Source organism: Oryzias latipes, chromosome 13, assembly GCF_002234675.1.
Source record: "Oryzias latipes chromosome 13, ASM223467v1".
NCBI classification, from domain to species: domain Eukaryota; kingdom Metazoa; phylum Chordata; class Actinopteri; order Beloniformes; family Adrianichthyidae; genus Oryzias; species Oryzias latipes.
In genome coordinates this window covers 17641990-17786168 of record NC_019871.2, presented here as the reverse complement: position 1 = coordinate 17786168, position 144179 = coordinate 17641990, and the positions used below count along the sequence as shown (strand labels likewise).

At 38.3% G+C, this 144179-nt stretch overlaps 2 protein-coding genes and 1 long non-coding RNA gene across 6 annotated transcripts; 1 reads left to right on the top strand and 2 right to left on the bottom strand.

Moving 5' to 3' along the window:
* Positions 1–10306: 10306 nt before the first annotated feature.
* On the bottom strand, positions 10307–14066 carry LOC101175179 (mRNA decay activator protein ZFP36). The gene is made up of 2 exons (XM_004075701.3): positions 13935–14066; positions 10307–12474 (listed from the first exon to the last, which is right to left on the bottom strand). Exons 1-2 carry the CDS (start codon positions 13956–13958, stop codon positions 11260–11262), a joined length of 1239 nt encoding a protein of 412 aa, XP_004075749.1. The 5' UTR covers positions 13959–14066; the 3' UTR covers positions 10307–11259.
* Positions 14067–49056: 34990 nt separating this feature from the next.
* Positions 49057–128273, bottom strand: LOC101174935 (leucine-rich repeat and fibronectin type III domain-containing protein 1-like protein). 3 transcript variants are annotated; one of them, XM_023961611.1, is made up of 12 exons: positions 126564–128273; positions 126319–126409; positions 111757–111973; positions 110672–110823; positions 110278–110531; positions 109930–110173; positions 109678–109835; positions 107588–107968; positions 63345–63991; positions 57345–57442; positions 54631–55556; positions 49057–54250 (listed from the first exon to the last, which is right to left on the bottom strand). In XM_023961611.1, the coding sequence occupies exons 3-10, from the start codon at positions 111947–111949 to the stop codon at positions 57393–57395; spliced, it is 2079 nt and encodes a 692-aa protein (XP_023817379.1). In that variant the 5' UTR covers positions 111950–111973; positions 126319–126409; positions 126564–128273; the 3' UTR covers positions 49057–54250; positions 54631–55556; positions 57345–57392. The 3 variants fall into 3 exon arrangements, with proteins under 3 accessions (XP_023817379.1, XP_023817378.1, XP_023817380.1); XM_023961610.1 differs by having other exon boundaries at positions 49057–49930; XM_023961612.1 differs by lacking the exon at positions 57345–57442 and having other exon boundaries at positions 49057–49930; positions 126564–128269.
* Positions 69012–70183, top strand: LOC111948436. Of its 2 annotated transcripts, XR_002874444.1 has the most exons (3): positions 69012–69051; positions 69685–69764; positions 69843–70183. It is a non-coding gene; the product is annotated as an uncharacterized LOC111948436 (long non-coding RNA). The 2 variants fall into 2 exon arrangements; XR_002874443.1 differs by lacking the exon at positions 69012–69051 and having other exon boundaries at positions 69224–69764.
* Positions 128274–144179: the final 15906 nt, after the last annotated feature.

The window sequence follows — 144179 nt, the reverse complement described above, 5'->3', positions numbered from 1 at the left end:
GTTTTGATTGCACATATTTTTAAGTTTCAAGAGTAATTTGGTTTGTTGTCACATGTTTTTGAGTTTCAAGCACATTTTTCTGTTTCAAGTACAAAATAATTTTTTGATCACACAAAATTGTATGCGTTTTACGCTTAAACAGTGCGTGGAATAATGGCACAAAAATCATTCCGTATAAACCAAGCTTAAGTGTAATCCAAAAAGGTCCATGTGTTAAATGACCTTTTTAAACTGAGCAACAGTCCAAATAATGATCTATTTCCTGTGCCTTATTTGTGCATAATAGTTACTAAGCGACATCGAAAGAGCTGTAGACACACTTTGATGCACATTCAAAGGTAGGGTTACATTGAGTCCAAGATCTATGTTCTTCTAAGAGATAAACTAAGAGAGGGCAAGGCATTCCTGCCACGGCAGAAAAGCTCAACAACCTGTTGTCAAGGAACCAAAAACAGTCAGCAAAGAATTATAAAAAATCCTGTGCTTCCTCTTTTTACATACGTGAATATTTGCAGTGTATGAAAGTCAGCAAGTCCTTCCCTAAACCTCACATGGACGGATGTCTCTAGTGCCAACTTTCCAGTCTGAGCAACATAAAGGAGAATATGTCATTAAAAAGAGGCAGAAAATAAAGTTTGTTAATAAGGTCAACAGAAAACCATTGGCATGCTGAGAGGAAGAGGAGACGAAGATAGACGTTTAATGTTTGAAATTGTGATTTACATGATAAAAAGCTCATTTGAACATCTGTTTCCTTTTTAAAAGAAAAAACAGTCATCTGTTGACAGATTGTGTCACACACTTTGTATTAGTTGATCTCTTTATGGATGCAACATCTGTGCAAGAAATATGGGAGTGGAGGGAGGAGTGTACTCTGCTCTCCTCTTTTCTGGGAAAAAAAAAGTGTATTAACCATTGCCATATCTATTCTTTTAGCCAAGTCCATCTTCATCTGTCCTAAATTTCTATCACACACACAATACTTATCATTACTTCAATACTCCCAGAAAAATCTTCCTTTCCTTTTCCATTTATTCCATGGAAAAACAGCTTGAGCTCCACTCCGAATCTATGAGCCTCACTCCCTTTCCACATGGTCCCTAGAATACACAAGAAATCCACCTTTCTTATGTCCACCATGTTGAAAGATGCTCTACTTTTCCTCGGAACTCTTGCCTTTCCTTTTTTTTCCAGCCTATGGAAAAGACTCCCACCTCTCTTTCTTTTGTGTAATTTCCACCGGAACACTGTGGGTCAACAGCATGGAAGCAGTTATTGATTGATTTGGGAGGTCTGCAACAGGTGGAACAGTGGTTAGTGCTCTCACATCACAGCGAATAGGCCCTTGTTCAAGTCCAAGCAGTGATCTTTCTGTTTGGAGTTTGCTTGCTCTCCTCGTGCATGCAAGGGCCTTCTCCGAGCACTCTGGCTTCCTCCCATAGTACAAATACATGCTTCGCAGGCTAAAGGCCCGTACACACCGGGACGAATATTCGCCAGGCGTTATTCGCCAGCGTTTTTCGCCACGTCTTTTGTGTTCACACCCAGGCGATTTTCGCTGACGATGAGCCGAGCGAACATGCAATTTCATTCCCTGACATTAGATGGCGCTTAATGTAAACAGAAATACTCCTGTACACAAGGTGGCGCTGCGCAACTTTACGATTCTTAAAGTCGCTTTTCACTCAGAAGAAGAGAGCAAGTATTTACGCGCTTGTCAGAATCATACAAAGAAAACATGAATATTTCAAGCATCAGTAGCTCCAACTGGTACTTGGTAATGGGATATTTAAGAATGTCCGTCATTATTTCTTCGCGGCAGTGTAGACGCTACTTGGCGTCTAACTTCTTCGCTGGTATGTGTGCTCAGCAAGGCAGTTTTGTGTTTGAGCGCCCCCAAGTTGTGTTTTACTGTAACTTCAGAAGCTCCAGACACGTGTGCAAAAGCGCCATTCTTATTGGTCGAATAGATTTCGACGCGACGCGTCGAAAAAAAAAAACGAACCCGAGGCGGTTTTTTTTGACGCTTTGGCGCTTGCCGTTTTTTCGCCTCGGTGTGCACACTCACATTGGTGCCCTTTGTTTAGTCACGAGGCGTTAAACGTCGGCGAAAATCGCCGGCGAAATTCGTCCCGGTGTGAACAGGCCTTAATTGGTGTCTCCAAGTTGCCTCTAGGTGTGAATGTGGGTGTGAACCCCTGCAACAGACTGGGGACTTGTTCAGAGTGTACCCTTCTTTTTCCCTACAGAAGCTGAGTTGGCTCTATTTAATTTTCATTTTATTTATGTAGTCCAATGTTACAACAATAGTCGTCTCAATGGGCTTCATACCAATAATTGTATAATAAACTTGAAATCCTAAAGAACATGAAGTCATAGAATTCAATAGGTAATGGCTAAATTAAACTAAACAGACTAGGATAAACTGGCCATCCCTGCCCTTAGACCCTCCTTCTCTAATAGCCCTGTTACCCCAAAATGGATTCAGCGCGTTCTGAAGACGGATGGATGGATATGACTTTGATTGGGGTTACACATAGTCAGAAGCCTTTACACATACTTACACACCCTTTATGCAGCACTCAATTTGATAGTAAGGTGTTCACACTGGCTCCTTACTGGCCGTGCGCAAAAACTGCATGCATGGAGCGTACAGGTGATATTGAAGGTCCCATAGGACGCCCACACAAACTACACTATGTTTAATTTCCTCATTTCTAACAGCCGGGCGTGCAACGGGCACTCAAGGAGTGAGCATTTATCACTTGAACAACACTATCTGGCCCCTTGCGCAGGGTTCAGGGGGGTAAGAAAAAGGTCAGTTAAATTACTTCCCCTTACTTCCCTCATCTGTTGTTAACGTGTCTGCTACAAGCTGTCACCGCAGCGAGCATGAACGAGCATGAACATTTCCACTCTGCGGATTTTACATGGATTTGCCCATTTTTTGCTTGCAGACAGCCATAAGATGGATTTAACTGTCCATTTCATAAATGGTTTATAGCAGTAAAATCTATAGTTGGGGTGTCATTTCTTTATGCTGCAACAACCCCTCCTGAGGGCCTGGCCCCCATGCTGAAAACAGTCTAGGAGGAATCATTGTATTGTATTTTAAAACAAAATAATTTTAAAATACTGCAACAATCCTAGAATTGTACGGTTAATGTAAACAATTGTATAACACAGTATCCGAATTGGAAATGTCAAGACAAGTCACAACCTCCAGTTTATTGTCTGGCCTGCAAACAGACATAGCCAGAATACAACAATATTTAAGACAGTTTTGTAGTTTTCTTCCTTTTGAATTGAAAGCCCTAAAAATAGTTAAAACAAATACTTTTTCTCAAAAATAATTTCTGCTACAAAGATGGGGGACAACATTTTCTTACCTCTTCTATCTAGTTTGTAATACACATTAAGTTATTTGTGCTGCGACTTTTTCGCTAGTATTATTGTAAGTACTTTTGTTGTGCCTGCAAATAAATAAAAAAAGGCACATCTAGAAGTATTGCAAGCTTAATACAGAACTTTTTCTAGTGTGCATGCTTGCACACTAAACCAAGATGATATTTGTGCATTTGCAGTACTGCAGCTTTACTAACTTAGGCATGAAAGTGAGCAGCGTAATTTAATCTTTGGTTAAAAAACAAAGCTAACTATCACATTTGGTTGCAAGTTTACTAAAACCAGCCCTTTCAGCAACTTCCTTTTTTTTCAAGATCAGACGACTCTTGACAAAAAAAAAATGCCCATCCTTCAGAACACTGATAAGGTAGAGGGATACAGACTGACACTAGGAGCTGGGATTCTTTCTTACATTCAGCAGCACTACTTAAACATGTATTTGGCAGAGATAATGTTTTACATCTGAACTGAATAGTCTGATATAATGATATTTTAAAAGGCCCAGCTTTGTTCAATCCAGAGAAAAAATGTACAATTTGAATAAACAGAAAGAAAAAATTAACCTTTCACAGCCAGTGTAGAAGGGCCTTTAAGTGTAGCCTAAAAAGAAAAGTCATCATATGTGAAAGCAGCTACAATTCAGAAATAAATATTATCAGTCTGTCTTTTGAGATTAAATTAACATCGAAGAGAACATTAACTTGTAATTTGACATTTTGGTCAAGATGCTATTATTTTATTTTATTTCTTTATTGAAAAGCTGTTATTGACAAAGCTACCGACCACATCTTAGTTCAGACCATTTTAAAAAAAGAACAAAAAACAGGAAATGTGAACTTAAAAAGAGAAGCATATACAGATGTTATGCATAAATAGGAAGTGTGCTGTGAACATGTATGAAACAGTCTATTGTGAAAGATCTGCTTTATTAGCGTAAGTAGATGTGAAACTTACCGAAGGGACTTTCCTGTTCTGCCCAACATGTTGGAACATAGACTTTAAAATTCTACGCTGATCAACTTTTGATCTATTTTCAAAATTTTTCCTGTGGTGTTTTAATTACGATTTTGCAGTTTTTAGTTAAAACCAAAAAACCTATGATGTTTTCTATAAGACGTACCAGTAGTTCCTTGCAGAGCGGCAGTAGTTCATTAGAATTTCACCTCTGAGTTGTGGGTGGGACAGTTGGCGCAAAGTAAGCCTGACCCCTTCCCATCATCCATGTGTTTACACACTTTCCTGCTGGCTTACAGCCCCTCACAAACCCTACCTAACATAACTGTTGCAACAAAAAATGGCGAGTGGCAGTTGAATGATAGTTTTGAGCTAAATACTAGCTCAGATGAGGAAAACGAAGACGTACATGGATTTAGTCGTCTGCAAGCAGATGCATCACAATGGAGCAGAGCAGGGAGCTTGTCCTGCTTCAGTAGATTCCACATCACACCTACAAGCTTTTTCCAACTGCTTTTTTGCGTCTATGCAATTTTAACCTTTTAGCCTTTTCTTCATATCATTAGAAAAATGCCACAAAAACATGTAAAGAACGCCAAGCCGATTTTTAATCAGAATCGGTCTTTAACAGATGATTTTGTGTAACAGGAGAAGGCCATCCAAACAACATTAAGTAATGTTGTTGCTGCACATGCAGAGTATTGTTTTGCATAGTTCTGATGAAATACGAGATGATTTCTGGCAGTATTCCACTTAATTATGTTGTTCATTGATTCAGTGGTAATCTGATGGAAAAAAAACAAAACATGAAAATTCAATAATGATCTCTGGCTTCCTACTAAAATGATTATTTTTTTAGTTTTTTGACTCATTGATCATGTTCTGTTCTGTAGATGAGAGTTGCAAAGCCTCTGCAATTTGATAAAAGGTACATTACTTTTAAAATATTTCACAAACTTTTTTTTAAGACTCACTCCAATGAAAATGACGTTCTTTGTGTTTTTAACATGTTCTTGTAGCATTTTTCTCATGATCTGTCTCCAAACTGTACAGCTGGATAGCTCCAATACTGCTCGCCATTTTTAATGCACCACTCATGTTAGGTTGGGATTGTGAGGGGCTGTAAACTAGTGGGAGAGATTGTAAACTGATGATTTATGAGAAATCAGCAGAGGCCTACTTCCGCAGTCCCGCCCACAACTTAGAGAATTTCCGATGAACTCCTGCCGCGCTAAAAAATTATGTTCTAGAAAATGACACAGGTTTTTATGATTTTGCCTAAAAACATCTTATCCATCATTAAAAGACCACTGGGAACAATTTTATAACAGATCAAAATATGATTGGAGTGAAACTTTAAGACTCTTTTAAGTCTGTTTAAAAAGAAAGAGCTGCTACTCATCGTTATATCTGAGAGACATAACCACTCAAAGACATCTCTTTTCTTACTGACTCTGATATTGAAAAAATGCTCGCTATCAGTCACCTGGATCTGTTATAGATATTTAACTTTTTGGCTTTTGTTTTTTCTGTTCTAGTTATTTTAAAATTCTTAATTGGCTTATTTAGCAGATGGGACTCATTTTTGGGACTTGTTTTTTATTCCAAATGTAAAACTTCTCAACTTTTTTAGCATTTGGATTGAAGTTAGTTTGTTCTTTTACAATGTCATTAATGATTACTTTCAATGAGTGGTAGGCACAGTTGACTGAATAACCATTAAGAAGCACTTTTGTCATTTTTTTTAAGTCCAAATATTTTATCATGCTTAAAAGTTGTTACTGTATTCACCATCTTTACTTTATAAACCATCTCTGTAAGACAATTTTGTTTATCATTAAAGCAGGTTGGTGCTGGTTCTACTTTGCAAAGCACTTTGTCCGTGATCACTATAGATTCACTTCTTTCTTGTGAAACAAGAAACAACTGGTTTTTTAACACTGTCCACTGTTTGTTGATATGTTGACTTTTTTTCACAAGTTCTGAGTTCTTAGTATCAAAATCTGTCAAACTCTTTTGAGAGTTCTGTATTAGAAAGGTTGCATTTGAGTTCACAAATGAGTAAAAAATGTGGTGCAGTTGTGCCAATTCACCTTAACTCTGGCCCCAACTTTGGCGAAAGTAAAAGTTCAGAAAGGATATGTGGAGTAGGAGCAAAACAGAAGTTAAGAAAGCCAATTGAGGGGGTGTTTTATTTTTTTTGGCCTTCTCCCAATCAAATGTTACCTACTTCTGTCCGATGTTGCTCTTCCTCCTCCTCCTCTGTCTCCTCCTTCTGTTCTCTTTTGTGTTTGCGTCAGAAAAAAAGGACAGGAGGGGGAGGGGTAGACTGCAGCCTGCAGCTGAGGAATGTTGCACAGAAGGAACATGGCTATAAAAGGTCAACACTTCCCTTACGTAGTTGTGATATCACAACTCAAGTATTTCTTCCTCTCTTTTCCCTCTAGGCTCATCAATTCTGTTATGTTTCTCGTATTACTTCAGAGCTGTCTGGCTCTCTCACTCTTTGTATGAAATAAAAAAGAAAGAAAACAATAATTGGCAAATGTTCCATGTTACTAACTTGAGTGCATCATTCTGCCTTAATAAAAAGTGTTGTGACATGCCCTGCTTCAAAAAGTGTATAAAATACATTTAAAGTGTAGTGAGTGAGTGAGCCTTAACAGGAAATGGGTCTTACAGAAATATGCATATAAATGAACATACCCATAAACTGTTGCTAAAAAAATATGCAACAAAGGTTTGAATTATTTTATCATGTGTTCTTTGAGTTTCAGCTTTGACTTCCATTTCATCCAGTGTTATTACTTGGGTTCTGTTGATTCACACTCACTAGATACACCTTGCTAGTACCGGGTTGGACCCCTTTTTGCCTTCAGAACTGCCTTAATTCATGGTGACAGATTCAAGAAGGTACTGGAAACATTCATATTGACATGATAACATCACACAGTTGTTGCAGATTTGTCGGCTGCCATCTATGATACCAATCTTCCCTTCCACCACATTCCAAAGTTCATCTATTGGGTTGAGATCTGGTGACTGTGGAGGCCGTTTGAGGCCAGTGAACTTATTGTCATATTCAAGAAAACAACCTTTCAGCTTTATGACTTATCTTGCTGTAAGTAGATGGTACACTGTGGTCAAAGGATAGAGATTGACAGAAAAAATAGGCTTTAGCGCTGTAACCATTCTCAATTGGTACTAAGGGACCCAAAGTGTGCCAAGGAAATATCCCCCACACCATTAAACCACCAGCCTGAACTTTTGATACAAGGCAGGATGGATCGATGCTTTCATGTTGTTGATGCCAAATTCTGACCCTACCATCTGAATGTGGCAGCAGACATGGAGACTCCTCAGACCAGGAAACATTTTCCAATCTTCTATTGTCCAATTTTGGAGAGCTTGTGTGAATTGTAGCCTCAGTTTCCCGTTCTTAGCTGACAGGAGTGGCACCCAGTGTGGTCTTTTGTTTTTGTTGTCAGCTGTGGTTTAGCAGGTCAGCCAATGATCAAAGGGTTGGTGGTTCAATCCCCGCTCCCCCAGTAATCTGCTGTGTCCTTGGAGACTTTACCCTCCTAGGGCAAGACACTCTTTGCCTCCAGTGTGGCTCCATTGGTGTCGGAAGGTAGGTGCGTACTGGCAGCCTGTCAGTCTGCCCCAGGCCAGCTGTGGCTACATTAGTAGCTACCATCACCATGCATGACTGAGGAGTGAATGAATAATGGGTACACATTGTAAGCGCTTTGAGCGTCTGGGAAAGCACAGATAAATCCAATCCATGATTATTATGATCTGCCTCAGGATTGGACATGTTGTGAGTTCAGATATGCTTTTCTTGGTTGTAACCAGAAGTTATTTGAGTTCCTGTTGTCCTTCTATCAGCTGGAACCAGTTTGGCCATTCTACTCTGACCTCTGGTGTCAACAAGGCGTTTCCATCCACAGAACTGTTGCTCACTGGATATTCTCTATTTTTCTGACCATTCTCTGTAAACCCTAGAGATGGTTGTGAGTGAAAATCCCAGTAGAACAGCAGTTTCTGAAATAGACCAGCCCGTCGAGCACCAGCAACCATACCACGTTAAAAGTCACTTAAATCACCTTTCTTCCCCATTCTGATGCTCGGTTTAAACTAAAGAACACAATGAATTTCGTGTTTACAGGGGCACAAACACATATTGCATGTAGTTGTATTATTAGAAGGTGAAGTGATTTTTTTAAGGTTTATTCTTTAAGTAGCAACTATGTTACACTTTACTCTCTATTGCGCAAGTGTACAGATGCCCTTCTGCTCTATTTTCTCATCTGATTTTCTGTCTTAAGATAACATTATGTCCAAGCATCTATTACCTTCAAAGTCCATAGTTTGTTTATTCGCATTAACTGGCCTTGAGGTGTGTGTACGTGTGTTACAGCTTATGATCAGGCGTCTTGGAAAAAGAACACTAGGAGTAGCTTTTTTAGTTAATCATTAACTGCTCATAAGTGGTGATAGCTTTTATGTTGAATGACTCGGGACAAAATTGGACATAAGAAATCAACATGAGTCTTTAAAAAAAGTAATTCTATTCTAAATTATATGCACGCTTCAGAACAAAACTAGCTAATATTTTAATTTTCTAAGATTTAAAGCACAGTGGCATTATTAAAAGTTGCACTTCTGTTTCAGGAGCCGGCTCTATGTTTGATGTTTTTAAGCAAGTACACAAATGCTTGCTGATCTCTTCTGTCTGGGTTTTGTGTTTACACTGTGGTCATTGTCCATCACCATAGCAACACATCCTGCAGTTGCTTTAAAGAGGAACAATGTATAAAGATTCAATGTTCGGTTTTGACATTTGTTGAGGTTTATTGATGTAAAATCTATAGCAAATGAAATTGGAAGGGTTACATTTAAGCACGTTTATAGGAGAGAGAACTAGACTGAAAATAAGTAAATGGTTTATGCTGAAATATATCACAAGTGTTAGGTAAAATTTGCAATGTGACAAAATGTTTTGTGTTGTGTTCAATTTCTTTTAACCAATCAAAACAAAAAAAAAGTTTAAAAATAAAATATTATATAGGAAAAGAAGATAAAGAAATACACACATACTTCTCGGCGTCCACAGGTGGTTTCTCTTCCAAGCTTGGGTCCTCTATCTGGAAGCCTGACATGTCGGCGGAGGTCAAAAATGAATGAACACGACTTCTTTTTTCTTTTCTTTTTCGGCACTTTGGCTGTAAGAATAACCTGTTTTTCAAACACAAATATTTTCAAAGGGCAAACACATGCTATCATTTGCATCATCGTATGTTCAGACAATCTTTTTTTGACAAGTGTGAATGTGGAGTTGAATACTGGTCCCTTTTAAAAGGGATTCATTTGGTTCTCATTAAAGTGCAGAAGTGAAATAAAGGGAGTAAGCACTCCTCACAGAGTAAATTGAAGAAGTTAGATTCATAAAAATGTTGCAAAACATTTACCAGAATTTTTTACTGGAATAAAAATGTTGCCACACTTTGGCCTTTGGTATTATTAGAATAGGCTATTAGTGGGAATAGTTGGTTTTCTTCTGTTTTTTTTCCTAGTCTTGGTCAAGAAATATAATCTTCAAGCATTGGCAACTGCCTGATTATCGTTGGTACTCTAGCATCTTTCCCTACCTAGTAAGAAAATACAGTTTAGGTAACAGGTAGATTTTGATCACAAAATTAATCTGATGGTCTTGAAAGGCTTGGTTTCCTCCACTTTCTAACAGAAATAATAATATTGTGCACATGTTGGCTTGTCAATGAAGTCCCATGATAGTTTTTCTATGGACATGTATTATTTTCCTCAAAAAGGCTGTCTTATGCCTTACCTGATGGATTTAAACAATTTTAATTTCCAAAAAATGACATAAGTTGTGGATGAGGGAATGTGGCTTACTGTGTGGGATAAACCAACATACACAATACAAAGAGATGCAAAATCAATTTTATTTAGAAATCTATTCAAATTCATTTCAGGCAATTAAAAATATAAGGCTCTCTTTTTACTGCTTTCCTCACATTGATATTTAACAAAGCTTGATCTATAATTTTACATAAATAAAGTACAAAATATATTTTTCTTTTTTTAAGCAAAAATAAATATTACAATAAATATAATAGCATAAGTTAAACAACACAAGGCAAACAACAACCAAATGGAATACTGTGGTGTTCCCTGAACCAGGCTAACAAACGGATGTGTGCAATTTGCAAACTGTCAAAACAACAGCATTTAGCTACAGGACTAAGTCTCATCAGGTATGTCAGGAAAAACTCTTTGACATACTTCTTTTTTTTTTTCTATTTGTACAGTTTCCATTTTGGAACGTTTTCTCTCAAAACACATCTCAACACATGCTGACTTACTGCCAAACACCCATATACAGACTATAGTACGGGATGAAGTTTGAATGCTGTAGAGAGAAACTCTACCATCTGAATCAGCTTTAAAGTGCACAACCATGACACGTGTCCGGTCTGGATGATTAAGGCTACTGAGTCAAACATCCTAATTGTGGCACATTGAATAAAAAAGCTGTGCGGCAACAAAAATATTTAGGCTAAGCATTATTGATTACTACCACAAAAAGCTTTTTGATTGTTGCAGATTTCGATAACTATGATCCAGAAATAGACAAGTCTCATGGAAGATCATATACAAAAGTCATGTACATATACAAAATCTAAGGCTACATATTTTCATGTATCATAGTAGAGTTAGATAGCATTTAAATACTTAAGATTCAGCATATGCAGTTTGTAAAAGATATGTTTTTTTCTTAAGTTTAAGATCTCTGTGTTATTATTTTAGCACACAATTCTTTTTGATAGTAGCCCACACCCCATGTAGTTGTTCCTTATTCTCTTTTTCCAAATCTATTTAGTCAGACAGGGATAGACGCTCAAAAACCATCAGCCTCTTGTTGGCAGATTTATCAAACGTAGGAGAGTCTGTTCCGCTGGAGCTGCTGCTGTAGCTGTCCTCCAGGGAGTCCTCAGAAGAGAAACGTTGCAATCCTGGAGGTTTAACAAGTTCTCTGTGGTTGCCAAAACTAGGAAACAGTGTGGTGCTATCTTGAGGCCTGTCCTCCATGCTGGTGAACATATGACTGCTGTTGCAGCGTGACACTTTTGGCTTCAAGGTTAGTGGAATGCTGTGGATGTCACCACTCCCGGTGCCAAGGTGACGGGTGTCAAAGTGGGATGCTGTTGCGTCCCGGTGCACAGACTGTCCAAATACTGGAGAAAGGGGAGCAGGAGGAGGAGGAGGAGGAGGAGAAACTGAAGGAGCGCGGCTAAATGCCAGGTTTACATCATTAAAGGTTGAGCAAAGTGATGGTGGAGATGCGCTGCGTAATGAGCCCATGAAGCCAGCAAAGCTGAGACTTTGCCTGAGCTGGTGACGAGGGTTGTGACCACCAGATGATGATGGGATTGGTTTGCGCTGGAATTTGCTGGACGATAAAGGCGCCCCAGCTATTTTCTCTTCATGAATGAAGTGGCAGCGTGGGCCATAGGGACAATAGCCAAAGTTGTAGAAGGTTCTGCAGGGCTCTGTCTTGTACTTGGGGTGACGGTACAGACCACGCAGTTCTGCCTCTCCATGGGCAAACTGGCACTTACTGCCGTACTTGCAACTGCCAGTCTCCTGAAAGCCACGGCACAGCTCAGTTTTGTAACGGTTAGGTGACAGCATTGGCTGAACCTGAGCTTGAAGGTTTGATGAGGGTGCGAACCCCGGAGGGGGGGCCACAGTAGAGGAAGGGCCTCGAGGAAACAGCTCACTGGTCCTGAGCTGTTCAAAGAACGAGAACAGGTCGCTGCTAGACTCAGTCAGGCTCATGGAGCGATCAGGACGGAAGGAGAGCTCCTTTTGGTTTGAGATGGGAACGTGACTCCAGACATTTGGTGATAACAAAGAGCTCTCACTCTCACTGGTATTTCCATGCTCAGTGCTCAAGCTAAGGCTTGAAGAGGAGATCTGGGAGGAGGGTAAGAAGAAGGAGGCTGACTCGTTCCGGCTCCTTTCCTCTGAGACTTTGACTTGAGACTGTGTGGGGAGCAGGGGCTCGCTCAAAGTCAGCTGCAGAATGTTCTGAAACAGACATATGAGGTATTTGTTTAACTGCAACCAGGGATGTTATTAGCAAGTCAAATTCTATCAACAGTACAAGGAAATGGTTCAAGTAGGATCTTTGAAACTTTAAATTTATTGCTTATAAAATCTAATATTTTTCACTGAAAAGTGGTTTTCAGATGTAATTTGCACTCAGACCTAATTAAATGCACTTCTTGTGTTTACCATGCATTAATGAAAGTTTGAATCTGAATCTAATGTCAATGTATGCGCAACAAAAAGAGTAACACAACAAAAATGTCCATGTAAGATCTTTAATAAAGATACAGCTTAGCACTGCTTTTTTATGGTCATAAAATGCTGCAAGAAAAAAAACATTTAAAAACATTTTTATTCTGCTCAAAATGTTTGTTTTGATCATCAAAAACATGAATTACCTGTGGCAAAAGTGCAAAGCATGTATATAAACTAGGGACCACTTGATCCGATCACGTCATCAGAAATTGGGCAAAATCACATAGTTGCAAACTCGACCAGTATCAGTTATCAACGATATTTATTATTATTATTTTATTATTTTGATCAGCGCGGTATATTTCAATCTTATTGTTTTAAAAAAATGCCCAAGTAGAAGTTTTCATATCATGAACGGTTCGCGACATTTTACTGCCATATAGTGCAGCACAGTACAAAAACTTATTGAAGATTTAAAACTGACAGTTAATGTCTCCATTGATTCCTCTGAACACAAACCATGACCTACAAAAACATTTCAAAAGAAATAAAAATCAGGTTTTTGATTATTTTGAATGAGAACGGCGCTCTCCATTCTGCCAACTGCAAAGTGCAACATCTGGGAAAACGACATAAAAAAATAAAAATTGAACTAAATAAAAAAAATAAAAAAATCGAAAATGTCAAAAACAACAGAAACTAATAAATGGTCACATTTACAACAATAATTTTGGAAGAAGAAAGTCTTTGTTTTGAATTTTTAATGGAGCAGTGAATCAGATTTGATCAGAAATGCTTCACAGCTCTGAAGATACTAAAGCTACAGTCAGCAAACCTTATCACATGACTAATTATCACCTACTTTTACCAGTTTACTAGGTTATTTTTCAAGCTAATTCACATTGGTGCTCTTTTTAAAAGTGAAAGAAAGAAAGTTGAAGAAATAAAAATAGGGGCCATCCTGGATCTGTTTATCACATTTTTTTCATTTTTTTTCTCTATGCTTTACAAAAGTTTTACATCGGGCTTCAAAAAATGGAATGACTCTGAATTGGATCAGGACCAAAACATTCTGATCGAGACATCCCTAATTTAAACACTTTGTCCTATTGCCACAGGTATACCTGCTTTTATTTTTAATACGGAATAATGGAATAATGGAAGTAAACAATTGAAAAAGAATGTATAAAGCCAATGTACCCAAAGCTTAAGAAGAGATGAACAGTATTTTATAAGTGACTCACCTTTGCAAGAAAATCGTCAAGCATTTTGGAAATGTTATATTCCTTTGGTCACTGAAAAAGGCTCAGCAGTGAATCCACGGCTCACGGTCCTACTTTGCTTCACAGTATTTATAATTCTCTTATAGGCCACTCCCAGTCTATCTTCCCGGATGACCCTCCCTCTTCCTCAGGTTTCATGGTGACCAAACAGTTTGTGGGTGGAGCCCCCTCAAGCTGCTCTCAAGGTTTCTGTTTCAAAAGCATGTGAAAGAAAAGTGGTTTATTTGTACCACCCTGGTGGTTTTACGGTAAGACATGTACAAACCTGCACACCTTTTAAACTGTATGTACAACTGTGAACATTAGTCACTTGTTACGGGAAGTGTAAATCTAGAAGTTGAATATTTTCATCTTCTGTAGCTTCTCAAGTGAAGCAGCACAGAAAAACATTTGGTCAACATTTTCCCCTCAAATCTGCACAAATCATTGGGATTTTCTTAGCAACTTCTTATTCTGTACACGCACACATTATCATATATTTACATGTCTTGTATATTCCAGTGACTAATACTGCATTTTCAGGAAGAGTTGTAGGGTGTGTTGTCCGGTAAAGAATTGATTACTGTCCCTTTTTTTTTTTTTTTTTACAAAACAAAACATACTTCCCGCAATAGCCACCAATATCTGTTTTCATTCTCAAGAGTTTCAGTTTTTGCTCAGGAAAATAAAGCACAAAGGAACAGAGCAGCAGGTAGGCACCAAGTATTGATTTGGCAGGAGGCAGAAATCTTTGACCTACTGATATGAGGAAATACAAACAGCAAGGACAAAGTCTAGTCTGATTTGTGAATGTTCTTATCCATTTTCTAAACCTGCTTAATCCCTTTCGGAGTTACTGGGTCGCTGAAGCTTATTTCAGCCAATGTCAAGCAAAGGCGGGGTACACTCAACTTTTATTATCCCAAAAACTTTACAAAACAACCACAACTGCATCACTTCCAGAAAGAATAAGTTGTCAGCTGTTGTTTTTTTTCTCACTATCATGTTCTAGGTCACCACTGTGCAAAAAGACTGTCTTATTCACGAACACCTGAGTTTGAGTGAAAAGTGTTCCACAACTTTTGAGTGAATGAGTCACTGAAACTCAAACCAGTTAGTTTATTATCTAATGATCAGCGATGATCAGGGAATATATTAACTTATGTTTGATAACCTTTTTCATTTTTCTTTTTCTCTGCACTGGGATTGCATATAACCCACTCTCATGAGTCAAACTTAGTCATGGCAGTAATACATGTATTCTGATAAATGCTATTTGAATGTTAGCAAGGAGGAAACAAACAAAAAAAAGCTGTTGTTGGCCACAGAGCATGTGACTGTACTTGGTTGAATATGTCATGTGACAAGTCTCTATGTGACTACATGCCTGCCAGAAATTGATGTATATCCTGGACATTATTGAAAAGTGTTCTCTTTAACTTGGTTGATTTAAAGTGTTTAAAACAATGTCTTTACGACAAATTTCCTGATTGAAGATTCAAATGCTGTTAGGATAGTAAATGTCTGACTACGTTCTTGAGGAACCAGTTGTGCTGCTATCATGACAACTTAAATGCCTGTTATGCCAACAGAAGGCCGACCAAAAACAGGTTCACGTTTCGACAAAAAGTTCAGCTTTTTACATAGGTAACGAAAAATGCAGTTGACATGTTGGAGATGCAGAAGAATTGTCTGAATCATTCTTACATACTTTTAAGGGTAAGCAGAAAAGTAACTTATGTGGATATTTTTTTCTGAATGCATGTCCATAATGTGATTTTGGTTTCTGCTGCTTTTTGCAGCACTGGGAGTCTTTCGAACAGGGAGGAGTGTTCCTTCTCAAACAACCTGTAAAGAGAAGTGGGACTGAGTGTGTGTATGTTTCATTGGTGACTCAGTGAGCAAGTGCTCAATGCCAAGTTTTCCAAGGAGTTTTTTTTCTAACGTCACAAGTAAATGTCTACGTTCCCAAGTCTTTAAAACATGTTTGGGCACAATATTGATATTGGTATACAAGACACAAAACACATTAATGACCCCAACAACAAAGAAACAAAATAAGAATTACCAGAAGGTAGATAATTCTTAATTTTTGGATCTTGTGCCTTGAATAAAAAAAAGCAAGCTATTTCTACTTTGTCATATGTTTATTTCCTTCATGTTGTATAGTATCTAAAAATGTTTGAGTCCTTTCCAGTCCATTTTCAAGGTCAAACGTTTCTTAGTGTAGACTTACACTGACAATGATCCACAATTCAGACATTATCGTGTAAAGCGGGTGATACCTACATGATACCCAGGCCAGCTCATACTCATGCAAATCCACAAATGCTTCCAGAAATTGGAAGTTAGCAAGGGAAGTATTTTACAAGTGTATCAGACAGACTTTAGATACAAAGAGAGTGACTAATATTGTCACATAAATCAATAAGAAGAGTGTCAAAATAAAATTACAACTAGGCAAATTTAAAGAAAAAAAGTACAATTTTCACAATTTTTTGGAATCAAGAACAATTTGAAATCTGGATTAATGTTGTTTCTCATCATTCGGAGAAGTTCAACTTTTGTTATGTACAACGATTTATAAAAAACACACACACAAAAATAAATCACATGTTGTAGATGGCTTCATAACAAAGGTTTGAATATAAATGAATGAATACGTTTCTAAAAACACTAGTCAAGCTACTGAAAGGAAACTAAGAGGGACATTATAATGTAACCCAGAACCAAATAATTCAAAAAGCAGTTACCATACTGTGTGCTTTAAAGATGATGTGCAACATTTTTTTATTTTGAAAGAAATTTGTACCACATAGCAGTAGTACCAGATAACACTCCACATCTAATTTAAATTTTGTACAGTATATCTTTTATACTCAGAAATGAATCCCTTGACTACATTTATTTAAGTTGCTTTAGATTTTCTCTATGTGTTCCCCCAAATTATTTCCCAAAAGCTCCAAACAAGCTTGCCCTTTTTTATTTTTTATTTTTTTAGAAATAAAGAACATTTTATAAAACTTTAACCCTGCCCAAAAAGAACAGTACTGTGGAGACATCTTTGCTTTTTTCTTTAATTATTTCCAACAGTTGCTATGCAGCAAACAATATCTTGTATACTATTAGCCCATAAATTCTGCAGAAATGTAACAAACACAAACAGCTAGAATTGGGGAGTTCATAGTAGCAAATGAAGAAAAGTCTGAGATGAGACCAAATCAGGCAGAAGGCTTCGGAAAGAAAATGAGTCAGCGATACAAAGTGGGCTAACTTTGTAAATGTTCTGGTGAGAGCAAAGTACCTGCCTCTCCACATGTCTTTCCACCTGCACAATATTTGAATGTTCATCTTCTTTCAAGATTTTTAAATTAAAAAACATAAACATCTACATGTCGTTGTCTATGTTTTCAGTGATGAAATAATGATTTTGTACTTTTAAAAACATGCTGTCAGCACTCCACGTACTACGGACAGAAATGTACTCTTGACTGGGTATTTAACTTGACTGAACATGTAACTATGTGAGAACAGGATTTCTGCCAAAAAACACAGAAAAGACAAGACTTCCTGAGACCAGAATGTTGCTTGTGTAATGGATTTATACAGCAAGAGTCAAAAATTCTCAGTCAAACTATGATCTCCAGATTTAAAAAGAATTACGTTAAAAAATTGTTTTTTCAGATGTTTGTTTTTCCTTATTTTTTGCATAATCCCCTTCAAGTTATTTTGCCTGATTGCTTAAAGCAATCTGATTAAAGAAATCAGACACAATTCCTTTACTTTGCTAATATATTCTGTATCTTTTGGTGTAATGGTTTATCTTTTATGAATATTTTTAATTGTACATTTTTCCATAGCAAATGAATGAGACGAAACTTTGATCTCAAAAACTGCTCCAGGTAGTAATGTTCTGCAATTTGGGGACCAAATACGTTTACAACAGAGTAACCACCCAAATTGACATTGTTAAACACAGCAAAACACACAAAAAATCCTCCACAAACACTTCACTTTTTGTTTTCTTTCTGCTTGAGGTCAGCCATTTAACGCTATTTACATTCATTTTGACTTACTGTGCCAAATTTTCTGTTAGAATTCATAGACCCAAAAACTTTTATGTCATTTTTGTGTTTGTACTGTGTCCAGTCTTTTTGTTTTTGTGGAACATCTTTTTTCTTGGTTTGTCGAGCAGAAAAACTGAATTAAAAGGTTATCATTTATTTATGTTGTCTATGTTAGCAGTTAGCTGTTTAAGGACAGCATGCAGCTAAATGTGTGGTGAGATTAGGCAGACGAGCATTATTCTTATTTTTTTAAGTGCTGTTTTTGTTCAAGAATAATTGAAAAAAGATGCAATTTATAAATGGAATAAGTAATATAAGAATAGTTTAGCAAACTAATAATAATTTAGGACTAGAGAAACAATAATGCTTAACAAAAAAAGAAAAGACACTGTGTTTGACCTCCTCTAACCTGACTGGGAGAATTATTTGAGCTTAGTGGAAGGCAGATAAAAAAGTTAATAAAGTTATTGATTGACTGGGTGTATTTAGAGATAATGTATTTAGGAGATGGGAAGAAAGGTTTTCACCCTAAGCTTGAATGATTGTGAAGTAAATTACGATATTGACGTAAAATCAAGACCTCGTTTCTTTACACATTTTTTGACTCTACTTTAAACTGTCAAGATGGAAGAAAATGAACAGGAGCTTAATAAACAGAAGTGTTCTTGTGTTTTTGAATGACATGCCAGACTTAATTTGGACCACTTCAAAAGCAAGACAATTGAAGTAATTGCATTGGAGGCAAGTTATGTGACTGTAGCAGAAAAGTTGTCACGACTGGTGCAAGAATTCAAAATATTTAATAACACTATCAAAGGCTGTGATTTCAAAAATGCACAAGTGGTTTTTTTGTTGCGCATATGTGTTTTTATTTTATTTTACTTGGTCTTTTTTGTGTCTGCATGTTGGATGACACATGCAAATCATGATGACCTCTTTCAAACCAACCACATGCCAGTTAATAAAATAAGGGCAATCAAACTCGAAATTATCAGTTTTTAAAATGCGGGCACCAATGTTTATTTTTGAAACCTTTAACTCTTTTAAATACTCCTTTGTGTAACATAAACGTTTAAAGAATGAGTTGGTTTGCTGTTATAATAAAAATACTGATGTCATTAGCATTCTGCTCTAAATATAGGGTAATCTGGTTTCCTGGCAGCTTTTTTTTTGTTGAATGTCTTCTCTAGATTTACAGTCACTGAGATGTTTCAGGAAGATTTCTGTGTTTGTTGTGACATTTAGAGCATCTCCGGCAGCAGTATTTCATTTTTGTTGGAGCTATAGAAACTCAGCATATGTTTTTGGGTTTTATTTATGGAACCGTTAAATAACTTTGAATTGATTTACCCCCCCCCCCCCCCCGCCCCCCCAAACTGAGAGGACATACCAGATTTGAAGATTTCTCACTTACTGGAAATTGCTTCCCTGCTGCCTGTCACCCTTCAACTTTCCACACCCTTAAGAATTGAGAAACTTTTATAAACTATGAAATGTATCTGTGAATAAGTTTTAACAATTACATAGCATAATAACAGTTTTTATGTCCAGTTTTGCTCAGTTCATTTTATTTGTCCATTCCCTCTTTAAAGTTGTGCTATCTTTTAAACCACCCTAAAATGCTTTTCCAGAGTATTGCAATCCTCTTCCTCCTCACATGGAAACAAAGCCAGAAGACCAGAGAGAGGCAAAAGAATGAGTGGGAGGGAAAGACGGGAAGTCATGGTCGGAAAATGAAACAAAATGTTCTGAACGGCACACTGGAGCTGCTGCCAGGAAATAGGTTTGGACTAGAGTCGAAACTGCCCAAACAGTTTGCAAAATTCCCTGAAAACTATTCAGTCCTCAAAAAAAAAAAAGGATTAAACTCAATATGTGCATTTTGAAACACTGAACTAAACATGTATGTAAGTTTTAGAAAAAGGTTTTCTTTTAGTACAAAAAAAGACATCACAGAGAAAAAAAACCTTAAAGGGAAAGGGAGGGGAGAACAAATGTTTTATAAGAAAGCTGTTTTATTCAAATATTTTTGATTAAAGAGCAATTTTTTTTGCCCAGAATTCTATACTGTTTGATTTGTTCTACTTTATAGAAACAGCTGGTTTCAATTTATTTATAATGTGTGTGTGTAAATGAATGAATGTCTTAAACTTTATAAAATAATTTCGTGAAGCTCAATCATCAAGCATTTGAAAAAAGTTGATGACAGAGCTGCTCCGTTGGAATTTGTTTGTTTAAGGAATTTTCTTTCACTTGTATCTAATCAATGTTTTTGAAATTTCTGCTTCTCTTATTTTATGCCATCAGTTCTTTTGTTTATTGTAAAATAACTTTTCGGAAACAGACCCTGTTGAAAGATAAGAATATCATGAAAAAGTGTGTTCATTGCCATAATTCCCTTTAAATTACTATTCACTGATTAAGGGCACACTATATGATTAATTTCAAGTATTTATTTGTTGTTTTAACATAAAAAAAAGTATCTAGTGAGCGACTATTGAGTGCCATGGTTTTAAATTGGAAATATGACATTACCAATTTCACAAAGTGAAAATCTAATCAGTATGAGCATTTCACAACAACTATTTATGACTCCACTGGATTCTGATGATGAAAATGTTGATAGTGTATTAAAAAAAAAAACATATATTTAACTTTTTTAAAAAAAAAATTGCAAAAATTGTTCAACGCAATGCATTGTGGTCTATATTTGCCAATCTACTGAGCAGTGATGCATACTTCTGGGAAATTTGTAGGAAACTGAATTTTGAAATTGTAGATTCGGACATCGCTACAAAATGGCAAACGGACTATAAAGTGCACTGCATAGTGAGTTGTTAGGGAATTTGGTCATAACTGGAGATCAAATTAATCAAAGAAAAGTATTTACAATACATGTCCGTCTTTAATTCTTGCTTGGGATTACCTTTGCTTTAATAATTGCCTCAATGTGCCAAACCATTGATGCAATGAGCTGCAGGCCCATTTATTTTCTTGATGCTTCCTGTCAGCTGTTCTTTATTTTGTGGTTTTGTGCCCCTCTTATTCCGTATAATTATACCCCATTCATTTTCAGTGGGGTAGCAGATGAAAGTCACCGTTCTAGGATGGTCCCTGAATGACCTGGTGAATCCATGGCAACCCTTGCAGAGCCTTTCAAAACGAAAATACCTAACTCCACCATCCATGTTTTCTATAATATAGCAATGAGGTCGAGCAAAGGTTTTGGTGGTAGCTCCTTTGACAAGCGGTGAGAGCTGCATATTTATAAACACATTTTTGGACAAGCATCGAGCAGTGACTGTGCCACGCATCAAAACAGAGGCAGCAGATGTAAATTTGCAGCGTGGACCATGTTTGGTGTGAAGGCAACATTGGAATAATAACAGAGCTGATGGCAACAGCCTGTAAAAATAAAAAAAAACAAACTAATCCTATACTTATGAAAACGCATTTTTCAGTATCCCTAACACATTTTGTGAATAAGCCTAAAATCTGTTTAGCATATTTTCTGTCTTGGCTAAAAAAGATACATTTTTATGGAACTTGCACTGGGTATGCTCAGTTGTTTTTCCTTTGCATTATCACTGCAGAGAACTCCTAAATGCTTTTACAGTTTTCGTCTACGTCATTTCGCTGTAAAAATCTTTGATGTTGATCTAGTATCTTTCCCTTATCTTTTCACTCCACTCTGACAATATGCATGAGTCAGCAGATAACGTTCAAAGTTTTTTTTTTACTTCTGTCATTTCTACGGGAACCATTTCCTTATGTTAAGTCCACATTTCCCTTACAGGATGTCATGCGAGTGCTCTTTGTCTAGCTTTTTAGATAACTCCTCCTCTCGCTATAAAAGGAAAAGTATGTTTTGGTGCAGAAACTATGCACACACACGAATAGGAGGGAGGGCGAGAGTTTCACAGATGTGTCTCAGAAACAGATTTTTGTAAGAGTAAAAAGCGGACAGAATGTTTTTCCTTTTGCACGACTGTGAGGTTTCAGCTCATAATGGTTAATCTTTTCATATTTTAAGTCATTTAGTGAAAAAGCGTAAACACTGTTTCTCCAAAAACTAGACCAGTGTATACCACCAGAGACAGATGACTTAACACTGAATGCAAGCTCATTTAATAGTTTATGTACAATTTACTCAGACCCCCCCCCCCCCCCGAATAGGCTGCCTTACCATTTCCTTTACCTAGAGTGTTCTTAAAAACCAGTGTTTATTTCCCATACCATAAATGATTATGAATGTAAGAACAAATTTTATGTAAATGTATTGTTTGTAACCTAAATTTTAAAACTTGGCTTTCACCAAAGTGTTAATAACATACTCCATGTGCAGTTCTAGCCTTTCCTTTAAATTGTTGGAAAAACATTTATCAGCCGAAACAACTTCACAAAAAATCACAAAGCTTCTTTTAACTGTTGTGGTAGAAGCACATTGGATGCTTATCAGGATACATGTGCATTCGTTAATAATAAAACAGTGGCTCTAAAAGTATAATTTTAGATCTAGAACATATAGGCTCCACATTATACAGAAAAAAAAACACCTGTATATTTGCATAGGCCTTTTTGTGTACATTTTGCTGTTTGTGAAGCCTGGAGACAAATTCCAGGGTGTGTCAAGACATTGCTTAAGCTTAAGAGAGGTGAGGCCTGATGACATAAGCTGGTGAAACCTGTTTTCTATGTACCAGGAAATGATGCAGGTGCCTGTGTTTTTGTGTTTTGGATTGAATGTCACAGCAGTGCTTTTGTAATGAGGTAAGCTTGTGGGTAAAAACAAAGTTACTGGTAGTTACGACTTGCAAGTTTACAGGTATCCATCATCAAATATTAGATAAAAAAAACTTTTTGTTTTATCTCTTTGCTCAGAAAAAAACTAACTTCTTTTTAAAATGTCAGCAGGGCTAACAGGCCAAACATTGGTCTTATACTAAAGACGCTGAGTTACTGACCTGATTATGTGCACACTAAATCCATACCAACAGAGTAGATCAGAGGACTAAAAAGACGTGGAGATACACACTACACTAACACACACACAATGTTAGTAAGTCAGGGAGGAATTTGTGCGATTCAAGTTTCAAGCATGAGGACAGCTGTTGAGCCCCTTCAGGCCTGACGAGCTTAACAGACGTCTCTATTTTTCAAACTCTGGTAGAGAAGAGTCAACCTTTAACCTAAATAATCATGTCAGTGACTGATGTACTGTAATGCAAAAGGAAATCTGCAGGCTTACGCAAGCCAACAATGACAGTCTTTAGACAACTCCACAGTAGGAATTCTTGTGATAATTAATGTTGCTCAAAGTTAAAGGTAATGCTATGTTTGTAACATTCATCTTCGTCCGTCTTTTGCCCCTTTCGGGGTCATGAGGCTGCTGGAGCCTATCTCGGCCACTCGTGGGCGTAAGCAGGGAACATCCTGGACAGGTCGCCAGTCTGTTGCAGGGCCACAAATCACACCCCCATGCATACTCACATTCACACCTATAGGGACAATTTAGAGTGACCAATTAACCGCGGTCGGCAACCGGCGACCGGCTGCATGCCTGTGCTGCGGCTCTCTGTGTTTTTGAAAAATAACTATCATGTTCTAAGATTGTCGTGATGCCTTTAACACCGTCAGGTAGAACGAGCAGGAAGGAGGAAGAGAGCAGCATGAACACGCGGAGGGGGCGTGTCTGCAGCTGTGAACGCCGACCAGAGTCTGTGATGGGACGGAAAGTTTATCTGGAAAGACAGTCAGTGGCAATCTTGTAGGGGACACGCGAACGCCCCCCCCACCAAAAAAAAACAAAAAAAAACAAACCAACAACTAACAAACAAACAGGAACGCCCAAAAATAGCCTTTTTTCCCCCCTACACTAAAACCCAGCAAAATATGTTCAACACAAGAGGCCTTTAGCTCTCATCTGTTTGGTCAACTGTTAGACAGGATTAGTTAAAAAAACCCCAAAAAGGTTAAAGTTAATGCCATCGTTCAACAGTAAATTTCAAAAGTAAATATCTAAATAAATACCGGTAAATATCTTTGAGCAGAGAGGCCAATAAAAAAAAAGGATAGGGTAAACAATTGGTAGCACAAAGCCCTGCTCGCAACATTGTGTTGCACCTATTGCAAAGCAATTATAGTAATAACAACCTTGTAATGACAGGCTGTTACACTTATCATAAACTCTCATTATCTTCCATAGTTGAAAAAATATTCTTATTTAATGTGTGCAACAATTGGTAGCGGATAACATGTATGTCTATGACAAAATAAAAATAAAAGTTGGATAACAATGAGCATTTTAAGGCCTTTGCCTTGTTGCATCATTTCCTTTTATGTGCCTTTATTTTGCCTTCAGGTGTTTGTCCTTGACAGTAAGTGACAGCGCTTACAGAACTCAAGTTTCGTTGTCAGTTTTGGCAAACAAGCACATCCACCTTTGTTTTTCCTCAATACAATGTTGCTGACATTTAGTTCACTCTTTAAACCGTAATGGTTTTCAATGCCAGGTGAAACTTTGTAGTCAACCAACACTGTGTGTATACAGTCTGACCATGATAACATCAATATTCCAATCTGCCGTATTAATAAAAGGCAGTTACCAACTTCAGACTAAAAAACTGCTGATAGCTTCCTTATGATTTTCTTCCATGTCAGTAGTTTCCCAGAAGTGTACGATTGAGTTAATGACGTGATAATCGGAAAGAGTTGCAGAGGTTTTCAGAAGGGTTTCAGCAGTTTCTTCTTCACTTTCTTGACTTAACATTCAAAAACTGCTCTGAGCCTAAATAATGAAATCATGTGCTACAATAAACCATTTCAAATCAAATCAAAAAAAAAGAAGCTTGTGTAATTGTAATTCTTTTTGGTTTTATATTCAATAGTTAAGAAATATTCTTAAAGTCCCACTCTGATCATCTTTTGATCTATTTTCAAAGCATATCCAGTGTTCTTTTAATTATGATCATGTCATTTTTAGCCAAAAAACTGTTGTTTTCTTGGGCATCGTTTCTGCAGAGTGGCGGTAGTTCATTCGAAATTTGTTGTGGTACTGAGTAAGCCTGGCCCCATTTGGCATAAACCTTTTGTTTCCACTCTTTCCCGCTAGCTTACAGCCCCTCACAACCCCAAGCTAACTTTAATGGTGCAACAAAAAGGAGGAGCAATATCAGAGCTATCCATCCATGCAGTTTCGAGCCAGATGCCAGCTCAGACGAAGAGGATGTACAAGAGGTGGTGAAGAGGAGCGGAGCAGAGCAGGGAGACATTGGCCCACCCATGTCAGCCGCTGCGTCCCAAAACTTTTTCAAATAGCGTGTCTTTTTCTGTTCCTGATCCATCACCATTTGATTTAAGAAATACTCAGAAATGTAGATTTAATCTTAAATTCTTTTATACATGTCCTGCATCATGAAAAACATGCTGCAAGAACACCTTAAAAACCCCACTTTCATTGGAGTGGGTCTTTAAAGAAAACCCCACTATTGTCAATGAAGTTACAAATAACTTAAAATCAAAGAAAGTAAAAAATACTACTACTGCGGATATTCAAAAAAAAAACCAACAGACAATTTATTTTTAGATTGACTTTCAACAGAATATATTTATTTTTAATTGTCAGCAAAACTTCTGTACCTTTGAGCAAGTACGTTGGTCCAGTCCTCATGAGCAAACTGCTTTAATTTATTTTTAGTAAGTTCTTAGACCTTTTTAAAATTATGCTTAGGCCTCTCTTTCTGCTCTTTCTGTGGTGCATGTGTTGTGTACACGATGTCACCAAAAATCACTGACTTTTCATCACCCTTGAAAAATGATGACCGACTGATTCCAGTTAGAAAACACCTGTAAAAGAAAATAACACTACTTAGATTACCATCTTGCTCTATTGAACTACTGTCCTCAAGCAATGCCTGATTTTTGTTTTAGTAGCTTTTACATAGTTTGATTTTTGTCCGTTTGAAATTAAGTCAGAGAGGAAAATGAGCTTTTCCTTCATACTGAGAGGAATACCAACAATTTTTTACGTCTGCAAATTATTAAAAAGGTGGGGTGACCATGAGAAGCATAGTTAGAGCAATAATGTATTATTAGAGAAAAGTTTAAGATCAGTTTTAGTTTGTTTTTCAAGAAGCCCATCACATAAATCACAAAACAACAATAGTATGAGGACACAATCAGGACAATGCTAAGTTTTTCCTAAAATATTTCTGAGACTGAGCTTTTTTTCTGTGGAACCACATGTCATCTTATTACAGGTGGATTTTTTTGATTGCAGTCGAATTATATTTTTCCTACGTCCCATTAATGACATTTTGATATTAGGTCAACAACTGACAAAAATGTATTTGTTTTTGTTTCCAAAAGTCGATGGCCTTTCAAAGGTTTTTAGTTTGCAATTTTCAGTGCACTATTTGCCTTGTCTGATTGAAAAACAAAAGATAAAGATAAATAGGAAGAAAATGAATGAGTTCTTCATGGATTATTGAACTAAATTACAGTGCTTTGTATAAATGTGCACTCATTGCCAAGATTGACAATTGTACCTCTTTAAATTTAAAAGTTATTATTGATTTGTTCTGAGGTAGAGTTTTACGAGAAACAGAGCTTTCCCATCACACCTGAATTTATTTGTTATCATATTATATATTGGGACATGTATGAAAAATGTATGAAAACCTGCTCAAAACGTGTAGTTAATAGGTCTACTGAAATTATTCAGAAATTTTGAAGTTATATTTTAATCCAGAAGAAAGCAAAGGTTTACTAAAGCAGATTTTGTTTGCTACTTTATTGCAGCCCGACTTTGGTACAAAAGAAACTAGGAAATTACAGAAATGTTTCCTGGCAGAAAACTAAAAATTGTTCCCATCACTTCACGGTTCATTTCCTTCCCCCTGATGTGATTTTACAGAGACGCAGTGTACATACGCTTTGGTGGCAAACCACTTGGGAAGAGAAACTTACCATTCCATCTAAAAACCAATGACTGAGTCATGCCCACAAACTCTTGATTTAAGAGTTAATCACATGAGTCGGCACATCTTCTCAAATTGAGCAGTAGTTATAGCATCTCCATTTTTACAAAACTGCGGTAGCACTCTCAGCAGTAACGTCGAATCATTTTCACAGTTTGCTCACTTTTTCATAAAAAGGAAAAAGCCTGGAACATTTAAAAGAGGTCAACATCAAAGACACTGACAAACAAAATTGACCTTTTTTTGCAGGCTGTGCAGCATACCATGGCTCGTCTGGCATGACAGCTAGCTTTCTCAATGACACACCCTGAAGCATGTATAAGTCAAAGTCTGTGGTACAAAGTGTAAAAAAAAAAAGAGAACACTGACTTCTCTAAAAAGGAACACCCTTGTGCGTCACTGCTGGAAATAAAGCAGCTGATGTGTTGTTTGTCTATCTGAATACTACTAATCCATGTTTGAAGATAAATGATGTAAGCCTCACCTGACTTGATGGAAAACCTGACAGAGATTTTAGTGCAAAGATCTTTTCAAATTAGAAAGCAATGACCTTTATTTTTGAGAGCAAATGTTCCACAATGGAAACACGAGTCTTGTCATTTAAGTTATAGGTTAAAAAACAAGATGAGATGGAGAATTTAAAGAAAGATAAAATAGAAAAACAAACAGAAACACAAAACACTAAAACTTTGAAAACAAGCAAACAGAAAACTTTTAGTAATAAATAATAATAGTAATTATTAACTGTATTTATTAAATACTTGAATTGTCCATACAGACCCGAGGTGCTGTAAGTGATATTGGTAAAATAAAAATTAATAAAAAATACATTAAAAAAAACCATTTCACTAAAGAGAATAAATTAAAATGTGGCGACATAAAAAAAAGGGATCAGTTGGGCCAAATCCAAAGTCTTCCCCTACCTTTCCGGCTTCTCCGTATCCCTCCAACTGTAGGGGCATATAGAAGGACAGGGGTGTCCAAAAGAACTTTTTGAAAGGGAAACCCTTGCGGTGGAGGAATATAGGGCCCTCCACTGCGAGGAACAGCTCTGTGCTCTCTGCTACACCATGTACCAATCTTCTCACATTAAGGAAATGACAACAATAACAAACGACAAGGTCCCATTAATGCCTCATGCATGATATTTTTTGACAGTGGACAGGCTGGAGATTTTTTTAGGAAAACATCTTCAAGTTCATACACATAGAAAGATGATTTTCACACAGATAAATAATTGCGAAAAGTCAATTCCTTTCAGCAACTTTTTTGCTTTTGCCGCAGACCATGAAACCTCTTAGATTGACAGGTGTAAAGGCTTTACTGCATCACTAAAAGAATGAGAGCCGCACATCCTCTAAAAACCTATGTTTTTGGATTTTGCAGTTAAGCCTATTAAAAAAAAGTCAAAGCCCACACTCTAAATGTCCACCTCTTCAGGCAATTGTGCAGGGAAAATGATGAAATGTTTGAGTGCCTGCTGCTACACACCAAAGTAAGCTGCCTCTTAGAGACTACAACCTATTTTGTCTTTTTGAACTCGTAAGCGTGGTTATGGGGTTTCTAGCCACCAAAGACCTAGATCTAAAAAATAACTTGCTATCATGTTGCTGTGAATTCTTTTATTTGTATGCATTTTTTTAGAAAATGAATGAAATGACCCTTATGCTCCAGGGGTTACCCTGGTTCACTGCAAAACCACCAAATGCTGTTTCCCTCCCTGGATAGACCTGTATAGAGAGATCGTAGGGGGCACCTCAGGTACAATCCCCAGTGGAGCAGAGAGCTGCAGACACAGTTGTACCTGGGAACCTCTTGGTGGTTTAACCCCCCAATGCGGACCCCTTAATGCTGAGTGTCAAGGAGCAAGGCGTTGGGTCTCATTTTTAGACTCTGGTTTGACTCGCCTGTAGATTTGAGCTCACGATCTTCCAGTCTCATGATGGACACTCTACCGTAAGGCTACTAAGCTGGTTAAATGGTGTTAAAGTGCATAAAGAAGCCAAATAAAGATAGAAAACTCTCCAAAAGGCATTGGATTACAGATGAAGCACTCTTTTAGTATGTGAAAAAAATGTAGGCCATGTTTCTAGAATTTACACTTTCAAAATAACAGAAAACAAGATAATGGGGTCTGCAAAAGTTTAGGCACCTCGCAAAGTTAATACCTTACATACCTACTGCCCTCTTTGGAAGGCTGAGACCTGACATGTGTCAGTGTCATGGATTGTTCACAATCATCCTTAGCAAAGACCAGGTGATTTTAATCTCAAAGGTTTTAAATAATCTGAGTCATTTGACCTTGCCCCAACAGTTAGCACCATACAGTTTTCTAGAACATTGAAATGGAGAATAGTTGATGCTCACAAAGCAGGGGAAGGGGAAGAAGTAAAGCGTTTTCAGTTGCCAATATCCTCTGTTGGGAATGTAGTTAAGAAATGTCCGTCGACAAAAACGCAGGATTATTGTTTATCTCTGGTTTCAAGAAGAATATTTGCAAGCTGTTAACAGACTTTTAATATTTGCGTTTGTTGTGCTTCATGCCAGTTAACAGAAGCGCTTTAGGAAATGCTGTCAACAATAAAACTAAGAACCATGGGAGATGGAGTGTAAAAATGGTGGGACTGATGTCAAATGTTTTATAGACTTTTTATATGGTCTGACATGGGATCCCACTGGAGGCTACACCACTAAACACAATCTTCAGCTGTTGTTTTTACTGTATCTGAGAGACTTTATGAGCCATGTTGGCACAACCAGGAAAATACATTTGTGACGATTAGAAATCCAAATTATCAACATTTTCCTTTGTTCACAAAACTTGTCTCTGTGCAAATGATCTTTTAAGAGGACAATTAGTCATTCACCACATACAGCGTCTGCAATAAGTTAGAGCAATTGTGAGTTTCTGTCAAAGTCAGAGTTGAACAAAAGGGGGAAACAAGAGTTTGTATTTCAGTGTACTGTACATTATGTCTGGTACAAGCTACACTGTGCATTTACAGACTTTCATTCACTCAACATTACTGGTAGTTTTGCTTTCATTTGAATACACCCCACCCCCTTTCTATCACGCAAGCCCCTCCTATGTTCCAAGGGGCTCCAATGCATCCTAAGGGGCCTCACCGCCTCGTTTTTTTTAACCTATTCATTTACTCTGACTGAAGTCAAGACTCAATGGAAGATAAAACTCAGCTCTACCAAGAAAACTGCTTATGCATCAACAAAGTCCTGCTGGTACTTTTTACCAGAATTTAGTTGTTAGTCCTGTTTTATGACTACTCAAACCTATTTTTAGACTAGTTGAAAACAAAATGTCACGTCATTGATAACTTTGCCTAAAAGCTGCCAGTGTGTGTGTCGTAATCCTTTATAAAGTATGCAAAAATGAAAAGAAAAAAAGAAAAATATAATAAATAGTAATGCGAAATATATTAGGCATATTTTGGACAAGAAAAAAGAGAAACAGCAGAGATGAGGTACATTTTTCTTTTGGAAATAAGACTTTTGTTCGTTCTGTTTTGTATACAAGGCTTTTTGGAGAAAAATTAAAAAGAGAAAAGGAACAATAACCACTTGATAGGTAAAATTGTATGAAGAAGTAATTCATTTTAGAGGGTGACTTTTTAAACAGCCTTTTCCCTTACTTTTTTTTTACTTGTATTAAGGTCTTTTGCAGCATTAAATGAGTGTTTTGTTTTTGCTATAGCTTTTAAAAAGTTCGTCCACTGGATTTTCTCTTTAGAAGAGAGAATCTGATCTAATCTGACATAAATTGGGAAGTAATTTGTACTGACTGAATCTTGGACACTAATATACAACATAAGAAAACAGGAAAAGTAAATAGAAGATAAAGATACTGATAATAAACAAATTGAGTTGGAGTCTAAATTTGTTTTTGTTTTTAACATAACATAGAGTATCTTGTATAAGGAATGTGTTCCAGTTCGTCTCATTTAGTACATCTGAGTTTTTAATGTGCTGCTGCCACCTGCTGTCTGTAGTGAATAAAACTGAGTGGGATCCATTTTACTTTTCTTTTTCTCATTTTGTTAATACCACTATGATCATTTCAACTTGGCCGATAAAATCTTTTGGCTTTCACACAATAATGCCCCCCCTAAAAAAACAAACAAAAACAAAACAACAAACAAATAAAAAAACAACAAAAAAAGCACCCCCCCCCCCCCCAAAAAAAAAACACTACCTCGGAACATGATGTGAAATGTAAAGAATCTTGTTGTTGTTTTTTTTTAGCATGTCTTCATTTGTGCTTAATTTTGAAACAATACAATAAAACAAAGTGAAAATCCCTAAAGACAAGAAAGGGTTGATATGAATTTTTTTTTTTTACAAATAACATGTTTTGCTATTTTATTCGTGAAAAGAAAATCAAAGTATTGCTAATAATATCAATACAAATAAGCATGTGATAACTTATAATAATAATGGATTGGATTTCTCTGCGCTTTTCCAGACGCCTCAAAGAGCTTACATTGAGTCCATTATTCATTCACTCCTCATTCATACTTGGTGATGGTAAGCTACTGTTTTAGCCATCGCTGCCCTAGGGCAGACTGACAGAGGCGTGGCTGCCAGTTCGCGCCTACGGTCCCTCTGACCATCACCGGGATTTTTCATACACAATCACACACCAGTGAAGCTGCACTGGAGGCAAGGAGGGTGAAGTGTCTTGCCCAAGGACACAACAACAGTTGTCATGGGGGAGTGGGGACCGAACCAGCAACCCTTCGATCATTGGACGACCTGCTCAACCGCCTGAGCCACTGCCGCCCAAAAAGTTGATTTACACTCAATCTATAGTACTTTAAAATTATGTGAAAAATATTCAGTTGTGCTTGCCTATATGTTAATAACATGTCCAGGAATGCACTTGTCTCTCAGACTTGTCGAAATTTGGGTCTGGGATTAGTTTGAGGAGACCATGGGAAAGGACTATCACTCGGCCTCAATGAAATTCTGGTAAACCATTTGACGCTTCAGAAAAGGAAGGCAGTCACGGTGGGTCTGTAGTTCATCAATGACTTGTATTGTCTATTTTTGGCCATGGTGAGAGTGTGCCAGCCACCCAGTGGCCCGGGAGTACACTATATTACCAAAAGTATTCCCGTGGAACTGTCAGAGCATGCCACCTGTGAAACAAATCCTGTTGTGAAATTTCCTCGCTCCTAAATATTCCACAGTCAGCTCTATCATAACAAAATGGAAGAGTTTGGGAACAACAGCAACTCAGCCACAAAGTGGTAGGCCAGGTTAACTGACGGAGAGGGGTCAGCAGATGCTGAAGCCCATAGTGCAAAGAGGTCGCTGACTTTCTGCACAATCAATCACTACAAATTTCCAAACGTGACCTAAAGATTAACCCAAGTACAGTACACTGAGAGCTTCATGGAATGGGTTTCCAGCAGCAGCTGCATCCAAGCCACACATCACCAAATGCAATGCAAAGTGTCGGCTGCAGTGGTGTAAAACACGTCACCACTGGACTCTAGAGCAGTGGAGACACCTTCTCTGGAGTGACGAATCACACGTTTCCATCTGGCAATTCATGGATGAGTCTGGGTTTGGAGGTTTGCCAAGAGAACGATACATTTTGGACTGCATTGTGCTGAAAGTGAAATTTGGTGGAGGAGGAATAATGTTGTGTTAATGTGGGTTTTTCAGGACTTTGGCTTGGCCTCTTCGTTTTATTGAAAGGAACTCTGAAGGCCCGGTGCGCCTTGGAGTGGGGCGGGTCCCTGCATGCTCTCTGTTCCTCCTACTTCTTGGCCGGGGGGCTGCTGGGTCCTGACCACCATCTCCGTTTCTGTGGTTTCTGTGGAGGGCGGTTGCTCCTGAATCTTTGTCTGACGGTGAGGCTCTTGGATGCCTGGATCGGCCGGGTTGCTGCGTTGTCTGCCCCTGGCTTTGGGGTGTGGGATCGATCGATCGGGGATCTATCTATCCATCTATCCATCTATCCATCCATCTATCCATCCATCTCTAACCAGGATTTATGATGACACAGTCTTTAGGAGGGAGATTTTGTTTCTATAACAGCATGCTTAACCTAACAGATTATTACTCAAAAGATTCAGCCGAGAACTGAATAAAAGTCAGTACTCTGACCTTTTTAGTGAAACTGAAAAAGCTCCTGCAGTTTTGTAAGTGTTGGAGTACATGTGTCTCTGTGGGTGTGTGCGTTTGAGGCTTCTACCTACTCGCTTGGCTTGGCTACTGTGTCTCCACGACTTTGAACTTTGGGGGTGTATGTTATTGCCTCTAAGGGAGCACACAAAGTTGTCTTATCTCCCGAACAAAGTATTTCAGAATGCATGAATCAGATGTGAGAGGTACACTTACATAACCTTCATAATACACATCCACATCAGAATCATTACACAATTTCATACTTGTTCTATGTAAACATCCTTCAGTCTTCTGAAATAATCTTGGGGTTTGCGCCTGTACCTGGATAAGGGTTTTGTCGTAAATTAATCAATGCTCAAAGTCCTCCTAAGTGTTGACGTTCAGCACAATGAATGGTCACTGGCTGAGAAAAAAAATGTGCTCAACATATTTACTGCACTGTTGAGTAGACTGTTTCAAACAGGGTCGTGGTACACTGCATTACCTCATTTAACACAAGACACCCCAGGAGATTTTGCTCCATGTTGAAAAATCCTCCTAGTCATGAATAAATAAATCCATTAGGGAGTTGCTAGACACATTACTTGTTCAGTTGCAAGACATGGATTTAGTTAACTGGTCTCAGCAACCGAGTCTTGAGAGCTTTGGGGTGGTGCAGTTGGTCATTCCTTATGAATAATTGACACAAGCTGTATATCTCTTTGATGCAGATTAAAAACAGGTCATTTCTTCCAAACAAAGGAGACCCTGTTTACAATGTGTAGTGACTGAAAGTCAGAGGATTCCCCAATTATTCAAACTTAACTAAATGCAGTTTATTTTGAGTCTCAATAATGCATCAAAAGCTTTTTTTGTTGTTGTTGTAAAATGACATAAACATATTAAGAAAGGGGCACAAGAAGCACCAAATCAAACTTATAGAATCCCAAAGGTGGTTTTATTGTTTGCTGCCACACTGGTCAACACCTAATATTCATTTAGTTTATTTAGATTGCCAAACATTCTTATTATTAAAACAAAAGAATGAATGAAACAAGCTTTGGGGGTAAACCAGTGAAAGCATGCTGTGTTTTTGTAGTTCTTGTCTGTTATTATGTTGAAGGCCCACTCTGATGAAAATTCTGTTTTTGGTGTTTTTAACATGTTCCTGTAACATTTTTCTCATAATAGCAGACAAAAAAAAAAAAAAAGCTTAAAACTGCATTTTGGAGTATTTCTTTAATTTCACTATTTTTTCCATTTCTCTCCTCTTGGAGGGCTAACTTTAGGGGCAGGGAGAAGTCGTAGGGGTATGAAAACAATTTGGATTCATCTTTAGATATTTTTATTTTTAGTATGGCACAATACAGCTGTCATGGCTGCACAAACATTAAGTAAGCAAACATCCATTAAACTAGCTAGCATCAACACAACTATAGCAAGATGAAGGCTTTTCTGCTGTTCTGTGCAGCATACATCTCATGACCTTAAAGAAAGAGGGGGAAACCAAAAGACAGAGCCAAAAGTTCTTTGTGCAAACAATTTTTTGGAGAACTGGCAGTGCAAGGTCATTCCAAACGGATCCATTCTCAAGTGATGTCAACCACAACAACAACCCTCCACAGAACAACCACCAAACCTTAACAACCAGAACACACACACAAAATAACAGAACAAAACATCTGAAACAATCAACCTTGCTAATTGAGGTCTTGCACTAAGGAGGGTATTTACATGTTTATGGCTGTGCTTTATTTTCTTATTACTTCACTGTGCCAAGTCTTAAAATCAAATTCACTCAAAAATGAAACACAAATAAATGTTAAGATGATCAAGGATAAAATCTGTGGAATAATGGGCTGGTCCATTCTGTCAGGTGAGGAAGGCTGGTGAGCAGGAAGGACCCAGAATGCAGAGGGGGGAGGCAAACGGTTCCAGGGCAAGGGGTTTAATTAACATAAGGCGCTGGAGAGCAGGGTAAAACAAAACAAGACTCACTGTGGGCAAAACTTGAAAAAGTGGCAGGAGACAGACATGGACTAGACAGTCAGGGAAGAGACGTTAATGGACCAGCACAAGAGGAAGGCAGAGACAAGACTTATATACAGACAGGCAGAAAAGACACAGGTGAACATGATCAGGACAGATTGGGACAAAGGAAGTAAAACTCAAGAACATGACAAGACAGGAAACCTTTCAAAATAAAACAGGAAACAGAACTCAAACATGACAGACCAAAACGGAAAGCAAAAACCAATACAAAAGAAACTCCAACCATGACAGTTATAGCATGGTCGCTACTATAGCTTTTGGTTAAAAAAACAACAAAAAAACATTTTAGTTGAATGAATGTGTATATGACTGTGAGCTACCACTTGCAACTCAACCTGGTGAGAGTCATCTTTTAAACACCAACTGTAGGGCAAAAAAGTATATAGTCAGCTACTAATTGTGTAAGTTCTCCCTCTTAAAAAGATGAGAGAGGTCTGTCATTTTCATCATAGATATGGCTCAACTATGAGAGACAAAATGAGAAAAAAATCCAGAAAATCCCTGTGAAGAATAGTTAGAAACTGCCTTTAACTTTTATTACACTAATGGTTTAAACTTAATTCACTGAGCATGTATTGTCATCTCAAAATTATATTACATTTGAAGAAAGCACAGCCAAACTATTGTTCTAACAGTTTATTCTCATACTCCCTTTTTCTGTGCATGTGTTTTCTGCTGAGCAGGCCTCAGACTTATCTTCACTTTAGCCTTGGAGGTTCTCTCCAGCAGTAACCTGTGGGCGTGATTTTTACATGAGGCCCATCGGACGATCTTCTGAATATGCAAATGCAGAGTTTTTATACCAAAGCCCATCCCTGAGCTCGTTGGTTCGGACTTTGAATGTACCATGTTCATGTCTGTCCCCTTCGTGTTTGTGCGAAGTAAAACCTCCACAAAAGATAAGTAACTGTCTCTGAGTCGTTATTCATTTATTTCTGTGTGCAAGAAACTGACGGGTACGAACCTAAAATTTAATACAGTCCTTTCTAGAAAATCCAGTTTCAAAATCCATACTCACTTCGATCAAATAACCCCGTTATTTGATGAGGGTCCGACACGACGTCGGGGGCACCGCCGGATCCAAAGGGCGAGGGCCGCCGATCCTGAAGGCGGATGTGTCAATGCTGAGGCTGTGATCTCAGACCGCATGCGGTTTTCAGGCAACCTCCCCCAGGGGTTCCAGCGATGTCCAGGGCGTCGGCCGGCTCAGAAGGACCAAATGTGAAGAAACTGCATTTTCTAAAGAAGAAAGAATTTGGATGAGTTGCATCCAAAGAACACCATACCTACTGTAAAGCATGGGGGGGGGGGGGGGGGGACATCATACTTTGGGGCTGTTTGCCGCAAAGGGACCAGGACGACTAGTCCGTGTAAAGGAAAGAATGAATGGAGCCATGAATTGTCAGATTCAAGTCTGTTGTCCTGAAGCAAAAAAAGAAGTCTGACTGACCTGAAAACTAGTAAGATAATGTATTAGTTGTCATCATACTATTTTACATGCAGGCTAAAAACCAACATTTAAAAGGCCAGTCATTCATATACATTTAATTAAATTGTATTAGAAAAACAAAAAAAAATAAAAACTCATGAATCCATTCATTTTGCGTCATAAAAGCATTTATTTACTTTCCCTTCTAAGAAGTAATTTGTTGGTTGTTTAGTGACTGCTGAATAAAAAGCTAAAAAAGCTTTTTAGTGTGTTTGTCTGCAGTTTGTAAGTTGACGGTAACAGTTAAAAAATACAGTATCTAGGGTGTGATTTGTCCTTAAAGTCCCACTTTAATCATATTTTGATGTATTGTGAAGCATTCCCAGTGGTCGTAATTATGATTATGCCGTTCTTAGCCAAAATAAAAAAACTGTGTTGCTTTCTAGGACAGTTTGTGCAGAGCAACTGAATTTCATCACAAATTTGCGTCTGAGTTGAGGGCGGGACTATTGCAGCGGAAGTAAGCCTCAGCTGATGTCCCATCATCCCTTCCAGACGCTCACAACCCCATGCTAATGTACAGTTTGAGCCAAATACCAGCTCAGATAAGGAAAGTGAAGACGTTAGTGGACCTGTGTGTCTCCAAGTGGATGCATGAGAATAGAGCAAAGCAGAGTCTTTGGCTGTCTCATTTTATTTTTCAGCAACGGGGAGCTTTGCTACAGGAGGGGGTGGCCTCTATACCACTCAAGGTACGCTGGGAAGGTGAAGGTGCAGTCCTAAATACTGGAGTTTTGATGAGTTGCAGGTGTGTCCAAACGCCTTGTCATACTCCTGAACACATAAATTTATCTAATATAATGAAAAGAAAATATCTGATCCCGGACTGGGATGCAATATCTGATTTCGACCCCAAGTTTGAGCCAGATCTCCAATCACTGATTAAATCTGAACATCCCTAGTATTTGAGAACCCCTGTTTCTTGTCTGTCTTATCTGTTATTGTTGCTCAGGTAATGTAGTCATCACTGCTTCACCAGGGGCTCGATTGAGATTTATTCCCGCTGAACCGCTTGTGCCTGCAACCTGAAGCTCATAAACAACTGGGATGCATGCTTGGGCTGATAAGTGGCTGTTTTTAATTATTAGTTGCTTTGCTAGCGACTAGTAATTAAATTTAGAGTTTGGTTGTGTGCATGTGTAAGTATACATGTGTGAGGTTAAAATTTAAAAGTCATGTTACAAATTTGTTTGTTAATTTGTTTTGACTTAGAGTTTTGCATTTGATTAAATATGTCTAATCTGTAACTGTGCATTGTTTTACTCTCATAAAATTTGGTATTGCATTCTGACCCAATTTAAGTTGCAATTCAGAATATCTTTTTTTTCTGTTGAACTACAGTGTCCTCAGGGGCGGACTTACTACTAGGCAAAGGTAAGTAAACACAAGGGGCCCCCAACTCTCTAGGGGCCGCAAGCTGAACACTTAATAGAAAATGTATAACATAATGTTACGGGGAGAATAGGAGTACCCAGGTGCAGAGAAGGAGAGGAGGCAGGAGGTTGCAGGGGAACGGGGGCTTTAATAAACAAAACTAAAGATACCAAACCAAAACCACTGCATACGGCAGGCTAGAGACTCGAAACATGAAAATACAGAAACGCTCAAAACCAGGGAACAGCACAGTTACAAACTATGGACCAGCACAGGAGGAAGGGAATGACAAGACTTAAATACATGCAGACAAACGAGACACAGGTGGAAACACTCAGGAAGGACAAAGGCCAAAGTAAAACTCAAAGCTACAACAAACCAGGAAACACTACAAAATAAAACAGGAAGTAACTCAAAACATGCCAGAACAAAAAGGAAACAAACCACAAGGGCAAAGAAACAGAAACCGTGACACATATATTTTACTTTCATCATAGAAACACCCTAAATCACTGAACTGGCATAAGGTTGATCATGTAAAAGCGTTTGGTCCTTCCCCGTCTTTCTGCAGAAATGTTTTTTTTCCCTTCAACAGCAAGTCCAGAGGCTCGCAAGTTAGCAAGCACAGACTGGGCAGTTTCCAGCTCAATAGGACAGTTTTTGTTCTGATTTGCAGATAATTTTGCTTTTGGTGGATGGACATAATTTGGGCAGGTTTGGCATCTGTTTGTGAGCTTTTAACTCCTGGTCGAAAAAAGTGCAAGGAAATGCAGTTTGAGGAACGGCAGGTGACAGACGCTTCATCTGTCGTCTTCCTCACCAGCTGTCATGAGATGTAAAGCTTACTGATAATAAAATAAACATGTGTCCACTAATCTGTTCCATAAATTCAATTTATAAGTTTGATTATAATCATTTTAATCCTCAAAATCGGTGTATTTTGCGTATTTCTCTGTTTAATTTCTTTCTCAATCATAAAATCAACCATATACGTTATTAAAGATTTAATGCAATGAATACCCTTTTTTCCCTCAAAACAAGTTTGTAAAAGTTTGAGACTGATAAGAGATAAATGCGGTTTTGATGTTTCATTTGATTTCTGTGGTTTTTTCTGCAGCTGCTTGACTGAGAGGCAGATTCCTTAACTCCTTTCAATTATCTGGGACTCAAAACTGTTCTGAAGCTGATAACACATTCTGCAGCCCACACAAATACACAGGGGGGAGAACAACATTTTGCTTTCAACACACATTTCTTTAGATGTGTGTTTATCCTGCACAAATGCCATATCTCCTTTGTGTTTGCTTCTCTGTGTCTCTGTACAGTGTTTTTTTTTAAATGTCTGTGTCAAAAACACACGTTATAATTTGGTATGTTTTATTGTCAGAAAAGTAATTCAGATTGGATCTGTTTATATAAATATATGATGTTTTGTTTGTATTTTCAAAAAAGAAAACTGCAAGTTAACTGCTTGCCTTTTCTCAGTATAACATATTTTTTAACTAAGGAATTCTTGAGGAGGATGCAGTTAGCATGTAGTTAAAATATATCCCGATTTTTTTGAAGGTTACTACAAAGAGCGACTATAAATAACATATATATAACATTATACAAAATATATCAATAGAAAAACCATAGTAAACCAACTCAGTGACCTTGTAGTAGTGTCCACCCTGACACAGGAAGATCAAGATTTCATATCCACTGATGGGTTATAGAAAAGACTATAAAAATGGGTCTCTGGTCTCCCTGCTTGACACTCAGCATTAAGGGGTTTGCTGTAGAGGTTAAACCACAGGTATTTCCTTCATGCAGTCTTGACTGGAGCTCAGTGTTTTCTCAAGGTTTAAAGAGCAAATTTTGTACTCAGGTGACAACTAATGATACTTTAACAATAATATACACTCATCGGTCACTTTATTAGGTACACCTTGCTAGTACTGGGTTGGACCCATTTTGCCTTCAGAACTGCCTTTATCCTTGGTGGCATAGATTCAACAAGGTACTGGAAATATTTCTCAGAGAGTTTAGCCCATATTGACATGACAGCATCACACAGTTGCTGCAGATTTGTCAGCTGCACATCCATGATGCCAATCTCCCCGATCTACCACATCCCAAAGGTGATCTACTAGGTAGAGATCTGGTGACTGTGGAGGCCATTTGAGTCCAGTGAACTCATTATCATGTTCAAGAAACCACTCTGAGAGGATTCCAGCTTTATGACATGGTGCCTTATCCTGCTGGAAGTAGCCATCAGAAGATGGTACATTGTGGTCATAATAGACATGGTCAGCAACAATGCTCAGATAGGCTGTGGCGTTGGTCACTGTAACAATGCTCAGTTGGTACTAAGGGGACCAACACGTGCCAAGAAAATATCTCATCGATATATTGCTGCAAGGCAGAATGGATCCATGATGTCATGTTGTTGATGCCAAATTATGAACCTACCCTCCGAATGTCACGGTAGATCAGCATTGCTTCTGAAATACCAGAACCAGCCTGTCTGGTACTAACAACCATGCCACGTTCAAAGTCAGTTAAACCACTTCTCTTCCCCATTCTGATGCTTGGTTTAAACTGCAGCAGATTGTCTACATGCCTAAATGCACAGAGTTTCTGCCATGTGATTGGCTGATTTCAAATTTGCGATAACGAGCAGTTAATAAAGTGGCCAATGAGTGTATATCAAGGCTGGCCAAACTCAGTCCTTATGAGTCACAATCCTGCTTGTTTCCAGCTCTCCCTGCTTGATACTGACTCCATAAAGTGTGTTCAGTCATCTGGAATAATCTGAGTCAGCTGATGAGCAACAAGTGGGACAGGGAGAGCCAGAAAGCTGACAGGGTTGTGGATAATAAGGACCAGGGTTAGTCAGTCTGAATATATGCACCACTCACAATAAGTTAGGGATATATCCATATGAAGTTTTTTTCTGAATGCACCTTCTTTTTGACAAATCCATTAACACGCTTCTGTGATGATTGATGTGCTGGGTATTGATCCTTGGTTTCTTGTTTAAAGAAAATGTATTAATGGTGCAGCTGATAATTGTAATTGTTTTGCAAATTGCAGAGAAGGATAGAGTACTTGCAAAGATTCTTCATTTCGCAATTCAACTTTACTGGGTTTTGTTATGAACAAAGTGACATGGTAGGTTAAAATGCACAGTACAGCAATGGTCTGATTTAAAGAAGAAACATAATTGAAACAATTTTGTTCAAATAAATTAAAAAAAAAATAAAAAAACAAAAATAATTTACAGTCAAAGCTTTTTAGTCTCCTAATTGACTCATCTACATGAAATTTACATATCATTACCCTGAGCAACTAGTCACTGGGGAAAATTTTATGTGTACATGTGCATGCTCCTAAGAGTATTAAGTGTAGCTGAGTGAAGTGTAAATGCTTTTGGATGGATGCATGAACCATGTGCTTCACCTCATCAGAGACCACACACATACAAGCACAGGGGAAGTTAATGAGATGAAACAGACCATAAACGGCATAAACAGCTAAAGTGAATAGATCAGGAAAACATCCATATCTTTTAGCAGTGGGTAAAATGGTAAAATAACCAGCTGCATAATAATTTAAGTTTTTTATAGCTGTAAATCAGAGGGAAATAAAGTGCACACTATCTGCTTGAACACTGTCAGATTTCTATTTGGGCCACTATTTTGCACATCATGTCACTAAAACTCTGAGTGTACATTGTAGAGGGTTGTATGAACGCAGCATTAAAAAAGGTTTTCTATGACAGGCCTTGATAGATTTACAACAAAGAGTATGTTTAATACTTTGTCCCTAATATCGGACTGCAAATCTTTTACTTATTCTTCTATATTCATATTTGTAAACATAACTACAGAGTTTGGCAAACTGTTCCCCAAAACCTGGATAAAACTGAGGCACAGAGTGAAGAGTATGGGCTCTGCAAGTATGAGTCTGAGTGGGTTTGGTTTCTGCTGTTTGCAGATGATGTCCTGTTGGCTTGATGATGTCCTGAGCACTATTCATAGGGGGGATATGGGTGGAGAGGGAAGAAGGTGTTTAGCAACGGCCTGGAGTACGAAGCTGTTTCTGAGTCTGGTGTTGCGGGAGTGGAGGCTAATGTACCTCCTCGCTGAGGTCAGGAGGCTAAAGAGGTTAAGTGGAGGGTGGTGTGTGTCCTTGACAATTGTCAGTGCTTTGCGGGTGGTATAAATGTCCTGCAGGGAGGAGGGGGGCGCTCCAATGATTTTCCTGGCTGTGATCACTATCCGCTGCAGGGCTCTTCTGTTGTTGTCTGTGCAGCTACCACCCCACACAGTGATGCAGCTGGAGAGGATGCTCTCAGTGGTTCCTCTGTAGAATGTGACCATGATGGCTGATGAAGCACTTGACCTTTCTGTTTCCGCAGGAAGTAGAAGCGTTGGCGGGCTTTCTTTGCCAATGATGGGGTGTTCGCGGTCCAGGAGAGGTCCTCACTGATGTGTGCCCCCAGGAATTTTGTGCTGCTCAAAAGGAGTACCGTCGATGATCAGTGGCAGCTGTTGAGTGTGGCCCCTCTGGAAGTTGACAACAATCTCCTCGGTCTTGCTGACACTTAGCAGGAGGTTATTGTTTCTGCACCATTTTGTTAGCAGATCCACCTCTTTCCTGTAGGATGTCTCATCTGCCTTGGTAATGAGACCCACCAGAGTTGTGTCGTCCGAACTTCACAAGGTGGTTAGTGCTGTGGGTTGTTGTGCTGTCATGTGTAAGCAGGGGGAAGAGCAACAGACTAAGCACACAGCCTTGGGGTGCCCCGGTGTTTGGAGTGATTGTACTCAGGGTGTCATTGCCAACACATACTGTTTGTGGTTTTCGGCAGAGGAAGTCTAACAGCCAGTTGCAGGTGGGGGTGCTAAAACCCAGCTAGTCCAGTTAGCCAGCTAGTCAAATGAGTTGTTGTGGTATCATTGTGTTGAGTGCCGAGCTGAAGTCTATGAACAGCATTCTCATATGAGTCCTTTTTGTCCATGTGGGTGAGGGCTGGGTGGAGAGCAGAACAGATGGCATCCTCTGTGGATTGTTTGGGTCGGTATGCAACTGAGAGGGTTCCAGGGTGGATTTTGCTCATATAAACAACTTATTTATAAATTGTTCATAGACTGCATAAAACTGTTTAGTAGAAACACACCTAAAAAAGTTTTACCAAATGATCTGTTGCCTCTTCAACACTGATCTTTTTAGCTCACTTTCTTCCTGCTGCCTGTGGTGTGAGAAGATGGAGAAGGACCAGAAGAAAAGCCATATCACTGTCCCATTCTGGAGACAGAATGAAAAATATTTGCTACAATGTGTAATTATCTATCTTGTTAAAGCAGATTGAAGATTTTTCTGACAACTCAGATGCCACCCTAACTATTTTAATGATGGCAATACCTGTTTCGGGTTTATCATATCTTTTTATTCAGGGAGGCATCACGGGGCTTTTGTAGGCGAGTGGACTTTTTTAGGTTCATTGCTTTTCAGATGAATTCCTTTCGAGGAATCTGAAACCAATTTTTGCTCCAAACAGTCTTGCAAGATCAAATGAAAAAGAGAAAACAATGTAAATATAATCTAACTGAATACTAGGAATTTTTTTTTTTAATATTTAGAGTTTATACTAACCAGTCTTTTGAGGTCCAAAAAACAGAAACATTTAATGAACCTTAGTAGAGATCTGTGGGTCTTGGAAACACTGTCAATGGTTTGGAAAGTTTCTTTCATCGTTTGAGCCACAATAATATTGACCAATAACCATCTGGTTGAATCTTTCAGACTTTCAGTCTTTTCATACTCTTTGATCAAAGTGGTCAGGTTTTGAAGTTAAAAAGAGGTGTTTAAAATGAAGCACAAGTCTATTTTTTAAACAAATACTGTCCAATAACTGGATTTTTTTCCTTTACATAGAATAATAAAAACAGATTTGCCCATTTTTCTTCCACAGACATGTCCAACAGTGAGGGCAGTTGGGACTAAATTCATCCATTCATTTTTCAAGCCTGAATAATTTCTTTCAGGGTCACAGGGTTGCTGGAACTTACGTATACCAGAAAGTGTTGGACAAAGGCAGGGTACACCCTGGACAGGTTGCCAGTCACACTTAGGGACAATTTTGAGATCCCAATTAACCTAAGATGCAACCACCAGCTCACCTTTGCCGACATGTTTTTGTTGTTTTTGACATAATATATGGTCTTTCGGTGTCCTCAATGGAATGATGTATTGTTCAAAAGACAACCATGTGCATTAGTATGCATATGTGTATTATACATTGTGCAACATTTGCTGGAGGTCTGGCAGCACAGGAGCGCATGACAATTATCTTCTTGATGAATTCAATTAAAATGGAAAAAGTAAATACAATCTTTGACTATTTTCTTCCTCTAATAATTACAGGATTGTCTTTGTCCTCATTCTTCATCTGTTCCGCCTTCAGCTGTTGTGATTTACTCTAATCTAGTTCTAAGTGCTGTTTAATTTACAGCAGATGCTCAAAATCTGAGAACACTTTCAAAAAGTCATTGGGGCACAGCATGATTCTACATCTTTTATTTTTAATGGAAATTTAAATTTTTTTAGTTCTGCTTTGTAAAGGCTAATTAAGGATATTTTAAAAGGGCAAATCATCATTTCATTTCAGAGCCATTATCTATGCTAAAAAAGAATTTTTACCGAGATGATACACACATGTATGACAAAAACTCAAAAGCTTCTCAAATCCTGTAGTTACTGGAGTTTAATTATTTTCTAAAGCTGCAGCTAATAAGGTTCTTCGTTACAAAGATTCATCACACAAACCATATGTCCAATACTCTAGAGGAAAATCAGCCATAGCAGACAATTACCACAATTTCTAGTATTTTGTCTACTGAAACAAAAGTACACACAATCTAAAAATAATGAGCACAATCTTTTTATTTTCTTTTTTCATTTGGCACGCATGAAAGAAGATGTAATGTAAAAAGTCTGTTCAGTAACAAAGTAATGCTGTGACAGAATCCGTGTGACGCCTCAGTTGGGGCACTTTTCTTGCTGTTTCTTCACATGTTCAGACTCATGTCATTACAGCCCTATGTCATTTTCTGCCAAACGTTAATAAATATTTTTTTAAAAAGTAGCTCCAATTAAGCCCACAGATTGATGAATCTGAATTTAGACTTCTTTTTTCTTCTAATGGCACTCCTCTGCATCTTTCTAGCAGCAGTTTGTTCATCTGTAAAGTTTTAGCTGGGACAGCACAGTAAGTTAGTCTAATTAGTTGAAATACACTTGATGGGATCTTCTGATGTGTATTCAACCTTGCATAAAACCACGGAGGAGCTGACTTTACAGTTTCCTTTGAGCCGTCCTCATTAAAACACTTCTGCTGGTTATCTGTAGCTTTAATAAAAACCCAATAAGGTACTCCTATTATAAATACTAACCCCTTGCTGATGACAAACGGCTGCTTTTATCACTCCACTCAGAGTGCAATGAAATTGACCCTTAGAGGTCCATTTAAGCTTTACCTGGCAGTTCTAAGTTCTGCATGCTGAAGACAGTTGTGCATTTTACCCCATAATTTATAGTGACACAGTTAAACTTGCTGTCAGAGAGTTTGGCTTTACAGAACATGATACCACACACAGTGACACACTATGTACCCACACTGCGTTTTTCATTTGTTGTTGTTTTCTGTCGCTTTTGTTCTTAAAACGGTTGTTTGGTGTGTATCATTATTTTAAATTGGTTTACTTCAGCTAAATTTACATAAGTTACAGATGCTTTTCTGTTCTTTTTTAATGTTGCACTGTTAAAACTGAATGTCACGTTGCTACTTGAATGTCACTCTGACAATTTGAGACAAAAGAATTGCCCCCTCGTGGGATAAATTAAGTCTTATCTTATGTTATTTTACCACAGTTTCCACTACCATAGAGGTTAAGGGTACCACGTATCAAAAGGGGCAATTTTTTGTGAACAAAAATGATTTTGGAGAAATATTTTTATTTTGTTTCAAAATTACTCAGGTTTGTACTTTGTGATGGAAATTTATGAAACCCACTATCATTCTGAGCTGTACTCTGAGGCAAAACAAAGAAGAGGCTTGCATTGGGTCAACATAACTGATGACATGCAGATCTACCTTCCCATAAAAGCTGGTGAAGCTGGTTTCAACAATTTAAAGAAGTGCTTGGCAGAAATCAAATCTTGGATGGTGGTCAACTTCCTATGTCTGAATGAAAATAAGACAGAGGTGTTTGTTTTTGGAAAGACTGACCTGCTGACAGGTTGCCGTAGTGCTGTTGGCCCCCTGGACCCTTCTTATGTTCCTTTCATTGGGAATCTTGGGGAAACCTTGACAGCCATTTTTGATTTGACAAACAGGTCAGTGTACAGTAGTAGTCCAGTCTCTGCTCCCCCGTCTCCAGCTGGTTCAAAATTCAGCCTGTATTTTTTTGGAATAATTTTTAACATTTTACTTCTGGTTTTGAAATGCTGTAATGGTCTGGCTCCTCAGTATCTTTTTGAACGTTTACATTTTTAGCAGTCCACATCGAGTCCTAAGATCTGAAGATCAAATGCTTTTAAGGCTTCCTAGGACTCGGCTTGTGACTTAGGGAGACAGAGCTTTTCAGTTGCAGCTTCTAAACTCTGGGACGCTCTCGCCTTTTCTGTGAGATCTGCCAGTTCTCGCAGTGATTTTAAGACATTTTTAAAAACTCATCTTTTTACTCAGGCTTTTAACTCCAGTGAGCACATCTAGGGGGTAGCTTGTTAATTTTATTTTTTTGATTGCTTGATTGATTTTATTGTTATTGTTTCTTTATTGAATTCAATTATTTAGTGATTTTATTTTTATTTGGTATGTTCAGCACTTTGGTTGCCTCTGCTTTTACAAGCACTCTACAAATAATAACTTGATTGACATCGATTGATGTAATTCCACCCGGCACAAACCGCAACCATTCATTTCACCTCCATGATGACTTTTCAAATGGTTAAAAAAAGGATACCATCCATATGTTACTAACAAATCAGAGTCCCTGATTGGTCGAAGTTCAAATGGTTTAACTTTCTATGCGCATTCAATGACTGAATGTTTTGTAATTATACCCCAAAAATGGACTGGAAAACTCGCATAGAAATGCGTGAACACGAGAGTTTTGAATGCAGAAGCCCAAAACACGCTAATACCTTAATTTACGCAGACTTTCTATTGGAAGTGGTCGCTTGAATTTGCATTGCCAAGACTTGTGTGAACATAGCATTATTGACACTGATTGCTCTAAAACAGTGGAATTGTTGTTTTGTGTTCATTTAATTTAAGGAAGACTCTTTCAGGTTCACATGATAAATGATCACATAGGTAAAACTTTGGTGACCAGGGATGATACTATTGGTCACCCCCTCTAAACGTGTTTTTGAGGTGTCACATGATAAATGTGGCTGTTAAAAAAATAGGATAGCACCACATCCAGGTGACATACTAGGGGAGGGAAAACCAACTCCCACACTACCTAAATTTGGTCAGTCATTTTTAAATAGTATTCTTCATTTAAAATAAACATGCATTAGCAGGATGTTTAATTTATTTAAAACATTAAATAATTGTTGCTTGGCCATATGCTTTAGTGGAGAAGAACACAGGCAAGAGGTGAAGGAGACAGACAGAAGGTTGGTGATGCATCTCATATAAAAGAGAACAGAGATGACTTCAGGTAGGAATAATTAAACTATTAAAGTCACAAAAACCTAGATTCTCATTCTGTTTTAAACTTTTGCTGACCACCTGTTCACTTATTTTAGGAAAACAAGTGCAGACATATATGACAAGTCAGTCCCAACAGAGAAGAATGAGGAGAGCCGATCAGCTGATGATGAAGATGTCACAGCGGGGGATGAGGGAGTAACCAGGTGCGGAGAGGAGGAGACAGGAGGTTCCAGGGGAACAAGATCTTTAATAACTTAAAAACAAAGTAGAAACCAAAATCCACTGCTTGAGGAGGCTAGAGAAACTCGAAAACACTTGAATGGGGAAATAGCAAACTATGGAGCAGCACAGGAGGAAGGAAAAGACAGGACTTAAGTACATACAGATAAACGAGACATGGGTGATAATGATAAGGGCAGATTGCCACCTTAGATTTTGGTTGTGGCTCATCCAAAAATGCTTGATCCATCTTACATGTTTACGTCTTCTGTGGCAAATTCAGTTTCCTTGGATCCCATGTTTAATTCCTCCACCAACGTTCCATTTCCATCACAAAATCTTTCACAAATAAATACAAATTGTTGTTCAGTGCTTTTCTGGCGATGGTAGTTGTGCAACTCTTTAGGATGTGTGTTTTTCACTCAAGAAGCACTCTGCTTAGAAATGTTTCGTCCGTCTTTAGAAGTATGTGAGTAGAGAGAATCCCTTGACCAACCAATCTCTTGACCAACTGGAACAGGCGGACAGCGGGTAATCTTATGTCACAGTAACTGCCTTAAAATCTATTAAAAATAATTCCCTTTAAACATCCATATGGTGGTGGTATGAGTTGCAACTTGACAAGAATTCTATTCTTCAAGAGTGGCAAATTGAAAAAAAAGATGTCAAGTTTCCAATGTGAGATCGAGTCATCACATTGAAACCTTCTAAGCTTCTCATTTATCACCCATAATTCACAGACTTCTCTTCTCTATTTGATAGTCACTGCAATTAGTTGAAACACCTTCTACACTGTGGATATGTTATATATGTTATTTATATTGTTATTTATGTCACTATAGGTTTACTATAGTAATCCAAATCACAACGTGATTACACCAACTTGAAGTTTTATATTTTTGAAATATTGACAATTTATTTAATCTAGTGATTATAAAAAATGTTGAGTAAATTTCTAAATGATCTTTGAACCAGTTAATTTTTCATTTTGAAAGTGAGTCTTGGTCAACCAATTGTGTGCCAGTATAACTAAAGAAAATAAACATAGGACTAAAACGTATAAAAATGACGAGCCAGTCTTCCAAAGAGTGTCCCGGTTGTTTTATTTTATTAGAAAATGTCAACACACCATAAAAATTACATGTACAAAACTATAGATTTGGAATTCTTTTATGTACACTTACAAAAGATAAAGCCCAAATAAAAGGTGAGAACAAGAGAGGGAAAGGTGAAAACTCTGTGTTTTTTGGGTTGAGTTTGTCCTAAGATGGGTACCAGGGTATGAGGTTCTTGTCCAAGAGATTCTTTTCCATTTCCTTTTCTATCATCAAACATACTGTACTTCCAGGGAACTATGAACCAACAGGATTGTAATGGCTACATTGATACTGCTAAACAGCAGCATGTGCAATTACACACACATAGACACACGCACATGTGAATGCCGATTATTTGAAACTGCATGTGTGCCACACAACCTACTCACACAATTGCATTTGAAATACATGCAAGAGGTGCCATTAAGGAGCTTCTGCAATGTTGGGTTGTCAGTCAGAAGTGTCAGAAATTGATCATTAAATGAGAGAAGACCTGTAATTACCAATGCTTGAGAATCTAAATCCTCTTTTTGGAGATAATCATGATGGAGTGACAGCAAAAAGTAACATCTACAATTTGAAGAAGTAATTTGAAGCCGTTTGATGGTTTTTTTCTTCACATCAAACAACAGAAAAATTTGGATCCATCCATTTTGCACCCTCACAACATCCTATCCTATCATCGATCGAATGTGTAAACAAATGTATCGACAAAGTCACTAATGCTGAAAATGTTTGATGTGAAAATTCCATACGTATATGATTTGTGTTATTTGGTACCCTGCTTCTGAAAGTGTTTCTATTGAAATGCTTCATTGCTGTATATTGACCAACACTTGACCTTTGTCCTGATTGGTGGGCCTGAAAAGAAGGAGAGAAAAAGGAAAATCACTTTTTTTTTTTACCACTTTCTTACCTCACACTTGCAGAGAACATATAATAAAGATCTATTGTTATTGATCTGGACGGCTGCAGTTTGAAGACATTTACACATCGTCCAATCTAAGCTGCTTCAGGTCGGTGATCCGGCTGCCACCGCCCTGTGGCCTCCCAATTTCATCATGACGCCACCATCGCCTGACTGACTGACACCTACATTAATGACCACACCAACGATTCAAAAAATGGGTGGCAGCACATCGCGCGGTGGCAGTTGTATATGTGACCGTAGCATTAAGAAAGAGGTGTCTCATCTTTGATATATTTGTTCATTAAGGTCATTGCATTTGTGTTTAATTACCCAAATGATCTGCTATGAATGTTGGTATAAGACTAATCTGATAAATACTTGTGAAAAATGAGTAGATATTGTCCATTGAACTGCATGTTCCATCCATCCATCCATCCATCCATCCATCCATCCATCCATCCATCCATCCATCCATCCATCCATCCATCCATCCATCCATCCATCCATCCATCCATCCATCCATCAATCCATCTTCTGAACCTAATGAGTCCCTTTAAGGCTCACAGGGCTGCTGGAGCCCACTCGGCAACTGTTGAGGGAAGGCAGGGCATACTTTGAGCAGGTTTCTAGTCTTTTGCAGGGCCACACACTCACATGCACACACTTAGGGACGATTCAGAGGTATGGATTATCCTATGAAGCATGTTTTTGGATTGCAAAAAGGAAGCTGGATTGCCTGAAGAAAAGCCATGTATGGGAAGAGCATGCCAACTCCACAAAGAAAAGTCCAGCCAGGGCCTATCACTTTGCTGCCCCACTTACAATCCTCATAAGCCCTAATTTGAACTTTTTACCTACTTTTCAAACAGATAGTACTATGACCATCATTCACCAAAAGAAATACATTATTTTCACATAAATGATTGTTTAAATTAACCATGAATACTCAAGCTTTTTTGGTTAGATGTTGAACAATTGCATGATTTGAAGTTTATCCATCCATTTATTATACTCGTTTTTCCTGTTCCTGGATGTGGATGCTAGAGTCTATCCCAGCTACAAAAGATCCTGGACAGCTTGCTTGTTCTTTGCAGGGATAGTGATAAACTTGTCTAATTTTTTTTAGAACAAAATCCCTAGCAGATATAGAAAAATCCAGAAGTGGACATTAATAGCACAAATCTACTAGACATCAAATTTCCTCACCGGCTGTTTTTAACACAAACTGTACTGGACGATAGCAGAGTAATCTGTTGCCTCAAAGCAAGTTTTTGGTACCCGCCTTGGTAAGGGATTATTTGAATGGAGCATCCATTTTTTACTTGCATTTTCAGCAATTTTTGGATACCTTGGATTCCCCCCATAATTCAAATGCATGCCTTTCTGTTTCTAAATTATTATTTGAGGTGGATGTAAGTGTGGATGGGTGCTTGTCTTTTTAGCTTTTTAGCAGCTTGTCTGATGTGACTGCCTTTTCCTCCAGCCATGTCCTGTTATCCTTAGTATTATCCATTAATCTAGATCAGGGGTGTTAACCTTGATTGCTCAGGGGTCCAAAATCCAAAACACACTGAAGCTCGCTGGCCTAAAAACTAAACTTTTAAAACTTACCTTATTTAACATAAATTTGGATAAAGATAGACTGAAAATATTATTCCAGAATAAATCAACATAAACCTTAAATAACTTATATTTTTATCTCCATAAAAATATATCCTGTTACATTTATACAATTTAGAGAAAAAGTAAACCATAAAAGAAAAAAACATTGACATTTCTTCACTCTCATGTTATTTTATGTAAAAAATAAACTTCAATTTTAAATATACCAAAAGATTTGCTCTCAATAAAAATAGATCCAGTCAAAATTATAAAAGTTCAAAATAGCAATTGGCTGCAAAACAAAAGAAACAAAACCTGGAAAAATTAATAAAATTAGTGTTTTTCAGCAATAAATCAAATTTTCTTTTCTTTGCTCTTGTGTCATTTTATCAGAGCTGGACACCTGGCATCCTTTTTTGTCACCAAGTTGGTTTGTGTTTGGTGTGAGGTCCTGTGTTGTGGAGACGACTCCTGTCTACTGTTTGGTTAATCTTCATCACTGAGAAGAGCTTCTTACACAGAAACATGCGACCAAACATGTGCTGCATGTAGACGGAGCTGGGCCATTTCTGCAGGAATGGAGTGAATAAACTGTGCAGCCCTGCAGTGTCGTACTTTGCCGTCGGTGTGCCAAAACACTGCAGCTTAATCAGCTCCATCTGAATCTGCACAGGTGCAGTTTCCACAGTGACGGCAAACGGATTATGAAGTGAATCAAAATTCCTTTTTTGTTTTTTAAAGTTACCACAGCACTGTGCAAACTCAGTGTGTTTAGCTTCTCAGCAAAGTGCGAACTTGATGTTTGTCTCATAGCTCCGTCTTAGAATATATTCTTCAATTACAGCCAAATTTGCTCCACAAATGAGACAAACGGCTTTACTGGTAATGTCAGTAAACATTTATTCTGCCTCTAATCAATTTTTGAAGGCTCTGTTTTCAGAATAAACCTCATTCTCTTCGGCATCGTGAGGGAAAGTAGTATTCACCAAGGCAGCTAAAGCGCTGCATTATGGGATCTGTAATGAAAAGATGCCACTGTCATAGTTTGTCGGACAGCTAAAGCGCTGCATTATAGGATCTGTAGTGAATATGTTATCAGCACTACATTCCGCTGGGCCATTAATAACAATAATGTAACATGATCTTGTGGGCCGTATCAAATTACATGACGAGCCAGATGTGGCCCGCCGGCTATGACTTTGACACATGTGGTCTAGACAGAGAGATGAATCCTGTGTGTTCATATTTGTTTTACCCTTTTACTAACTCAGTTTTTAAAGTTACAACAAAAGTAATGATACATGTTGTCCTTACAAAACAGAAAATAACCATGTGGACCCAGCTAAAATGTAATCTCTCAGTGCAATACAAATAAGTGGAGAATGACTTCAAGTTCATGTTTGAGACAATGTAAACTAACTGATGACTCCTCATGCAACGGAGATGCAACGCACCAATATTTAACATGCTTGAAGTTTGTAACATTTACTGAAATGCACTTTATTAAGAATTTTTTTATTAGAATTTTATTTCCAGAACATCAAACTACAATCAAAAGGATTTCTATTTTGTTTTGCTTTAGCACTTGGCAAAATATCATTTTCGAGATCTTTTTGCTTTAAAAGTGACTGATAACATATTTATTCACTGAACGGTGATCAGATATTTACTCTACAACTGCCATGATGCAGAGTTTGCCCTTAATGGATATTTTGTCTTAGTTTGAACATGAACGACTTTTCAAGTAGATTATTTAGCACATAGGACATACAGGTTAGCCTGTTTTATTAGAAATTGTCCTAGGTATTTTCTGTTTTGGTTGGTCTTTCTCAAACAAGGTACAGAGCAATGTTTGATTTCCGTTTTTCATTTGTTTGCTTTGTTTCTTGACGCTGCATCCAAAATCAAACAGATCCGATTCTGCTTCGCTGATGAGATGCACAGAAAGCTTTTGTGAAGTGGCAGAGAAAGAGAAGCAAGGGGATTATCAACTACAGCTGCAAGGTACAGTTTCAGTGTTCAATTACAGCTGCTCTTTCTGTAACTATTGCTACCATAATGTGTCTAAATATATACACGTTATGGCATATATATACACTTTTTCTTCTGAAATTTGTAACTTTAAATGAACAAGGTTTGAACTTTTGACCCCTCCCTATAGTGGAGCTGCTTATTAAAGTAAGGATACACTTTGTGGTACAAGCACCAAATTTGACCTGAATGTACCTTAACATCCCCTCTCAGAAAAGTACATTGGTCTCAAAAAAATCCTAAATTTTAAAATATAGAATATATTTATAATATACATTTGATAGTATTCTGTAGATGCCCCTCATGTTTAAAGATCACATTTTGTGCATGAACAGCCCATATTGTGGAGACTGGGCAAATAGACATTGAATATTTTTTTAACAATTGAGTGTATGGTCACCATCTTTACAAATGGCCACCATTTTGGATTTTTTTTTCTTGTGACTAAAATGCTTTTCTGAAAGAAAGGATCTAAGGTACATCCTGTCCAAATTTGGGGATTGTACCACAAAATGCACAAAACTAACTAGCTCTGCTACATAGGCCAAGCAGTTCACGAAGGCTGTGCTCATATCCACACCAACTCCCAGCCTGTCTTCTCTGTTCTATGATTGTTCTATTATTGTGTCAAGAAGGCACTTGAGAAAATAAGGAGAATGAGTGAGATAAACAAAGTAAGAAATGCAATCCTTTCACCTGCACTGACATAAGTAGAAAACACCAATGACACATCATTTAGCCTAAGAGGTTCTCTAATTTTCTACGTGACAGCAATTAGAAAACTGCATGTTAAAATGCTGTTCTCATTAGATTCTAGACCTTTAACTGCAGAAGACACAGCAACGTCTAGTGAGTGCTGAATTATGGGGCAGGATCTTACATTAGTGAAGTGCCAAGGTGACCTCTGGTAGGTAATCATATGTCAGACTAATTAGAGAGCTTGCATATTCCAGCGTGAGGTATTCTCAATTGGCTTCTTGTTTAATCAAGTTAATGGGCTAATCTGCCGATTACTCACCTGTTTAAACACTGATGATGAGGTTTGAAACAGGGCCTCTTCCTCATCATCATCATCCTCAACAGTCCCATTCAATGGAAAGCAGGAGATGCAGGATCATGGCTGCTTGCTGGTTTATGACAGGTATAAATTGTCTACAGTCGTTTAATCTGCATCCATGAGTGGAAATTCCCAGGAGAGACCTCAATTTTGATTTGTTTTAATTTTGTCACATTGGGTTATCTGCTCTTCTTTTCAATGTTCTGTTGTGTCTGGGGATCTGTTTCTGATGAAAGCAATCCAGTCCCAGTCGTGAGCCAGTTCCACTTCAGCTTTTCCAGGATCAGCTCAGCTCTGTGACGTTTTACAGACTTGTGTTGATCAGTGGTGAATAACAGACTGAAGCTACGGCAAGTCTACTTTGCAGGAGTCCCACATGTTGACGGCATAGTAATAGTAGACACAGTATCCTTGAATGTTTTTCTGTGGGATATTAATTCTTTTCTAACCAATTTATTCAAGTATCTTTTTTTGGTATATTGATGCTGTGCTAGATGGCGAAAGTGAGCTCATTCTCGTTTTTTGTTCATTCTGAAACAGCAACATTTTACTCTGCTTCATGCTGTTTTTGTTATATTCAGAAATCTTTTCAACTGCTTACTTCAGAACGGATTTTTTTCAAATGGAAAATGGCCTTCATTTAGAACTGATTAAGTTGATCATACTCTTATCACATCTTGACACAGGTGTCCAAGTCGAACTGCAGAACCAGGATAAGCACTTGAAAGTAAACCAGATTGATTTCCATGAAAAGAAAAAAAGAAAATGCATATGCCAAACAGGAGATGCAGGAAGATGAGATATACGACACTTTTTTCTTCAGCTTTTATCTGCTTCTTTTCACTGAAGATGGTCTTCACATTTATCAGAACAACAGCATCAGGGTTCTAGAAGAAAAGAGAGAATACAAACAAGTAAGACAATGGATAATTAGAATTGTGGTATAGCAGGGAAAAACACATTAGAAGCAAGCAAAAAACCCTATTTTTTTTAAAAGGAATATTCAGGATAGAAAATGATGGAAAGATTTTGGAGTACACTGAGGTTTTAGGAGAATAAAAAAGGAAAAGGTTTGGATAAATCAATAAGGGTAAGAAAAAAAAAACACTTCCAAAGATTTAGCTATAGTGTTATGGCAAAAAAAAAGGTTTTACGAGACTTTCCATGCTGCAAATTTGATTTGTTCTCCTAGTTTGATGAAAAATACATGTCTAAAAACCTGTATGTCAGCAACAATAATACCAAACTTTTTAGACTTAATTACCATGAACAATGAGAAAAAACTGTGAAGACAGAGACAACGTTTTACTGTACCATATTTAAAGTTTTTTATTTAAATGTCCTCTCAATGTTCAATGCCATTTATGTTTTCCAACATTAAATGTTTGCCAGATCAAAAAATATGATTCTGCTTTGTTGTAATGTAACAGAGTTTTCTTGATGCAACAGCCGCAAATACAACGGCCACCGCAGGATAGGAAGGCATTGGGAGAATCTCAGCTGCCACCGCCTAATGTTTTAGAATATTGTTGGCTTTTTTGCATTCTTCTTAGCATCATCTGCAATGCAATGCCATGATGAGTTTTGTACAGAATCAATGCTGTCTCCCCATTTGGACCATGGTGACCATCGATTGCAAAATCGACGTCCGTTCCCCGGTCCTTCTCAACAGCCGTCTTCAAGTTCACTCGCTACTTACCTTATGATTGCTAACACATCGACGGTGGCAGTGGGATGGCTGCACAGGGGCAGGGGGATGGCTGGAGGGTGGCAGTCTGAAATCAGACGATTTTGGGGACCGTGAAGACTCTTCTATTGGTCAGTTATTGCGCTGCTGCCTTCCTGCCACCCGCCTGCCGCTGGACGACCTCCAAAAACTGCCAGATGTAAAAAGAAATCGTCCTATCTCCGTTTATTTTTTTAAAACCTCGGCGCCAGCCATATGTAAAATGCAACTGCCGTCTTCCGATTACAAATGCCACAGCAAAGCCATCTGCCTATTTTGCTGAAAAACCTGCATTTAGGCGCAGTTCTGTGGCATTTTGACTCCCTTGTTTAAAGTAAAACGGCATTAAACATTTATGCATAAGCTTGCAGAGGTGTGCTGCTCTACTTTGTCCTGGAAGCATAATGCCACATCTGCTATTTTTCAAGTATCCATAGTTTTTAGGAGAGCTTTGTCAGAGGTTATCTACCTTTTAGTGGTAATTATTTACAGCCACAACTTTTTGTATCAATGAAAGGACAAGGTGTCATTTTATTTTTAACTTGGTGTGCAATCATCCATTTCATAGCCAATCTGCAGTGTTTCCTTAAACTTCCTCTCCAATCTACTCTCTGGCTGGAAAAGGTGAAGGCGCTTTGTTATAAATAAGATATAAAGCACGAGTGGAGAAAGGTGTAAAAAATGGCCCAGAAAACAGATGACACTTAAGTTGTTCAATGTTGAAAATAAACAAAAAGGAACAAAAGAATGTTTGAGATGGAAACAGCAGTGAAAATGTGCAAAGAAGGAATCTGGGGAAGATACTTAGCAAGACACTCCATTTCTGTAAAGTCATTCAGGAGTAAAGCACTTGCATGATTCAATGACAAGTTTGGAGCACAAACTTGGAAGGGAAAAAAAGGAAAAAAAGAGTTAAAAATAGGAAAATTCATAGAACATAAGTCATTACTCTTTGTCTTCAGCGTTGGCCCAATTTCATTGCGAGGCTGGCAGACCCTCAGTTGTTAAAAGCTCTCCATTTGACACTATGAGGCCTCCTGTCATTTGCTGTCAGGGTTGTCCAAGAAACAGACGTGAAAGAGAAATGAAAAAGGAAACAGAACACAAACAACAAAGGGGCACAGAAAAAAAATATTAAGAACCAATGAAAAACAATAACTCAGATAAAGCTGAAGTATTGGGGAGAAAATAAAGGAAAATAGCTGGAATGATCAGAAAAGGGGCAAGATAGGAGACGAAAAATAGCATGTGCAGGAGCTTTGTGAAAAACAGCAGGAGGGGAAAGGAAGTAATTCCAGCAGAATGCAGAGATACTGGTGGCAGTGAAGAATGAGGCTGAGTATTCAGGATGACACTGAAAGGAGTGATGACTGATTAAAATACAAGAGGGACAGACAGGCTTGGGGGTCATAAAGGGGCCAGAAGAAGAACACACACTTGCACTTGACACAGACTCACACATCCTTGTTGTATTATTCCCTATCCTGTCTAACCTTGAAGAAACATCTGTTCAGGCTCAAGGCAGCTAAACATATGCATAAACAGACGTACAGGGAATCAGCAGTTGACCCTGATCTTTCACACACGCACGAAAAAAAAGCAAAAAAAAAAAGGACAAAACCACATGTAACTCTTAGAATGTTCACTGAACGAGAAGTGTTTTTAGTCTCTTTGCGACATTTGTGTGGGTTTTTTTTTTTTTTGTTTGTTTAATGTCACAGTTTTTAATCAAACTAATACTTGATTGGGCACAACTGTTGTAAGTTTTGTTCAATGTGCTCGTTTGGCAACAATTAATCCAGCTCCAAAGTATTCTAGGTAATAGCCAAGTTAGCCCTTCTGTTGGCTAGTTTCTTTTCTGGCATTGTTGCATATCAAAAAGTCCAAGGTTACAAGAACAGGGCCATAAAGTTTCAAAAGACTTATTCACTTATTTTCATAAATAACAAATGCTGTACATTTTGAAAAATTCACTACTCACCACAAGTTAGGGAAACCATTTATTTGCATGAATACTTTTCCTGTGCCTGAATTTAATTAAAAAAATGGAAAGTTTCCCTTTGAAATCACTTATAATGACTAAAAAAAACCAAATGTTCATTATTTTGATATTTATTACCCCAAATGTTAACACATCATAAAAATAGCTCCAAATGACAAAGAATGACTATGTCAATAGTGGTCATTTCCACCATTTGTCACAATAACAGTTTGACAGCAGCGTGTCATGGTCCTCACAAACCTCATGATGTTGTTCTGAGCCAAATAGTTCCACTCTTCCACAAGCGCTACATGCAGCTCTGCCAGGTCACTTGTTGGTGGGGTAAAACATCCAGTCTCTGCTTCAGCTGGTCCCAGACGTGCTTTATGGGATTCAGGTCAGGGGACATTGCTGGCCATACCATATGAGGCACTCCCACTTCCTGATGTCCAGCTGTGACAATTCTGGCACAATATGATGAAACATTAGCATCCATGAACAGAAAGTTGAAGGTGTGCTTGTGTAATTGTAGGATGACGATGATGGGTTCTATGTCTCTGAGGTAAAAAGGTGCAGTGACCGAGCCATCGACAATAAATTAATGTTGTGCTTACTGGTGATGCCTGCCCAGACTGCTGCACCTGCCCCACCAAAGCAATTAATGGGCAATTCACGTTGACCTTGGAGTATCGCTCACCTCGCCTTCTCCAGTAACGCTGACGACTATCATTTCTGTGCAACGTGACCAGACACTCATCAGTGAACATGACAGTAGACCGATGCTGCATTGTCCAGGTCACATGGTCACACTTGTGCCCATTGTAAACGTTCATGGTGGTGTCTTGGTGTCGGTGGAGTCATCTGCAATGGTTGTCTGGCATTCAGCTGAAAGCAGTGGAGTCGGCTGTGAATGGTTTGTCTGGAAACCCTAGAATCCTTCCATCTAGCTTAGGCTCCAACATTGTTCACCACTTTTGTTGCACCCATAATGTTAGCTTGGGGTTGTGAGGGACTGTAAGCTAATGGGAGAGAGTGTAGACAAATAGATCATGGACAATTCTCGTTGGCTTACCCGTCCCGCCCACAACTCGGAGGCAAATTTCGAAACCCCTGCCATGCTGTAGAAACTATGTCCTAGAAAACAACACAGTTTTGTTTTTCTTTTGTTTGTTTTTTTGCTAAAAACTGCATAATCATAATTAAAAAACCACTGGAAATGTTTTTGCAATGGATCAAAAGATGACTGGAGTGGGACTTTAACTTTACTCCCGACCACAAAATTAAAGCCCAAAAAACTTGTGATAATTGAAATAAAAAATTGAACCCTTTAATTATTTTTCACGATAATGTGACTTTTCATAATAAAAAAAGCCATTTTAGTTTATGGTGGTTGTTAATGCCGCTTTTTGACCTTTTTTTTTTAAATCATCACTGAAACTACAAAAACTACAATGTTAATTAATCATGTAGTATATTAAAATAGAAAAAGAAGTTATTCTTTTTGGTTTTGGGTAACATTAGTGAAAATTGGGGCAGTTCAATGGGCTCTTTGTGTTTCTGTTAGCTAAGTTCTTCAGATCTCTCACCCTCTGCAACTCTTTGATCAGATCAATGTTGTCTTTCTTTGCAGTGCAGTAAGCACTAAAACACATCACAGGCAAGGGTACACCCCATGAAACCCATACTACAAGACAGGAGTTTTTCCCTGACTGCAGGTTGCCCTCAAAGTGTCAATGATCTTGGAATCAAAAGATAGAAACACAGAAGGCCAGTGGCAGTTTTCTTTTTTTTTTTTTAACAGCCCATGAAAATGAAAATTAGTGATTATTCTGCCTGTCTTTTGTCTGAGATGAGATGGCATCTCCTTTAAATGACTCATCGCAGTCATTTTGAGTTCCAATTAGGTATGAAATGCTAATTTAGTATAGAGGAGATGAATGGATACATACTGAGTTAGAGATATGGTTATATACATAAGTGATTAAATACATAAAAGTTAAATACATAAAAGTTCCCTTTGTTGTTACTAATCAAAAATGAAAAGAATAACAATTTTCATTAGTTTGAAATTTAATACTGCAAATATTAACACAATGGCACTGCATTATTTACATTGTGCCCACTGTGGCGTCACCTGCATCGGTAGTTTGGCTTTAAGTCAAAGTGATGGAGTCAGTTGCCAACACCCTAGTACCCCTCCCATCACATACATTGGGCTGTAGCTGTGCTGCATTTGGAAAACCATGTCTAAATGCATAGGTCCTTAGGTACTGGTCATCGTTGTGGTCTGTTTCTGGTGGGTCTTTGCTCTGGGCTCTGTCACAAACTTTGCCAGTAGTTCTCCTTTGTTTTTTTATTTATTCATTTATTGAGCACCTTTTACCACCATTTATTGAAGCCCTAAGTGATGTTCACAATACTACATCAATACATGATAACATGCTAAAAAGAAAAAAAATAGACATGAATTAAGAATTTAATAATAAAAACTTTAAAAAAGTTAGTGTCTTGATGAAAGTCTGCTGATGACTATTTGAGATACACCAAATTCAAGAGCAACACCTGAGTGCCTACAAGGTGGCGCTGTTCATCTATTAAGTGTCCTTGTGTGAGGTTTTTGAGAAAATTTGTTTTTTATATCAGATTTTTGAAATTAATGCCACATTGAAAATGTTTTTCTGTCCCACTTTATGATAAAGATCCCTTTATTAATTCTAATTAACGCACTATGACACATTATTTAAATATTTAGTAATGTATTAACAAACACTTTTATGCAATATGTTGTATTACAAAGTGTATTTTTTTAATGCATTAGTTAGCAGTTAACTTATGCTTATTAGTCTACCTTACCTAAAGCATTGGTAAAAGTGTTCCTTTGCAATTGCTTAGCGTTAAGCATGCATCAACAACAGATGAGTTAGTATGTATAGCCTAGTCAGACGTTATCATTTACTATGGTTGTTTGTTTGGAGTTAGGAAACAAATGTAACTAAGGTTTTATTTGCCTGTGTGTTCTTATTAAATCCTTTAAAACTGCATACCTGCTGCTTAACTGCTTAACCATTGTTAATAATTATGAAATGATTATTGGAAGCTTATTGTAAAGTGTGAAAAATTATCCCCTAGGAAACTCCAAATTTATAGCTTTCTTCAGATTACTGTTTTTCTAATACAGAGTTATTGCCTGTGACACACGGAAACTCTTCAACCGTTTGCACAAGTAAGGTAATTTCAAAAACTCCTGACGTGGCAAAAGCAGCTTTGCATAACGGCTTTGTGATGTAATGCAAAACTTGGTAGAGTAACTTTTCTCTGCGTCAGTTTCAGTTTATTTACATCGATTGCGTAAATAGGCACTATAGTGTTACATATCACACAAGAGTTTTTTTTAACCAAACCGAGTCCACCGCTTTGACTTGAAGGCCAGACAACCATTGCAGGTGACTCAAATGACACCAAGACACCGCCGTGAACATTTGCAGTGGGAACAAGACAATGTGACCTGGACAATGCAGCAATTGCACACCATTCTTTACTGATGAGTTTCAGAACACCTTGCACGGAAATGATGGTTGTCAGCCTTGCTAGAGAAGGCGAGGTGAGCGATACACCAAGGTCAACATGATCCCCAAGATTCGCTTTGATGGAGGTGTTGCAACAGTCTAGACAGGTATTAAAAGTCTGATTAGAAAAATAATTTGTTTAATGTAGATGGTCCAGTCTCTGTACGTTCTTACCTCAGAGACATCGGGGAACCCATTGTTTCTCTATTCCACCTGCACACCCCCAACCTTCTGTTCATGCTTCACCACATGGTTCCAGAATCGTCACGGCTGGACATCGGAAAGCTGGAGTGCCAGATATGGTTTGGTCAGCGATGTCCCCTAACCTGAATCCAATGGAGCAGCTGAACCAGAGACTGGATGACCGGGCAAAACTGCATGTAGGACTTGTGGAAGAGTGGAATACATTGCTTCAGATCAACATCATTAGGCTAGTGAGGAGCTGTTAAGCTGTTGTTTCAGATATTGGTGGAAATACCCTTAATTAAATATTTTCCTTATTTAAGGCTATCTTTATTTTTTTTTTGGGGTTATAACACTAATTAAATTGTTTTTCTTTCCATTATTAGTGGCAATATCAAACAGACTTCTTATTCTTTCCAATAAATTTAATACCATAGTCGAGAAGCACATAAGTAAGTTAAAATATCCCTAAATTATTGTGAGTAGTGTACTCAGCACTCCTTGACTTTTGAGTTCTTCAACAAAACATAAATTTAGATTTATTTTGGGGGATTTCAGGGAAAAGTGTTGTAAAAGTAAATCCAAACCAACATCTCTAGCAGTTGGAGTTTTATTACCTGCTAACTTACATTATTGTTAACATGTTCTTTATCACAAAATAACATTCTGTCAAAAAATCATGTACTAAGGCTTTAGGCAACTTTAGGGGCATTAGCAAGCTTGTATTTTTTAAGCTTTGTTAAGAGGAACAAGCACATGTTACACAAAGGTTTTTAACCCTTTAATCCATTAAAGTTGTGTTATTCATGACATACATGATAGCATTATTTTTTTTTAGAAGTAAGACCTAATAACTAGATGCACAAATAAAACAATAAAGTTTAAACTAAAATAATATTCTGTAATCAACTTTAGCAAACTTCTTCTTAAAAAATGTCCATTGGCATAATCTATATCTTTGGAGCTCAACATATAGTGTAAGGATTCTTAGTAACTAACTATCCCCTTGTTTTTAGAGCATACTCAAATTTACGCTGAAAAACCCTACACCTGTTTGTCATTTTTACTATTTCTTTTTTAGTTTTCTTACTTTTTGGTGTTTTATAATCTGTGCAAATCTATTCATCTGCCAGTTGACGCTTTAGCTCTGTACTTTGACATGTGCTTTTTTATTCTACAAACCTCTCCACCCATTGTTCTCCATTCGTCCATACATTACCTGCCAGTTCCCTGGGAGAGGAAGGCTCTTTGGCAACAGATGATGGTCTGACTTTCATCTCAATGCCTGCTCTTGAGGGGAAGCGGGTCTTGGTTGGTGACATGAGCTCGTCACTGGCCAAGGAGTCAGCCTTTGCCATAGCACTATGTCCACTGTTCTCCTCTACCAATTCAACTGAGTCTCTCATAGTGTTGCTGGGTGACAAGACTCTGGATGGTGAAAGCACCTGCTCTTCCTGACTGTCTATCATCTTTGAGGCAGAGCGAGGGAACACTTGGACTTGACTGCCTCCTCCTTGACCATTGCTCTGTGGTCTTGGAGCTGTAGCCATGATGGCAGCTTTTCCGTGGCCTGTGCTTTGTTGGCTGTAAACCTTGTATCGAATCATTAGAATGATAATGAAGACTAACACAGACGCAACAATAATCCCGCCAATGATGATGATCATAGTGCCACCCAAAAAGTGGCTGTGCAGTGCTTGACACTGGCTGAAGTCAGTGTCTGTGGTGAACGACAGACATCCCAAGGGGCGTGTTGCAGTCAGTGACGTGATGACATCATCCAACACAGCCAGGACACAAAGATCGTAGCTACGTCCAGCGACTAGGTCCCTGACCATGAAGTCATTGCTGGTGGATGGAATCATTCTGTCAGAGAGAAAAACAAAAAAAACAACAACCATATTATTCAAAGTATAGTGGAACTCTCTAACATTAGACAATCTGTACTATGATCAAGTATTTTGAACCACAAAGTACAGTTTTTTTGGCTGTTGGCTTCTGTCCATAATTTTTGCAGAGGTGGGCCAGAGTCGAGTTATGTTGGCTCTGATTGGCTCTGGTTGATGTGATATTAAACATGCTGAGGAGTAATTCTCCAAATCTTTTATTTCAGATGAGTGATCCTTCATGTTGTTTGATATTTGCTACAAATTGTTTGCAGTAAAATGGCTCAGATGTGTGTGCAAACAAAAAACAGACCGTTAGTGCAGGATGCAGTAATTTAGGTCCTTTCGACCTTAGTCCAGTCTGATTGTTTCCAGATGAGAGAGGAATGGTTCCCAGGTACTTAAAAGTGGCAAATGAACAGGTTCATAAGGATCTGAGTTATTTCCATTTGTTTCTTTGAAAATACATCAGGGACTCATTGTTGGAAAGAAGGTGCATCAGGAGATTTCCATTCTTGCAGAATTAGTCACTTGGCTACTTCACTCCAAATTACAGTGGTCACTGCATTGTTGCAGGGATATTCTTAATTGTCTGCTTTAGACTGAATAGGTTTTTAGTAGGCCTTAGAAAACCAATGAAATATTATAGACCCATATCCAGTCATAGAAGAGCGGAACCAGAAAGTATGAGACAGCGTTCCCTCTGATATCTTACATCTGTCACATACAGGAAAAAACGAGGGATGAATAATAATGCAAATAATGAACAGTCTTAAATATATTTAGTTGTTAATAGATCAGGAATGAACCTTGGTTAAGCATTTATCTCACATTAAGTCAGATAACTCCTCCTTCCAAACATCCCTAATTTTTACTGTATGTGTTGTAACACAATAATTAAACATATGAACAATTGTAGAAGTATGATAGTCCGGAGGGCTCTTTAGTATACCAAAAATCTCATGCTTTGTAGGAAAATTCTGGATTTTTGATTGGATAGTGTCTGACTTGTAAATAATGAAAAAAATGTGGATGAGGTGTGTTATGTTGTTCCTGAAGGTGGTTACAACTCAGGTTAATGTCAGGTTAATGTAGCACTCAGATTTATTTTAATCACATTTTTTGTTTTAAATTTTACATATGTTTTGACATTTGAAAGCGCTTTGAACATTTCAGTGGACTGTATGGTGGCGCAGTGTTTAACACTTTTACCTCACAGAAAGAAGGATGCAGTTCAAATCCCAACTAGGACCTCTGTATGGTGTGGAAGTTCTCCTTGTGCATGTGTGGGTGTATTCTAGATACTCTGGCTTCCTCCCAAAGTCCAAAAACATGCTTCATAGGTTGATTGATTACTCTAAATTGTCCCTAGGTGTGTTGCCCTGTGACAGGCTGGTGATCTTTCCAGGGTGTACCCTGGCATTGCCCAACAGTAGATTAGGCTCTGTAACTTCAAAAGGGATAGATCAGGTCAACCCTTGTGCTATCCTAGGTACTTTAACATTGGGAGTTGGGTCATCTAGACCCCACTAGACAGTGCGCTGAACTTGTTTTCTTCAATGATTTGTGATCTTCACTGGTGTCCATGGATTACATGAAATCTTTCCACCTTTATCCACCTTTGTCATGTTAGGGAGAACACGTCAATGTAAGGGTGGGGTCATCTAAGATAGCACAAGGGTTAAGAAAATGGGTGGATGGATGGAAGTTTTCAGCTTCTTTGTTTATTGATTCTTTTTATTTTACATTGATACAATCAAAGCAGCGAGGTTTGACTAAACAAAACTGACTTGGGTCTAAAGGTGTCAATATTATGCCAAATGTTTAAAAATGAAAGCTGTATCAGTGATGCATTTACTGTCATTGAATATTTTTCAGTAGTACAGCCCAAGGCACAACAGTCACCTCATCAGTCTTATTTCCCCACAGAGCTTGAATTCATTAGTCTTTGATGTGACAGACCCTTTACACATCCATTCCTCTCAATTGCCAAACCATTTACCTTTGATTGAAAAGTTATCATTCTTTCTATTGTTACCCTCTCCTTCTGCCTTTTACTGGGTAAATAGTGCAGATCCAATTTTACCTTAGCTTCTTTGATGGATTCAGGCAAAAAAAAAAGAAAAATCAGTAAAAGTAAGCAATTCCATTTTCTGTGCTATCTCTTTTTAACTTTATTTCCCCTGGGTGTTTAAGGAATAACGGGGGGAATGTCAAACTGCCACATATAACCATTGTATGTTATCCAACTCCCTTTTCCCTCTAGGTTCATTTATGTGTTCCCTTTATGCTAGAAATCATCCATGGCCATCTTCACCTCATAATGTTTTCACAGTTTTCAATGGAGACTGACACCCTTTAGTATACAACTAGATTTTAAACACAATGATGGGATGTCAGGATAATAATTTGTGTATTTTTCTGTATATGTTGACAAAAGCTAGTGAAGAACAGGGAAGGCTGGTCTCTTCGCAGGGCCAACCTCAGTTTAACTTAGCAGTTAGCTGCTTTTCTCCACTTCAGAATCTGCCAGAGTTCTGTTAATTGTGTAAACAGTTGAGGAGTTTCAGTAGTCCAAAGAATGTCCACACTGGAGCCAATGCTCTGCTGTTACAGGGTTAAACCAAAATGAGACATTTGAGCGCTCCCCCACAAACTATCATTTACAGAAACAGACCCCATTTGCATTTTATATTTTGCTTACATTATTATCCTAATCCCCTAAAAAATATAACAAAGGTCGTCATAGTCTTTTTTGTTTTTTTCTAGTAATTAGGTCCATTCAAATAAGAACTTACATCCAGAAGATCTCTAAAATAAAGTTACTCACATAACATATATTCACACCAAGCGACAATTTAGTCATCAATTATCCTATAAAACATTTCTTTAGACTGTGGGAGGAACCCTAGAATCCCCAGGAAAAAAAACAAACATGAACATGAAAATTCCACACAGTAAGGTCCCAGCCAGTATTTGAACCTAGGCCTTCTTGCAGTGACGCAAGAGTGCTAACCACTCTTCCACTGTGAAGTCCCATGTTAGTAAAAAAACAAAGTTTTTATTGATGTGTAAAAGAATGTCTCAGAAATCTATATGTCCATTTGATCGTCCATTTATGGGCAGCATTCTTTTCAAGTCTTCCAAATCTTCTCTCTCCACCTTTGTAGGAACACTGGTGTCAGGATCCTGCTCCTGCAATCAACCTCATGCTTTTCACCCGTGCAACTGCCTTTGTAATGTTCTGCTCACCACCACCTCTCTGCCAGAATGTAAGTCATTAATCAGCTCTACTGCTCAGCCTGAAGTTGCTCTGTCTGATCCAGCTCCTATTTTTCCACATTGCTGCCAGCACGGTGATAATAACAGTTGTTCTAAAAATTTAGAGATAGCCATTTGTGTGTAGCAATGTCTCATTTTGTATTTCTAATTAAATTCTCTCCATTGCTAGCTAGTAACACTTTCACTTGTACACTTTTTTTTCTTCACACAATTGATCCCATTGGTTCTTTTCAAATATTGTATAAAATTTTAATTTCCATTTTTCTTTAATTATGTAAGTATTAGAAGTTGCGAGTGACCACTCTTAATGGAAAATCTATGTAAAAGCTCATACATGCGCATTTCTGTGTCGCTATGCACGTTTTCAAGACTTTTATTTATTTATTTTTACTCAACATACAAAACAAGCGACAACAGTTAAACCAGTCAAACTTTGACCAATCAGGGACTTTGCTTTGGTAGTGATGTATAGCATCCTCTTCAAAAGTGCCAACCGTTTGAAAAGCGTTAATTAATTGATTTTAATTGGCATCATTGTGATTTGTTTTATTATTTTTTTACATTGGATAGCACTGTTACTGTATGTACAATATTGTCTTTTTTTGTACTTTTGTTCTTTCAACTCTGTCATAGCTCTGTGTTTTCACAGAGTTCATCATTTCTTTTTTAAATAATACTATCAAAGAAAATAAATGTCCTCAATTGACAGATGCTGTGGTGTTCAAAGTGCTTATGCTGATAATTCTGCCACATTTTAATATCTAATACAATGAGTATCCATGTCAACAGGAAAGTTATGGCCAAGTGGGAGCAGTAAATTGAGCTTTCAAGCCCTAAGCTATCATCAGAATAAAAACTCTAATCCAGAAGGGGTGAAACTGAAGATACTGAAAGAACATACAGATGCAAGACAGAGAGAAGTGGTGGTGGAGGAGGTTAACAATTTCTTTTTTCAATTTTAATAAAGAATAAAGCTAACTTAGTTTTAAGAAGTACCAAGTAAACAGCAGGATTTCAATTATGTGTTTCACAAAGATATGGCTGTCTCTGACATTTCTCCATTAGGCCCCCAAGAAAGAATACATAAGGAGGAATTGTAGTGGTTATTAATGACAGTTTTTAGTGGCTGGATGGTACTACCGGTTGTATGGCTCAGTTAGCTGGTTGTACAGTACGACTGGTGACCAGAAAACCATGATTTGCTTCCCATGGCGCACAATGAGCCTCATACAGACCTTAGGCAAGACCCTTTGCGCTACTACCTAACTATATAGCCACAAGGGGGCCCAAGTCTGGATCCTCCTGTGTTGTGCCCAGCCCAAATAAAATACAGGCTTGTGTCTATGGTGTCAAAATAGAGCCTAAAGTATTGCGCATCAAAACAGTAAAACCGCGCATCAAAACCCCAAATCTGCGAATCAAAATGCATAAATTGAGAACCAAAACCCACAATTTGCAACCAAAAGCCTTTCCCCAAAGCACAATCCTATTTCTCAGCTGCCGATTTGTTTTCTCGCCATTCTGAAATCCTGTTTTTGAGTTGCAGTTTTATTTTGAAACTGTCTTTTTGAGTTGCGCTTTTATTTTTTGAGTTGCGCTTTTATTTTTTGCGGTTTTGATTCTAAAACCTGTCGACACGTAAAAACAGCGACATGTCAGTCAATGGGAGGGGAGGCGGGACATCCCTGATATCCAGAAGCTCATTGGCTACCGAATAAGACCGAGTCTTACGTCAACAGACCAGTTTAGAATGTGCCGGTAAGTTTCTCATGTTTTTCATATCTTTTACTATATTAAAAGATCAAAATTGTACTTTATTTAACCAGAGGACGCCAGCACATTCAGATGAGGAGCTCCACCAGTAGCTGCTAGTGAAAAAAGATGTTAGAAAGTTAGATGTTGCATGAAAAACTATCACCATTGTTCTCCTGTTTTAGCATGCTAGCTAGCTCAATGCTAGCGGGGTATCCAGCTCTTCTCATGACTTTTGTGGATTAAGCAAAGTACATTTTTTTACCACAGTGTCAGGATCAGTCATGTAAACCTGGGATAATTGTCCGTGAATTGTCACTAGGGTTAATCAAATATGTTATAACCTATAAGGTTTCTCAATATTTTTCAGGGTTTGTAACAGACAGAGGGAATTATTGAACAGAGAAACAATATTGCTGTGCCATATTATTCAAAATGTATGCGTCTGCACTATGCAGACTGGCAGAAGTCCGGTATTCGAGTGAACCAGAGCAGAGTAAATTGTAGCAGACCAGCAAAAACGTGTTTTATTCCACTTAAAATTATTCCAGTATTAGACATCAATAGAATTATTAGTATATTTAATTGGGTGGTGGTTTTAAAATTGACTATTGCTGTATGTCTGTTGTTTTCTATAAGGGCCGTTGTTATGCATACCATAACAAAAAAGGCAGGAATACTGAGGCAGCTACGACGTGGATGTCTACAACTTCTTTAAGGTAATGAAAAAAAATTTAATCTTAATTTTTCTCTTCTTTTTTTGGTTAATTAACTTTGCTGTTTTTGTTTCTTTCCAGATGCAGGCCCCAAAGACGTCCCAGTGTGATGCAAAGGCTGTCCAGCAGGCTCACAGACATCTCCTGTCAACTGAAAGAGAAGCCTTTAAAATAGTTGTCCATTTTGACCACACTGTCTGCTTCCCATTTCTTAGTGCCTGTACGAAAACAGTGACTTTTCCACCTCAAGTCTTTTAAGGAGTTTTAAAAACAGTTATTTTAATTTCTCTGAATTGTGGTTCAGAATTTCACAGAATCTAATGCACTTGACTCTGTGTTTCAGAGATCTTTGCAAAACCATCAGTCTTTTGTACAAAACACATTCAATGGTCAAACATTAAAAAATGAAGCTTTACAAAATACCAGTGGTGATTATTAGCCATTTATTTTCTTAAGGGGGGCAGTATTTTGTAAGGCAGATGAGATCTGTTCACATTGTTAGTTTTTGTTACATCCTGCTGTGATGACATGCATAGATCAGTACATAAATGTTAATGTCTTGGCCATGGTTTTCTGATGTCCCACAAGGGTTGAACAGGTCTGAGAGGAGAGAGGACAAGCCACAGAGGGAACAACTCCAACAGTTTCCTGCTCTGCCTGGTTTAAGTTAGTCTGTCGTCCAATGTCCACAGCATCCTGCACACAAAGAAAAATGTATTTAAGACAGTTAAAATGAGTGTGTGTGTGTGTATATATTTATATATATATACACACACACACACACACCTTAATTGCTACTCAGTAACTGCATATTGTGAAAGGTAACTTCCTGTGTTAACCTGCAATCTTTAAGGTTGAGAAAATTATTTTGGAATACAGTTCAGAATCAGAAAAACTTTATTGATCCCACCTGTGGGAAATTTGCTCTGGTACTTCAAATAAAAATTGTGTTTCTTTTATTTATTTATTTTAAATAGGGATTAACTTGATCCCAAACTAGGAAAGGTGTCACTTTCTTGCAGCAATATGTTGCTTTTGTTCAATCCATCTGTGTAATCCCTAAGGAAATATTGAAAAACCTTATATATACATGAATGTACTTCTTAAAAAACTATTTGATTAACCCTAGTGACAATCCACGGGCAATTATTCCCAGGTTGACATGACTGATCCTGACACTGTGGTAAAAAATGTACTTTGTTTAATCCACAAAAGTCATGAGAAGAGCTGGATACCCCGCTAGCATTGAGCTAGCTAGCATGCTAACACAGGAGAACAATGCTGATAGTTTGTCATGCAACATCTAACTTTCTAACATCTTTTTCACTAGCAGCTACTGGTGGAGCTCCTCATCTGAATGTGCTGGGGTCCTCTGGTTAAATAAAGTACAATTTTGATCTTTTAATATAGTAAAAGATATGAAAAACATGAGAAACTTACCGGCACATTCTAAACTGGTCTGTTGACGTAAGACTCGGTCTTATTCGGTAGCCAATGAGCTTCTGGATATCAGGGATGTCCCGCCTCCCCTCCCATTGACTGACATGTCGCTGTTTTTACGTGTCGACAGGTTTTAGAATCAAAACCGCAAAAAATAAAAGCGCAACTCAAAAAATAAAAGCGCAACTCAAAAAGACAGTTTCAAAATAAAACTGCAACTCAAAAACAGGATTTCAGAATGGCGAGAAAACAAATCGGCAGCTGAGAAATAGGATTGTGCTTTGGGGAAAGGCTTTTGGTTGCAAATTGTGGGTTTTGGTTCTCAATTTATGCATTTTGATTCGCAGATTTGGGGTTTTGATGCGCGGTTTTACTGTTTTGATGCGCAATACTTTAGGCTCTATTTTGACACCATATGTGTCTCTGCCAAAACTGTGCACATCAGTAAAAGCTGATTCCCTGTGGAGATCTCTGAAAGGATGCTGAAAGGTGAACAACAACATTGACAGTTCTTGTACTGGTAGTAATACACCAAAGTAATGCATTACGGAAACATTTTCCTTTTTACTGCAACTTAGTATATGGCAATTTTCGTAATATTAAACTCATTAAATTTTCAGTAACTTGTGCATCACAACAGATTAACCACTAGAAAATACAATTTTTCACGGCAGTGCAAGTCCACTTCCAGTTCCTTTTCTTCCCCCTCTGGCTCCCTCTCATCCTGCAATTAAGCTCATTCTTGTCAGCTTTTCCCCTGCCCTTTTACACAGCTGTTCCACTACCTGACTCTGCCAGCAAATCATTGCATTTTTATGCCCTAAATCTTTGCTAATTACTATTGCTTCATGTTTTTTTTTCATTCTTGTTCTCTCGTGACCTTCTTGTGGATTTTTCCTTGTCCAAAACTCATCACCTTCTGCTTTGCTCCTAGCCCCAGGCTAGATCTCCCCCTGGAACCCTTCAACCTCTAGCAAATCCTCTCAGCTTCTTCCTCTAAACAACCTTGTCACAGTTTCTTCAGTATTCACCCACTATTAAATAGACTTTGCAAGATATCCACTGCACCAATCATTGTCTCTTCATAGTCACATTCCTTAGCTGCAGCGCAGTCACACAAGGCATATTACATTTCTAATACTGTGTCTCCACTTCTTGGGATTCACCTTGTTGAATCCTTTTCTGACAGTGAGATAAAGAAACAATAACTTTTTTTTTAATTCCTCAAAGTGGTTTACTGCTGTTTCGTTCATTTCTACTTAAATTACTGAGCCAAACGTCCTACAAGGTTTTAAAGACCCATTTGTTAAAAAAAAAAAAAAAAACTTGGGGTTTTTTAACATGAGAGCCCACCATGGCATTCACCAAAGCCAGACGCAGCTAACACTACAGCCCGGAGTGGTTTGACTTGCAAGTAAGTTGTCTTTACTTAATGAGCAATGCCTTTTACACACAGACGAATGCTAATAATTTCAATGCTACCTCACAAGCATTTTGACTCCTAAACATCAAATAAAAAGCCACTTCCATTAATGATTTGTTTTTTACAAGGTATGTTGTTTGTGATAGAGTTTTCTTGATTTGTAACCATCTTTTCACATACACATTGTGCAATTTTTTTAATCAAACATGTGAATGTGATTTACTGCCCGGTGCCTTTGTGAATTGCACAACAATAAATTAGGGATGTTGTGGATGTCATTTATTCAAAACGTTTGTCTCAACAGACTTTTAGGAAAGGGGTGCAATTTTATTAGGGTGATAGGCACACCTCATTTTGCAGTCTCCACATAATGGTCTCATCGTGTACAGTACGCCTTACTTATTGGGGCAAAAACCAAAAAATTATATAGGAAAACTATTTTCGATGTGGCATCAATTTTAACATTCTGTGGGTATAAAAAAGCCTGATTTTCCCGGTAGGTCGTTCCAAGTTCATCATTCAAACACCCATAAACCGACAACATTGCTTGACAAACAAGCAGTGCCACTTGGCCATAACAAGTCTTTAGGTTGGTAGTAAGCAGTCAGATGTTGCAGGTCAACTAGGTCTGTCTCAATGTCTCATCAGCAGACTTGCATCAAAATACGGATCTACTGGCAGAGTTTGTGACAGACCCAGGAGTTGAGCTTCACCAGTGACAAACCTTAACAATGACCAGTACCTAAGGACATCTGCACTCAAACAACGTTTTGCAAATGCTGCACAGCTGTAGGCCCGTTTCCCTGATGTGAGGGGTACTAGGATTTTCAGACAAACCATTTGCAACCATGTGACCAGGACAATGCAGTAATGGCCCACCATCCTGTTTTTGACAGTTAGATTTAGTGATATCCTTGTGACATGTGTGTGTACTGTATGTATAATTGCATATTTTTGATTAATTGTAAAAGCACTGTCAAGAAAATGGCATCATCTTATTTCATCTCTGTATTTATTTTCTTGATTTTAAATCAGTGTATGACTTAATATCTGAAATAGGTTTGATATATTTGTGTTTTTGTTATGTTTTATTCTAATACTCCATTATTTCTAATACTTGCAATACTCCAATGAAACAAATCAATAAGCCTAACTTATTCTAAGTAGTTTAATGCAGTGTGGCATAGGTAAATCTTCAGTGGGATACACATCTGTGTTTGTTGTCACATATAGCATAAGGAGATGCTTACTACCCTGTCCCCAAAACCTCTGCATCGTTAGCATTTGATAATTGTCTTGTATTATGCTATAACAGTGACAGGTTCATTAGAGGCACTTGTTCCAACAGCAGAGTGACGAGGGGCGCTGCATTGTAGAGTTCTGAGTGTGCTTGCTTTGAGTGGGGCTGACATTTTCCTGCCCAGTGAGGACATGTATTCTCACATCTGTGTGTGTCAGAGTCTGACATTTCCATGCTGTCTGCATTTAACTAGTTTGAATGACAGGAAGACGTTTTGTTTGCAAATACTGCCCATCAATCAGCCCCTGGGCAGCCAAAACAACCCCCCCCCCTACACACACACACATACACACACAAAACTGATGCAGCCATGAAGTCACATCCAAAGAATTGGACAATGACTGTTGATCTACGCAAGACGTCAAGAGGAGATTTATGTTAATGTGGCCAGGGTGTTCTTAAATTATTTAAGATGCCAATTATTTCTCCAGTACAGGAAGTCAAGAGAAGCTGAGGGCAAAGGTTTGACAGCAAAGTCCCACTTGTGCACACATGCCACATATCCATCCCAATTGAAAAAAAAGTGACAATATGCTCTTAAACCGAAAAGGGGTGAAAAGACTTGTGGTATGACATTTAGTGGTGCAGTTTAAAAATATATTCTTAAACTGATTAATCTTACAAATAATAGATGAGCAACTTTAAAACTTCTCCGAGGCTGAGGGGACATGCCTGGTACTTTAACAATGGAAATACGTGCCTCCAGTTAATTATTCTATGTGGACTTCCTGTGGAAGTCCTTGCCGATCTGAGGGCACTGTCATGTTGCCCTTTCTGAAGCGGTGATCTGCCCCTTTACCTTGCATTTTCCCTAAGGAGCTGAATAAGATATAAGGTCCCACTGATGGCTGGATCAGGGACTTTTTTTCTTTGTAATCATACACTCCTTCTGCATCACGCATGGACTCTTGTCCACTATTACATCCCTTGCGTCGCTTACACTGAAGACCTATGATAGACTAAGTATATTAACAGGAATATACACCGCTGTATTATTTACTTGGAAAAGAGCAGCACAATAAATATATTCTCCCTGAAATGTTTATCATACACTATATAGGCACCTGAAATAGACTTATTTGTTGTCAGTCGTTCTATTATGCAGTTTTCCATACATGTCTGTGTTAACAGCATTCTTTCTGGGTAAAGTCTTTCTGGGAAGTTTATTTAGTGCAAGGAACTGACCTACTTCAATTGTTTTTATATAATTCTTTTTTTTTTTCAACTTGAGTGGGCTTAATTGATTACTAATGGTTTCCCCTGTGCCCTGTCTTTGGGGCATTTTTAGACCAGGTTATTGCATTTTTTATGTGGCATTGACTTGATGCATGCTTCGAGAGTCCCTTGTCTTCTTTCCAATTATTAAATCCTTGTTTGGTAAAAACCAAATCCCTGTCATTGTTCCCCCCAAATTTACGACACGGGAAACAAAAGCATGCGTCAAGCTATGCTGCATATTCCAGCCATGGTCTTCCACGATAACAGCCTGTGCAGAGTCAGCGTCTGTTCTTACCAAAGTTACGCTTGGGGAAAACTAGAGCTGTAGGTTGTGGCGGTGCTACAGTGTTCAAGCCTAAATCTACATCATCTGCAGTGGCCCCCACAGGGCTGTAGTGTGCTTTACAAATCCAAAGTACCTAAAAATAGTCTCATAGTTTTATGTTAATTTAAGTATTAAGAAAAATTTAAAATGTTGCTTTTTCATACTATGTATCCAAGTATCCAGAGCCAAAGACGATCTTTGTTGTTTTTAGCAAAAGACAAGCTCCCCATTTCACTTCATTCTGATGCATCACCTTCAGACAAATGGATACATTAATGTCTTTATTTCCTCATCTGAGGTTGTATCCATATATCCAATATATTTGGATAGCTCCAATATTGCTTGTCGTTTTTGTTGCTCTGCTTTAGTTAGCTTGGGTTGTAAGAGGCTGTAAAATAAGAGTAGAGATTGTAAACAAATGGAGGATGGAAAATAATCTCAGGCTTACTTCCGTGCGAACAGTCCTGCCCAAACTCAGAGGCAAATTTCTGGTAAACAAACTAAAAACGGTATGATAATTTTTTTCCTAAAAATTGCGTATTCATAATTGAGACATGGTTGGCTCATTTTACTATAACCTAAAAACAACCAAATACCATCACAGCAAACAACACACGTGATGGCAGCAAAAAATGATCAAGCCACCATGACAGTCCAATGTGTGGAAACACTTAATCTTGCAAAGATGTGACCATAAAGGCGGCGGGCGCAAATTTAACTCACCAATCATATTTTGTGTGAACACAGCAATACAGTTTTAAATTTTGATTTAAATTATGCACGTAGGTGGGGGCGAGCGGGGGGAGCTGATCCATTTGGATCCCGGTTCAGCCATGATCCTTGCATCCCTGGTTTCTAGGTAATGTGTGAGAAGCACGCTGGAAATGCTTCAAGTGGATAGAGAGGCTTTAGGGGTTTACCTTGACAAACTTTGAATTAAAAGAAAAAATAAGCACAGCCTAGCTTTCATATTAGCATTTTATCCAGCAAGAGGGAAAAAAAATAAAAATAATATGCATACCGGTATATTGCCTGATGTGTAAATGTCAAAGAAACATTTCTTCTAACAAGTCTATTAATTTTCATCCAAGGAAGCCATTGAAATGATAAAAAAAGTCCTTGTATCAAAAAGCCAAACAATAAAAATGCCTGTGCTTGACAGCAACAGCATTTAACAGAAATAGAATGCAGCCAGGTTTATACTTAAAATGGCACGACAACAGAAACCCTCCCCACCCCACAATCCCCCCATCCTGTTCAGTAAATAATTGATACACTGTGGTTTAAAGGCTGTCACAAATGACAAAGCCGCCATAAAAGTTTAACAGCGACAACAATATACAGAGGAATTCATTAGAGGTAAAGTTTAGCATGTGGATATTTTAACAAAGATGGACACATGGCTATTTCTAGCCTAAATTACAATAACAAAACCTCAAACAACATGCAGGTTTTGTGCAAAGACAGGAACCAACCGATCTGGCTACATTCCTTATTATTTCAAAGATACCAGCAGCCTTATTTAACAACTTCTGAGCACATTTCACTATGGGTAGCTCCAAGAGCCCAGTGATATCAATATGATGATAATACATGTCATTATCCTTATTAAGGGCAAACAGGAAAATGTACAATACATTACTCACAAAGGAAATGTATCCACAGGTACATAGTGACTGATATGCACTTTGTGTGCTGCTAAAAAAACATATTTTTTTGGTGTCAGACAAAGAGAGGGGGGACATGATCATTTGTTACTTGATGGGGAAAAAAACCTGGAGGATGAGGATGTCATTGCGCATCTGTCCTTAAGCTGAAATAAACTGAAAATTCCTGTTTAGGCTTTTAAGCAAGGTTGTTTAGGCTGGTTTACGACACCGCACAAAAGCATTTAAACTAGAAAAACATTGCACCACACACATTTATTGTTCTTTTTTAACAAGAATTTCCTTGTTCTCTTTGTAATGTGCTCATAGGTTCACATAATATGTTGTTTCTCTTTTGGCTTTTTCCATCAGGGGTCGCCACAGCGAACAAGTCGCATGGTAAACTTGGCAATGTTTTACGCCGGATGCCCTTCCTGACGCAACCCTCTCAGAGAAACCAGGCTTGGGACCAGCACAGAAGTAGAGAAGGGAACACGGAGCAGCCCGGAGTCGAACCCTGGTTTCACAGACGGAAGGCGCCGCAAACCAGCACGAGCTAATATACTTTTCCATTATAGAATATTCATCCATCCATTTTTTGTTCAACTACTTCATTATTCATTATAGGGTCACAGTTAGATCCTCTTCAGATATCCTTGGACACTGACATGAACAGTTTGGACCAGGGATTCGTCACCTTAATACTAAAGAAATCATTTGGACCCGTTTCTCACTGACCAAAGGCTAGTTGGAACCAAAAAGCCCAATTTTATTCTTTAGGAAATAAACCATTTTATTAATCAGTGACGTGCAGTCAGGAGAGGCAGGTGAGGCTGTGCCTCACCTGTCATTATGGGAAGAAAAGAGAAAAAATAAATTCAATTATTATATTTAATCAGTAATTTGTGCATTGCAGTCATTTTCCATTTAAATGTACCATTTTTGGGTGTTTTTTCTTTTTAAAATAGCTGAATTTCCACATTTGCCATTCAGATACTAAGTGACGTGCGATGAGGCACCAGCCCGCTGAGCCTCACCTTGGATTGCGCAATACCTATGCAGTCAGACGGTACTGCTGTCTCTCTGTATGTCGGTTCAATCACTTGTACTGTATGAGCTGAGTTTATATAATTTAGCAGATGTATATGATGTACAGTGTTTGTTTTTATAAATAACTGTATGTGAGGTACGTGTTTCTTGTGCTGAGCGCTAAACGCCGGCAAAAAAGCCGCTGGGTGAGGCCAGACATTCTCGTGCCTCATGTTAGGGGGCGCCGGTGAGCCCTGAGATTATGACGCTAAAAAATACTAGAAGAAGTGATAGCAAGCGGCAAGTCATTTTCTTCAGAAGGAGCGGCGTATGGACTTTATTTACAAGTAAAGGTAAGAGGATAATAACGTTTGTGCTTTTTTCTATGCTGCAGTTTGTATATGAAAAAAAACACGTTGAAATGATATTTTAAACAAAACACGTTAACTGTTGTCAATTAAATGGTGAATAAGTTACTCAGTATGGTTCATATGTTTGTAAATCTGACTGATGACGTCAGTGCCTCACCAGCCATTAACCTCACCGCACGTCACTGTTATTAATGTATTTACTCTGAACATATTTTGTTTGAACAGACTCCAGTTTTTGTGGATACAAAGAATCAAGTAAAATTTTCATTTATCCATTTTCTTAACCCGCCATATCCCATTCGGGGTCACGTGGTTGCCGGAGACTGTCCTGGCTGCTGCTGGGCGAAGGCAGGGAAAAAATCAATTTCTTGGAAGAAACTAGTTCCAAGAGAAAGACATACCATCCAAAACTCCTCACTGAGAGGGCCCAGTTGGGATTAAAACCACAGCCTTATCACTTTAAGTGACAGATTCACCACCATCCCCTTAACATTTTATGAACGCTAAATTAGTCTGGCCTTTTTGCAGATTAAAATCCCGAGTGGCCGGGATAGGCAGCCCTGTGACCCCCAACAGGGACAAAACGGGTTTAGAAGATGGATGAATGGATGAAAAAACAAATCCACAAAATAAACTAAACAACCTTATCTAAGGCCTAGGGTTAATTTATTTTTGCCTATAGATTCTAGTCTTCTGACAATGATTGAAAAAAAATGTTCACACATTTAATATTATAATCAAGATTCTTTATTCAAACCTGTAAATATGCACCTTTACTCTTGTAAACAGGAATTCAAAATTAAAACAATCACTGTGAAAAGAAGCTGAGCTGCATAAAAGTAATTTAAATGAAATTTAAGGGTTTGAAATTCTTAATCACTGGCATGTTGTAGTTTGGTACCTCGATTTTGGAAAAATAAAAATTTTGTGAGCACCTTTGCAAGTTCAACTTTTCATTTTCTACAGATGATAAACCCAACAGAATTCCCTTCCTTACAGAAAAACATCCGACCTCTCACAGTAGAGATGCTGTATTACTGATGATCTCTGAATTTAAACAATGCTTAGATCATAACTAGTGGTTAGCAAATGGCTTACTCACAACTGCCATTATGGCTAGATACTGGCAAAAAAAGGGCAAACCTGTACAGGTGGCCAGAACAAAATAGCAATGCAATAAACTGCTGATGAGCTCTTACAGCAAAAATGTTCATACACACTTTTTTTCCATGGGCATGCGGAAAGTGAACACTTATACAGTGGAGGAAGTACATGTAAGTATTTGATCCCTTGCTGGCTAAGATCTGGATCAGAATATTGTCAAACTCATATTTCCCACCAATAACTTTATTTATTTTTTTAAACTGTAGCTTTTAAATGTTTACAATAATCGTTTTATACAAGTGTTGTATTTTCAACATATAACAATTGGGCTTTTGTCATACTACTGCCTCTTGTCTCCACCTGTGAGGAGCTAACAGGTAATCTGCACAATTACTCTCACTTGTGTGACTGCCTTTTTAAGCAGGCTCTTCCCAGAGGACCTCTGCCAGAGAGTCATCTGCTGCCAGTGACTCTCCAGCTGCCAGTCTATGGTTTCAAGTGCTTGTCAGTTTCCTGGCTTTGGAAATCAGTTTCTGATTTTGGATCATGGATATTGCCACCCCCTTCCTGCACCTCAGATTTATCTGGAACTGCCAGCCTGTCTTCCTCTCGCTGTGCATGTGACGCCCTCTTCAGGATCAAGGAATCATCATAGCAGATTCATTAGTTTGAGACTCTTGAATAAACTTTTTTTTTTTTTTTAACTCTGACCAGTGTGCTCTCTGGGATCTGTTTCTCATATCCTGGCAGATTTCAGCAGCACATACAGATTTCTTTCTAAATCAAATACACTTTGTCAAATAAGATCCTGCTGCTTGCAGTCATTTTAATGCAATTCAAATATTGAAGAATAACTTCTGAACAGAAATTAGGCACTGCTGTGCAGCAGGAGACACGATTATGTGATTTAAACGTACTCTAATAAACGGTTCTGTCAATAGATGTGATGTACTTAATTTAGGGTAGTGTCAAGAATGGTCATAACACAGTTATTTAAACAAATAAAACAAACAAACAAACAAACAAAAAAAAAACTTGTGACAAATCCATGAATATTCAAAGCATTTTTCTTTAAAGCCAAGGAGCCACAGTAGGAGAATAAACGACTAGCTGCAAATGGCTTTGGAGCCTCAGGTTACAGACCCCTGACCTAAACACATTAAAATATAATAACAAAAAAAAACAAAAAAAAACAAAGCTGTCTCAAAAAGTGAAGTTTCATGCAAAAGCTTTTAGGGAAAACCACACTTGAAACTTCACTTTTTGAGAGTTCCCCGTTAAAGCAGGTTGGATGATCAGGAGCCATGAATTTAGGTATGTCGACTGCACTCTAAGTGTCAAAGTTATAGAAAAGGAGGAACTGAACCCGTGGATGCAAAAACTCAGATTAGGATGAGAACATTTACAGAACTTTTTTAAAGACAGTAACAATTGATTAGAAGCCTACAAATCAACAACTTAAGGGACAGCTTCAGTCCAATCTCTGTCTTGTTACCTCACCTACGAAAAAAAAGTGTCTCTGTCCAAATATTCATGGTCCTGACTGTAAGTTAGATATGAGTTAGTTAGAGCAGAGGTGAACTGGATTATTGCAACTGAATTGGAATGGACTATTTGATTGGATTTTTATTGAATCTGTTTGCCTTACTTTTATTAGTTCCTGAATTGATCATATTGTCTGGCTTCTACTAAGGTGAACCAAGGACTGACAAGCAAATATGGATTAATAAAAAAACTTTTACTGATGATGCTGTCATATCCGTAACACTCTTATACAAAAATTAGCACAAAACAGCTCACATAAGTTGATTTTGCGTGATAAAGGCCCGTTCATGCACTTTTAATTAAATAGAATTAATTTAAAGCAATTTTAGTCATATGAAAGGTGTATTAGTATTCAAAGTTTTCAAAGTCTATTTCAATAAACTGCAATGGGTACAGATGGTTACAGTCTTTGGATATATCGTATTGTGACATATCATGATACGTATCGTATTGCCAGACTTGCTAAAAATAGTAAGTTACTGCCCACTTCTAGAAATTAATGTTTTGAATCCAAAATTTAAGAAGATTCCAAAAGTTTAATTTTATTTTTTTTGCGTATTTTTTCTCAGCGTCGTTAAAAAAAATTGTTTAAAATTTCAACAAACTTGCAAAATTATTAATGTACTTAAAACAGACACTACAAAAAAACTTTTAGTTACTGCTTCTCTTCCTAAATAAAGAGTGCAATACAAAAATAATTTCAGTGTGTAGTATGTGTTTTTATGAAAAATGTAACAGACTTTATAACCTTAATCTCTTTCTTCGGTGCAGTTTCCTTGTTAATCACTCTAGCAAACAATGGGGGATAATCTCAACAGAGATTATTGTGTCCTGTATGTTGTCAGTGTATCGTGGTGGAAGAGCTTAATTTATTTAGAACCCCATCGGATTACAAAGGGCAGAAAAGATAGAATGTTGGAGTTGAGTTTAGAATAAAGACACGGGTTGGCAGATCTCCTGTCAAAATAACAGTAAGAATGACATGAGGAGGAAAAATGACTGATGGAAAGCTCTGGCTATCCAACTGTCTGACTGCCTTCCAAAGACAGAGCAAATAGGTTAAATTCAGAAAGCACACTTTGGTTTGTGTCACAAGACAAGTATGACCCCTGTTAAAGCATTATAAACTATTTATCTGATTTTATTTTATTTTTTCCTTCTACTTGTCCTGTCCAACAACTAAGCAAACAGATGAGAGCTGAAGGACTTTTGTGTTGGACAAAATACAATCTGATTTTATCTAAAGTAAAAATTTATCACGCATATTCTAAGAAGGCTTTGGTTTTGTGTCATACCTCAGCTCACATGGAAATCCATTGGGCATTCTGGAAATAGCATCAATCACACAACAATGTCAAGACAAGTTCAAACTAAGGTGAACCAAAAGATTATCTATGCAACTGTGATGTTAATGTTGTTTTGTTATCATTTTTAAATCCACCACTAAATGTATCTTTACAATTATTTCATTTTACTTTTCACAACATATTTATTTCCAATTACTTAATCTCACTTCTGCAAGAAATTGTCAGTGCAATGCAACAGTAATCTATTTATGGCCTGCAGCATTCTTGGACTATAAGAACGTCTTTTTTTCACAGTTCGTCTTTCTTACTGCACCTTTAAGTAAATATTTTGCTCCTATCACATACTCAAAAACTCACCAAAATGTGTATGCATCCAGTACTACGTGAAAATGAATTTCAGGCATAGTGAGAATAAGCCCCTATAAAAAATAATGACATCACAGTGGGCAAAGTCATCAAAAAAAGAATGGGGCCAAAATCTGTATCGGGGTTTAAAAAGTATAAAATCCTACACGGGTGGTTTCTCCTCCAAGCTCGGGTCCTCTACCAGAGGCCTGGGAGCTTGAGGGTCCTGCGCAGTATCTTAGCTGTTCCTAGCACCGCGTTTCTGGACTGAGAGGTCTGAGGTCTTTCCAGGGATCTGTTGTAGCCACTCCTCCAGCTTGGGGGTTACTGCCCCGAGTGCTCCAATTACCACAGGCACCACTGTCACCTTCACTTTCCATGCTTTCTCCAGTTCTTCTCTGAGTCCCTGGTATTTCTCCAGTTTGTCATGTTCCTTCTTCCTGATGTTCCCATCGCTTGGCACTGCCACATTCACCACAACGGCTTTCCTCTGTTCTTTATCCACCACTACAATATCTGGTTGGTTCGCCATTACCATCCTATCAGTCTGGATCTGGAGGTCCCACAGGCTCTTTGCTCTCTCATTCTCTACCACTTTAGGTGGTTTCCCATTTTGACTTTGGGGTTTCCAGTCCATATTCTGCACACATGTTCCTGTAAATTATTCCAGCCACTTGGTTGTGTCACTCCATGTATGCTTTCCCTGCCAGCATCTTACACCCTGCAGTTATGTGCTGGATTGTTTCAGGCGGCTCTTTGCACAGCCTACACCTTGGATCTTGTCTGGTGTGTTACTCTGAGCTGCAAGGATAAGTGCTTCAGTGTTGTTCTGTAGGCCAGCCCTTTTTTACCCATTGGTCCTGGTTACCATAAATGGTAGTTGAAGAATGTAAGCACTGGAGCTAAACTGTTAAAGGGTCATTACGGGTGTTTTACTAGCACAGGCTTCAAGTACACTCAATACAAACCAATAAGTGTCATCACATTCTTGTATTTTTGTTTGTTTTAAGCTTCTAATGCACAACAGTTATATTTTGTGTTTTTTTTCTTTCACAACTCTTATTTTTGACTCCATTTTAAGTAAATGAAGGTTTTTTTCCTGAACTAGAATATTCCAAAATATCCTGATTGCTCATGAATTTGAACTCAACTATCTTCTCTTTTCAAATGGCATGCCATTAACATTCACAAACAGGCAGATACAGGTTGTTCAAGCATACAAATATTGTGAAAGGACAAGGACAAAAACACATACACACAGTTACTTTTAGTGTGACATTCATAGACACTTAGGCTAAAATGTTAGTCTCTTTGTCAAGCAGAGGATCCTGGCAGAATTAATTAGTGAGCATGGAAAATAGAGAATCCTGAATTCAATTAAATTGACAGCTTTCCCTACAGGCTCAATACTGACTAGGCCATTATCAGACTAAATTGTGTGTTTGAAGGATAAGGAGAGAAAACAAACCTGAGTATCCCTTGTGCTATCCTAGGCACTTTGACATTGGGAGTGAGGTCATCTAAACCCCACAAGACAGTGTGCTGAACTTATTTCTTCAATGATTTGTGATCTTCACTGGTGTCCATGGATTACATGAAATCCTCTACATCATTATTCACCTTTGTCATGGTAGGGAGAACACGTCAATGGTCATCTTGACCCCATAGGATAGCACAAGGGTTAAATTTGTGTATGTGAGGGTGTTCATGTGTTTATCTAGAGGTTGAACTAATTTCTCCGTCAACGTGGCCAAGGGTCACCTAGCTTTTTTAGGGATTTATAGGTAAACAAATACTGTCTATACTAAATCCCTTCATCGGAAGTCTTCAGCAACCCACAGCTTCTGTAGTTCAAATAATCCTCCCATCAATACAGTGAATTAAAAGGTTATATCAGCATAAGTAGTAAATAGCTGTCTAACACTACCTTTGAAAAGGGCTTCACTGAAGGAAATATTTGTAATAGTCTTGATTAGCTGACTGGCAGGAAAGCTGTAAAGAGGATTTGCAGTTTAGTACACGTGCAGGAAAATACTTCCAAATTCACCCAGAGAAAACATGTAATTTCAGAAGGGGTCAAATTAATGTTAGTAAAGGCGTATTGTATTTAGATCTGAAATCCTACAGACTGTGCTGGTTTTATTTAATGTCATTGTTAGGGGCTTTATTTCCTGATTTGAGTCATAAAAGGTTTGGTGTCTTCTTTGCAGATACTTATACTAAAAATTGAAAGTAAATAGGTTGGTGATAATAGACAGTGTACCTGGATAACACACATCTCCTTCGGACGCAAAAGTCTCATACAAGAGTGTTATAATACATTTTTTTGACATTCCTGATGTCCTCAGTGATCAAAACATAAATAAAACACTAATTGGCCTAGACAGCCTAGATAACTATATGTAATATATATATATATATATATATATATATATATATATATATATATATATATATATATATATATATATATATATATATATATATATATATATATATACTAAATAATAATCAATTGTGTTATGCAAATCCCATCAGTTGTCACAACTCTCCACATTCAGAAAACAAATTTCACACATTCTACTTGGGGTTAATATGCTGCAGCACCAAACATGAAATATACATTTTCACTACAAGCAATAAAGAAGTTAAAAAAGTCAAATATTTTAACTTTGGTGTCCAAAGCACCCATGACAGTAGCACTGTTATGCCTGAAGCAATAATGTCAAAACCCCTTGATGCTGAGTAATACAAATATGCATCAAACTGCTTCAGTTGCAGAAGCATTCACAACCCCGTCCAGATTTCTCCACTCCTGGCTGCTGTTTTCTCTTTTCTTTCATAACTGGATAAAGATGTAGGCATCAAGGGTTACCAAAGCAGTTGGATCTGTCTGTGTGATTTTATAAGTGAGGAGTCAAGGTTTTTCATGTTACTAAAGTAGGATCAAAAGATTTTTTAAAAGTTGGTTATTACTGTCAGTTCCATGCAGATGAATAAGTCAGTTTAATGAATATACAGACCTGAGTTCGACCCAAAAGGACAGTTTATGAAGAAATAGCTAATAAAACACAAGTAAATGCACAAGGCAATGGTGAAATTTCCAAACATTTTAAATTGAAGCGAGGCCAAAGTTATTGGCCAATAATAATTTACAACTCTATCAACACACTATTTTTGAACTATCTTCCTGAAGACCCATTCCAATGAAAAAAATGTTTTGTTTTCTTTTTTAGGGGGGTGACGTGTTTTGTAGCTTTTTTTCCGCAAAATGGATGACGTATATAAAATACTTTTAGATTAACCCTTGTGCTATCCTAGGCACTTTAGCATTGGGAGTTGGATCATCTAGACCCACTAGACAGTGCGCTGAACCTTTTTTCTTCAATGATTTGTGATCTTCACTGGTGTCCATGGATTACATGAAATCTTTCCACCTTTATCCACTTTCTTCATGGTAGGGAGAACACGTCAATGCAAGGATGGGGTTATCTAAGATAGCACAAGGGTTAAAATTGCATATCTGACTATTTCTTTATTCAAATAAGGAGGAATCAGGAGCAGAGCTCTCTTCTGTGACACAGCAAATGACATGGGCGGGGCCAAAGTCTCCTTGTTCTGCTCCATGCTGATGCATCCACTTGCAGACAAATAGATCCATGTTCATCTTTGTTTTCCTCATCTGAGCTTGAGCTTCAGCCGTGGCTTTACACCGAGCTCTCTCTGGTTGACAGAGCTTCTCATCCTATCTCTGAGGGAGCGCTCAGCCACACTGCAAAGGAAGCTCATTTCGGCCACTTGTATTTGGGACCTCATTCTCTTGGTCAAAACCTAGAGCTCATGAACATAGGTGAGTATTGGAACAAAGATTGATCAGTAAACTAAGAGCTTCGCTTCCGATTCATCTCTTTCTTTATCACAACCGATCAGCACAGCGACCACATAACAGCGAAAGGCGCTCTTATCCACCTGTGGATCTCACGCTCTGATCTTCCTTCACTTGTGGACAAGTAAAGGAAGATCAATATAAACAGTGAAATAATCAAGAACCGTTCATGATCTTCGTTGATTTAAGTGTACTATGAGCTGTTTTATTTGCACTTCTTTCGTGGATTTAATATGGATAATTCATCATACATCTGTGAAAATTTCACAGACCACAACTTTTCTCACTTTTTCCACGTATATTCAAATATAACCAATTTTCATCCGTGCATAAGCGCAAAATGTGCATAGTGGCTGCGTGACACAGCCTTAAACTCTGTAAGGCTGTTCCTTGTGAAAGGAATACCAAAAGGCTAGAAAATTGAATATAATCAAAAAGTGGCTGAACAAACTAAACAATAATTCAATAAACCTATAGGAACAAAACACAAGAAACTAAACAAACAGCAGCATGATTATATCTATTTACGATTCTTTTTACTTTTTTCCTGTTTTAAATGGTGTATACTGTAATAAAATTATTCGGTTCTGCAAACCCTCAGCTAGACCCAGATTCTCATAAAGTCACGCATTCACAAATTGCTACTTCTTGAGGCAAAGATGTTAAAGAGGCTAAATGTAAAATGCCATACTGCCATGTTTCCTTTGACACAGCACATTGTAGCTGGAAAAGTGGATGCAGAAGTGGTAAGGCAGGCAGTGTGAAAGGGGTTTAGTCACATTATCTTTCTATGCACTTCTTTTCCTGGCTGTCTCTGTCTTTTCTGAGCCGCTCTGGCACTGTTTTTGGCTGAACAACAGATTTGTTTTTTTTTTTCTCTCTTAAGCTTGCTATCATGGCTTGTTTTCAAGAGCCGAAGGGAGAGTTTGCCACGTTTATCAAAAAGTATTGATCCACAAACATCCTATAGCCCATCAATCCCACAGAGATGTGAACACAGTAATAAACTGAGCAAGTAAGAAAAGGAGAGTCAATTCATTTCAACTTTACTGTTGACAGTAAAAGTCATACATTAAATTTGGTATATTTTTCGTAGATAAAATTCAAATGAGAATAGAAAGAATAACTTCAGTAGAGGGGTTGGAATTGAGTGAGGAAATAATATGAGATGTGCAGTGGAGACACTTGGGATCATGTATTTAGTTCAGCTGGTGGATTAAAACCTAATTTTACATCCATCAAAGTGGGCCACAGGGGTTGAGAGTGGGGCTGTGGCTGATGCTTGTTAATGGCTTAACAGTCTTCTGAGGACAGAGATAGACTTTGAATTCAATGAGAACTTTAGCCTGATATATTATGGAGATTCAAGAGATAAAAAAACCAAACAACAAACAAACAACTTTTTGCAAATACCCTGTGTGGCAAAGCAGTAAAGTTGATAACGACCGAAATATGTAAGAGGGGATATAAAAAAAAAAACAAAAAACTGCTTACATTGCTTGTAGCTCTGAATAAGTAATGAGTATTGTACTCTTTGGGCTTGATCCCTATCATAACCTTAAAAAAAGGCAAATATTTAAAACATGACAAAACCCAATCCCTTTAAAAGAAATCTCAAAAGTGAGGCAATATTTTATCACTTTAACTAAACTTTTTTTTCCCAATATATGCCTGGTAAAACAATAACCAACACCACTAAGAGCTCCCTGAAAGTCAATGACGTTTAAATGGAGAACACTTAAATATGTTGTAAAACTGATCCCGCAATGATCCTACAGACTGTGGTGCTTAGGAATAATGGGCGGACAGTGACTTGTAAAATTCTGCTTTTTTGTCTTGTACATAAAAATGCTCAAGTAGAAGAACAAACTAGTAGCATACTCGCGTCTCTTTGTGAGTTTCCAAGAAGCAGCTAAAGTTGGTTGTAGGGTTTAACTGATTCAATTTACACAACAATTTGATTCATATTGTAATTTGTGGTTGACAATATGATTCATAGTCAATGCTGGTTCATTTTGAATAGTCCCATTTGATCTGATTCACTGACCTAAAATAGATCCAGGACATCTGTAGCGAAAAATTCAACCTGTGTGACTCAGAGATAAATACCTGAGTATTGAACAATGCAGGTAATGTCTTCCTTTTTTTTCCTTTTTTGCTAGATAATCAAGTGTAAATTAAATATGTGAACAAACAAACAAGTAAACAAGAATTAATGACAAAACCATTCACATTTTAGTTTCGTAAAATTCAGCTTACTGTTGTTTTTCACATCAAAATAATCCAAAGGGAACATTTCTAGAACATTCTACCCCACTGTATGATCACATTTCTTTCTGCAAAAATCAAAGTGGTTCCACACATTGGACTGGGATGATGGACTGACCAGGTTTTGCTGTCATCACATGAGTGTTGTCTGCTGTGATGCACTTGGTCGTTATTATCTTATAGTAAAGTAAACGTATCGTGCCTCAACAAAATATTTTCCAGTATCAATTCTAATCAATGTATTTCATTTTGAAATGATTTTAAAAGATATGTGTCTATCCCATTAACTTGCCTTAGATAGACCGATCTTGTTTGATCATAGGTACTGTATAGAAATAGATTCATCGTTATACCCCTAGCTGGCTGTGTTATGACAAAACACAGGATCCTGGACTGTAAATTTTCAGTGATAAAGCAAAGTTTTGGACCTGACAAAGATTTTAGCAGGACGCCTCGTGAATACTGATGTTTGCTCTGCAGAAGCTAGCTTAGTTACACATTTACCATCTCACACATTGAATCTTGACAAAAGATCCACTGGGCATATGTAAATTCTGTGTCAGCAAAAGCAGTGATGATATTACTGTAAATTAAAATGAACCAAGGACCTTGATGTAAACATGTGCAAGCTAAATTTCATCTTTACATAATCAGTGATTATGTTTGTTATATGCACACGTCAGGCTAGAAGAGCCACGGGAACATTATTGTAGTATTTAGGTCTGTGTTCAGCATAGAGATGTGCACGAAGACATGAACTGCACATGAATTACTGCATTGTGAAAGTCAAAAGATGTAGTCCTCCTTTGCAGACTCAAAGGTTTTCTCCCTCTCACTCTCTGAGGTTGCTCAGTCTGGTGTTTTATGAGCCTCATAACCAACCACTCACGCCTTTTTATGTGATGCCTGTGTGTGTTTGTGTGAGAGAGACAGAAAGAAGGAGAGCAAAAGCAAGCGAGGCAGTGTAAGTTGAGGTCTGGGTCCTATAACCCAGTAAGGGTGTGCAATGATTATGTAAGAGCAGATGATTAACATAGCTTTCATCTCACAGAGAAGAGACAGGGGGGCACATAATGGACATCGTGGCTTATTTAGACAGAAACCTAATGCATCCGTGCACAACAAGTTTATGTGTACACACAATTACTAGTAAAGCACTGATAGCGCAGCCAGCTAGGTTGATATTTTAAACAAGGGTTGCTAACCTAGTTGCTAACTACTATAACATGTTGCACTGAAACTGGTCTTTTTGTTTGAACATCACCTTTTAAATCTACTGAGCTTTATTATCTTTCAGCCAGTTGCTGAGGCAAACTAACTTTTTCTGAAAGTAAAGCTGACCTTTTCTTGTTCACAATGTGACCTGCAACTGAGAAAAGTCGTTCACAGGGAACAGTGGTGCAGGAGTGGCTGGATATTTGTGAGCTAGTGAGGCCAGCTTCTCATGGGCTCCTGAATGAGATGCCCACCACCTCAAGGTGCAGTCCTCCAATTTAATGGTGGGCTCTGTTTCTGTACCTCTGTATGGCAGGTTGGACCTCTTCATCTTCTGATTCTGAATCTGAGCCCATTGCAGAAGGTTGATTCTTTCCCAGACTGACTTGTGCTTGAAGCTCCATATTGCTGGGCTGTACTTAACCCCTGTGCTCTCCTAGGCACTTTAACATTGGGAGTTGGGTCATCTAGACCCACTAGACAGTGCGCTGAACCTTTTTTCTTCAATGATTTGTGATCTTCACTGGTGTCCATGGATTACATGAAATCTTTCCACCTTTATCCACCTTTGTCATGGTAGGAAGAACACGTCAATGTCAGGGTGGGGTTATCTAAGATAGCACAAGGGTTAAAATGACCGACAACTTTGCGAGCCTTTGCTTAAGCATTTACAAAGCCGCTGTCAGTAAGACTCACTGTGACATTTCTCTGCACCATGTGAGTGAATTGCGGCAACCATGTTGGGTGCACTGTCAGTCCCAATGGTTGTCGTCTTGCCCTAGATGTCCCACTTACGTGCAACAGACAGGAACTGTTCTTTACAAGCTTCCGCAAAATGACGCTCCTCAGTTTTTAATATAGTCGGCGCAAAAGACTTCAGTTCCCACGTGTCATTGATGAAATGTGCAGTTACTCCGAGGTAATTGTTGTTACTCACTGATGTCCAATGGTCTCCTGTCAGGGCGATATGATTTACTTGAGCAAAGACTTCTTTCCTTTTTTCTTTTTCGTTTTCACAGAGCTCGTGGATTTTCGTCATAACTGTAGCTTTTGACGGTGGCTTATAGGATGAGTCTTGAGACGCCACTTGCAAAACATCAAGGAAACCTGAGTCTTCTACAATGCTAATGGATCTACAATCCTTTGCAATCCATTTTGCTGTTGTGTTGGTCAAATTATATGAGGTTGATTTAGTTAATGGCCTGCAAAAATTCAGCGTGGTCTAGCGCAAAGCACTTGCTGAACCTGACGGCCCAGCAAACGCATGTTTGGCATTGACCTGGTACCTCAAACTTGAACAGTTCCGTTGAAATTGAAACTCTTTGTTACAAATCTTGCAAATAACCTTGTACTGTACCATCATCATCCTTTTTATATTTAAATCCGTCAATAGGCCCACTTTGCTCACCTTGCTCCATCTCGCCTCTAGCTGCCAACCACTTCCCTGACTTTCCTGACCTGAATAATTTGAATAACGTATAAAACCAGAAATGGGTCTCACTACAAAGTCTCCTCTGCAGGTTGATAACTAACAATAAAAAGGTGTCACATATAAGGAAGGACCACACATTTTGGTGTTAGAGCTTCACAGATAACTGAAGAACACATATTTACCTTCAGATAAAACAGAAAAAATATTACTTTTTGTATGCAGGACTTTTTATTTTATTGTATTTGAGCACAACTTGAGATCTTGGCAATGAAAAAAAAACAAACAAATAAAAAGAAAAGCAGTACTCTCTTCTAAATGGACAAAAATCAACAACAACAAAAAAGCTTATATCGTTTTGAGCACATGAGCTGTTGGCCCTCAGACAATCTATTTCCTGGGCATCTCTCCAAACTCAGACACCCAGTTCTGTGATTGTATAGGTCACAAGAAACACAAACGGGGCCACTAGAGCAGGTTCCAGGGGTGATTGGACTGGTGCTTTCAGGAAGAGGGCTGTCAGTCAGGCTGCTTTCTCCTAATGAGCATCTCACACCTGGAACTCAATTCCCAGTACAAGAACTGCCAACTCTGAGCTCATTGAGTAAACAGATAAAATCATGGTGGGGCTGCACAGTGTTGCAGTGGTTAGCGCTCTTGCCTCCCAGCAACAAGATTTGAATCCCGGCTGGGATCTTTATGTGTGGAATTTGACTGTTCTCCCTGTACATGTGGGGGTTTTCTGCGGGCACTCCGGCTTCCTTCCACACTCCCAAAATATGCTTCATGGGTTAACTGGTCATTCTCAAGTGTCCCTAGGTGTGAGTGTGATGGGGTTGTGTGCCCTGTGACAGACTGGCGACCTGTCCAGGGTGCACTCCGCCTTCGCCCAACAATACATGGGGCAATCCCGACAGGGATATAACGAGTTAGGAAAATAAATGGATAAAATCAATCAAAACTGCCAGCATATCTCTACATTTTTATAGTTTCTTGTCACATATATCCACCTATTTTATTTTATCAATTCATTTTTCTTGGTCTTTTTCTACTTTTTTAATATTTGTTGTTTCTATGTGAAATCAATTTACTGTTGTGCTTGTCCACTGACAACCCCATCTGTATTATTGCTGCTTTCTGTTATCTTTTCTATGTTGATTTAACTTGTCTTTTTATTTAGGAACCATCTACCTGTCTATAGGGACTAACGATGGAAATTAGCCTTTATATTTGCATTTTTAAATGTTAAATGAATAGATGCTGACCCTAACACAAGAATCCAACTTACATGCTCTGTTTGCACACATTCAGACTAATTCTTTTGTCTTCAGCATGAAGCAATTTCAGTTCCTCTGCTTGTTTACTGCCACAGGTACTCGAGAAAGCTTTGCATGTGTTTCTAGTTAGAAATCACATGAAATCAAAGCATGTTGTCAGTTTCCTCTGGCATTACTTTGTCCATGTATCTGACTCACAAGCTTGTAAAACTCCTGGTGTGTGCATCCCTCTGTGTTTGCGTATCTTTTGTCTTTCATGCATCTGAGGGAGTTGTGTTTTTTTTGTGTCTGAACAGATGACATTTGTTCTGCAGCTTGATGACTCACTTGCATCTTAAAACCTGCTCACAAAGCATGTATTTTGCATGCAGCTGAACAAGGTTTTCACTCCTAATGAGTCGTCCCTCTTTTGACCATCCTAATGTTATTTTCTTTTCTTTCATCTTTCATTTTCTTTTCCTACCTTTTGTAGCCTTCTTTTCATGCCTCCTGCTTCCTTTTTATCTCTTTTCAAGTCCTTCCTTTCTCTTCCTTTTTTTAGTTTCCCTTCAGTCTGTCACCCCTTTCTCCTATTTCTACACACATCTTCTCTTTCATCTGTCTTCATCCCCAACTTGTGACTCCTCCCTTGTGTCTTGCATACTTATTTTGTCCTAATGCAAACTCTGCCCTATTTAAAAAAATGTGTAGAGAAGAATTAAGGAACATTAAATAAATGCTTTATTTATATCTGGGATGTCATTAAGGATGAAGATAGAAATCATTTAAGTGCAGCTTCAAAATAATGAAGATAGAGTAAGCAAGGCTCTATGCAAAACCGTTATACATGTTTTGCATATCTTGAATAACTGCAGGGAATCAGTTTGTCTTTAAAACAGCTAAGATTCCAAGAAAAAGGAAGAAATTACTATTCAGATGTTTGGATAAGTGATTCAACTGACAGATTAGGACTACTTATAGGAGTTGATGGAAGGGCACTTAAGCGAGCCATTCTTAGCACCAATAAAACCAAAACTGAAAGGAAATTATACGCCTACTTCTAATTGAAGTAAATACTGAATACGTTTATTTTTGGCTTTAATATAATCGTTTAAAACATGTTGTTTTTGGCATTTTAATTTTTATCTGTTTCATGTTCAAGAGTTTGAGGTTCAATAGGATGTTTAAAAATTTAGGCTAATTTGGCCAAAATCTTTTCCTCCTTTGTCCTATTTTTGAGTGTGCTCCCTGTTTTGCTCTTAACAAGTATGTTACAAATATATGTGGGTTTTTCAGAATAACTGAAGATGAAAACCTGACACTAGACCTTTTGAAAAGTTTTTTTAAGTTTATGGCAGTCAGTAAAGCTGCCCAATCATCAACCAAATTTAAATTTAGAATTCACTTCAAATGAATGTATGTAATTGATCCATAAATGTTTTAGATATTCAATAAAATCTGATTTAATGATCTGGATTCATCAAACTTCAAAGCAGAACTTAAGAACTATGCCTTCAGAGATTTTCCACAGCAAATCGCCCCACGATTGGCACATAGGATTTGGCTTCAGTCCATTGATGCTCTTCCTGACCAAACTCTTTGGATTATCCGAATTTAGCATAAACACATGAAAAATACTTGAAAAGGATGAATACTACTCCTATGAGCATGCCGTAGATAATGATCATGTAAATAGGCAAACAAAAACTGAATGGGAGTTGGAAGGTGTAGTATTTTAACATCAATCAACGCTTCCATTGTGAAGATGCTTCACTTGACCTGAAAGATGCCTTGTTCCATTTAACGGATTAACACGTCCTTCACTGGGAAAAAACAACAATTGGGCAAACACAAGCTTAAAAGAGAGGGGGAATGGCACAAACCTCAATTGTAGTGTGCTTTTAAGTTGCTGCACTTTAAAACTCAAAAACAAATTGTAGCAACCGTTTTTATTCATTAACTTTAAGAAATGAGGCACTATTTTTGAAGGAGTTGAATTACCGTGATAGACTTTTCAAGGTTGGAATAAATGTATTTAAGATGAGGTGGCAATTGAAGTGAAAAGATGATTATAAAAATGAAGGAAGATGGAATTTTAATACTGAACAGCAAGAAGTGAAGAATATTAAGATGTTTAGAGTTAATAAGAAGTAAGGGCTAAAAGGAAATTCACATCGGGGTTTTTAAAATCTTATTTCCATAAACTCTTTTTTTTCCTTACAATGGAGGATTTTCAATCAGGGTCATAAGGGGTTCTGACTGAGCCTACTCCAGTTATATTTATGTTGTCTGTCCAGATACATCTAAAGACAAAGCCATACATTATGTGGGCCAAATAGGATCTTTATGATAAAGATAACAATTTTTAATGGAGGGAGCCAGACAATTCAGAGAAACAAGGAAAACTTAACAAGCACAACCCTCCGCACTATCATACAGCTACCACACATGATTTTTTTTGAACTACATTTCAGTGTACTGCGATGCTGCAAGCTCTGTAAATTTTACTTTATAGTGAAATTTGATTTTACAACATTAAAAACTTTAGTTTTCTTTTTTTTCCTACCTTCTACCCCTTTCCCAAGAAGGCTTAAGACGAGCGAGCACCTTGAGGAAGTTTTGCATGTCTAAAGGTCTATTGAATATTATGCAAGGTGACAAAAACGTAGTCATTACTAAAACCTTAGTCGCATGCACCCATACAAACCCTCGTATTTGTGCATGAGAGTAAGGCTTAACCTAGAGGAGTTGATTTCATGGTACTTCGTTAAAAATCTATTTAGGTAAAAGTAAACATTTTCACACACAGCTCTAATGCACTCCATCTTTCCACATTTACCTGAGTAGATTTTTAATGAAAAATATGTACAACATGCCTGCATCTTACAGACAGCCTGTGTCCACCTGTAAGGGAAATTGTAACAAAGGCTTTAAGAATTTGGTTGCTTGCATTGCAAACTCATGTCTCTTGCCCCAGTTTACCACCTAAATCTTCTCTCCTCTCTTCTTATTACTTCTTGCTCACCACTGCTTCCTCTCAGTTTTCTCTCCATCCAATTCCTTTTTCATTCCCTCAAATAATGCATGGGGTCTCCTCATCACAACCCCCCACCCCCACCAGCTTTCTCACTTCCTAACTGCTTGCCTGCTTTAATTATTTTTGCCCCAGTCTATAAAGATCAGAGAGCTTGGATGGGGAGGGCAGAGGAAACACAGATTTAGGATTGGGGTAGTTGTGGGATAATTAGGCATTGATTAGGAACATTGACGATTATGGCTTGCATTGCAAAACTGTGCTTTGCTTAGAAAAGCAAATGCAAGTGAAGACTCAAACAGAACAGAGAAAGGTAGAGCTGCCAGGTGGGAAAATGGATAATGCGAATTTCCGCCGGGCAATAAATAGTTCTATAGTACACAGGCACAACTTGCCCCCCTTACTGGCTCAGCTGCTTTTGCTGTACCTGGACAGAGCTACTCATGACAAATTCAAGAAACAACTTTTTTTTTTCAAAATGTGCTTGCCTAGTGGTGACAAACAGACATAACTTTTAGAAGAATCTGCAAAAGTGACATTTTTTGGTTTCCTTGGCAGCTGATGTTTTTGTTGACCACGCCCACATTCTTAACATGTTCATATCGTAAGTCACATTGTTTCTTTCAGCTTTTGTCAAGAATACATGCATTACATATTCCCAATATTCTGGCACATAATGTTTGAGCCAGGGAAACGCCACGCCAACGCCTTTCAAAATCTACAAATGTTAAAACAAACAAGTTTTCACAAGTAGCTTCCCAATGATGCCCAAAGAAATATAAGGTAATAAATGAAATTCAACAGGAGGAGTTTGAATTTGTAGAAGGTACTTAAGGTCATTTTTATTGTCATTTAATTCCTGAGGTTAACAAAACTTTGGTTGAGGCTGTAGACAGGTGGAGTGTATAGTGTTTTGTGAGACAAAAAATATACACTTTTCCCATAAAGAGCAAAAATGTAAAAATAACCAAATATCCCACTGCCGAACTTAAGGTCCTGTGCCCATGCTTGAGATATCCCGACACTTGTGTTTTCATTTTGTAAGTGGATTTTCAGATATTTCTTTGGCCCCATTCATTTTTCATGGTTTCTCCCGCTGTGACGGGTGGTGGTGGTTCCTATCCCCAAAATTAATTTGACCAAGTACTCGGTGCTTGGAAATGTTGGTGAGGTTTGAGTATGTTGAGGTAAAAACTCAAGGACACAGAGGCATGTAAGGTAAACAAAGCTAAGAAAATATGGAAGGAGGACAGCATACTTATGCAAAATTAAAGAAAAAAGACTAAGTAATGTCTTCAGTGTCTTTGAACTTAACTTCTCTGATCCGACTCATTAGTTCGGCTTTTAATTGGCTCAAATAAAGCAGGTGCCAGCAATGCAAGAGAGGATGCCGATTTTTGTGTGAATACTGAGTGTGCTTGTATGCATGCTGTGTGTATTTGTACACTAATAGTTCTCATTAGACCCTTAAGCTCATTAGTACTTATCCAGTGAATTATTCAATTAAATTAGGGTGACCCACAGCAAACTGACTGCTTATTGTTGCCAGTTGGTGCTGAAAAACTTACATTTTCACTCAAATTTATATTCTGTGTGCTGTGATTGAGCAAATTAGAGGCTATAAATTGATGGTAATTCTCAGTCAGGCAAGAGTAGACCAACATGACTAAATTGCCTGCTCATAGTAGCAGCAAGATACGTGATTCTTGGAAGTGCAAGCAAGCAAAGTTAATTTATTTATGCAGCACTTTTCAGAGAAGACCAAATTTTTTTGGCTCATAGAGATTGCATTAAGTTTTGCATGCACACATTTTTATGTGGTTCATCTGGGTTACATTTTAAATGTGTATAAAACACGCTTCAGGGAGCCGGTTTAGCTCGTGCTGGTTTGCGGCGCCTTCCGTCCGTGAAACCAGGGTTCGACTCCGGGCTGCTCCCTGTTCCCTTCTCTACCTCTGTGCCGGTTCCAAGCCCGGTTTGAGAAGGTTGCGTCAGGAAGGGCATCTGGTGTAAAACATTGCCAAGTTTACCATGCGACTTGTTCGCTGTGGCGACCCCTGATGGGAGAAGCCAAAAGAGGAAGAAGAAGATAAAACCAGCTTCAGAAAGACTGGTAAATTACATACACACATTTCCATCTGGCTTTCAGAACCTTCTTTAGCATAGAGGCCAATCCAAATAGTTACTTAAATTTGATCTCACATGAGAAATAAAGTAACTGTCCTGCATATTTACTATAGAAACTTAAAAATATTAGAAGTTTAATGTTGGAAGTACTATGACTATACTATAACTACTATAACTATAACAACTATAGCTTTAAACTAATCTTTGCCTTTTCCGTTTAGCAAGAATTTTACAAATATAACAAATTGCAGTCTACTTTCACTTTCAGCTTCTCCCATCAGGGGTTGCCACAGTGAAACAACCCTCCCGCGAGGATGAGTCGCATGGTTAACTTGGCAATGTTTTATGCCGGATGCCCTTCCTGATGCAACCTTCTCAATCCAACTGGGCTTGGGAGAAGGGAATAGGGAGCAGCCTGGAATTGAACCCTGGTTTTACAGACAGAAGGCGCCGCAAACCAGTACGAGCTAAACCCCCAAATATAAAAAAGTGCAGTAATCAGTAAAAATTGAGGATGCAAAGAATTTTGAACAATTCAGACAGAGGAGAAGAGTGCAGGGAAAAATGACTTTTGTAAACGTATGGCAGGAAAAAAAAATGGCATGGGATTGAGCAGGTACTTCCTTATCACTTTGTCCAGGTGGAAGAATGTCCAGTCAGAATTAATCTATTTAGGGTAGGTGTTTGAACTATATACCCAGGAGACATTATGGCCAGTTTGAGAGGCATCAATTCTGCTGCTTGAAGGTGGGGTTTGATGTATCGATTACAAGTGTCCTCTGTATCAAACTACAGTACAGGAACGAATAAAGACAGATGGACAGAAACGTAAACGGTTTTAAGGCATCAACTGTGTTGCCAGTAAGGTTCTGTGTTATACTCCACATCTCACAACGTCAGAAAGCTCAAAGCAGAGGTATTTTATCAGTGTGATATATGTGCATTTAAAGTCCAAGCTGAATTCTGAACAGCAAAAAGGAATAATAAGGAGTTTATCTATATCTATATTTAAATTATACATTTATACACATCAGTTAAAGTTAAGAATTATGTAGCATATTTTCTCATCTATAGTTCAAATGGATACAAATATTGTTACTTTTTTATTCTAACATGAGCATTTTTAGAAAGTTCTGTTACAAACTCCATGTCAGATCGGTTTTCTTATCTTAGCCCTTACAGCTGACATTCAGGTAACTCCAGAACGTTGTGGCTTACGCCCTTATGTGAGACTAAGAAAAAGGACAAGACAGGGCGCAGACACTCATGCACGCACACACACACCCATACACCCATTTGGTGGTTGGATATTCTATTTACTGATTTTTTTTTAAGCCTAAAAAGAATTCTAACCTTAACTGCGATAAGAAACACATGATCCTTAACTATTAGCTGAACCAGCAATTAAACCCTAGCTCTACATCTAACAAGGAATCTAAAGGCTGTATTTCTTTACATTAGGGGAGGTCCAAATTTTTCATTAACCCCACTAATCTCTGTAAGGTTAATCAGCGGGGAATGGTTGTGATGCAAGTACACATATCCCTCCCCCACCATCATCATCACCTTACAAGCAAACACTCACACAAACACACAAAGACACACACAGCTAGTTCGTTAATCCTTTTTCTGAGAACTGGTCTGGGCAGAAATACAGTTTAATGGATATTAATCTCAAAACATCATGTTCTTATCTGCTGGGTGGAATCTTTCTGAGTTGGCCACCATTATTTGCAATGAAGAAAAAGTACAGGACATACTTTAGTAATAATTATTTTGAATAAATAGTTAAAGAAATATTTAAAGTAAGAAAATGTATATATTATTTTCCAAATTATTTACAATATTCAGAACAACTTGTCATTTCTGTGTTTCAAAAGGGTTAGCAGTTTTTATTTATTCACATAATTATAATCTTTTGTGTAGAACCAGGCCCTTTCCAAAAGATTTGATTATCATGGAAATGTGTATTTATTTCCACATTTCCATAAAAAAAAAATCAACTCTAATAGAATATAGATTCAGGAATTACTGTTGATTGATTTTAAACACTTAGTACTGTATTTGTTTGAATGAATTGGGGATCCAGGCTCATAAAACACACAAAAACAGGAATTCAGAAAATTATAGCTGGATTTCTGCAAAAAATAACTGTAAAAACTGACTAATTAAATCTGAGAATTTATTTGCATGTTTTTGTTTGAATAGAAGTTCAAAAAAGGGATAGGATACATATTTTAGAGTAGAATGGATAATTGGACAGTAACTCCTGTGATGTCCCTTTGCAGTGTTTTACATCCAAATATAATACATGTATTCAGTAAAAATCTTTTAAAATATGTGGAAAAAATGTATGTTTCTTCACAGAAAAGATCTATATCGTTGGGAAAAAAAGATTAATGTTAAATAAATCTATTTGCTTACTTGTAGAGATTCAAATTTTGCCAGCTATGTGATTAGAAAAAAACGGATTTCATGAAAGTGAAGCCAGTCGATCTAAACTGGCTGTTTAAGACAGAAGAAATTCTAAATAAAATGCCCCTATTTGAAGAACAAATAATCCGATTCCGGTCTAGCCTTCAAACAGGACAATAAACCACTAAATGTGTCTGACTTTTTAACCACTGAGTTTTTTCTAGAGGCAGACAAGAGGTTAGATGTGCCACATCTGTTTTTCCCCTCTCCCCTGCTGTCATTGTAAAAGGACCACTTTCTGATGGCTATTTGTAAAATTTGTGGATGGGGACTTTGGAGATTCAAAATGAGATTTAGAAACACACGCACACACAAGCAAACACACAATCAGACCTAAATCTACCTGGAAACAGCAGTGTTGTGCACCTGTGAAGTCACATTTACAGCATTGAGCAGCCAGCTGGAAATAGATCCTCAGCAGAGGAGCGCGTGCCCTGTTCGACAATGTCAGAAGCTGCTTGTCTCTAACTCACTCTACAGAACTCCCCTTCTCTTCTTCTTCTTCTTTAGCAGTCCGTCGATGTCGACGATGACGCGGGGAGGAGCTTGTGCCTATGGCGTATGTGGGAGGACATCCCAATTGCTGTCTTGAATGTCCTGTCGCAGGTTTCACACCTGTAGGTCGCTTCAGTGGGTGGAGGTGCTGGTTCTAGTCTACGCTGCCTTCTTTTTAACGATAGCTGAACATTTCGTTCCCTGATAGCAGCAGCAGCACCGGTCACCACCCTCCTCCATGTCACACGGTCTTCAGCTTTTCCCTTCCAGTTGTCATATTGATTTATGTTCTTCAGGTGTCTCTTGAATACGTCTTTAAAGCGTAGTAGCGGGGCTCCAACTTTTCTTGCTCCTTCTTTCAATTCTCCAAAGAAAACAGCTTTTGGTAGTCTGGTGTCTTCCATGCGTATAACATGCCCTGCCCACCTTAGTTGACATGTGGTGAGCATTTCTTCAACACTCGGCATTTCTGCCCTATTCAGTACCTCGAGGTTTGATACATTATCTTTCCATGAGATGTTCATTAGTTGTCGGAGATGTCTCTGCTGTACTTTATAAAGACTCTTAATATGGCGTTTGTAGGTGGTCCAAGTTTCAGAGCTGTACAGAAGTGTTGGCATTATGATGGCTCTGTAGACTTTTATCTTGGTTTTCAGGTGGATTCCTCTCTGGTCCCACAGACGACTTCTCAATTTTCCGAAGGCTGACGCTGCAGATTGAATTCTTTTTGATATTTCTGTGTCTATACTTCCACTATTGGAGATAGTACTTCCCAGGTAAGAGAACTTGTCTACTTCAGCCAGTGGAGTACCATTCAGGAGCACTGTTCGTGGGTTTAGCTTTGCATTATGGGTGTCTTGGATTAGGACTTCTGTTTTCTTGATGTTGATTGTTAGTCCAAATCTTGCGGAAGCTTCAGCAAAGGCTGTCAGTAGCTCTTGCATGGCCTGAAGACTTTGAGTTACAAGTGCTGAATCATCTGCAAAGAGCAACTCCTGTATCAGTAGTTCCCGTGACTTGTTCTTTGCTTTCAGGCGCCTAAGATTGAAAAGATCTCCATCGCTTCTGGTTCTAATAAAGAGGTCACCAAGTTCTTCTGGCATGCTTTGTAGGACTGCAGTAAGAAAAATATTGAATAAGGTTGGTGCAAGAACACATCCTTGCTTCACACCATGTCCCACACTGAATGCGTCTGAACAACTATCACCACAGCGGATACTAGCAGTCATACCATCATGAAAACTACGTAACACTCTAATAAAGGTTTGTGGGCAACCGTAACGACTCAGTAGTTTCCATAGGGTCTCTCTGTGAACCGTGTGAAAAGCCTTGCTGAGGTCCACAAAGGTGACAATTAGTGGTTGGCGTTGTTCAGCACACTTTTCTTGCAGTTGTCGCAGTGTGAATATCATATCATGAGTAGATCTGTTGGCTCTGAAGCCACACTGACTCTCAGGAAGGATGTCTTCAGCAAGAGTCTGTAATCTAAATTGAAGAATTTTGGCAAGTATCTTAGCCGCTACTGAAAGAAGTGAAATTCCCCTGTGGTTTCCACATTCTGCACGGTCTCCTTTTCTTTTATAAATAGTCACGATGATTGCATCCTTGAAATCTTGAGGGACTTCTGCTGTTGTTGTTGACCAGATGTTGCGGAATAGCTGCAACAGGTGTTTTGTCAAAGCTGGTCCACCATATTTCCAGACCTCCGATGGTATACCATCTGGTCCTGCAGCTTTCCCACATTTTGTTCTCTTAATGGCCTTGTCAAGCTCTTCTGTGGTTGGTGGTGTATCCATGTGATACCTGACCGGTAGTTGTGGAATGTTGCTGACAGCAACATCATCAACGGTGGTCTCTGGATTCAGCAGGAGGCTGAAGTGCTCTCTCCATCTCTCCATGATCTTGCTTTTGTCTGTGTGGAGCACGCTGCCATCAATACTCTTCACTGGGTCCAAGCAGGCACCCTTCCGACCTTAAACTTCCTTCAGTGATGCAAAGAAGGCTTTGGAGTCATTTCGGTCTGCAAGGCTCTGGATTCCATCTGCTTTCTTGGTCCACCATACATTTTTCATTTGCCGCAGTTTCCTTTGGAGCTCAGATTTTACGGTCTTGTATTTGCTTTTTGTTGTTCTAGTACATCTAGGAGCTAGTGTCTTGTGGAACAGCATATTCTTCTTGTTGATAAGTTCCATAATTTCTTCGTTTGATTCATCAAACCAGTCTGCATGTTTCCTAGTGGGTTTGCCAAGCACGCCTGATGCCGCACTATACACTGTTTTCTTCAAGGCTTGCCACTGTTCTTCACAAGTACCAGTTGGTGGTGTTAAGAGATTTTCATTGATCACAGTTACAAGCTTGTCCATCTCACTTTGTTTCTTCAACTTCACTACGTTCAGTTTCTTGGGGGGGGTTGATCCTTTCTTCTTCATAGGTGGAGGTTTTAGTTTGATGTTACATTTGGAGCGGATCATGAAATGATCAGTAGAGCACTCGGCTCCCCTCATAGCTCTGGTGCTACGAAAGTCCCTCATATCACACTTTCTTGTAATGATGTAATCCAGTAGAGTTGGGTGCTTGGATCTTGGATGGTTCCAGGAGTGGTACCACTTGTCTGGGAAGTTAAAGAATGTATTTGTGATAGCCAGTTCGTGTTCAGAACACTTTGTCAGGAGCATTTCGCCATTTGAATTCATTTTCCCTCTTCCAAATTTTCCCAACGTTTGGGGCCATGCTTCATGTTCCTTTCCTACTCTTGCATTAAAGTCTCCTAATAGTATGAGCTTGTCTGCAGCAGGAGTCTCAGAGAGCAAGCTGTCTAGTGAGTGATAAAAGAGCTCTTTAACATCATCGTTGTTGGTCATTGTTGGTGCATAGGCTGAGATCAGTGTGAGATATCTTCTTTGACCAATATGAATTCTTAATGATATCAAACGGTCGTTCTTTCCAGTTGGTAGTGACTCAAGATCTTTTACAAGTCGATTTGAAATTGCAAAGCCAACCCCTGCTTCTCTTTTTTCACCTGATGGTTTGCCAGACCAGTAGAATGTATGAAAATGTTCTCTGAGTTGGCCCTGATTAGAGAAGCGAGTTTCTTGTAATGCTGCTATGTCAATCTTGTAGCGTTCCAGTTCACGTGAAATGAGAGCTGTTCTTCTTTCAGGTCGATCATGGTTGTCCAGTAGGGTTCTGACATTCCATGATGCCAGCACAAGATTAGTGGTTTTTGTACCGCTGTTGTGGATTCCCGCCGACCGCGGTTTGCCAGCCAGGATTGTATGAACGAGCAATTTTTAGTCCACCTCTTCTAGGACCTTCCCTGTACTAGGGCAGGCAGTGCATCCCTAAACAGGGCTGCCTTGTCATTGGAGCAGCTACCTTGCAATGCTGTCGTTCGTCAGCAAAAGCACGGCCATCACACTCCAACCGCCTGTGTGCAGAGATCATGCTGCGGCTTCCAGTTCATCAGACCTGCCGGTGTGCCCTCACTCCATCGCCACAGGGCTTTTCCACTCCTCTCCTAGCTTGGGCACTTATAGGAACTAGTAGCTTGCCCAGTACTGCTAGTACCCTCTCCGTTGGTAGCAAAAGTACAGAGGCAAGGACGAACCAAGACAGTCTGCACACATGCAGCCAACTGCATCCGATGGCTGGAGCAGACCCGGATAAGGTTCTGCAACACCCTTGGTGGCCGCGTCGGCACTGCGGTGCTGGCTCATCCGCTGTCTAGCCGTTGGGATTTGTATCCTCTTCCGCCATTGTACACCGTTGGCCAGACTTTTTGTTTCAGCTGTAACCCTAGGTGGGGGGGCAAGAGGGTGCTATCACTTGCCCAAGGTGAACCCTCAGACTAGTGGAGGGAAGGAGGTGTCTTACTTCTCCATTCTAGACTGGCTCCAAGCTGGTGTCAAGCAACAAGCAATATCAATATCAACATCTAGCCACGTCTAGCCACCGCCCATGTAGAACTCCATACAGAACTCCCCTACTCACACTACAATCACACTGCCACAGGGACTTTTTCTATCTCTTTTATTATACAGAATGGGTAATAATTTATACTTTTTGAAAGTATAGGGGTGCTAGCAGTTACAAGTTCTTAATGAAGTTTAAAAAATATCAAAGGCAGGTTAAAAAGATAACCCCTATCAAAAACAATAACGACTAAAAATGACTGACCCAAGTAACAGAATATTTCTATACGAAGGCCATGCCTGCCACTGTGTACATTTTGCGCATTTTCCACGTATGCAATTTTGGTCTTCCATGATATTTCATGATGTGATCGATTTGCGCAGATGTCTGTTAAGGGTTTTAACTGACAGGCCTTTATGTGAATTTTTGGTTGAGAATTACACAGTTTATGCGTATTTAACATAGTTAATACGTAATTATTGCGTAAATCGCAATTGTGTGTGGTGTTTGTAAGATGCATACCCAAATTTGTGGCTTTCCACAACTATCCAAATTTGTCTAACAGACATGCATTTACCACCGATGAATAACTTTTATCTCGCATACACGGTGCCCATATGACATTTAAAGTACATATTTGATGCAGAAATCACTAATGAATAGCATATAAATGGCACAATAATCGAGCACAGTTCATGTTCTACGTTCTACGTTGATTTCCCCCAGAGCCAGAGAGCAGGGAGGCATGGGGGGAAAGAGAGTGGCGCCCCAGCCCAACCAGGAGAGCAGCCCCCCGCAGCTACAGGAGGGCCCAACGCCGGGCCCCACCTGAGAGGGGCGCTCACAGCCACAGACGAGCACCTCGTCACCACCCAGGAGTTCTGGGCATCCCCCCGCCCATACCCCAGGTACGAGCCAGGACCCCCCAAGGGAGTTCCAGGCAGCCACCCACCAGGCTCACGGTTGGTCCAGAAAGGAGCAGGACGGGGGCCAGCCGCCCCGGCCCAGGAGGGGGGCACCCCGGGAGAAGGGGTCCACAAGGGTTGTTGTAAACGTGGCCCGACCAGGTTCGGCCACTGGTCGAAATTTGGCGAGGACAAGCACCCGGGGGCAAGGACCAGAACCCACCCCACAGGGACACAGACACCCCCGGCTCAGGTGTAATGCGATCCCCGGCTTGTGACCTTGCCAAAAAAGGCTCAGGGATCCCTCTCCCTGCGTGGAGAGAGCACCGCCAGGCCCAGGAAACCGGCACCCGGGGGACACGGCCGCCGTTGCCAAGGGCCCCGTACCCACTACTAGGGATGGGGTAGGGGACAGATGGATTTCTGTGTTCTTTGTGTGGTTTATTCATACTTCTTCTGTGGTTTTTTATTTGGTTTATTTGTGATACATCTGTGAAAATTTCATGTAAATACCACAACTTTTTTCACTTTTTGTTTCATATATTGAATGACCAATGGATGACCAATTTTCATCTGGGCAATATGCACAAAATCTTTGTTGTGGCTGTGTGACATGCCTTTAAGATAGTTTTGGTAAAGAAATCATACAGCTTCCTTTCACCTTATGTTCCTAAAATTTGTCATTAAATCTCACTAATATTTACTGTATATCCTTTTATAGATCATTGCTTCTGATTGTTCTTAAAACAGAAAATCTTGAAAGCTCCAATGTTCAGCAAACCCTTTAAAGGAAACATAGCTCATGCTGATCTTGGAAGGCGACGTTGGGTTTTTCTAAGAGGAAACAGCAGAGCACATTACGGGGGTTGCTGAGAGAAAAACCTTTCCCTGCTGGTTTGCATGTAAACATTCTAAAGCAAAGCAAAACTTCCCTTCAACGCACCAAAAGGTAGAAGAAAAACTCTGACAGACAGTGACCTATATACCCTAACACAATGAACATAATGAGTCGTTAAAACAAAAAAAGTCTGCGAAACAGCGGGACTACGAAGGATGAACAACAAAAGCCAGGGACCGATGTCTTGAAAGGCTGCGTTTTAAGTTTTGTGTTTCAACAAAGTAAACATAACTAGTAATTGGACCAGTTAGTTTTATTCTGCAGTGCTTGTTGAAGTAAACTGTTTAATTTATTTTATTCAGGTCCAAATTTACTTCAAATCAAAATTAAAAGTAAGCCCTAGAGTATACTGTATGAGTATCTAATGGAAAAAAATCCAGCTATTGTTTTACCAAAATTACCGGAATAAACTGTAAATGAATACCCAATAATGCCCTGCAACTTGAAACTCTAGCTGTCTGGCTACAGCATGCAAGTGGTGTTGTTTTCAGTAGGTTGCTGGAAAACTGGAATTGAATGTTTCAGTTAGATTGTAGAAATTATTGATCATGATGGGAATTAGTTTAGACTTTACAAAATATGAATATGTATCTCATTCATAAAAAGTACAGAAAAAAACATTTTGCTGTCATGCATTCAAAGGGGCTGAGGTGCTTTAAACAACTGTCATCTGGTCTCATCTTCATAACAGGACTTTTCCTTTAAACTTTATGCACAGCTGCAAGTACAGATCCTCTCACTGGCAAAAAATAATCTAGCATTGAAAGCCAGAATGTTTTTTACTGATCCTTGACAAGTGTCACCATAGTTACCACAGTGCAAATCAAAACACACACAGATTAAAATGAATTGAGTATGTGGATATGGACAGACCTGTAAACCAGAGTGTCATCCCCAGAGCTGTTGTACTGGACCTGGAACATTCTGACTCCAGATGTTGGGGTTTGACTGCTCCATCTAATGAGGGCAGAGTTTCCTGTCAGTTCCACCAATGACACCCTCCTGTCTGCCCCTCTTGTCTCGTTGTTGGGCAGTGAAACCTTTGAGGAGGTCAGGATGTCAGAGAGCGCAGGCTCAGAAGAAGGATCTCGGCTGCGGCTGGTGCTGTTTGCCAGATGAGGCACTGCAGTGACAACCACTTCCACTCTTCCTGTGGATTCGCCTGCAGCGTTGGAGGCGATACAAGTAAAGTTTCCAGAATCCTTTTGCGATGTGACATTGATCTCCAGACTTCCATTAGGGAAAACTAAAGTCCTGTTGAGTTGAATATAAAAACAGAAATAACTGATTAAACACCTGTTTTGTTCTTCGTTTCATTCTCTTTGAATATTTTTTATTTTTTTCTGGTGTGGTCTCAAGTGGTCAAAAGTATTTTAAAAATCAGCTGAAACTGATAAAACCAATTTTGTTCTTCACAGTGGAATGCCATGGCAGCTCTATTACACAGTGTCATCCACCATTAAAAGGTTTGTAATAGAAAACAAAGCCGTTGATGTCTGGTTGTAACCTAATAAAAATCATTTTCTGAAATTTATTTCTACCAGAAAGACTGTTACAAAATAGTAATGCCAAATTTTTGTTATTTAAAGTTGACTGACTAATGAATTAACACATGCAGGTCTTAAAAAAGATCAACTGTGGCACTGGTTCCACAAAGGTATATATCACGTATTAATAAACAAGCATGTTACAGTTTGTAATCTATTGACCCAAATAAAAATGTCATAACAAATAATGCAGAGAAAAAGACATAATCCATCATCCATTCATTTACCACACATGGCGGTAAGACTTGGTGACAAAGGAAAGCATATTCCAGCGATAGTTGAAAAAAATGAGGGTCAAACTTTGGACAAGCTGTCAGCCAAGTGACTTTATATTTCCTGATATCTATCATGTTATTTGGGTGCTCTCTTCTAACCTACGGTGTATTCAGACTGGAAAAGTCAGTTGGTTGGATCGAGTCCTGAACCTTGCGCTTGGTCTGTATTCAGACTGCCTTTAAACCAGACAGTTCTGTTTCGAACCAAAGCTTGTAAACAAAAGAACATCACTAAAGATCTCTTCAGTCATTGGCCAGGAATGATGAGGGTGGGCCAAAGCAACGACAGAGAATATGAATAGCATGGTATCTGCCCTTTAAGTGAGCAAAATATGTCCAGTCTGAATACACCCTTAAAGTCCTAAAAGGTTTGGGAATGTTTTTTTTTTCTCTCCGGATGACCATTATTTAGTAAATGCAAACTAGCACCTTGAGTGGGGTTACCTTATGTTGAGTTAAAGGGCCTATACCATGCTATTCCTAAGCCTTTTATAGTAGACAATATCCAACAATAATATATTATCTGTGGCAATCAAAAGAACACATTTTATTATTTTCCTAAGTTATTTTCCAACCCAGAAGTAAGACGACTCGATCTTTTGAGGCACCGGATTTTGCTCTTTGTGGATGCCGCCCATTTTATGATGTCAAGTTAGAGCTGACCTCGGCAACATGTCTGCGTCTCCCCCATGAAAACAAGCAACATCCAAACCTTTGCAAAAATGGATGTCCATATCGTGCATATAAAAGGAAAGCGTAGAGTAGCCGATTGCAGCTACCTCCACAGAGAAAGTGAGTGTTTCTGTTAGTCTAGGGGTGGTGCTGGCAGCCCAGACACTTCCTGGAAGGGTCTGTTCTCACTGGTCTACGTCAGCTCTTGAGAACCCGCTCGTTTTCGTGGATTGGGAGGGGCTGGTGGTCAGAGCGCAGGTTTTTAGAGAACTACACAGAAAATGCGTGAACAGATCAAAGCACTGCTTTGTTTTTTTTTTTTCATGAGGACTACACATTACAATACACTTAAAAGATCAAAAAGTTGATTTTGCATGGTATAAGCCCTTTATGTCATGTTTTCTAGCGAAAAATTCCCTCTCATCAAATTATATACATTTCAAAACTTAGTTTAGCATCAAGCTCATACTTCGAGCCATTAGATATTAGGCGTCCTTCGGGGCTTATCCAGTGGACTTCCGGTTCTGGGTCGCCATTTGCTTTGCACTTCAGACTTGCAGGCTGGCCTTCCATAATAACGGTAAGAGGTGATCTTCGAGTAAGAACTGGTGGGTCACAGATAAACTCCTACAAAAACAACACAGAAAAGGGGAAAAGTTTAGCTGTTCAGTGAAAAAAATCACTTTGGCACCTCTGACACCCTTATTTAAAAAGCTCAAACCTCTTCAGGAATTGTCCAGAAATACTTGGCACTGAGGTCTGACGGCGAGGCACATGTCTCAAGGTCATCTTCTCTGGTTAGTCTCCTTAACCACAGTAGCTCACAGTTACAGTGAAGTGGGTTGCCGCCGAAACTCAACACAAGGGAAGAAAGAGGGGAACCTTTGGACTTGGCATACACTGGTATTCTTAGAAACAAGGGGTCTGGAGGAATTTTCTTTAACTTGTTGGACGTCATATCTAGCCTGATAAAGAAATTACACAAGACAAACATGTAAAATTATTTAGGAAATGTGGCAGGTTTTCTGTTTTCCAATTCTTCAAAAAAGACCATCAGCTTTTATCTTACCTGGCTAATTTATGCAGATTGGTGAATACCCCCTGTGGAACATTTTCTATGAGGTTGTGATCCATATTTAGGGTATTGACATTGGTTAGGTGCCCTATAGTCTCCCATGGAACCTGAATAAGGTTGTTGTAGCTAAGATCTAGATCTTCCAGTGTTGACAAGAAGTCATCAAAAGCGTGGGGAGATATAGAGTGTAGTTGGTTATTGGCCAAGATCAGATGGCGAAGGTTTGTGAGACCTTTGAAATGTTCATCCTGTTTGTTGGTGCAACAAAGAAGAAAAAAACATTGTCAGTTTTCACCTATGTTCTATATATTATTGAGTAAATAGCGCACATTGATTTGGCTAAGCATCCATTCCACTTTACAATTTTTACTCTGGGATTTTAACTCACCTTTATCACAGTTATTCTGTTGGAGTCTAGGTGAAGTGCTCTAAGCCGCCGCAGGTCACTGAAAGCTGAAGGAAGGATCTGACTGATGGTGTTTTTTGACAGCGTCAGATGTAACAAGCTGGTCATGTTGGCAAAATCTTTTCTTCGGACAGCTGAAAAGAAAAGAAAACAAACTTACTTAAGAACCAAGTAAGAACTAGTACTTTATTATTTCTGTTTTTTTTTATTGTTCAAATTTATTTTTATGTTAAATCTTGGCTGTTATATACTCTGTAAACACATTGGGAGCATCTTCATTGCATGTTTTGCCATGCCAACTCTGAACTCTGGATGCGCTGCAACGCAAAACCTGCCTATGCTTTAAACCTGACGCAGGACCTTAGATCGCGTCTGTACATTGATTTAACATTGAAATTTGACGTCCCTCAGTGTGACCAAAACTTTACAGTAAATTAAAAATAGTGGCTGAAAAAGCCAAAAAAGACTGCTATGTTAATCAGTCCATGAGCTTCATAAATACATTTCACAAATAAGAAATGAATTTGTACTGATTATCTTTATTAATCAAGCTCTTCATCGGAAAACAGAAAACATGTTAATGGTGCTTAAAATAACAATAATAATAATAATAATAATTTTAAAAAAGAGCAGTTTTGAAGTGTACCTTTCTAAAAGTCGATTTAGGTTTGAAATACGCTTAAGTATGCATATGCATCTAAACACACTGCATACCCACTTAACTCGTGCTATTGTGTTTTAAGTGGCTGGTTTCTTAACATATTAGTGGCTTTCTTCTCCCTACCCAGAGAGGATCAATCCATGGCTATCACCTTGACATTTCATAGAGCACCGGACTTCAAAAACCATAAAAAGTGCATTTTATTTAAGTGGCATGTAAACTAAATGCTGACTTAAGAAAAATATTAGACAAGATTTAAAGGAACGTGAACTTCTGGGATTTGGTATCTGATGGCTATGACTAAACTTCATAGCTTTGAGTGGTGAAAACATCGATTAGGGTTTATTAATCAAGTGACAGGGAAATATAATATATCAATAATATATGACTATACTGTATGAGGTACCTGTGATGAAGTTCTCTTGAAGGCGAAGCTCCACTGTGCGTCGATCAATGGCAGTGGGAACAAAGAGCAGGCCTGTCTTAGAGCAGAGGATCGCTAGCGATGGAGAAAGGCTCTGGCACATACAGCGCTTTGGACATGGTTGCCCCCTGCATACTGCTGCCAGCAACAGCAAGGAGAACCACAGCCGTTCCATTGTCCTCCACCGGGAACGGGGCAACTGAAGATAGGAAGAATGTAAAAATGAGTGAAAAGGAAAAAAAAATAGTGACATGATATGGTTGCTCACAAGTACCGGTAATAGTTAGGTGAACTTGTTTTAACCTTTATTTTTTATACCATATATTTGTTTATTTTCAATTAGAAATGTGTGCTTTAGACTGTTCAAGTGCAGGTTTGATTCCCAACCTTAGCCAGGTAGTTTTGGGTTACTTCTAATGAGATGGCCAGGTTGACTGGATTCAAATAGGCCATAAAAGTTATTCCATTTCTTCCTAGATTAAATTAGTTTTTACATACAAAACTTTTTTTTTTTTGCAACGCAAAAGACTCCGGTAGATGCAACAAGTGCTCACATAGGGGTGGAAAACAATACCTGACTAGAAAACAAACACAAGCCCAAAAAGATAAACTAGCCATGCTAGTCTCTTGGTCATAATGTAAGTGCTTGTACCTTTTCACCAGACATCCTTTTATCCTTCTACCCCAGTGTGACAGGATAAGGGAGAGCGCTTAAATGTGCCTAAGATACTTTATTTCACTCTTTCTGGCAGTTTTTATGTAGTGCTACATCTCTGTTTCTACACACGCTGAAGTAAACGATGTTGGTCCTTTTTTTGGAGAATTGTACACGTCTCAACCATCGAGTCGCTGAATTAGAATCTTTTGCTGTAAAGTACAGCATTTCACTCGTTTCGCCTTTAGCATTTTGACTGAAGCTTTGCACACCCTTACCTGCTGTTACATGAGCCTGCCCACAACTGCTGGCTAAGAATTTTCAGCAAAGCTGAAAAAAATAAAAGTGATTGATATGTCTAAAACAAAGCACCAACATGAATAACCGACAGCCATGTTTTTATACGGTAACGGTAGTTCTGTAAAAACTAAAACTCAGTTGAACACTCACTGGCCACTTTATTAGGCACACCTGTTCAACTGCTTGCTAACACAATCACAATCTAATCAGCCAATCACAGGGCAGCAACTCAATGCACGTATGAATTTAGACATGGTCAGGACAATTTGCTACAGTTCAAATCAGCTTCAGAAGAAAGGGGATTGAAGTGACTTTGAATGTGGCATTCTTGTTGGTGCCAGGCGGGCTGATCTGGCTTTTTCAGAAACTGCTGATCTACTGGGATGCACAAACATCTCTAGGGTTTATAGAGAATAGTACGAAAAAGAGAAAATGTCCACACGATAAATGCGGATGGTAGGGTCAGAATTAAGCATCAACAACATAAAAACATGGATCCATCCTGTTTTGTATCGATGGTATAGGCAGATGGTGGTGGTGTAATGGTTATCGAGGATATTTTCTTGGCAGACTTTGGAACTTTCGTACCAATTGAGCACCATTACAACACCACAGCCTGCTGAGTGTTGTGAACCATCATGTCAAAATGGACCAAACTCTCTGAGGAATGTTTCCAGTGCCTTGTTGAATCTAAGCTACCAAGGATTAAGGCAGTTCTGAAGGCAAAAATGGGGTCCTCCTGTAAGTGCTCAGTTGCTGGTAAGCCTGTGTTTGAAGGAGGGTTGATGTGTTTGTCGGGATGGCAGGTTTTTAAATCTGCTACATTCAGACACTACACACATGCACTTTGTATTGTATGTTTGTTGCAACCGTGGTGCAGCAGTAGGGCGGTCAACCTCTGATCAGAATATTGCAGGTTTGATTCCTGCGAAGTGTCCCTGTTCAAGAAGCTGAACCCCATCTTACCTCTGGTGGAAGGTTGACGCCAGTGTTAGGCAGCGGAGCCAAACAGATCAGTGTGTGAATGTGTGTTAATGGGTTTGTGACTGTAAATCGCTTTGGGCCTTTGAGGAAGGTAGAACGCGCTATACAAGTATACGCCATTTACCATTTAAAAGAAAAATTTCTGCTTGTGTGCCTGCTAATGTGCCTATACATGAGCCTATAAATCTTCAGTTGTGTTGCTGAATGAAATCTTGTGCTTCAGAGAAAAAAAAATAAAGATAAAGGCCTTACAATACAGATTATTAATAATGTGTCAATATGCTAAATGGCAGCTTTACCTTGCTTACTGGTTGTATAATCATGTCATATACCATGAAGAAAATATGGTAGCAAAAAAAAAAATGGGACAAGTAAGTTAAACCTGGTGGAAATCTTGAAAAAGTGTAAAAGTTAGGAACAGAAGAGCCGAGACAACAAGAGATGAAGCTTAAGCAAAAACAAAGTGCTCCAAGAAAATGGGGTTTCTGTCAAAAGCAGGGGTGAGGGCAAAGCCTAGATTGGCTGCTGAAGAAAAAAAAACTTGATGGGGGCTTGTAACTTAGCAACAGCCAATGAAATGAGGATGGTAACAGTAAGGAGGTGGGAAGAGTGTGTGCGTCTGTCATGGTTGTGGGGGTGTAGTGTGAGTCTGTGTACGGTACTATGAAAAAGTGTAAGATTGGTCTGTAAATCTGACAAGAAATGAATCTGGATCATTGCTGTCATCACTACAGAGGGGAGAAAACGGTGGATCTTTCAGAGAATAAATGCAGAGGAGCTTTATTATTGATATCTAATAAATCCATTTTCAGTCCAAAGTACACATTGCATGATTTTTTTCTAAACTATTCTGATTTCTTGTTTTTTTTTAAATAAATTTCCCAATCGCAAACTATTAAAATTAGATGAACCTATCAGACTACACACCCACCCCCAATTTCTCATCCCATGGTAGGATAGCAGAAAGCATGCTTTCTCACTACGTCAAAACTTATGTCTGTGGGAATCATGTCAAACACAGACATTTCTTTTGAGAAATCAAAAAGAAAACAAGGCAAAAAGACTTGTCTTACTGAATTCTATTTGAATTGTTCAGCTCCTTCTTCCTCCTTTTCGCAAGATTGAAATAGAACATCACAATATTTCTTTGCCTGTGCCTCCACTGTGACAAAGTAGTACATTTCAGCCTAGCAACACATCAAGACAGTCGATTTACAATTTCTTCATCAAATGAAACCAGAACAAATACTCAGCCTTGGTGACAAAACTCTATCTCCATGACAACCACGCAGGAAAAAATCTCAACATTAGTCACCATTAAGCATGAAAATATAATGGTCATAGAGGTGAGAAAACTGTTTCTAAATTAAGCTGGTAGATATTTTATACATTTTTTATAGTAATGGCAGTTGATACCCATAAAATAGATTTATTTTATATAAACATACATTACAGTTTTCAAAGTGGAAAATTCAAATGTTTTTTATATAAGGAGAAAACATAGAAGCAGTTTATTCATTTGTATACCTTTGCCGGTAAAACACCTAGAAAAGTTTCTTGATGAAGTCATGAGAGTAACCACTGTGGCACTAAGGATCTACTGTGCAGCAGTGACATACCACATCTTATAAAGTTTCTGGCACAGATCTGGAATGGAAAAGAATGAGAGATGAACCATCTACTCTTTAGGGATCATAGAAAACACAGACTTGACTGAGCTGAGCTTTCCACCCTTTAAAATCAGTGAGGAAAACTATACCCTTTGTTCTCACTGATATGGCAGCGCAGCTGCCTCAGCTCCAGCCTCAAATCACAGCTGGATGGTATCTTTTTAAATCACACAAAGTCTTACTCATTACAATGAACTTGAATTGTACATCTTTGTTCTTTTATCAATTCAGAAATGTTCTCATTTGTCTTTGTGGAATTTTAATGAAATTAATCTGAACACAGTTTGCTTTTTGGTGACTTTGCTTGATTAGTCTGACTTCTTTATAACTGCTCTAAATAAAGTAATACATAAGTTGATTTCCTCCTACCATAATTATCTTTGATACAATGTCTCATTCTGACTCAGTGCAGTGACTCACAACTGAGACATCTATTCCAGGTGGTTGTAAATTTTTCATAGGTGTGAGAATGCTTGACTGTTTGTGTCTCTTTTTGGCCCTGTGGAGGAGGGAAACCATCTCAGGTGTACTCTGCCTCTGTTCGAACAGTTAGACCAGGTTCAGGCAGATAATTTCAGATTCTGTCAATGACTCATTGATGAGAGGAAGACTCAACCCATTCCTGTGGACATCTGTCAAATAACCATATTTTCAAGTTGAAGAAAAAATTACTGCATTAGCTTTGTGGCATCTGTCCTGAAAAATATGGGTGTACTTAAATACATGCAATTTTAAGATTAACTGTAAACCTTAATTTACTAACTGGACTTGGCAAAGACTTTCTCTGTTAAATTGGCAAAATGATTCATTATAATAAACCATTTTCTGGCAGAAAGTACAACATTTAAATGAGAAACCGTAGCACAGACAATTAATGAGACATAAACAGTGGTGGACAAAATTGTTGGTACCCCTCAGTTAAAGAAAGAAAGTCCACAATGCTCACTGAAATGACTGGAAACGTTCAAAAGTAACAATAAATGAAAATTTCTTGAAAATTAAATAATTAAAATCAGCCATTACTTTTGAGATGTTGGTTTTTTGGAGGTTGTTCTGGGGTCTCTGGATACAGTTTGAACTATCCGTCTCCTCAATTTGCCATCAATTTTCCTCTTCCGGCCACTTCCAGGGAGGTTGGCTACTGTTCCGTGGTTCTTAAACTTCTGAATAATATGTGCCACTGTTGTCACAGGAACTTCAAGCTGCTTAGAGATGGTTTTATAGCCTTTACCTTTGAGATGTTAGTCTATAATTTTGTTTCTAATGTCCTGGGACAATTCTCTCCTTCGCTTTGTGTTGTCCATGTTCAGTGTGGTACACACCTTTACACCAAACAGCAACGTGACTATTTGTCTCCCTTTAAATTGGCAGACTGATTATGGGTTTGAAAACAGCTGTGATGTCAATTAAAGGACATACCTGAGTTCATCATGACCCCCTGGACAATTAGTTCTCAGTCTTTTATGGAGGTACCATCATTTTTGTCCAGCCCTATTTCATTAGTTTTTTTTTTTTTAAATAATTCTGTTAATCAACAACTCAAAAGTAATGACTGATTTTGATTATTATTATATTTATATTTATTTTAAATAAATTTTAATTTATTGTTACTTTTGAATTGAACTTTTGAAAAAGTCATTTCAGTGAGCATTGTGGACTTTCTTTCTTTAACTGAGGGGTACCAAAAATTTTGTCCACCACTGTATGTAGGCTATTTTTCTTGGAGGATTCCTTAACCCCCATCTTTCTCTAACTATTGAATTTTTTTTTATTTTTTCAGCTGTTTCCCTTGACTCAGATTAAGATGACTCTTTTAGGTCAAATAACCCTGTATGTGCCCCCTCTCACACTGGCCTTTGCTGTATCTATCCCCCATTCTCTTTTTTGCTTATCAAGGTGATTATTTCAGTCAGACAACTCGTGCAGTAATAATAATATTTGTTTTCACATCTTTTGTTTTTCTTTTTCACATTCTTTGTTTTGCATTCAGATTCCTTTAAGTTTACGTTTCAAATTCCTTAAACTTTGCATTTCACATTCCTCTAGTTGGCATTTCACATTCCTCTAGTTGGCATTTCACATTCCTTTAGTTGACATTTCACATTCCTTTAGTTGGCATTTCACATTCCTTTAGTTGGCATTTCACATTCCTTTATAATTGCCATTTTACATTCTTTTAGTTTGGCATGAGACTCCGTGCAATTCCACGAGACAAATTTCCATAAACTTTTGGGTAATAACTACCCCTAACAGAGCTCACAGGTTGAAGCCGAGGAGGAGGGTGGGGCGACAAACGCAGCGCTGCAGTAAAGAAGGATGAACAGCTTACACACCTGGACTTAATGTAGGACGCTGAACAGGTGAGTTGATTAACTGAACCGCCCTAGGGGAGTAACCGAAGCAAACGCACTGCCTGAGTTATCTGCCTGAAATTGCTCCCAAGGTCGCTCACTGCTGCCAGGTCATGGTATTGAAGCGTTATGAGTTTTTTTCAACACTTTGGTATGTGGCAAACAACCCCAAGCACAAATAAAAACATTGCTGTTGTTCTCTATCATTTTTTTCATGCTTATAACACTATGTAATCCTGACAAATGGAACGGACCATCAAAAGATGTCATACAATTACAAAAGTACAAAGTAAAGCCTAAAATAAATCTCTGATCAAAAAAAGAGTAACAGAAGGGGTAAAATGTCTTTCTTATTATACCTGGGCACCTAATAAATTGATAGCAACATTGTCTTCCTCTTTGCAGTGTTTACCTTGGTTTGTGCTTATTTGTCATCATTTCCTTTCTGTGGTTCTTTTCCACTCTTCATTCCAATAGAAAGTCTTTTTGCATTTGCACTCTAACTTTGTTCCCTTTTGTGCTTTCACACCTGACTAACTGTACATTTAGGAGAATTAACCGATCCAACTGAATCAAAAAAGTTGTGTAAAGTTACTCTTAGTTAATATGGCTAACATGGAGAATTAATTGTTGGGTTGAAGGTCGCAGACCCCTATTTTAAATAGTTAGTGTAATGTGTAATTCATCTTGACTATCCCTAAACTGTGCATCTTAATGCTTCTATCTGACAGTTTATTAAAAAATTCCTAAAATGTTCCTTTTCATGGAGCATTATTTACATTATTGTACATAAAATCATACTGTGTGTGTGGCAGCAAGAGAAAGGAAGGAGGATTAAGCAATACACGATGATCCACCATACGACTGAAGAGAACATGCACACCTAGCGCTGTTTTATACCCTTGAACAAGCTCAGCTAACCTTACTCTGGAATACTTTACAGAGTAGACATCAAGATGTTTTCATTAATATTTCACAAACAGCAGAAGATGGAGGAAGGAAAGCATCTACTCTCCATTTATGCTTTCACCTCTATATTTGAGACGGTCTTATGCTTGAACCAGCCATTAGAAGGTGGCCGATACTGCAGCCTACGAACTGAAAATAAAAAGACACAGAAAAAGGGGATTCATCCTATGCCTTTCTCCATCTTTTCTGTTCATGTATTTCAAAAGCTTACTAGATAATAGGGCTCTCACACTAAACATAGGACTGAATTAAACATTTGAGTATAGATATTTTCATCTCTGCTGACACTCCTGGCTTATCATTTTTACCCCATCATGTTTTTACTCTTCAGTTATTTCTACATATTTCTTCCTGTTTTTTGACGAATTTCTCTTCCACCTCTTTTTCCCTCCCTCTTTCTCTTTTCATCATCTGCTCATATTTAGTGATTTCTACGGGTTTCGTTCTGACAGATGCACCTCATTTTGCAGAGCAGTGGCAAACTGTTTTAATTTGATAATGATGGTGATTTGCAAAAAAAAACAAAAAAAATAATAATAGTGCTAATAAAAAAAGAACAAGAAGCGAGAAATGGAGCAAGTAAATAACAGAAGAGATAAGATGCAAGGAGAAGACAACACAAACACGAGGAAAGAAGAGATTGATCTTTACTCACAGACGACAAACAAGACAAGGAGAGCACAAGAAAATGATGAGCAGAGAGGCAGTGAATCAGGCTAAGGAAACCCGTCTGTCAGTTGGAAGTCATCACATAAAAGGTTTCTACACTCGGAAGCTTGTTGTGCAGCTGTTGCTTTAGGGAACTGATTACACACACACATATAGTAAAACAAGCATAGGCTTGCATGCAAACCCACGAGCTTCGTTTTCCTGCTTCACACACCAGTATATGCACAAGCTTCCGGTTCTGCTTTGAACTGATCCATGCACCTGGGGGGACACGCTGTGAGAGCTCATAGATAATGTTATTATCCTTTGGCCTTCATATGGTAATACATTTTTTTTATTGCTGAGAAAAAAAAAAAGAATATTATGGCTTTCAGAAGCAATTTAAGGAATTAAATGGCTGTCAAGGCTTTTTCTGCTTCAAGAGGATTGTGGCATTCTGTTTATTTAAGGTCTAAGAAAAATGATCTGTTTTGCTATTTACCTTTACCATGGTGTCTGCAGGCATGTTGTGCGATCATACCATTAGGACTGAAAAGGCATGCATTGGATTGAAGCTTACACCAAAAGGCGCTGTACATTTCTGGACTTGAAATCAAATGATAAACCCAGCTTTTGTATCTCCTTAAGCTGCATTCACACCAAATACCATTTGAGCGGAAGAGGCGTCCAGTTTCAATGCAGAGTCAGTGAACAGACACGATCAGAGCTTCTGCGGCGCAATTTGAGCGTCGGGGGTGCATGCATGCAGTGGATCAAGCTTATTTATGAACACATTTTTGGACAAGTGTCGAGCAGCGAATTTATCGCACATCCAAAAAAATACAGCTGAAGCGAATTTGACGCATAAATTACAGCATTACTGGAAAGCGTACAGTAAGCTTGGGATGGATGACCATCATCTTATTCCACTTTTTATTATTTTATTAATAGCTGCAATAGCAAGCAATAGGCTCCCATGACTCCAAACAAGATGAAAAAGATCAGCCCACTGGTTGCATGGATGTTTTGTCAATTAATTTCATGCCTGAAGCTTCTGTTGACAAAACCACTGTTGCTAGATCTTTTTGACATTCAAAAATACTTCTTTCATAGGTATTTGCTATTAATGCCTGGCTTAAGCTCATGAATCTAATAATTTTCCTCCTCTTCTTTTGCTAGTTTTTTAATAGCTACTCCATACTGTTGTGAAGTAATAAAATCAGTGTGGAAATAGCTGACAATGTTCCCTACTGAATGTTAATTAACTGAATAATTTTAGGTGCTGATTAAATTTATCAGATTTTCATCAAACAGTAACAAGAAGGACTTGAACCTAAAAAACAAGACAGGAGTAATCCATGGGTAATTACTTTGAATTGTAATATTCTTGATCAGGCCAAATTCAAATCAAGCATGCAGAAGAAAATAAACATTCAACTTAGTTGAGAATTCTCTCCAATTCTGCTTTTCTGTTATGCAACCCTCTGAAAAATCTTTTTTTTTCTTTTTTTCTTAATGAGCTTGTTGGCTTATCAGTAAAATAAGGTCAGTAGCTCTTCCAGCAGTAGTGTTCCTGCTTCAACCCTAATCAAGGTTTTAGGTTTCATTTTACTCTAACAGTTTATATTAAGCTGTTGTGCATGAACGATTGGGTATTTTTATTGCCCGTTTGCTTACAGTCATAATTTGCAGTTGGTCTATTTCTAAACAATATTTTTGGTCAAAATAATGATCAGCTTTGTTCACAGACATGTGTAAATACCGTCATTAATGTATTCAAGAGAGTTCTTCTAAACAAAGAGTCACTAAGACTGTGTTTTAAGATAAAATCTCTGCATTTTATTATTAGAGATTTTGGCTTAAATCGGTTTTCTCATAGTGTGGCAACAACAAATATACTCTTACTTAATTTCTTTGTGTGCTTTGGTTATACATAATACTGAAACTTACTTTAAAGGGTATCAAGCTTTAAAATGAATATGCAAAAGTTTTAAACTGCATCAAGAGGAAGATTCTCATGCACCTTTTGTCCCACACCATGTAGCTCTTTTCTAAAATCAATTTCATTTTAAAATTAATTTTCTGTTGATGATTCACAATCCGAATGGGTAAACATAATGACTTCACTTGATGAAATGTAATTTTTGATAAATTATACAGTGGTCCCTCGCCATATCACGGTTCACATCGCGCTGCCTCGGTGTTGTTCAATGCTATTTTGCATTCTTTCGTTGTACGGGACATTGTGTTCTGCATTTTGATTGGCTGTTGATCTTGTCAATCAATTTCCTCCATGCCTATCTCCTGTAGAGAATGCGTCCAGCTTTGCCACATTAACATAAATATTTGATTGTGATCAGATCTTTATATTCATTCTATAATACTGAACTTATTTTTCTATGAAGGTTTGAACTTTAAGCATTTAAACAAGAGAAATACATGAAAGATGTTTGTGTTTGTCTGAGATGAGTGGATTAAGTGTCTAGTGAGGGTGTTTTACTGCCTTCAAATATCTGTAATCCTATTTTTAGAACATAACCCCTGCGATAAATGAGGGAGCAGTGTATTTACATCTGCAGTTCCTTTATTCTGCATGTGCGCGTTTCTGCTGGATGTAACCTGTGCTGACCATCGCTTGGTCTTCAAAGTATACATCAGACTCTTGATCAAGTCTCCTGCCACATACGGAACTGCGTATGGGCTGGAAGCGTTCCTACAGCTGCCACACACTTAAAAGTAATTCAATCTGCTGCTCACCTCCAGCTACAAAATATATGGATTTCACATTTCTAAATGTATTCTTCACACTAAAATGTTACATGCATTGGTCAGCTCACTTTTTTTTTTACAAGTTTGAGGGTAGTTTGATTGGGAGCTGAGAACTCTCTTCACATGTTGGTAAGATTCACGTGGCTAAAATTCATTTAACTTAATAGAAAGGTTCATTTCCACTTTTTGGCAGAAATTTGCAATAAAAGAAGGCTCAACTCAGACTTAATTTTGCTTTGGAAGTTTATACTCCCAGAGTATAAATACAATCAGTAGCTTTAAAAAGTGAGGATATCATCGTCTTACCTTACAGAACAAAACTCAACTATACTGCGGGTATACTTTAGGATCTTAAATGTGAAGAAAAAAGGTAGTAAAAGACTAAAAAATATTTTTATGTTAATCCGTAATGTCAAGTCCATAAATTCTCGTACGTTCAAAGGCAGAAAAAAAAGGACCAGTATTATACAATGACCTACATGCAAGCATCCATGTGTGCTTAACCAAAAACTAATCTACAAGTTTCCCTCAGTCTGGTATTTTAAATTTTAGATTTCTAATCTTTAAAAGGTTTCTTGATCTGCTGAGAGTTTCATATCTGCATGTTAGAGATAGGAAAGAAAGAAATATTGGTAAAAGAAATGATCTCCCGGATAAAGATTGGTTATCAGATTGTGTGACTTCAGAAAGTTATTTTCAGTTTATTTAAATAATTCTCATTTCAGAAGATGAATCCATGCTGGAATTTTGTGTCAAGATAACGACAATGATAAACTGCTTGTCCTGCAGCGGGTACAAACCAAAAACAATCTGAAGAAAACCAAAAAGGCTTGCAAGCAAGACGAAAGTGGGCTGGTGTTGCAAATTGTTCCACAACCACTGACATGAAATCACTTTCCTACCCCACTTGCAAGGCGGGATGTGAGCCAGAGTTAATATGCTGTAATAGGTTGGCTAGAGAGAGCCGCTTTGGCAGAATTGAAGACGGATCTCTTTTTTGCTTCACTGTCATTCAGTACGCACACAGCTAAAATCTGCCACGTGTTCAATATCAGACAAAGATTCTGCATCTGTCTTCTTTTGGTTGCTATTAGTTTTAGTTTGATACCCCAAATCTGAAATTCCACAATTTTCAGTCTAATTTTTCACAGGTTATATTTTTTGTAAGAGTTAAAGATAGTCAATTTTCTAATTTCTTCCAGATTTACTCTGCAGCTTCGAACCCCTAAGCCCTTAGAATAACTAAAACCACAAAAAAAAAAATAGCAAAAAGTCAACGACTACATGTTTATCTCTGAATAAACGTCATGGTCTCACGTTGAATAATTTAAATGTTTGGATTTATTTAGACCCTTTAGTTCAACTCTACAGTGGCACCAAACTGCAAAGTTTAAGGATTTTAAAGTTTTTTCTTTTGCATCTTATGAGCACAGCAGTGTGTAAAACAGTAAAGACCAGGGGCCTCATTTATAAACGTTGCGTACGCACAAAAGAAGGCGTACGCCACTCTCTACGCAATAGTTGAGATTTATAAAAAGCAAACTTGATGAGAAAATGTGCGGTCCTTCACGCAAGCTCTGACCCAGGCGTACGCACAAAAACGGGTGAAATGAGAAACGGCGGCACCGTCGGCAGATGGAAGAAACACGTGAAAGTGAAAATGAGAATACTGCCTCTCAGAAATAACATGAATACTTCACAAAGCAAGTCTTACAATTAACAGCCTACACGAACAGCCGTTTGATCCATCAGCAGTGAAACAAACATAAAAATAAAACAAAAAATACAACAGAAATTCAAATGAACACTTATTTGCAAAAAGAAAAGTGAAATATGTTCTGCAATATTGGCATGTTGTGCAATTCATCTTCATAAATAATATAGTTAACAGAACGAAATAATTTACAAAACTGATATTCTCGTCAGTGTGTCCGTCTGGCGGAGCAGATATAGGTGCAATCAGACAGACAGATGGATAAATACAGAGAGATGCATTAATTGTCCACTGGCGAAAGTTGTTTTCATAAAACATTTCTTCATAAGCTATGGAATTATGGTATTCATGCATATGCCTTTAGTTTGTTTTATTTTTGATAAAACAATGTATGTGTCAACCATTCACAAAGCAACAAGAAATTGCGCTGAACAATTTCCCATTTCCACGTCGATTATTACCGACATCTGTAGCTTGTCAGATGTAATTAAATGGAGGGAAATAAAATGCCCCATCACAATGGAACTGTGCGTCAATAATGACGCACAATGGCTGATCTTGCGCTTTTTGAAGATGTGGCAAATGGAAGAATTAGGAGTGAACGCATCTTTAGACAGCAAGAAGACTTGCTGGCAAACGAGGACGAGTGGCTTATGACCCGGTTCCGACTTCCTCGAGCCGTCCTCTTGGAGCTGTTGGGGGTGTGTCACCCGGTGCATCTGGCGCGTCGTGTCCCCCTCCGCCTCAGTCACCACTCCACTTAAGGGATTCCCCAATTATTGCCGCCAGTCTCTCATCAAGAGGGGTCAGCTCCGCTGTCCCCCCCCAAGCCCCAGACGTTTTTTCGCCACGACTTTGATGTCCGACCATTTCTTATTTATTTCGGCCACAGTCCGAGGTTGTGAGGCTACAGCATTTACGCCGTCTGCCAGCGTTTGCCGCTCACGTCCCTTTTTGGCATTAGCAATGCCCACACTGTGCCCTCCAAACAACACTTTTCTCCTCTTTTCCACCTCGCCAATGATAACTTCTACTTCACATTGAGTGAAGTTACGTTTTTTTTCATTTCCTCTCTGTGTTTGCCATGGTTTCGCAATCAATGAAGCCGCAAAAGCTGCGCTGCGTTTAGAATTGGTTGTGATTTATTAAGGGAAAGATGCGTAGGATGTGCGTGAGCACGGTTTTATAAATCCGAATATTTCTGTGCGTACGCACATCCTATGTTTCATCCGTACGCCACTTCTGACGCAAATCCTACGCAAAGTTTTATAAATGAGGCCCCAAGTGCGCACACCTTAAGAATTGCTAGAGTACTGTGCAAGGCAAGGCAAGTACGACAGCAACACCTGTACGTGTAACTTACAACACGTGTAAAGCGCGTGTAACTTACAACATACATTATCCTCACAAATACTTCACATTACTATAACCACAAGCATGGTCATTTTTTTTTTTTTTATGACGTCCCTTAGGATGGCTGCACGAGCCACAAGGGGACTACAAGACTCACCTGTTCTTCCTTTTAACACAACCCAAAAACCTGCAACACCCTCCGTACGCATGTGGTCAAGGCTTAAGGCCTTATGTGTTTATTTTCTGCACTGTGTTGGGATTGCTCCTATTTTTAGGACACATTAAACTTCCCAAGTAGGAATTCAACTCACCAACCACAAAAGTCACACAAGATTACTTTTATTTTATACATTTTAATGTGATTTTGCCTAAAGCAAAGCGGAAATTGTCCCAGCTTGTCCTGCCTTTGCTTGCGTTTGCTTAGAGTTTTTTTGTGCTCTCACACGTTCGTAGCTGTCACTCATATCAGGGCAGACTTAGATATATTTAATGTCATTTAATTACATACAATTAAATGTAATTAATTATATACATTTAATTACGTAGATGTGATCTCACTTTAACCCCAGAATTCAGACAAAGTTAAAAAGTAAACAAATCCATTTTATCCTGTCTCTGTTCTATCCGTGTTTGTGAACAGTTGCCTGCCTAAGTGCACCCCTTGCAAGCTTGACATAGTCGAAAGAAAATACATTACATGCGAGTAGCTTTATGAAAGCATAACATATGTGTTACATTTCTCAAAGGGGATAATTAAACAGTTAACTGGCAATAACTCAATGAATGCTATTTTGTGATTTAATTAGAAAAATGGTGTCTGAGTTTCTAGCAGTTTATTTTGCAGCCTCATTTAAAATAATTTTAACCCTTGTGCTATCCTAGGCACTTTAACATTGGGAGTTGGGTCATCTAGACCCACTAAACAGTGCGCTGAACCTTTTTTCTTCAAGGATTTGTGATCTTCACTGGTGTCCATGGATTACATGAAATCCTCTTTACCTGTATCCACCTTTGTCATGGTAGGGATAACACGTCAATGTAAGGGTGGGGTCATAGGATAGCATAAGGTATGAAGTGCATATCTAGCAGAAAAAAGTCAGGATTACATGAAAAACACAAATGCTTGCCTACCTCTATCTGGTGTATTGTGTTTTCTTGAGACTCAGCATGAAGGTAGGCTGTGGTGACACAGAGAAGAGAGAGATGGACAGGAATCCAAAACCTGTAGAGCAGAAAAAGAGGACAATTGCTTTTCAGCAGCTGGATGGCTCAGTTGGCTGGGTGTCGGAGTGGCGCATGGGGTTTGTTTCCCATGGGGCGCAATAAGCTTAATCCAGTGTGGGTCCTTAGGCAAGACCCTTAACACTACTGCCTACCTATGTAGCCACAAGAGGGCCTGGGTCTGGGTCTCCCTGTGCCGGTCACCAGCCCGAATGAAACACAAGGTTATGTCAGAAAGGGCATCGAACCTAAAAAAACAAATGTGTGAATCAGTGAAAGCTGATTTGCTGTGGCTAACCTTCTGAATTTATCTGGTCTTGGTATGGAAACTCTGGAGGTGGTAGCTTATGGGACTTGGTGGTCTCCCATTAAAGGACTAACAAGGCTAAATCCTGTTTTACTTCTGATCTTTGACTAAGTTAGGTGTGTCCAGGGTGGCATGGCTGTAAATATTAACATTTTAAAACATCAATACACATACAATCTATTCAATTGGCAAAGAAAAAAACTGGTTAAGGAAACAAATTAAAGTGTCGGGATTTTGACATCTCTCGTGGTTGAAAAGAGCTAAATATTTCTCATGAACATCTAACGTATTGGTGTAAAATCTGCTAGTGAATTTTCTAGCTATATTCACTCCTCTAATAGAGGCAGACCTTCCTGTCAATCTGCACAATGTGAAGCAGATGAAATAAATCACTGGTAGCCTGTGCCATCTTTCACTGCAGATAAGGAAACCCAAAGTAAAATGCTGAACTGCCACAGCTCACGCTCATCAGATGTGGAAATGTGGAGCTGTCAAACGCCAGTGCACACTGTCTAAACCTATTAAAACCCATTTAAATCCAGTTTCAAAACCACTAACACTAACAGCATAGAAAAGCTTACTTTAGACCTTTATTCAAAGAAGAAATCCTGTAATTATTGCTTTTTTTGTTGTTTTGCTTATTTCAAAGAGCTTTTAGTAAGACTATACCAAGACTTTTTTTGTTCTGGGCAAAAACCTGGAAGTCAGTCTGTTACACACCTTCACTATAAGACAGGAACTATTTTAAGAACATTAAAATGTGAACAATGATGCAAAATTTATGTAATTTTAAAAAAGGGCTCACTCAATATTGATCAAAGTGCCGTCAAAATAAAACTGACAGTTTGTTCTTGTGATTTTCAGTGAAGGCAATAAGGGGAGTTGCACATCAAACAGGGTGCTAGCATTTTGGCATTCAGTTTCCACTCCAGGTGAGCTAACAAGCTGTGGATTATTAGAAAGTCATCACTCAGCTAAGGACTGGGGACCAGACTCACATTTAATTTCTGATTTGCAATCTGCTGACAATAAACTTTGAAAAAAACTTTTTGTTTTAGAATTTGATAGCAAACTTTGCATGCTTTAATTTGCAAAGGGATTTGTTATTCCCACAATCCACAAACTGATCACAAAGAAAAGTGACTAGTAACATCGTGCAAGTTACCTCCATTCTGTAAAACAAAACCATTTGTTTGTTTTTTCAAGCGTAATCTCTCACCTTAAAACATTAGAAACAAATATCAGACAGTAGCTGTAAACTGCATTGGCTCGTTTATGTTAGATTATATATATTATATAGACACTTTTCCCCTTTTTGAATTTTTTTGTTTTTGTTCAGATGTTCAATACACAAAATTTCAATGCCTTATGGGAGCTTGATAGATTATGCTTTTGCAGATCAATTGGAGGTCTGACCCTCAGTTTCAGTCAGTTTAGTCCAAAAAACAAACACAATAGTAAAACATAGTCCATCTATTTACCCAAAAAAAATGAATGGAAAACACAATATAGAACCAGAAATGTCTCGTTCATAAAGAATATAGAGCCAAAGTGGAAGCCAATCAAAATTAACTCTCTTAGCTTACAACAACGAGACAAAGAGTTATAACAAGTTGTAAAACAAGACGATCCCATGAACCCAGACATGGAGGTATGCTTGCCAATGCTTTTGTAGAGCTCCTCAAAAAAACAAAAAAAACAAAACTGATCTCTCAATACCATCCATGTCTTCTGAATGGTTTATGAGATATACAACTACACGGTAAATTAGGGGTGTAACTGTTAATCCATGTTTATTTTTCTCTCCGATACTTTATTTATCCCTCAATAGGGAAATTCTTCTCTGCATTTGACCCATCCCCTGGGGGAGCGGTGAGCTGCAACTGAACTGCTCTCGGGAGGCGGTAGCGTTAAGGGTCTTGCCTAAGGACCCTCACTGAGTGATGTTAACTGCTCGCCATTGATATGGTAATTGCCCCCAGTACCATTGTTTCTTCCCCTCGGGGAAGACCCTCATAGGGTCAAATAACTTACGCAGAAAGTAGCAGGAGAATCTCAATTGTGCGAATGCTTCATAGCATTCACACAATTAAAGTCAAGAACACATTGGCACAACGCCAAATGGCTGATTTGTTTGATTACCATTTCAGTTGCTTGACCACAACAATAGTTGAAATATTTAATGTTGACAGTTTGCTAATGGGAATGATGAGTGAAAACGAGATTACACTGCCTGGGTAGTGTGCAACGGATGGCTTCATCTCAAGACTTAAAAGAATTTGATCTGACGGCAGACCCTCGGACAGTGCCTGATGATAGGAAAGATAAAACGCAAGGCAGGAGGGGGGGTAGATGGACTGGAGTAACTTACAAGCCATGGGAAGGTTTGGATGAATTGATAAAAAAAAACTGGAAAACTGGGATAAAAGAAAAGATTAGATGAAGAAAAATGAAGTCTGGTTAATGTATGATTCAAGTGGGATGTCAAGATAGGAGGAAGAGATGGTTTATTAGATAAAGACAGTATGGCTATGGAGTACCATATCTGAAACACTTATCCTTCTGTAGTGTACCACTTTGGATGGATAACTGGAAATGACAAAAGACTTGAGAGATGGGGTAGAATCAAGACACACTAGCTGAGTGACTAGCTGGATTTAGCCAAGTGAAGGGAGGATGTAATCAAGTATTTATAAAATACGTAATACAGTTCATCTCTACATTGAGCTGTGTTTCTGCTCTAAAACCTCAATTACATACAATAAAATAATGTAAAGAGAGACCTTGAGTAAATCGTTCCTTTTTCTTCTTGCAACAAGAAGCTTTCTGTATTGATCAATCAATTAATAAAACCAAAGCCCAATTATGTTGTCAAGACAGCAATCTTTCAGAGTGGAATACTGATAAAAAACAACTACATAAACAAAAGACAAAAAAACCTATGATGTGTTCCATACTTTTGAAATAAGCAGTCTACCCTCAGTGCAATGCACTCATGTCTGCTCTGAGTATATTTTTAAAACTCCTTTTTTCTTTAGAAATGAATGAAACAAGGTAAACTATGTTAAATAGCTTAGGCGAGGGGTTTAAAATGTGTCAAGAGTGAAGAACTCTACTTCTGCTAAAAAAGCCCCTGCAGGCTAATTAAAGGTTTTACAACAGCAGTCATGGTGCAGAACATTCCCTAGCTCTCAGCTACGCTAAATCTGCCAAATCAAAATTAACCTAATGACCACTTTGTTCCATCCATTTTATTCCACTCATCTAGGACAGGGTCGTGGGGGCAGAAGTCTACGCAAAGATGCCCAGACTTTCATCTGTCTCCACCTCCATCTCCAGTCACTAGGGGGACTCTGAGGCATTCCCATGGCAGTTGTGTCTCCAGTGTGTCTCCTTGGTCTTCCCTGGGGTCTCCCCCTAGTAGGACATGCCTGGAACACCACACCAGGGAGGCGTCCAGACCAGATGTCCGAGCCAGCTTAACAGGCTCCATCCAATAGAAAGGAGCAATGGCTCTACTCTGAGCTCTCTCCAGGTGACTGAGCTTCTCACACTATCACCAAAGGGGGTCACCCTGCATATATATATATATATATATATATATATATATATATATATACACTTTTTTGTTTTGAATATAATTCCACATGTGTTAATTCATAGTTCTGATGCCTCAGTGTAAATCTACAATTTTCATAGTCATGAAAATAAAGAAAACTCTTTGAATGAGAAGGTATGTCCAAACTTTTGATCTGTACTGTATATATATATATATATATATATATATATATATATATATATATATATATATATATATATATATATATACATATATGTGAAGGTGATAGTGGTGCCCGTGGTAATTGGACCACTCGGGGCAGTAACCCCCAAACTGGAGGAGTGGCTACAGCAGATCCCTGGAAAGACCTTAGACATCTCAGTCCAGAAAAGTGCAGTCCAAGGAACAGCTAAGAGACTGCGCAGGACCCTCAATCTCCCAGGCCTCTGGTAGAGGACCCGAGCTTGAGTGAGAAACCACCCAAGGGGGAGATGGGTGTTTTTTCTATTTATCCTTTTATTCTTGCCTAAGGCCCCCCCCTGCCTTAGGCAAGACCTTTCACACTGCTGCCTGCCCCATAACCCATGAGAGACAACGAGAACATGTCATGCTGACTCCCAAACAAGGTCTGCATTACGTGTTGGGGAACCAGGGAATCCTGATGGAAAGTGGGCTGCTGGAATAAGGCAATGTTTATGTTTAAATGTTTATATTCTAGTAATTCTACTCGGAAGGGTTACATGCAGAGAATGGATGCTTCAAAACCCACAATGAAAGCTTGCTGCAAAGTGACCAGTAGCTCAATGTCCCAACATTTACAAACAACAACTACTATCACAGTTTTAGAATGAAGAGGTAAAACACAAATGCACCACCATGGGAGTACCATTACACTGACCTTAAAGATGCAATGATGGCTAGAATGAAGCTCAGGCAACCCCAACACCAAGAACAATGATTTAGAAAAATACTATCTGAAAGTCTACCGGAAACTGTCTATGAAGCAATGCAGCAATTCCCACCACAACAATCGCTGAAACCAATGAACTAATATTAATTTCAGGTGCAGTGGTCCTGGACATGCTTGGCTATAAAAGCTACCATGAGATAAAACAATACATAGAAACAATGGTTGGAGGCTAAAATCGAGGCAGCTCAGAGAGAAATGGGTCAACTGTCAGAGGCCCAAAGAGGTGCAATGAAAAAGCAAGTGTCCAAGAGATACAGGTAGATGCCCATACCTGAAGCACAGGAAACTGACAAACAAAGGCTCGTGAACTCAACCAGCAGTTGTACACAGAGACAATGAAGAAAGATAGATAAACAGACTGTTCGCAACTCAACCTGCAAAAGTGTATGCACAGGGGCAGGGTCATAACACCAGAGCAGACCCAACAAGGCTGGAAACTGAACAGTATTCAAAAAGTATATGGGAGAAAGAGGCAGCACATAACAGCAATAGTCAATGGCTGGTTTCTGTGAGAAAAGAGCATAATAACTTCCCCGAGCAGAATCTAGTGACCATCACAGTGGCAGGCATCCAAGAAAGGACCTCAGGTATTAAGAACAGGACAGCGGGCTCTGACATAATACGTGCCTACTGGCTGAAGAAACTCACTGCACTCCATGAGCCCTGACAGCACAAATGTGTGGCACAAATGTGTCCTACACAAATGTGTAAGCTGTTCATGAGGCACCTGAAACAATCCAGCATATAACTGCAGGGTGTGAGATTCTGGTAGGGAAAGCATATGTGGAGTGCCACAACCAAGCGGCTGAAATAGTGTACAGGCACATGCGTGGAAAAAACGGACTGGAAAACTGCCTCCAAAAAGTGGTACAGAATAAAAAAGCAAATATCCTGTGGGACATCCAGATACAAATGGACAGGTTGGTAATGGCAAACACCAAACATACATTGTAGTGGTGGATAAAGAACATAGGAAACCATTGTGGTGGATGTGGTAATTCCAAGCGATAGCAACATATAGAACACAGTTGTCAAACTCCAGGCCTCAAGGACCGGTGTCTTGGATGTTTTCTAATCAATCTGCCATTGAAGCTCCTTATTGGCTAATCACACCTGATCCAGGTAATCCACAGCAGATGAGGCAGGATTTCTGAAAAACCAGCAGAAGGTCGGCCCTCGAGGCCTGGAGTTTGACACCCATGATATAGAAGAAGGAACATGAGACACTGGAGTAATACCAGGAACTGGTAAAAGCTTGGAAGATAAAGTTGACAGTTGTGCCCATGGTGAGGTCGGCCCTCGAGGCCTGGAGTTTGACACCCATGATATAGAAGAAGGAACATGAGACACTGGAGTAATACCAGGAACTGGTAAAAGCTTGGAAGATAAAGTTGACAGTTGTGCCCATGGTAATTACTTGAGGTAGTAACCCCCAAACTGGAGGATCAGAAAAGGGCAGTGCTAGGAACAACAAAAGTTTTCAATGGTCTTAGTCAAATCTGCCCTTACATGTTGATACAGGCTATCTGGAGGCAAAAATGAGCAATCATGTACGAGACACACAGGTGGCCTGCAGGAAATATCAAACTATTACACCATTCAGTAAGCTTGTAGGGCGAAAATGTATATGGACTTTTTTTTATAACCATGCTGAGAGTGACAAGTTGTAGCAAACACAAATTTTTCATTATTTAATCCCCAAAAAGCCTGCCCCACTGCGCAAGGGGCCTGTCAGGTCTGTTCTACAACCCTCCACGAGCCGGACAACCCAAAAACCCACAGCACTCGTGCGGGCCAACACCCCCATCTGACTCGTACTTCGCACGACCCACAAGCTCCCAGACCATTGATACAGGACCCAAGCTTGTTTGAGAAGGGATTTTATTTTAAACTAAAAAAAAAGTCAATTTTCTTTGTGAAGATTATCAGCAACAATGTCAACATTTTAAGGGGCACATGCATTAATCCGGAGGCCTCTATAAATTAAATGTAAATGAGCATTTATTTGGATGTTGATTTCTTTTCCTGTTTTAAGCCAAATAAATTTTATTTTTTTTAAAGAATCAATAAATACTTTAATGTGATATGCATTAGGAAGGTCATTCATGTAAAAAATCAAAGCAATAACAAGTAACCTGATGATGTAGTTATTAAATCTACACTACCTGTGATTGTTTAATCCTTATTAAAGCACAATCATAGTTTAAACTTTGTTTTTTGTTTTTTTAGCATTCTAACCATATGACTTTCAAGCCTCTGTAAAAGACCATTTCTCCTGCACCAACACACCACTTTTGTGCTGTGAGATCTGGAAAGCTATTGATATTCCGCTTAACCCGGGGCTATATTTAGCGGCTGCTCTTGCAAATTCAATGTTTCAAGGGTAAGAAAATGGCATGTCAGTTAGCTTTGACAATATTTACGTGCTTTCATTCAGCAAAAAAACAAACAAAAAATAATAATAATAATAATAGGTATATTAGCATCTATCAAGTTTGATGTATTGTCCTTCATGTTTTTACTTTTCTAACTAGTAACAGAATAAGTGAAAGAATCTCTGCCTTGTGGAAATCTTTCTTTGTGATTGATCTATAAAACCAAAAAAGACATTCAAATGTGTTTCTCTTTAATTCAACTTAACCAGATTCTTTTAACTTGTAGCTGTTGTTTGAGCATTTAAAAGTTTTTATTTTTTTATTTTCTGAACTATGTAAGTGATGACTGGCTTTAGTTTCAGCAAAAGGTGCCAAAAAAACCTCTCAAATTAGGCAGGGGATTTTAAAATACAGTCAATTGTATCTTAAGAAGGGAAACTTAAAAAAGAAAAGGAAGATTAACTTTTTATATAATTTGTTGGGCAAATGCTGCACTTTTGTAGCAAAAACCTCTTTTTCAAAAGTAAAAAAAATGGAATAAAAAGAATTAATATAGATGCTAGCAATCAAAATATTTAGTCAGGGTTCAATTCTATGCAATGGTTTACCAATAATACTATCTATTCTAATCTATTAAGAAACCCAAATGTTAACGAACCAATACATTCAGATATTCGTAATAGGATATGGGTCACAAATTGATACGGGAATTCAAAGAAATGGGTAAAAAAGAATTAGTCAGTATGAGAAACATAATTAGCTCAGTGGGATTCTGCCTGTGTTTATCTATGGAAGAGTTTGATCCTCCTGCTGCGAATAATGGTCATGACTGAATTTGTTCAGTTTTAATTTAATTTCATCACATTTAATTTGTCATTCTGGCACCTATTCCCTTCCCTTATATTTCCACTCTATTCTTTCATGATTTGTCTTCCCATTAGTGCTTGTTCATGGGGAACTTTTAAGGGATATGATGGAAGTAATTTGGGATTATGTCACATTGTGGGCCATAACTATATAGTAACTCTTTTATAAAGATAGTGTCTAAACTTCAGAAAAAGCTGATATATTTTTTATTCAAAGCTGATTACTAATGATTATGAGAGAAATGCTTAAAATGTACATCAAAAGCACAGCGTTGTGCTCATTTTCTATCAGGATGATGAATCGTATGATCTTAAAGAGGACCTTTAAATGTTTTGGACTTTTCTGCAAAAAAAACCCCTCAAGTTTTGCTAAAAGACAACAAGAGTAAAATATTGTAGATTTACTTTTGCAGTTTTACTTTCTTCAAAGATGGAGGTATAGTTTCCCTTGTTTTATGCTCAAATCTAACTGCATCCATTAATGTTCAGATTTGTTAGTAATGAGCATTGCTTTTTCCTCTATAGTATTCAAAAGCTTCTAAGTTTTGGAAATAAAGACACCAGTTCAGTAAGCAATACCCACTTTCTGGTGAGATTCAACTCATTTTTCATGTCATGTTTTTTCTCTGTTTAATTTTTAATAAAACCCTAAATTTGAATCACATTTTACCATTTCTCTGAGAAAATGCTTTTGTTTTCCGATCCAAACAGCACACCAGAAAAACATGGCATTATGAATCCCCCAGCACAGACCCCGCTCCGCTTCCATTTTCTGCAACTCTCTGTCCTATTACACTGCAATCACTTGTACTGCTGAAGTGACTGAGCATATCAGTGTCATTGGACTGTAGTAATTATGCTGAGAATGGCTAATTTCCTGCCATCCACAGAGAAGCAAAGCTACTGAGCACTTGTGCTTTCTGTGATTTCAGGCTATGGCATGGTATTTTGAACACACTTAGATTCTTCTGTTTTGTGTCAACGTAAAAATGTTTTTGTGTCTAATGCTGCACATCTATAGTATCTGCATACAATATACACACACATTTGTATTTAGTCAGGACATGTGGCATTTATTGACAGTATATAAAGCAGTTTGGAGAAAGAATTTGTCCTTTTTGTAATGCAGAATGTTCACATCAGATATTTTTAACCACATTGCCAGCCATCTGGGCTGACCTCCAAAACCAATACGTTTTTCATGTCAAGATGTTTGAGATTTCAGTCACAACTGCTTGATCAACTGTTGGCTGGTGACCTTCAATCTGTCAACATCACTTTTCCACTTATCACAGATAGATGCAGTCATATCAACTAAAAATCGGTTCTCAATTAAATTCTTCGTTCAACCTTTTTACACCAAAGCTCCAGTGTTGCCGTTTTATTTACTATCGTAACTCTTCAACCGTTGACGCAATGTGATTCTGAACAGAGAAAAGCAGCCCTGTGCTGATATGCAACACTTTACAGTTTTGAAGTTCTTACGCAATTAACATAAAACAGCTGATTCTGTCGCAGAAAAAAGCAGCTTTGTGACGTTTTGCTACACTTTACTTTCATAGATTTGCATAACAATGCATTGCCAATATGAAATGCCGCTTTTCTCCTTGTTAGAATAAGCTGATTCAGGCTGAACGTGAACGATCAAAGATTTACGGTATGTCATGGATTGTGTGTCATTTAGTAGTAGCTGGCAACATCTCAGGTCGTAGGGTTGATTTAGCTGTCCTTTCTAAACGTTTTAATATTGCTGTCATTCGATTCATCTTTATGGCTGGTAATTAATTAATCGAAATAACCTATTCTAACCCAACCCATAATATCTGTGAAAAGCCTAATTTCAAGGTATTTTAATTCAATTTTGTGACTTTGTGGTGCAGTTAAAGATTATACAGCTAAAAAGTGGTGATGGTAATGAAGTTTTTTCCTATAAAAGACATCCAACTTTTACTTTTACACAACCAATGGATTATTTTTTTTCAATCTCAAACAATTAGGTAAAACAAAATATAAGGTTAAGAGTGCCCGGTTTTAAAATAAAAAAAAAAAAAAAACAGTAGGAATATTTTTCCTAAAAAATCCAATAGGTATTGACCACAAATTTCTTTTTAATACATACAGTATGTTGACACACCTTATCCGCAGTTTATTACATCAACAAAATTTTTAAAAAAGCCTGAGCGATCTGAGTTTCATCTAACCCTTGTGCTATTTTAGATGACCCCACCCTTACATTGACGTGTTCTCCCTACCATGACAAAGGTGGATAAAGGTGGAAAGATTTCATGTAATCCATGGACACCAGTGAAGTTCACAAATCATTGAAGAAAAAAGGTTCAGCGCACTGTCTAGTGGGTCTAGATGACCCAACGCCCAATGTTAAAGTGCCTAGGATAGCACAAGGTTAACCTGTTATGTGAATTTGGTAATTTTGAAGACTAGGATGCAGTAGACGAGAAAGAGAGATAAGAATATATGGAGGAAGTGAGACATGAGGAGTTGGTACCAGAGGAATTGAACAATTTAGACTTTGTTTCTTTGAAACAATTGTTTGCTTCATCATTTGGACAAAAAACATGCAGTAAGAGGTGCACTTTCCCTCTGAAATGATGCTTTGTATCACATATGCCGTCCAGCATATCTAGGCCTTCCACTTCTCTCCGCAGCCGTAGAGTAGTGTCGTAGTAGGCTCCATAGCGGTTATCATGATGCATCGTACCATATTTCAAATATTCAGCTTTTTGTGAAAAATAATTTAAACTTAAAAATATAACAAAGTTGATAATAATCGATTAATTTTTTTGTAAGTGGAACATTGCCCATTGAGGTGTCCATTATCAGAAATGAATGGAGTTTGTCGAAGCAACTGTCCGTCGCGATCAGCCCTCTGTCGTCAATAAATATATGATAACGAACACCTTGTTGGGCATCCTCCCTTACATAGTAGATCATTATTTGGCAGTATTTTCTGCAGACATATTATTTTAGTCTTGCTAATGACTCTTGTCTCGAGCCTTTGCTAGCTCAGGTGCTAATATTTATGTGGTTAATTGGCACCCTGTTGTTCCCCCTGAGACTCCATGAATCCAAATACTGTCTATGACAGCTTGAATCAAGGGCCAAAATGAAAAGAAGATGCCAGGAATCATATGCTGATTATTAGGAAGCAAGACTCATTGATGGGCAGTGAGATGCTGTAGCTCATTAGGGAAACCACTTGGTTGTGCAGCTCATATCAGAGTGACCCTGCACAATGACAACACTAAATATCAACAGTGTGAAAGACTGTCACTGGGATTTGCATTAAACAGAACAAAGGTTTTTATGCGTGAAATGACTAACTGAATATAGATACCCCAAGTGTTGTGATGCCATCCAATGATTGGAAGTTTCTCAGCTTTTTAGTGGCTGCTGTTTTCCTTGGGGAGAATATTAACAAAACCCAACTTCTCAAGAAATGGGAAAAAACTGAAGGACAAACAATAACATCAGTTGGAAGCAATGACTAGACCTAAATTAAACAAAATTTATGGGACAACGGGATGGTAACTGAATATGTCCATTAAAGCTCTTGTATATTTTAGAGTGAAAAACCAAATGGCCATGCTGTCATTTGAGTACAAACTGAGGTTTACAAAATTCCAACCAAAGTAAAACCTAATCACAAAATATTTTAAACCAGAGTTGAGATGTATTTGCATGTTTTACTTTGGAGTAACTGACTGGTTTTGTCTTAAAAGCCACTTGGCTTTTGATTTTTGGGATTTGTACACTGCACTGACTGACTCCTGTTACTTTATAGTGTTTTCTCCTGGGCTTAACTCTCAATTCCACCATCTACACAAATGTGGAACTCCTTAAAATGTAAACAATGCAAACAGTCTTTTTCTGCCATCATGCATCACACAGTGAGGATCATATTGTAGATATAAAAATCTTTGCAGAGAAGCAGGCTTACACATACGGTACTGACTTCACCCAAATGCATGAGGCCCCAGCTGCAAGGGATTAGAGATTAGCACAATGGTAGGGACGAATCTATCCAAACTCAGCAGTATATTAAATGCATATCCTCTAACATTAATCCTGCATATCAGTAGATACATTGACTGTTTGAACTACGTGTGTTCACCTAAAGATTATACCTTGCCCAGTTTACGTATTGGTTGTATTGTTACATTTGCAGCCTGACTCATGTGAGGTCTTTCAGTAAATGTCACCTTTTTTTTTCCTTTCTAATTTAGTCTTTACCATTACTTTAATTTACAGCATTACATAATAGGATGGGGGACGGGCATCCTGTTCAGAGTTTACTTTGCCTTTGCCTGGGGCCTGTTTCAGAAAGGAGGTTAAGTGTAAACTCTGAGTGCGTTAACCCTGGAATCAGGGAAACCCTGGGTTTTCCGTTTCAGAATGGGAGTTTTGTTAAACCAGAGAAAGCAGAGTATGTCAAACCCGTTTCTGAAAGAGAGGTAACTTATACTCGGAGTCAGTGTCCATGGTTACTTATGCTGTGAACCTAACCTGGTCGGGAGCAGGTTTTATCCTCTAAACTCAAGGTTTCTGCCGGTCCCCTCCCCTTTTTAAAGACGAAGTGGTATTTTTCGCTTTAACCTTCATTGCCCAAATGTCCGTCACACAGAGACGGTCTAAGTGACAAGAATGGCTTGTTTTTTTTTGGAGGACCCAATAGACGAGGAGGCTGCATTAATTCGTAGAGAATTATATTTACCTCGTACGAGGATTTTGAGAAGACTCAATATTTTGTCATTGCTCCATACGTTTTTGTTTGAGCGTCACCGTTTTTCGTTGCAGTCAATTACATATACAAAATGAAAACAACATTAGGTCCGAAAGGTTCAACAGTAGACAAAAGTTCACTTTTAAAAACACAATTGCATGTATAAATATTAAACTGACTAACGTTTTCAAGAGGGGGAGGTTAACAAAAAAGTCCTCTGAACATTGCATTTTTCCCCAGATTGGTTCTGTACACTAGGCAGCATTTCATGCATTTACACCAGGAATAACACTTCAAAAGTATACCTAAATATCGGCATTTTTTATTTCACTCCTTACGCTATTTAAAAAGTTATTACAGTCAATATTTTATAACAATGATTTAAATGCAAACTTAGGCATTAACTTGAGCAGCTATGTTTTCCACGCTAACTGTCTCTGTTTTGCAGATGCAGCGGTGTTGCTTTTCTTCTGGAATATGTGCTCATATTCACTGTAACTCTGCAGCAGCACGTCAAGTTCAGCTGGCGAAAAATACGCAGACCTCTTTTTTTCACGGTTGCCATGGTGACTCGTGATATCTGCGCTCCATTGATAATGGCTTCTTATAGTCGCGGTGCGCACGCTAAACTCAGAATCAGTCCACTCAGAGTTGATTGACCCAACTCGGATCAGCTTCTCTGAAACAGAAAACTCAGAGTTGTTAATCTCCCGATTGACCAACTCAGAGTTCAAGTTCAACCTCAGAGTTGGTTGAACCTCCTTTCTGAAACAGGCCCCTGATGGCAGCTGGATAGGCTCTAGCAACTTCATGACCCTGAACAGGTCATATGTGGACAATGAATAGACAATGTAAATATGTATTTTCTATATCAATGTTAGAGTAAAGGGAGAGCCGTTCATCTCATCATAAGAACAGCTATGATGCAGTAGAAGGTGTTTCTGTAATAAAATTTAGAATCTAACTTGACAATTAATTAGTCCAATCCTTTTATGAAATGACATTGGACTTATACACCTGTAAAAGTTTTACAGCTATTACAGTAATATTGTCACAAGAACAGGCAGACGGCTGGTTCCAATTGTAGCAGGTTTATTAGCTCAGCTAAAAGTCCACAAAGCTAAATCAAGGTCATGCAGGCAGGGGTAAATCACAAGCATGAGAGCCTAAGCAAAGAAACAGGGGTAGACAGAATCCAGGCGAGGGAAACAGAGTCCGAGGCAAAATAGGGTCAGGGAACAGATGATCGTATCCAGGTATAATGTTTGGTAATGCAGGCAAAGTGGCACAAACAATACTTCATGCTGAGTGAGGCTCGTGCCACGTTTAAGTAAGCTGTGGTTGATTGAGTGAAAGAGAGTCAGGTGTGCCGCATTCAGGAAGTTTGCGCTAGGGTTGATGGAAGATGTAGTGGGATTAGAACTCTGGAGATGGTTCCTGCTGGAGACCAGAAGGGGAGACAGAGCTCTGACTTCTGACAAATATGAACTATTTTGAATTTCAATGTAAATAAATGTCAACTGTAAAAAGGCAAAATGGAGGCCAATTGCATAGTAAGATGATATTGCCTGAAATAACCTTATTTGTGTATGTATAAATATATATATCATATATATGTATATACATATATATGTATATACATATATACATATATATATCACATATATAAATATGTGTATATATATGTATATGTATGTATGTATGTTACCTTAAAAAATGCTGCAACTGAAGACAACACAACAATCTTTTTTTTTTTTTTTTATTTCATACATCTGTTATCCTCAGGTGCATTCAATGAAATTATAGCTTTCATGAAATGATCACAACAGGTCTGAGTAACAAAACCAACAGAATTTTTGATATAAACATATTTTCACTATACTGTCTATTTGCGTGTGATTGGATGTCAGTACGTGAAGATGGGTTGAAATCTTGAAAGCATAATTACTGTCGAGCCTGTAGACCAGGGCTATGGGTGAATGAAAGCTCGCCATTTATTTGTTTTATCAATTCCTGACTATTTCATTTTGTCTCAAGAGTAGGCTACGTATCTTTTATTTTCCTTTCCACGAAATATAAAATTCAGTTTGCATGCCTGTACATCACAGTAGTGTGCTGTTGCACACCTTAAGTAATAACATTTACAGAACAAACCATCTTTCAAATCAAAGTCAAACTACTACACATTTGAAATAAATACAATTTTTACTTCTTCTCTTACAGCTGTGGCATTCTGGAGACTTAACTTTCTAAATTTATTGAGACTAAGAAATAGCAGATATATCCAGGCTTTCTGAAGTGCCTCTTTCATTATAGTCGTTCAGTTGACAACCTGTTTTACACTTTTTTTTTTCCAACAAGTTTTTGAAAAGAAGATGCTGTATGATGATTTTGATCTTTTACCAGGCCGTTTCCCTCTTGATCCCACCACCACTTTAGACGGTTATTTCTTTCTATCCACTCTGCCCACTCCACACCACCGAGACACCGGGCTTCCTCTGAGAAAATGTGTGTGTCATTGTGTTTTCCATCAGAGTGGTTTGATGGATTGTGATAGGTCCGAGTGAAAAAGCTAGGCCATAGCAGTTAACACTGACCTCTCCGTGCTTTCTCTCCAACTCCCACGCAGCATCACAACCTGTCTTTCCTCCTCTCAGTGTACTGCATCTATCAGTCATTCACTCTCACTGTCGTATCAGGTTTTGTTTCACAGTATTTTTGGCCACCAGAAACAAAATGACCAACTCTTTTCACTTCTGACTCTGAGATAAATGAAACTATTGTAGTTTGTGCTGTAAAGCATGTCAAACTGAGCTTTAAAATATCCTGCATCCAGAAACCTGCTCTACTTGTTCCCTACCGTAATTCATTTGTGTCTCTCACATTAACATTTCTTATGGTCCTTCACCAGTTTCCTTTACATTGAAATATTTTTCTTCCTTATCCTCATTAAATATTCTTTTCTGTCTTTGTCTTGAATTTCAAAAGTAAATGAGACAATTATTGAGACTCAACAACAATTGTTTTTCCTTTACATGATATTGTTACACCTCACATCATACAACTTCTATCAGTTTAGCATAATTTACACATCCCTACCACCACTTATCATTCATTTTGTTAGATTACTTCTTCTTATTCAAGTATAACAAAAACGTTTTAGATAATTTTTCCCCAAACATAAATTTTTCCATAAAGCATTTGCGGTCTCAGCTGCATTCAACCACTTCCACTAATTCCCAGATTTCCCCTGGTGGATAAAGGTTTCTTCTACAGGCCAGCAGTAACTGCTCACTCATTTATAGTTTTATCCATGGCATGCTAGTTTACACCAGGCTGTTTTAGGATTTATAGTGAGAGGACTGGTCAATCAAAATATGTAATATCAATGCTCACTAACGAAAAAAACTCTTTTTTTACTCCCCTCCCCGCTACACACAAGCACATTATTTCCACCTCCCTCCAGACCCCATTACACCTCATCTATCATGGGGGATACATTCTAAAAATAACCCACAATAAGGCTAATCCACAAAGTAGGGCTAGAAATGTTTTAGGCTGTAAAACCCCTCACTACACACTCTCAAAATTCAAACACTCGTAGAGAAATAATTCCAATATTATAGATTGAAAACAAAGATTTGATCGTGATCAAATGTAGATTTGCACATATCTGGAGACACAGCACAGATGAGATTGATAAGGTCTCTAGCCAATCAGGATGCAGATCAGGGTGTTCCGCTAAAACAAAAAATGCATACAAAAACGCACGGCATTATTTCAGAGAAAGGTGAACAGTGGTATAGCGAAAGAACACTACACTTTGTGAAAAAAGGTGTTCACCTTACAAAAATCAATTTAATCTTCTGATAGGTCTGTTTGCTTTTCTAACCCTTAATTTTTTATTTACCCTACTTTTTCCAAATTGGTAACCTTGTGAGAAGAAGTAGAAATCGATGTATGTAGTCCAGCAAAATCGAGATTAAAAGATTTTTCTGGCAGATGGCTGGGTGCTTTGTCGGACTGTTCATTATTATATTTGTGTCTTATTCAAACCCAGTCAACTGTTGGAAGCTGCTGGACATCTGTTATTGCAACGGAAACCTCTCCCTTTGACTGTTTATGTCACACTTTCTCTTTTTCTTTTTAACTCCTAATTATTTCACTGAATTTGTTCCAGGATTTTACCAAGTATTTCATTCAAGACTGTGATTCACATACATGATGGGGATTTCTTAGAACGCAGCGTTCACTCAGCTTTTCTGCATGAAAGATGCCTTTTCACACAGGAAAGTGTGACATTTCTGATGGTACAACAAACTATTTTTTTCAGATTTCTGCTTTTATGTTTTTCTTATTCACAACATATGCAAGATTTAACACACTTTTTAAAGTAATATTCCTGAAAAAGTAAAATCTTTGATGGATCTCATCATTTCTACCAATACTAAAAAACCCGAGTTGAAAATGACACAGACAGTTGCAGCAGCTACATGCTTTGTGTGATTATATGCTTCTTTTATTCTCATATGCACTCTGTTTGGCAAATGATATCTTAAGTCAAAATGACCTTTATAAGATTGTAATTTGTTTCAGGTTTCCTAGAACCCCCAGTTCACCATGGTTTACCATCTCAGTAGTGAGACGGCACAGAAACAGGAAGCTGAAGCATGGCTACACGCATGTTGGGCTGGCATGCTTTTTAGACTGGGAAGGCAGCTGCTCCCTTCCTCTTCCTCACGAATGCCAGGTCCCTAATGGGACTACAGCTCACCACCAACAACATGATGAGGAAAATGCTGTGCACTAGTAATTTCAGAATCCTGACTTCATTAATCTACTCCAGTCTCGGCTACTGAGCAAACAGGAAACACTGCACTAGACCAGGATAGAAGTATGAACCAACAAGATCAGGATGTGGGATTTATGGCTTTGAAATGCAGGCCTATTTAC

What these genes read in the sequence shown, in the direction of transcription:
- LOC101174935 (XM_023961611.1), bottom strand. Translation starts at nt 111,949, where the DNA reads ATGGAACGGCTGTGGTTCTCCTTGCTGTTGCTGGCAGCAGTATGCAGG. An exon ending in TCAAGAGAACTTCATCACAG is followed by an intron (nt 110,824 to 111,756) that starts GTACCTCATACA and finishes TTTTCTTTTCAG; the next exon opens with CTGTCCGAAGAAAAGATTTT. An exon ending in GATGACACTCTGGTTTACAG is followed by an intron (nt 63,992 to 107,587) that starts GTCTGTCCATAT and finishes TCTCTCTGACAG; the next exon opens with AATGATTCCATCCACCAGCA.
- LOC101175179 (XM_004075701.3), bottom strand. Translation starts at nt 13,958, where the DNA reads ATGCTTGACGATTTTCTTGCAAAG. An exon ending in TTGACGATTTTCTTGCAAAG is followed by an intron (nt 12,475 to 13,934) that starts GTGAGTCACTTA and finishes TGTCTGTTTCAG; the next exon opens with AACATTCTGCAGCTGACTTT.